This window comes from Mytilus trossulus, chromosome 5 (assembly GCF_036588685.1).
Source record: "Mytilus trossulus isolate FHL-02 chromosome 5, PNRI_Mtr1.1.1.hap1, whole genome shotgun sequence".
NCBI lineage: Eukaryota > Metazoa > Mollusca > Bivalvia > Mytilida > Mytilidae > Mytilus > Mytilus trossulus.
In genome coordinates this window covers 85,184,286-85,328,464 of record NC_086377.1, presented here as the reverse complement: position 1 = coordinate 85,328,464, position 144,179 = coordinate 85,184,286, and the positions used below count along the sequence as shown (strand labels likewise).

At 32.7% G+C, this 144,179-nt stretch overlaps 3 protein-coding genes across 6 annotated transcripts; all 3 read right to left on the bottom strand.

Annotated features, from left to right (window-relative positions):
* Window positions 1–14,471: 14,471 nt before the first annotated feature.
* LOC134717514 (uncharacterized) lies at window positions 14,472–18,774 on the bottom strand. The gene is made up of 2 exons (XM_063580011.1): window positions 18,422–18,774; window positions 14,472–14,809 (listed from the first exon to the last, which is right to left on the bottom strand). The coding sequence occupies exons 1-2, from the start codon at window positions 18,754–18,756 to the stop codon at window positions 14,806–14,808; spliced, it is 339 nt and encodes a 112-aa protein (XP_063436081.1). The 5' UTR covers window positions 18,757–18,774; the 3' UTR covers window positions 14,472–14,805.
* A 774-nt stretch (window positions 18,775–19,548) lies between these two features.
* Window positions 19,549–23,144, bottom strand: LOC134718402 (uncharacterized). The gene is made up of 3 exons (XM_063580902.1): window positions 22,858–23,144; window positions 20,423–20,607; window positions 19,549–19,620 (listed from the first exon to the last, which is right to left on the bottom strand). Exons 1-3 carry the CDS (start codon window positions 23,105–23,107, stop codon window positions 19,549–19,551), a joined length of 507 nt encoding a protein of 168 aa, XP_063436972.1. The 5' UTR covers window positions 23,108–23,144.
* Window positions 23,145–64,351: 41,207 nt separating this feature from the next.
* Window positions 64,352–128,288, bottom strand: LOC134719226 (disintegrin and metalloproteinase domain-containing protein 10-like). Of its 4 annotated transcripts, none has more exons than XM_063582231.1 (19): window positions 128,044–128,288; window positions 118,743–118,881; window positions 113,678–113,787; window positions 112,602–112,785; window positions 111,630–111,747; window positions 110,162–110,317; window positions 103,954–104,100; window positions 99,214–99,406; window positions 98,418–98,590; window positions 94,024–94,222; window positions 92,044–92,197; window positions 90,334–90,434; window positions 86,477–86,562; window positions 74,429–74,558; window positions 73,999–74,130; window positions 73,517–73,656; window positions 72,747–72,959; window positions 71,241–71,312; window positions 65,148–65,303 (listed from the first exon to the last, which is right to left on the bottom strand). In XM_063582231.1, exons 1-18 carry the CDS (start codon window positions 128,099–128,101, stop codon window positions 71,286–71,288), a joined length of 2,460 nt encoding a protein of 819 aa, XP_063438301.1. In that variant the 5' UTR covers window positions 128,102–128,288; the 3' UTR covers window positions 65,148–65,303; window positions 71,241–71,285. The 4 variants fall into 4 exon arrangements, with proteins under 4 accessions (XP_063438299.1, XP_063438301.1, XP_063438300.1 ...); XM_063582230.1 differs by lacking the exon at window positions 71,241–71,312 and adding an exon at window positions 66,872–66,902 and having other exon boundaries at window positions 65,183–65,303; XM_063582229.1 differs by lacking the exon at window positions 71,241–71,312 and having other exon boundaries at window positions 64,352–65,303.
* Window positions 128,289–144,179: the final 15,891 nt, after the last annotated feature.

Genomic DNA, 144,179 nt, shown 5'->3' with positions numbered 1-144,179 from the left:
TTTACAACATTAAATGACTCAAACATAACATTACGTAGGTGTAAATAAAAAGTTCCCTCGAAAAGGAAAGGAATGTAAATTTTAAGTAGATACATACTTCTCACTTAAACCACGACAGGCTACCACGATGGAAGGTAAATAATTACTTATTAATATTTACAAATTCTTATGTATTATTGGTATCATTCGGTGTATCTATGCCTTATTATGCTGATGTTTTTTTACTTAAAGCTATTTAGGAAATCAGTATGTAAATGGAGCACGATTTTTACCAGTTTGGAGTAATTTGTTAAATGTTACTACACCACAATTTTTTAAAATGTTATAAATAGGTTCACCATTTCAAGATGAATAACGGTTTGTTCAAGTTCTCCAAATTTAACTGAAAGGTATCGAGATACTCCATCTATTCAGCAATACAGTTCTTTGATAAAAAGAAAATAGAGGCGGAAATAAAAATTGAATGTTGTACTAAAACAAAACACGGAAGAAACTAGATTATGTATTTATGTTGTGCATATAGAATACTTAACATTATATAAGTAATGTTCATTGTTAATTGTTTCACCCCGGCCCCATCCCCCTTTTTCATCTCTTAGTTGTTTTCCTACAAATACATATATAACACTAAACAAAGCACGGAAGAAACTAGATTATCAGTATTTATGTTCTACGTATAGAACACTTAACAAAATATAATGTTCTATGTTTCTTCCCATCCCCCTTTTTTCATCTCTTTTCCTACAAATACAAATATGTTTTACAGTGAATTTGTAAAATCAGGGATTTGACATCCCCTCTATGGACCAGGAGGGAGCATTAACAAACTATATATTATATATTAGTTTCTTCAATTAAGTAGAGTTCTGGTTTACATTTTAGTCTGACTTTTAATTTTAAACTTCAACATGACGGTTTTTTGTTATTTTTGGCTACATATGGTAAAGACATAACCAAAAATTTAATTTGATTAATATGTGTTAAGGATGTACTTAGGTGAGGTTAGGTGAAAATTAATAAATTAAGAGGTTAAAATTGATACTATAAGCTGGTAGAGCATTAATTAAAGATAAACATACGCTAAAAATATTGATAGGTCATGCACCTCCTTTTCGTGATATTTGAGAATCAAAATATGGCGGTAAAGGCTGACTTGGTCTAAAAACAAAAGAAAGACAAATTAAGAATCTTCTAAAACTTTGGTATATGACCTTTCATGAGCAATTCAGTCTCATATAAAAAAAAAAAAAAATGGGTGTTATTGGGTAAAATATTTTACATTGTATTGTATGGAAAAATACCAAGGAGTCCGAACATTTGACAAAAATTCCAAAACCTTACCTAAGTACATCCTTAACATTTCTGCCCTAATTCACTGTATTTTCATATTTGATACGTTTTATTTCAAATGCATGTTTTCTCTCCTTGTGTTTTTGAATGAATAGAAATAACACGATTTTTTATGAATGAAAATGATGCATGATTGGCGTATAAGGTGAAACAGGTGTAGAGGTTGCTGTTCGGGATGAGCCAAGGCTCCGTGCTGCATGCTGTAATTCAACCTATTATTGGTAACGTTTTATAAATGTAATTCTAACATGACGTCCTTCAAACGCTTTGAGTACACACCCGTGGTAAAATATGAATATATTGTAAGGGCTGTTCCGATTGTTCTCCCACGTCATATGTTTTTTTTATGAATGAGCTACTCGACGTCATAGAACAATGACGTCAGAATATAAGCAATTAACGGGAAAATTCACGCTTGTAAACGGAAAATCATCACAAGGAAACGGAAACAAATGATGCTAAAATGAGTTATATTAGCCATGTTTGTATACATATATGAGACATATAAGCACAATAATAATTAAATCCATCTAAAATTATCTAAATATGTTATTATAAATAGTTTAAGCATCATCATTTATTCAGTTTGCTCCGATATTTTACGTCAATTTAATAGTGCGTTTATTTACTGGAACGGCAAAAAATGCCATCACCTAGAGCGCTTCGATCCAAAATAATTGCCGTATTTGTCCTATTAGAATCGAAATAATTCATGGGGGCTTGAATATATCTAGATTTTACCACGGGTTGTCCCTTTATGCCGATATTTTACCCCTCGCTATCGCTCAGGGTAACATATTTGTCATAAAGGGCCAACCCGTGGTAAAATCACGATATATTCAAGCCCCCATGAATTATTTCTTAAATATAATTGTGACTCGGATGGATAGTTGTCTAATTTGCCTGCATCCCATATCTTCCGATTTATACTGTAGATCAACTTACTTTTCCGACTTTCGCAAGTCGATTATTAACGCGAATATAAACCGTTGCCAATATGTGAAACTTTTATTTCCCTTATCTATCTACATCAAGTGAATTTACCTCCAAGGTAGACTGGGGTTTAGAAATATGGGCACTTGGTCTTCTCCCGACTGGCAGTTAAACGCTTGCCGAAGTGGGGCGTCCGTTTGGCTGTGCGAGTTGTATTAAGTTCGCAGTCACTTCCGGTAAGAAGGGAGACGTTAATTCTGATGCCTCGTGTAGAGATTGCCACGCTCTTTTCACGTTAAAAACTCTTGCAACAACTCTTTTGATGGTTCCGTAAGTGGCCTGTTGCAATACAAAATATCTGTCTCTAGCCAAAATACCCTCATTTTCCCGTGGCAGTCCAAATTTCCCCGACCATCATCCTAGATGGCCTCTGTCGTATCAACCTACCTATTATATTTATTGTGAACTTGTTCTCGTCCTGAATATGCATGATATGTTTGCCACTAGACGTTAAGCAACCAACAATCAATGATCAAGTGAATTTAAAGCGCTGCGAGATTCGTTACAAAAGGGTTAAACGCAAAAAAAAAACCGTACACGCGAAAATAAGTTGATCAACAGTATAGAAAAACATTTTATTATTATGTTTAGTGTATCGATCAACATACTGCTTCATGCCCCTTTTAGATTTTTTTGTAAGCTTACAGTTTCTCAACATACTCCTTCTTGCTCTGTTTAGAGTTTATTTAATCCCACATGCAATCAACATACTCCGTTTTGCTACGTTCAGAGTTTATTTAATCCAACATGCAATCAACATACTCCGTTTTGCTACGTTCAGAGTTTATTTAATCCCACATGCAATCAACATACTCCGTTTTGCTCCGTTCAGAGTTTATTTAATCCCACATGCAATCAACATACTCCGTTTTGCTACGTTCAGAGTTTATTTAATCCCACATGCAATCAACATACTTCGTTTTGCTACGTTCAGAGTTTATTTAATCCCACATGCAATCAACATACTCCGTTTTGCTACGTTCAGAGTTTATTTAATCCAACATGCAATCAACATACTCCGTTTTGCTACGTTCAGAGTTTATTTAATCCAACATGCAATCAACATACTCCGTTTTGCTACGTTCAGAGTTTATTTAATCCCACATGCAATCAACATACTTCGTTTTGCTACGTTCAGAGTTTATTTAATCCAACATGCAATCAACATACTCCGTTTTGCTACGTTCAGAGTTTATTTAATCCCACATGCAATCAACATACTTCGTTTTGCTACGTTCAGAGTTTATTTAATCCAACATGCAATCAACATACTCCGTTTTGCTACGTTCAGAGTTTATTTAATCCAACATGCAATCAACATACTCCGTTTTGCTACGTTCAGAGTTTATTTAATCCAACATGCAATCCACATACTCCGTCTTGCTCTATTCAGAGTTTATTTAATCCATCTGTTAACAACATAATCTCTCATGCTCCGTTCGGAGTTTATTTACTCCCACAGGTTATCAACATATTCGGTCTTGCTCCGTTCAGAGTTTATTCACAGGTTATCAATATACCCCGTCTTGCTTCTTTAAGAGTTTATTAGAAAACACCCACAATATTGCGGGTCTTCAATCGTCAATCAGCAAAATACTGTGATCTTTTATTTCTCGTCTTTTTTTCGAAAACCAGTTATATATTTAAATATAAACAAGAAGATGTGGTATCATAACCAACGAGACAACTCTTCGCTAGATATAGGAAGATGTGGTGTGAGTGCCAATGAGACAACTCTCCATCTAGTATATATTGTTTGCTGAAATATAACATATCGTATACATACACAATTCACGTTGGTTGTCCTTCGAAAACTGTATAGAAAACAAAATGATGAAAATTGTCATTCGTATATATTATTATCAAATGTTAACATTTTGAATATGGTTTAATCTTTGCTTCATGTACAATGTATTTACTTTAATAGCTACTGTAAAACAACGTATTTTTGCGGATACTTTATTTCGCGTTTTACCCTTTCTTGACCACTTCACGGCTACTTAATTTCGCGATTTTCTGATTTACATGATGACGATTAATAGGAAAAGATTCAAATTGCACATATTCGCGACGATTTATATTCGCGTTATTTCTCTACTCGCGAAAGTCGCTAAAATAAATAGCTCGCGAAAATAAGTTGGTTTACAGTAATCTTTTATTTCCACACTGTTATTTCATTTTTTCCCTTATTATAGCACCAAACATATCAATAGCACTGTATCGTTATCTGTGTGAACATATAGTAGGATCAGAAGAACATGTTAAACAAATCAGATTGATGAACGCTGTCAGGGACAATATATTAAGTAACAAGGAGCACACAAATATAACAGGTGGAAGCTATGGGGAGGGACTGGATATGCGAGGCAGTGATTTAGATGTAATGACTGTATCAAGAACCTTGGAGGTTTATGAAGATATAAAACCCATCTTGCATCCAAATATAACATATTTTTCAATGGACATAGATGATGTTAAACCTGGGTATGCTCAGTTGAAACAAGATTATAGCAGATTTTGGGAAGGAGTTTTTAAACACTGTGAAGAGCCACATGGTAAACATTATTTTTCGAGTACATTATATAAACAACGACTAGCTAGCAACATGTTTCCAAGTACGATCCATGGACCCTGTATTTCAAACCCGACAGGACATCTAGACTTGGCTTCTAGCTTACATTGTAAAACATGGGTATCTCCTGCAAAACAGTGGATCACAAGATCGAATAGCTCATGGCCGAAACATAATGTCAAACAAGCCATTATAAAACACGGGGTACTTTTCGTACCGATCGGAGTTAAGGGATCACCAAAAGAAGATCTAGAATGGCGAATATCTTTTTCAGTTGGTGAAAAATTTCTTATTAATACCTTTACTCACACTCAACTATTGTGCTATGCTCTCTTGAAAATTATATTGAAAGATGTAATAGCTACTTTTTCCGGATGTGAAGATTTACTCTGTTCTTACTTCTTGAAAACAGTTCTGTTTTGGATGTCTGAAGAACTGCCACAATCCGTATGGAAACCGAAATATCTTATTTATTGTTATATGCGATGTTTTAGGAGGTTGATTTATTGTGTTGAACATTCAGTTTGCTTACATTACTTCATTCCCGAGAACAATATGTTCGAAAACAAAATTGTTGGCCTAGCTCGTGAAGTACTTTTAGAAAAATTACATATGTTGTATAGTTATAATTGGCGATGCATTTTATTTTCTGATCAAATATCTAACTTTAATTTATCAATATGGAATATCCCCATCGAACTGCATACACCATATTCAAAAGAAATACAAATAATACTGTCATCCTATTTATGGTATTTGGCAAATATATCGCTCGGATTCATGACATCAAGTTTAGTCAGTATTAGGATTAAACAAATGTATGTGTGTCAGCAGTCTTCTAAGTCTTGTCTTAAAGACGTATACAGGTTCTGTATGTCAAAGTATTGTCATATTCAAGCCCAGAGTGTACAACTCATTAGTACATTAAGTAATAATAAATACCAATACAAACAGTACAAATCTTGTGTGAGTTCTCTCATAGGTAATATTTATCATGACGCTGCATCTGGATGGCTGATGATTGCTTCTCTTTTCTATAAGACAAAACAGTACAGTAAAGCATTAAACATCGTCAGTTATTCTTTATCTAAATGTACTCCCGAAAAACTTTGCTACAGGATGACTTTATCAGATAACCATTACCAGTTGCTAAAATTGCAAGCATTTCAGAAAAAGAGTATTATGTATTTAATAAAAACATTGATTGTTGATGATATACTATTTTGTAAGAATTCTACGTTATTACCAGATGAGTTTCGATTAAACCAATGGGATAAAGATCGTAAATATCCATCTACAGCGTATGCTTACTTCCTTAATTTCCTTTGTTATTATCATCTCAATGATGGCAGACAATGCCACGATTCCCTCCATGCTTTACAACTGGTTATAAGGGAACTTTATTTTGTGAGATCTAACGTATCCGCAGCAGGAGCTTATAATCTCTTAGGCGTCGCTCTACAGTTATTAGGCGATACGGAATCCGCCAGACACGCATTTTTACAATCAGTTAAACTATTCCCTTCCGAATCTCACAAATCTGCTGTAAAGAGACTTTTGTTACTAGGTTAATTGTAACATATGTGTATTGAGTAGAACTTCTGAAATGGTGACATTTGTTACTAGGTTAATTGTAACATATGTGTATTGAGTAGAACTTCTGAAATGGTGACATTTGTTACTAGGTTAATTGTAACATATGTGTATTGAGTAGAACTTCTGAAATGGTGACATTTGTTACTAGGTTAATTGTAACATATGTGTATTGAGAAGAACTTCTGAAATGGTGACATTTGTTACTAGGTTAATTGTAACATATGTGTATTGAGTAGAACTTCTGAAATGGTGACATTTGTTACTAGGTTAATTGTAACATATGTGTATTGAGTAGAACTTCTGAAATGGTGACATTTGTTACTAGGTTAACTGTAACATATGTGTATTGAGTAGAACTTCTGAAATGGTGACATTTATGATTGTGTTGTCTATGCACCAGAGTATGAACAACAGGTCACTGCAGAATAAAAACAATACAGATAATATATAATTAAGTTATATATTTTTTCGTGAAAGTCACTTTGTATAAACAGATATTGTTTTTTTTAGTTCTTTTTGTTAATATTTGTTAATATTTTTGTCTGTTTTTCCTTTTTTATCATTACATTTTCAGTATGTTGCGACGCGTCTCCAGATAACACATGCAAAACTGTTGAATGATTCAATATAAACTCTGAATTGTAAAAATTTGAAATTCAGACTGTGTTCTGTTTTTGTAAAGTATGTAAAGAAATGTTTCCAGTGGAAAGGAAACGAAAGTAAATTTTAAGAAAGTACATATTTCGGTTTCAACACGTAATAGACTAACAAGTTAGGGCGTAAGGAACCACTTTAGTTTATACATACTTACAAATCCTTATGTATCAATGGTATCATCGGTCTATCTGCATTACGACGTTGATATTTTGTTTACTTTAAGTTATATAGGAAATCAGTATGTTCATTGTGCACGGTTTGGAGTAATTGTAAATTATAAAATGTTTCGGATTTTTTTGTCCTCAATCCTCAGTGCTCTTCAACCTCGTATTTTATTCGGTCTTTTTAACATTTTTCGATTATACGTAACTTACTTTTGTACACGAAATGCGCGTCTCGCGTACATATACAATTTCAATCATGGTATTTATGATTAGTTTATTAACTACACATTTTGAAATATCTTTTGAATTTAAGTATATACAAAATAGGTTCACCATTTTAAAACCGGTTAGTTTAAGAGTGAAAAGTATAAGTCCTTGAAGTAATACTTAAAAAACTAAAAGATAATCCATCACATCACCAATACAATCACTTAACAATCAAAATTGGAATGAAGAAATAAAAGTGAACTTCTCACTAAACATTACATAAACACGGAATAAATTAAATGCAAGGTCATTTTTTGCCGAGTAGATAATATTAAAACCAATACATTTTTATTGAAGTAAAAGTGAACGATCTCCGTCGATGTGCAATACACAGTAAACCCAGTCCTTGAGAGTGTATTACCATCTTACTTTGGCAAATGATATAAGACGTGTCACGGTACTTATCTATCCCAAATTCATGTATTTGGTTTTGATGTTATTTGTTATTCTCAAAGGATCTTGTCTAATGCTTAGCCTGTTTTTGTGTGTTAAATTTTAATGTTGTGTCGTTGTTCTCCTATCATATTTAATGCGTTTCCCTCAGTTTTAGTTTCCCCGATTTTGTTTTTTGTCCATGGGTTTATGAGTTTTGAACAGCGGTATACTACTGTTGCCTTGATTTATTCATTTAATAATTTTTCATTCATGTTTCACGAGATTTAAACCATCAATACTATAAGGAAACTTTAATTTCAATGGTTATCTTGTGAGTAAAACGGACGTTCAAATCAAAACCGATTATGATTATAACACAATGTTGAAAACACCAAATCTGGGTTACAAACTATAACTGAGGGAAATGCAACAAATTTAAAGAGACCAAAAATAGAGAATGGAAATGGGGAATATATCAAAGAGACAACAGCCCGACCATAGAAAAAGCAACAGCAGAAGGTCACCAACAGGTCTTCAATGTAACGTGAAATTCCCGCACCCGGAGGCGTCCTTCCGCTGGCCCCTAAACAAATATATACTAGTTCAGTGATATTGAACGCCATACTAATTTCAAAATTCTACACAATAAACTAAAATTAAAATATTACAAGACTAACAAAGACCAGAGGCTCCTGACTTGAATCAGGCGCACAAATGCGGCGTGGTTAAACATGTTTTTGAGAACTCCGCCCTCCCCCTTTACCTCTAGCCAATGTAGAAAAGTAAACGCATAACAATTCGTACATTTGATATTCAATTCAAGAGAAGTCCGAGTCTGATGTCAGAAGATGTAACCAAAGAAAATAAACAAAATGACAATTATACATGAATATCAACAGATTACTAGCAGTTAACTGACATGCCAGCTTCAAACTTCAATTAAACAGATTGAAAGATAATGATTTCATCATATGAATATCAGGCACAATCCTTCCCGTTAGGGGTTTAGTATCATACCATCATAACATGTATGAGAAGAACAACACCTGTGTCATGCCAACAACTGATTTTTTTTAAAATATGTTTAGTTCCGATGCAAAGACCCTACAAGTGAATCAATATTAACGCCAAAATATGCAATCTGTAATGACCTGACAACAGTATCGTAACTATATTCCTTCTTAATAAGCCTATTTAAAGGTTTTGTTAATTTCTGTGGTGAATACTGACATTTTTGTGCTTTATAAAGAATATTTCCATAAAACATTGGATGTGAAATACCTAAACGTATGAGAAGTCTGCATGTTGATCTATATTTACAAATGGTTTCCTTATACCGTTCTATAGACTACAATGAACTATATAGTTGACCTCAGACCACTGCCGGCTGTCATATAAGCTATATTAATATCAATACAGATTTGAATAGATAGCGAGAGAAGTTCACGAGAATACGGATCCAATGAGGTCGAGTTATTTACTTGTAAGTGAATTAATGCGTCATCATGGCCATTGATGTTTCTTATCAATTCCTTGCAATAGGCTTTGGTCTTCTTTTTTTTTTATAAAAATGGTGAATACCCTTCCATTGGAACACCGTCCATTTTTTTTTTTATCTTTCATTGCTATCTTAATAAACAAGATCTTTCCTACTAAGTTTTACAATTATTTGTAATGCTATCCCGTTATAACCATGTATAAATGTATACATACTTGAAGACTTATATAGTATCAAAATGTCAAATAAACCCCAGAGGGTAACGGGGTATAGAAGTATGGTCACCATTGGTCTTCCTCTAATCGGCAGTAGGGTGGAGCGTCCATCTTGCTGTGCGGACGGACGAACAGACGCACAGAGCAGAACACATACTGCTTATAAATGGGGCATACAAACAGTTTAATGCAAACAACACATTAGTTTGATCCTGTGGTGTTTCACAAATTGTTTTATATTTGGTTGAATCTTTTATATTCACAACATTTATAATGACTCAAACACCATTACGTATGTGTAAATTAAAAATTTCCAGTGAAAAGGAAACGAAAGTTAATTTTAAGGGGGTAGGCCTCAGTAACCCCAAAATTTTCCCGTCGTTTAATATTTTTTAAATTTATACCAATCAATAGGTATGCCTCAATACATGTTCTGGACAAGTTTAAACAAAATTGACCGTTTAGTTCTATTTTTAGAATTGATTGAATATGGTCAATTTCGGCCATCATTTAAGCCAGTCCAAAATACCAATAGGTAGATATATTCATATATTCGAGAAAATGCACGGCCTAAATTATGACTGTTACTATTTGATTGTATTTTGGTATCATATTCTAAAGTAAATATAACCTATAATTGGCATATGTGATATTTTTTAATAAAATGTAAGGTAGGAACTAACAGATACATGCAAAACTGGGGTAAGTCTCATTTGACACTTTTTATATATAAATACATGTGGAAAAATATTTTGTCGTTTAATTTGCATATAAAACTACTGGAACACTTATCAGTCATATATTTTTCATATGACAACTTTTTATAAATTTTCACCGTTTGAAATTTTACGAAAAATTTGATCGAAGTGACCAAATGGACCCCCTAAAATAGGGTTTTTTGAAGAAAATAACCAAAATTGACATCTATAAACCCTCATAGCCATAATTTATGGTATAACAGTTCAAGATGTTGCTTAACACAATGAATATATATATATGATAATTCCGTTGTTCATTTCAAATAGTATTTATTTTCAAGATGCGGACCCCGGACGTAGAAAAAAAGGGGGAGGGTGCCAAGAAAGAAGCGTCTTGAGTGGAAGTTTGATAAAATCTGTGCATTTACCGTATAAGTTACTCCATAAGTGAGTTTGTTTGTGACACATCCTTCTTCCGCTTATGTATTAACTAGTTACATAGGCCCAAACATAAATAGTGTAAAATTTCGTTTCATCACAATGACATTGGTTTCATTCCCCTGGAAAACAACCGCTCCGTCATATTTTTTTTACTTGTGTACACCAACAAGGACCCAATCCTTCACTTTCAAAATACTTTCTGTGTGCTAATGTGAGTAAATTGTTAGCTTTAGCTAGTATTTTGATAGTAGTTGAGATATTACCCACAAGAACACAACCTGCAATAGGCCGATAATTGCTAGGACTTGAACAGTTTTGAATCTGAAGACTTCAGATTTTGATCCGACTTTTCAGAGTTGCATCCATATGATGATCATAAGATTTTGGTAAGACTGCTGAATTTGTAATCCATTATATCATATTTTTCAAGTCTGCATGTCCCTTTCTGCATTATTCAAATCTGCTACCTGTCTGCTCAAGATGGGGCAAAAAAGGGGGGTAGGGAGGCTTTAATACTCAATTGATAGGTGTCGCTGTGTTTCTTTTACCCCATCCTTTTCATAAAATTTAGGTTAACAAAAATGTAAACCTTTTCATGTATTGCCTAGGTAAAATGTTACCTTTTCCCATATTGTTTGAGTATCCTGTGATGTGTAATGTCATGAATGTAGAACATGTAGAAGAGGAAAACCAAAAATGTCAAAAATTGGTTGATAACAACATGAACACCAATAAAGACAAAGTTATGAAAACTTATTTACCTTACCATATATTTCTGATAGTTTTCTCAACTTATTCACATATTTTCAGACTTGAAAAGGTGACCTATTCCAGGGGTACGTCCTATCACTTTCCCGATTGATTGGTTTTTAACTAGTAATTTTGGGGTCCTTTATAGCTTGATGTTCAGTGTGAACCAAGGCTCCGTGATGAAGGCCATACATTACTATATGGTTTACTTTTTTAAATTGTTATTTCGATGGTGAGTTGTCTCATTGGCCCTCACACCACATCTTTCTTTACCCATTGTATATAGAAAGTGATCCCAAGCCTGTCTGCACGAGATCTGATCTAAATGTGTCACTTACCAAGAGAAAAATAAAAATATTTCACTATTTTTTTATATGCAGTTTGAACATGTTGAAAGTTCTCATTATCTCAGTAGAATTAGTATATATGTTTCAAATATAACAGTTTGCTATAATAACAATATACTCTTTAGTTCCAGCAGGGTGCAACAACAGCATACAAAGGGTAAACAAATGCTGTCTAGTAGTTGCCATCCGATATATTTAGTTTTTGGGATTTTTTTTAAACTGCAGTACAAATGTAAGATATCAACATTGATCAATCAAATTTTTGTTTTCATGGAATTCTTTGAGTAACTGAAACATGAAAAAATATGAAGCACACTGTATATTTAATCCTTTAAACAGTGTTTGTGTTTTAAGAGAAATAGTCAAGAAAACATAACTGAATATACTAATGATATAATTCACCAAACACCCAAACAACATACATACTCATCAAACACCAGTTTTTAAAATAAAATTTCCAATTCTCCCCACACTATGATTTGCAGCAGGTCAAGTTTACGAGCTTATTCCATCTACGCCAGGGACTTATAACCTTACGACTTTTCAAGGTGCGCCAGAGGGTTGCATCCTGTTCTGCAAATCATGTTCTGCTAAAATTAAATGCATGTATTTGATAAAGCCAAAATGAAATTTAAAAAAATAGAATTCCTAAGTTAGTATGTATGCCATTTGAGAAGGTATAATTTTATTATTTATCATAAAAAAAATATGATTGAAAGAACATTATTACAAAACTAACTGACAGTAAATTGAGTTCATATCTATCATCAAATCACATTGGCATACAATATAGTAATTTCATATTTATTACAAAACATGAAACACTCAAACTTCTTGAAATGATTCCAATGTGAAAGTTTATGCTTGCTTGCCTAGAATTGGTTTGTTAAAAGGACTTTATAAATATTTTGCCACACACCTTTAGAAGTAGTTTTTAAAAAGTTATCACTTTGCAGTAAAGATATATATACATGAACATACATGCATAGACTTTCCAAAAAAGATGAAACAAGAATGTGTCCACAGTACACGGATGCCCCACTCGCACTATCATTTTCTATGTTTAGTGGACCATGAAATTGGAATAAAGTCTCTAATTTGGCATTAAAATTAAAATGATCTTATCATAGGGAACATGTATACTACGTTTCAAGTTGATTGGACTTCAACTTCATCAAAAACTACCTTGACCAAAAAACTTAAACCTGAAATTTGCACTATCATTTTCCATGTTCAGTGAACCGTAAAATTGGGGTCAAAACTCTAATAAGACATTACAATTAGAAAGATCATATCATATGGCACATGTATACTAAATTTCAAGTGGATTGGACTTCAACTTCATACAAAAACTACCTTCACCAAAATCTTTAACCTGAAGCGGGACAGACAGACTAACAAACGAATGAACGGAGGGACGAACAGACTTACAGACCAGAAAACATAATGCCCCTCTACTATTGTAGGTGGGGCATACAAATCTTACTGTATTAATGGTGTCCTATCACAATGAATTCTAGTTCTGAGGTTTCCAAATTAGCTGTATAGAAAATTTATTGTGAATATTTCTCAGATAGATCTTTTTGTTTTGAAATATGTATGCTACGAATTTAAGTGCAGTTACTACAAATGTAGTTTATAAAAAAGATTAATCAAGTAAGATATTTAGCTCATAGAAAAGAATAACCAATATATCTTTTCAAGACAAAACACAATATAAATTGATACATTATAAACCTGATGGTGTACATTATGACAAGTTCAAACATTCTGTGCATATTAATCTGATTACAGCATTCCTGTAACAAAAACTTCTTTCGTCATGACTATCGAAATTTACTGTTCAGTTGCAAAAGCAGAAACAAATATAGAGGCAGTTTTGGTAGGAATGTTGAACTCTTGAAACAATAATTTAATTCCGTTTGCATCTCTACTGTTAGCTATCTGTAAGTGGGATAAAGATATTCCATTCTTTGCAAGTCTCATACAAGTATCTCTGCTCACAGTTTTGTTTTGCACTAAACTGTCATAAGTAGATTTGCAACTGCAATAGTAAATGCTATGTAGATCGATATGTTTACAGTTATTCTTCATTTTTTGGTGAAATAAATGTTGAAGGGACTGTACGTCTTCTGTGGCATTGTGTGCACTGTATTCCATACCAACATACTTTAAAATAAGAGTTGATTGTTTGTAATTGTCTACTTCATTTCGGGGTAAAATCCTTTTTGCTAATTTAAGTGTGTCAAGAAATCCTGAAGTAACATTACAAAATGAAGAAAATAAATTGAATTCCTTCAATTTGTTTGACAAAATTGCCATGTCAAAATTACATATGTTATGTCCAACAAGGATTGGATTTGGAATTGTTTTTAAAAATTCAATAAAATCTAATAATGATTCATATTGGGATTTAGTATCCACTTCTTTTCCGTGCACATACATTTTATTTTTAGCCAGACAGCAGGTTATTCCGGTTACTTTTGAGGCTTCAAATGAAATTTCGCTTCTAGGTAAAACATAAGATTGATATAATTTTTTATCATGTACAGCTGCTATCTGAGTAATATCACTTACTCTACTTAAACCTGTGGTTTCAAGATCAAAAAATGTGAAGGATTCTGTGCCGTCCAATTTCAATGGCGATGGTATAGTAATAGCCTCAGTATCTGATAAACCTATTGTTGCAACTTCAGATTGATATGAAACCGGTTCATGAATATTCAGTCGCCTTTCTTTCTTATTCCTTTTTTTCTTTAGTTCAGTCCTTTTTTTCTTGAACTCACGACTTTGCCTCTTAATCTTTCTCTTGAGTTTTTCTGAATCAAGTTTCTTTGCAATACTTTTTGTATATTCTCCAGGTGAAAGAAGTGCAGCTTCATTCATCTGAAATATTATGATGTAAGAATTACAGATTAAAATTTTTATAACTGACACATTTGTATGTGAGGCAGATGTAATGATTAAATTAAAACTGATGCAAACAAAGCAAAAAATATTATGTAGTAAATATTTTAAAGGTTAACCTCAAAAAGTCGCAGTTAGTAAGAATCATATGCTTATACAAAAGCAAAAAGTTTGCTGCATGGTATCCCTGGGGGCTACTGACTAACCTTTAAGTATAACTAGGCAAAATGAAACCCTGTTCTAACTAGTAAACATTGAAAAACATACCCTGTTCTAGACCCGCTCAAAAAATGTATACCCTGTTCTAGACCAGCTCAAAAAAGGTATACCCTGTTCTAGACAGGCTTAAAAAAATGTATACCCTGTTCTAGACCTGCTCAAAAAATGTATACCCTGTTCTAGACCCGCTCAAAAAATGTATACCCTGTTCTAGACAGGCTCAAAAAATGTATACCCTGTTCTAGACAGGCTCAAAAAATGTATACCCTGTTCTAGACCCGCTCAAAAAATGTATACCCTGTTCTAGACACGTTTTTTTACTACAATCATACAATTCAACAAGGATTAAGAATAAAGCAAAAAAAAAAAATCTAATCAACTCCTTTTGCTCCATAAAAAGTTAAATAGGTGGTCATGTTCTAGACAAATACTTTGTTTAAAAAAGATCCTGTTTTCACCAGGAGGGCATGAAAAAGGGACCCTATTTTGGGACACACTCATACCCCTAAAAATAAAGGAAGTAACCACTTCAATTGTAGTAATGCTGATGTAAAACTTTATGAAAATAATTTAATTTTGAATGTAACATGTCTTCTGATCAGTTGACATTTTTTTTTTTTATGAGCCCATAGACATAATTTAGTCATGTGACCATGACATCATCAATGTTTTTTCATGGTTTTCTATGGTTTAAAATGGAATTTAGAATTAAATTATAAGAAATGACTAATATTTTTTCTGTCTATTCAAAATAACATACAAAATTTGGTGCACACTGTTAAATAACCTGCTATGCGCGTTATTCAGTGTGCATCAAATTTTTTATGTTATATTTCTTCATAGACAGAAAAAATATTACAGTCATTCCTTAAATAAATTGTAAATGATTATGTATAAAAAAAAAATTGTAAAAACAAAATGTGGTATAATTGTCAATAAGACACTATATTGCTAAATTTTAAACAAAGTGGATTCAAGTCATTATAGGCATTTTTACAGTTGTCAACAATGAGGATACCAAAACTGTAGTCGGCTACAAAAGGTAGCAATGGCTTTTCTTAGATTTATCAAGAATTATGAAAACCTACAAAAATTCACATTTACCTGTTCTAAGTAATTGTAACCTTCATTCTTTTGAAGCACAGCTGATGACACTCTACTTGCCAGGGATTGTGAACCACCATAGTGTCTGAAATATAAAAACATGTGTCACTCACATGATATTTTTCATTTACAATTGATGCATCCAATAATACAGCCGTTATACTTTTGCTATAGTTTTAGAAATTAAAAGTAAAAAATAGCATTTTTTCCTAATGTTTTATTTTTAGCCATGTCTGCCATTTTGGTTTGCAGGCAGGGTCAATGGATATATTTTAAAAATCTAAATACTCTAATGATTATTTGTGGCCAAGTTTTCGTAAAATTTGTCTCAGTTATTTCAGGAGAAGACATTAATTGTAAAAGTTTTAATTTTTTTTTACAAGAAATGGTTAACTTTGACCATGTGCATTTTTGTAACGGCGACTTATTTTTAAATCTCACTTTGCTAACACATATAATAATAGTTCTGACCATAATAAAAACATGTGTTATTTCTATTTTTAACTTAACAATATTATAGAAACTTTACTCACTTGGATTTTGGAGCTTTCGTTGCTACAGAATGGTTGAAGCTCTCATTAGCCTGTGTGGATCCTAAATTTCTGAGTGAAGATGCTTTGCTCTTATATTTCTCTATAAGATTCTCTAAATCTCTCCTCAAATCTTCACTAATCAGAGGCTTTCCATTAGGAATCTAAATCCTAAATATCTAAATAAACAAAATTTCTTTAAATCTTAAGGTAATTTAATCAAGCTAAACTATTACACAAGTATTACTAAAGTGTTCAATATGGTTGGTATTGACATGAATGTATGTAAAGTTTGTATTGCATAAGGATATATGCCCTATCTGCTTATAGTTTGTAATAACAGATTAAGATGACATATGTCATTTAGCTGAATATGATTATTATTTTTTTACATTTATGACTAGGTAAAAATGTGTATAGGCCCTGTGTCAAAGACCATACTTTTACAGATTATGTTTTTTTCTCCAATTTGTTATTGGATGGAGAGTTGTCTCATTGACACTCATACCACATCTTCTTATATCTTATATACAATAAATGTTTACATATTTAATAATGTTAGCATTTGTTTGTACAGTTGAACTATAATTATTTTTTTTAAAGTTATTTTTATATGAACTATTTTTTTTTTTTTAAATTTTCATTACAGTTAAAAATTTGCAAAAATTAAATGACCTAACTGCTAGCAGAAAACCTCAAGTACAAGGGGGGTGTTCCGGGGGTTGGACCCCCTTTTTTGGCAGATCAAAGCATTTGAATGGGGGCATATACTTGGAAGCCCCCTTTACTCTGGGTTGGGAACCCTCTCATTTTTAAAATGGCTGGATCCACGCCTGAAAATATTAATGTTTTCAGGTAAAAAAGTGATGTGGTTATTGTGAATGAGACAGCAATGTTACAATATAAAAAAAAAACATAAAAAATCATCATGAGTCATGCATACTTGAAAGATATAGGATCCTCTTTAAATGTACACCAGTCTACTGCACCACACAATTCATGATCTCCAAAGACATGGGGAACAATTCTGGAAAGACCCTCATCAATTTCAAGTTCACTACTGCTGTTCTGTGTTATAGCATACATGAAACATCGGTTCAAATAGGGAATTACTTCTCCTGGCTTCAGCAACTTGTGCCTACAAAATCATATAATTTATCATTACATCAGTTGTAACTTAAAATCAGGGTGTTAAATGAATAATTAAATTTAAGTTAGTTTGACTAAAACTGCACAGGGATGAAAAATCTCTTTTTTATCTAATATTGATTGATTGAACCTAAATAGAACCCCTTTTTTCTGAGAGGAAGAATTTGGTAATTATATAGGAAATCAATGTTGCATGACCAAAGTGTCCCCTCTAAGGCAGTCAGTGGTCCCCTACCTATGAAAATTTCTGGATCCACCACTGGCCCACTGAAATGCCAATCCAGTGAACATTAACATTTATACATGAAGTGCTCAACAATAAATGTTATAATATGATTTGCTCAACATAGGTGAGGGTGTTAATGAGGGTCATATAATAGAAAATTATGGGCCAAAAAATAAAAGAATAGAGGGGAATGGACAAAATAATAAAGATTAGGGAATAATGAGGTGCTGAAAAATAAAGATCAGATAATAGAGAAAATTGCATAAAAAAAAGAATACAGAATTGAAGGATCCCCTTTTAGATCCTCATAGCTAAGACAAGAGCCCAAAAAAACAATATGACTGAAAACATAACTTTCATTACCTTTTAGACAATTCAATCAGTGATTTTGTTATTCCCTTTGTAGTGTGATTTTGGTCGTCCTTTTTCTTCAAGTTTTCAAAGTCCAGTTTCAGTTTTAACATGGTAGTAGAATCATTGTCAGCATGAATTACATCAATCGGGCATTCATTATCATTCATCTTATGTGCCATGGAAACAGCCATATCTGGTTCCATAGACTTGCTAGACCCATACCAATTTCTACAGCAGTCATGACTTGGAACTGTGTCTTTCTTTCCCTCATGATGCTCACAAAATTTACAACTTTTACTTCTGATATCATAACAGGTCACTTTCCCTGTTTGCTTTCCTATCATTGAAGCATGTCCTGTAATTCAATTTGAAATTACAAAGTTTGGTAGAAATTTTATTTGTTAGAAATAGACTAAATATTTATTTAAAATATGAATAGAAAATCATGTAGGATTGGATCAGTCAGCCAGAAAGAATAAAACACAATAAATCTAAAATAGAGACTGTATACATGTATATATACTTAGTACTTCTATGAAGTATAGAAATTCTCTATAACAGTAGAAAAATTTGTCAACATGAATCAATAGTCTAAATTTGTATATAACATCTGATTCTGTATTAAATATTTTGAACTTGAATCTAAATGCATCTAAGCTAGCAGGTCTACAAATGTTCATTCATTACATTATTTTTAGGTTGACCAGCTGGTAGTACTACTAGTATACTGATATATAAGTGAGAATCTCATACATAAAACATATATGTATATATTGTATGTCATATAATGTGAAATATTGAATGAACATATAGTTTGTTGTATACCCATCAGGGGCGGATACAGCCATTTAAAAAAAGGGGGGGGATTGGTTCCAACCCTTGGATACCCCAATGTCCATTAATAATTGAAATTTATATATATACTATAGTATTTGTATTGGATTGTGATAACAGGTTTTGATCTTTTTAGACAATTGTACCAACAAATATAAATAATGCAAAGTTAAATAAAGTGAAAACTTTTTTCTTATTTAGCCATCATTGCCATGGCGTAGTCAGTTTATCTTTGATCTATGGCTTTTAATGTCCCCCTCCGGTATCTTTCATCCCTCTTTTACAAAGTCAAGTTTACCTGTTTAGCTATTGTAATTAAATCCGGATCCCCGTTTCTGCCAACCTGCATCAAAACTGACCTCAAGCTCCAACTCCTAAAATTCATGATTTTTTTAAAATTAGTCATTGCAATAAGGTAGTTAACAAATTGTTTAAATTTCTTAAATTTATATTGTTCATTTTAGCTTCATAGAAAAGAATTATAAAAAAACCAAACCAGTCAAAAATTTACAAATTTTATTAATCCCTTTGAAATAAATTTATTGATCTGTTTCAGCCCAATATTTAACATATATATTTATTATATATAGAAGTCTAAAAAAAAAAGACCAACCAGTAAATTTTCTGAATTGTACCAGATCCTCTAGAATAGACGATACTATGCAGATAAGGAAAAAAATTATAAGTTTATATTTTTTGTGTACAAGATGTAAGTTTGTCAGGTCCCTCCCCCTGAGGAAACAACGCATTGAATGTCTATAAAAATATTCTTCAGTATTTTATATATATATATATATAATTGAATAAATAAATCTTGAATAGCATTACATTTGTAATTTCATTGTCTTTAATAGCAGACTTTGCAGTGTAGGCTTTGCTCATTGTTTAAGGCCGTAGGGTGACCTATGGTTGATAATTCCTGTGTAATTTGGTATTCTGTGGAGAGATGTCTCATTGGCTACAACTTTTTCTTATTTTGATATTATGTATAAGTCAGCTTTGAAAAAGGTCCAGAAGTAGATTAACCCGAATAATCCAGTCGTTATATAACGATCACTTCGATCACTCCATTAACATCTGGAGGACAATGACCGTAAGGGGGCGCTGTAATTATTCGAGTTAGAAGTAGATTAAAATATAAAGTCAAATTTATTATAATATGATATGTAGTATTACCTTATCTGCAGAAATTTCCTTTTCCAGTTGTTGGGCATTCTTACATGATTCTTCAGCAGCAGACACAAAGATTTTTCCAATTTTCTTCTCATGTTTTTGGAAGCAAGATTTACTCATCACTGGCAAGTTACACTCTGTCAGAAAGTTTCTTATTTGTGCATATCCTAGGCCAGCATGTATCATTCCTACATGAAAGAAAACATTTTATGAAACAAAAATTACATTTAAATTGGTTTTAGCTTATTGACATGAGTAATTTCATAACATAAATAGAAGGAAATTGATTCATTTTGAATTAATAGTACAAAATGTACCTGATTACATATAACTCTTTGTTTTGTACAAAATGTCAAATTGAGAAATGAAGTTGGGAATGTATTAAAGCCCCACCAAAGAGCAGACAAGAGCCGAAGGCCACCAATGATTCTTCAATGTAGTGAGAAGCTCCTGTACCCGGAGGCGTCCTTCAGCTGGCCCCTAAGCAAATATGTACATGTATACTAGTTCAGTAACAATGGACTTAATACATAAGTTTGAATTCATATATTTTACAATTATTGTAATTTCTTGACATTTTAGATTATAGATGACTATGTGTTATGGGTTTTGTTCATTGTTGAAGGCTGCTCAGTGACCCACAGTGGCTAACTTTTACATCTTTTGGTCTTTGATTGAGAGTTATCTTTAAGGCAATCATACCACATTTTCTAATTTTTATAATTATTCTCATAAGACTAGCAATAAGTGCAATAGCATTTAGTGGCAGATCCAGAACTTTATGCAAGAGGGGGGGCTGACTTACATAAGGGGACCACTCCAGTCACACTTCAGTGCTTCTCTATATTATCAACCAAATTTTTTCCCATGTAAGGCCTCCCCCCCTTCTGAATCCTCATTTGGCATTTCATTGATAATACCAATTAATTTGATACAAATTAAATGAGAACATCTATATCAAAGGCAAGAATAAATACAAATATTTGTATAATATAAATGTGTTTCCAAATTTTACATGATTAAGTTTTTGGTGTCAAACCTATCAGAAAATGACACAGTTTTATTTCAGAAGCTGCTCATTGTTGAAGGCTGTACGGTTACCTATAGTTTTTAATGTTTGTCGTCATTTTGGTCTTTTGTGGATAGCTGTCTCATGGGCAATAATACCACATATTCTATTTTATATGTATACAATGTTTATGAATTTGATATGATATATATATATGTTTGTATGTTTTGTATTGCTTGGTGTCAATCCGGTAATTTTGAATTTCAAACAAATAAAAATTACTTACTAATTACTTAGGGATGAAAAAAAAAAATATGTAAATTAAGTTTTTTATCCTACATTTAACTTTTGATGTGGTCCCTTACATGTACTAACTGTTTGCAACATTAAACCTTGATTTGATATTTTGTCATACATAATATATATTCATTTATGTGATGTAATATCATGTTAATGCGGGGGAAGACATCATTATACTTGTATTGATTTTCCTGATTTAATAAAAACTTAGAAACTTGAACAAAATAAAAGGAAAAGTTTTAAAGAGTATTAAAAGAAAACTGGCAGTAACATCTTTCAAAAAATGTTGAAACTGGCCTGAGACTACTATAAATAGTAGTATGAGAACTGGCACATAAATTTTAGTAAGCTTTGAAACTTTTGAAACTTTGAAAATAAAATTCCTTGTAGTACAATGTACCTAACTTTTCAAACTTTAAAAATAAAATTCCTTGTAGTTTCACCTTTTTTCATTTTACATATAACTAGTGTTATGTTATGCTGTTACACAATTTAAACAGTAGACTAGGGATTAAATTTTAGAATGGCTAGACATAAATAAGAATGACAAATAGAAGTTTTAACAACCTTTACTTACAGGATCATTATTGACATGATTTATGTTCAATTGACAAAGAAAATTTATAACTTTTTCAATTATGTAAACAATATATTGCACATTAATAACATTCATTGCAATTATTAATTTAAATATAAACTTTGAACAATTATTTTATCTTTTTGATACTTGAAAATATCTTTTCTTATAGATAATTAATTGTAAAAGACTTTTTTGAAACGAAACATAATTTGGAGGACAATTTCAAATGGGAAAAAATCAGGGGAAGTAACTATACATTTAAAATTTATAGAAGTCAATCTCATCTTCTCTAAAATATTATCTACAGATACAATCTAACATAAATAGATATGTATGCAACATTTTTCTACTTTTGTGGGGTGAAATAGGAAATGTACACGATAATGTACAAGAGTTGTATTAAATGTAATAAACAGATAGCGATAAAACGGGGAAAATGGTGTGCTTATCGTAGTACGCTGTTTACATGCATTGGGGGTATGTCCTTTATTTGTACAGAAATAGAAATAAGTTTTGATTAAAAAAGTATTGATATATTTAATTATCTACCTATAACTATCTTGGCAGTGATATTGAATGATCCAGTTGGACCGACTTTTCCAGTTGGCACATCTGTCACTGTTCGGCATTCTTGGTTGGTGCACATTATGTGGAGATAACTGCCAAATCCTGTTGTTCTTTCATGGATGGTATCATGCAGGTGCAAAGGAACATTGCACCTACAACAGTACATCTTTTCCGCCAGGACACCCAATTCTACGATGCGTCTGCCAACTTGCCAATCATTGTCTATCACCATTCCTTCGATTTCATCCTCCACTTACTCTTCAGCCCCGATATCGATGTAATTATGTTTTACATAAGTATGGTCATTAGCGTTTTGTAAGTTAATAGACCTGTTTAAATTTTTAAAAAAGTTCGAGCGTTTAGATTTTATTTTCGATTGGAACAAACCTCTCATTGTTGTTAATCAGCGTCTGTCACAGTATCCAAGGTAAACGATCTGTGTACACAGATGCTTGAAATTAAGGGCCGTAATAAAACGCATCAATGACACCAAGTGTATGTGTACGAGTTATCCCCCTTACCCCAGGTCTACCACCTTAAGTAGATACATATTTCGCACTTAACACACAACAGGCTAACAAAATGGAAGGTAAATACATACTTTAGTCTATTAATATTAATATAAATATTTTTAATATATCAAGGGCATCAATTGGTTTATGTATTCATTTGATCTTTGCTTTCTTAAACTGTCTGCTTTTAGTGCGCGATGTTGGCCAGTTTGAAGTTATTTGTAAACGGTTGCTATACATTTTGTGGAATTGTTAAAAAAATTTCAAAGGCATTTACTGTAAATTCAGAAATTATTGCGTGCATTTATTATTGCGATTTTGTCATTTTACACTTGAATGCGATTTTAATTTTTAAGATTTTCGGAAAAGTCATGCTTAATTCAGTTAAAATATTACAAAATGCGAGTTTTAATTATTGCGTTTACAACTCAGTCGCATTATTCGCAATAATAAAAACCTCGCAATAATTTCTGAATTTACAGTAGTATAATAAATATGTATACTAGTGGTAAAAAGGTTCAATATTGCAAAACAACGGTTATTTTAAGTGTCAAATGTCTAATTTCTGTGAATAAAAGTGAAAGAATGGATTGGAGATGCGGAAATACAAAGTGAATTTTGCACAAAACACGAAAGAAATTAGATACCTAGTAATTGTGTTTTGTTGGGAAAAAGAATGACAAATGCAACCGAGTTTCATACAACTAGAGACAAACTTGTCGTGTATTAGGAATTTACAATGAACCAGACGTTTAAGAATGTTTTACCATCTTACTTTTGAAAATTTATTTACTTATTACTTTTTTATTCATGTGTCACGTGATTAAATCCGTCAATATTGAACAAAATCTTTTAACTGCTATGTGATTTTCATAAAAACGTAAATGACATATTTGTTATATCGTTTATATAAGCGCATTGAACGTTTCTAAAATCGATTGGAGCTCATCTTACTGTAATATCGTATTTGGTGTTCCTAAAACTTGAAGGAGTTCTATACAATTCCTCCCACTGTGTTTGCAAATTTAGTGTTCCAGTCATTACGACAAAGGCAGATTATTTGAGGGTTTTTTATGTTAAAAACAATGAAATGTGTGTTCTTATAATTTAGATATAAATCAGACTATTTACAAAATTCATTTCAATAATAGTTCAACAGGAAATGGGTCCTCGACCATCTAAATGACGCGCCTTTGATTGTTTTGTGATACATGTTTTCCTTGTATAATACATTCTTGTGTTCACAACTAAAATTAAATGAATTCAATTTAAACATTGTTAATAAATCCATCAACCAATGTTTGCATGAAGGGGGTAGAACTTGATTAAGAGAGATAACTCATTACATTAGTTATACGTTTTTAAAATCAAGTTTTAATAATGTATTGATACTGTTACGGGACGGGGGTGTCCCATAAGTAAAAGTTATTTATATAAGGTTAACACTGATTACTATATTCTTGGTAAATTCTAATATAGAGCTGTCAACTCTGGTGCCGAGTTACAAACTAATTTATACTGGTAGCGTAGCTGGCAAAATGGTCAATACTATGGTAGCGTAGCAGGCAAAACGGTTAAGGCACTGATCTAAATATGGTAGCACAGAAACTCGTTAACATTGATTTACTAATTACATGTACAACAGACAACAAGATTAATTAAGCTTCACAATTTATTATATACAAACAATCAATACTATTACAAGTATAAATCACATGAAAACCCAACAGAACCCTTAATAAAATATACCGAGACCCCCCTTTTTGGTACGTTAATCGTTTGTCAACATCGTAGTAAACGTAGTAAAACATCTATGTCAATTATGGTTTGGTCCATTTATTCAACGGGGATGCATACAATATTGCATCGACTGCGGCACTTTTGGTTTGCCTTGGTAAGTTCCTTGGTATGAGGAGTGACTGCCCTGGTAGCGGGCCGCAGTCCATCTGAAGACTGTTGTGCACTTGCTTTTATTTCTCTGTCCCACCAACGTCTCGTGTCCCTATGGAGATGGTGGGCAAATTACGTTATGCTGATTGGATGCTGATCTCAGGTCATTAGGTCACTGACGTCAATAAACATAGTGATTCAAATGGCGGCGATCGGAATGTTGAGTCGGGAAATGGACAAACGGGACTTATCTAAGCTAACTCTTAGCATGTATGGGCCCCGGTTACTATAGTCATGCCTTACGCTAATAAAATAACAAGGTAATAAAGCGGGAACATGTGAAATAAGGATAAACAGAAGGTGAGTCAAGGGGACCCCCATGGTCAAACAGTGAAGACGAACTCTATTTTATTATTCCCAGAGACCTTACTAACAATATTTACATACAATAACAATATATAAGTATACACAATGTTCATTAAATGTCTTTGTATACGCGTTGGCTAACAGTAAACGACGAACGCGAAAATAGAATAGAGTGTTTACTGAGTAGCCTGAAACAGTCGTATGTACAAACCTACAGCTTATACCCGAAACCGTAACAATACATTCACCTGAAACTGATTTGAAATAATTTGTGTAACCTACAATCTTAGAATATATTTATGAAAATGGTTGGCACATACAGACTGATGATTTTAAGAATTATTTCCCTTAACCGAGGTGCACTCCCATCAGTGTCTGTCTCATAGAAATCTATGTACAGTCATACTGAATCAAAATTAAGGATACAGTCACATGGATATTCACCGTAGATAATCTCTTATTTAAAAAATAATAATAAGACAAGAGTGAATAAGAATATTTCTCTAATTCTATGAAAATTTATCCCTTTCCGAATCCATTGTATAAACAAATTTAATCAACGTGTGGTTGCTGGTGATCTCAAAAGATCATTGGATGATTTTAAGGGTCATGACCACTTTAGCTAACTGGATGAATCAAAATATGATAACAGGTGTTAATGAAATTGACAACTTCGTGCAATGTAAAAGGCACTCGAAAGGGGATTTTCGGTAAATAAAAAAAGAAAATGTCTTTTTAATCATTAGAGAAACAGATTCTTACATAGTTTCTCGTGGATTATCGGATTTATCCAATCTCGATAGTTAAATTATAAATTTTAAAGGCCTCGCCGAGGCGGCTCGGACTTTAAAATTGATAATTTAACTATCTCGATTGGATAAATCCGATAATCCACTGGTATCAATGTAAGAATCTATATATAACACACACCAATTTATTTAATTGATTGGAGTTCTGGTCTATATTCTAGTTTGACTAGATTTGGCTTGATTTTAATTAAAACATCGACATGATGTTTATTTGTTTTCAACAAATAGTAAAACATAACAAATCAATTATATAATTAATGACGTATGTGTTAACATTTCTAAATCTCTGTTATACCATACTTGTTACCGTATTATTTCGAATGCATATTTTCTCTCTTATTTATTTTTTAAAAATAGAAATAAGAAGATTGTGTATGAGTGCCAATGAAGCATGATTGGCGTGTACGGTGAACAAGGTGTATAGCTTGCTGTTCGGTGCGAGCCAAGGCTCCGTGCTAATGGCTGTACTTTGACCTATAATTTGTAACGTTAAAAAGATTGTGACTTGGATGAAGAATTATCTCATTGGCAAGCATCCAATATTTTCTTATTAAACTATAAGCCAACTTCTTTTCGCGACTTTCGCGAGTAGAAAATTAACGTGAACATAAATCGTCGCCAATTTTTAAGACTTCAATTTTCGCTTATCGATCTTCATCAAGTAAATTTGATAATCGTGTCTTTAAATCGCCGCGAAATTGGTTAGAAAAAGTGTTAAACGCAAAAAAATATCCGCGAAAATAAGTTTGCTAAAGATATCGATCAACATACTAGGTCATGCTCCGTTCAGAGTTTATCTTATCACACAATTTATCAACATGAACCTCAGCAAACTACCATAATCTTTTATTTCTCGTCTGAAATTTGAAAACCAAATATATAAGCTAGATTTCGCTAATTTTTTTGCTGTTTTATACATAACACTATTTATTTGTTTAAATGTAACATATCGTATTCATATACAATTCATGTTGGTTGTGATGAGAACAAAGACATATACAATGTGAACAAAATAATAGTAAACATTGTTATTTGAATGCATTATGATCAATGTCTAAATTCTGAATAAATTTTGATCTTAATTTTGTGTAAAAGGTATTTCTCGCAACATTGAAGACCTGATGGTGACCTTCTGCTGTTGTTTTTTTATTTGGTCGGGTTGTTGTCTCTTTGACACATTCCCCATTTCCATTCTCAATTTTACTATTATATAATCATATTTTTATTCAGTTTTTATTTCATTTTTTCTTATTACAGACACTGTAACACCAAACATATCAATAGCACTGTATCGTTATCTATGTCAACATATAGTAGGATCAGAAGATCATGTTAAACAAATCAGATTGATGAACGCTGTCAGGGACAATATACATAGTAAAAAGGTCAAAACAATTATAACAACTGGAAGTTTTGGGGAAGAACTTGGTATGCGAGGCAGTGATTTAGATCTAATGCAGGTTTCAACAACCTTAGAAGTTTATGAAGATGTAAAACTCCAGTGTAATCCAAAAAGGACAATTTTTTAATGGAAACAGACGATGTTAAACCTGGTTATACTCCGCTAAAATTAGATTATAGCAGACGACAGAGTATTTTAAAACAATGTGAAGAACAAAATGGTAAACTCTATCTCTCGAGTTTATTATGTAAACAACTGTTATTACGCAAAGAACATAATAATTCAGGTTCGATTCATGGACCCTGTATATCTGACCCGACAGGACATCTAGACTTAGCCTTTAGCTTACATTGTAAAACGTGGGTATCTCCTGCAAACCAGTGGATCACAAGATCAAATAACTCATGGCCGAGTTATAATGTCAAACAAGCCATTATAAAACACGGGCTACTTTTTGTACCGATCGGAGTTAAGGGATCACAAAAAGAAGATCTAGAATGGCGAATATCTTTTTCAGTTGGTAAAAAATTTGAAATAAATACCTTTACCCACACTCAATTACTGTGCTGTGCTCTCTTAAAAAATATATTGAAAGATGTATTAGCTACTTTCTCCGAATGTAAAGATTTGCTTTGTTCTTACTTCCTGAAAATAATTGTGTTTTGGATATCTGAAGAAGTGCCACAATCCGTATGGATGCCGAAATATCTTATTTCTTGTTTTATGCGATGTTTTAGCAGGCTGGTTTATTTTGTTGAGCACTCAGTTTGCCCACATTACTTCATTCCAGAGAACAACATGTTCGAGAACAAAATTGTAGGTCGTCCTTGTGAAGTACTTTTAGAAAATTTATATATGTTGCATTGTTATAATTGGCGATGCATCTTATTTTCAGATCAAATATCTAAGTATGATTTATTTTCTTGCAATTTTCCCATTGAAGCACTATATGCAAAAGAAGTGGAAAGAATACTTTCATCCCTGTTATGGTATATGGCAGATATTACCTTAATATATACGCCATCGGAAATAATCAATATAAGGATGAAGCAGACATATTTTTGTCAGCAGTCTTCCGGATCTTCTATTAAAGACGTATGTAAATTATACGTATCAAAGTGGTGTCAACAACATGCCCAATATGTGCCCCTTATTTGTTATAACTAATTCCAATACCAACAGTACAAATTATGTCTAAGTACTGTCATAAAAAATATCTATCATGACGCTGCGTCTAGATGGCTGATGATTGCTTCTCTTTTCTATAAGACAAAACAGTACAGTAAAGCCTTATACATCGTCAGTTATTCCTTATGGAAATGTACTCCCGAAAAATTCTGCCAGATGATGATGTTTTCGGATATTCATTACCAGTTGCTAAAACTACAAACATTCCAGAAAAAAAAGTTTGATTTGTTTACTGAAAATATTGGTAGTGGACGATATAAAATTTAAGATTAATTCTACGTTGATACCAGATGAACTTCAAATGACCGAAATGGATACATCGTGGACATTTCCATCTACAGTGTATGCTTACATCCTTAATTTCCTTTGTTATTATCATCTCAATGATGTCAGACAAAGTCAAGATTCCCTCCATGCTTTACAACTGGTTATAAGGGAACTTTATTTTGTGAGATCTAACAAATCCGCAGCAGGAGTGTGACAATATGATAGGCTAAAAATATATATATAAAATATATTTATATTTATATTGATGATTATATATTCTTAAAATGTTTATTAAATTGAATAAAATAAATACAGGGGAATATCTATTAAGTAAATCATGACCTTGTAAAAGGTTGTTCAATTGACCGCTGGGTTGCATATAACATGTTTACATGCAGACCAGGTGGTGACATGTAGCAATAACAATTAGTTATAACACTGAACATACGTGTACTCCTTGACCATCAATTTCCAGGTTGGTCAAAAACATGTCAATTAGAGACAACTTAATAGATATTCATCCCTGCATCTTTTGATTTAAGACTATAATGGTCAAATTAATAGAAACCTTGACACTGTTTATATTCGGTATATATATTTGTGTATTTTATTATATTGGACACATCGACTTATGCAGCAGTTAATAAAACTTATAGCAAATACCATCTTGTTATAAGACTCTTTTTGGTGAACCGTGCCAGGATGAATTCTGAAAAATACTAAGGTACGTGTGATATTTTATTTGATAATCTTAATTATTATATTCCCAAAAATGGCTGAACAAGAATTTAATGTAGGGTTAGTTTTTCAAAATTTAGCAACACAAGTTCAAAGTCTTACTCAAAAGTTAACTGCAAACGGTGTCAATTCGATAGTTGAAGGCTTTGATGGTTCAAATTCAGAAATATATTCTCAATGGATTCGATCAATAGAAAAATATGCAATGATTACAAATTTAAGTCCGAATGATTGTAAAATGATATGTTATCAAACATCTGTAGGGCCAGTAAGTGATTTCATTGGTAGGTGGTTAAGAGAAACCGATCAGGTGAATAATAATTGGGAAAATCTAAAAACTCAATTGAATTTTCGTTATGGGCATATTCCTGATGCATCATATGCATTTGAACTTCTGAATAAGGTTAATAAAAAATGGGCGAAAATGTTCCAATATTTGGAGAACGAATTTTAACTTTGGCAACAGATGCTTTTAAGGGACAAGATATCAATCAACCAATAGTTCAACTTCAATTAGTTAACTTTTTCATTAATGGGTTGTATCAGGATTATTTGAGAATGAACATAATGCGTGAAAATCCACAAACTTTGGCTCAAGCAGTAAACTCGGCAATGGCTGAAACACAATTACGAAGAAAATTTGATTTGAAAAAAAATAACGGTAATGAGCGTAATATAACACCAATGGACATATCGCATTACCGAGAAATAGGTGTGAAATGTAACAATTGTAACAGATTCGGCCATAAGGCAAAATATTGCAGGGATAAAACGAAATTTCATGTAAATACAGTAAGTTCGCGTGCCGAATTACATGTACCCCGAGGCAATTTTAATGACAATACGATAGGTAATAATGCAAATACATATCCTAGAAGGTTTAATTCTGTACAAAACAATTTTAATGACAACATGATAAATCATAATGCAAATACATATCCTAGAAGGTTTAATTCTGTACAAAACAAGTCTGACTTGACAGGACAACAAAGAAGAACATTCTTCTGTTGGAACTGTGGTAAACCAGGTCATTATGAAAGAAATTGTAGAGCAAGATCAAATGAACAATTTAGGAAACCAAGGGAAAATTTAAACTAAGACGGTCTCTTTATGCTGAAGCCAATAGGGGGACTTTTAAGGGAATTAAGGGAAATAAGATGTTTGAGAGAAAAATTAATTATGGATATACAAAACCTGTATATAATATCTATGAATCATGGTTAAAAAAAAAAATAACTAATCAACAGACTTTAACAATGCATGTTCTAACAATTCTACCTATCACTGGAATAAAAATTATTATAAAAGATCTAACAATTGTAATTCAAAACCGGAAACAAACAAAGACAAAATGATGCGAAATTTCAAATCAAAACCGGAAGCAAACAAAGAAAAAATGGCGCGAAATTTCAAATCAAAACCGGAAGTAAACAAAGGAAATATGGCGCGAAATTCAAAATTCAGCGGAAATAAAAAGGTTAGAGCGCGAAATTCAAATATACAAAATAGAAATATTGAAACCTATCAAGAACAAAAATCATTAAAAAAAGTATCAAAAAACAAAATTGAAAATGAATCTGAACAAGTAGAAACATTTGAAATTAATTTGGCGGGAAATCCAAATTCTTGTTTGATTAAAATTGCACATATGAAAGTTAGAAGTTTAATTGACAGTGGAGCTTCAGTATCTTTATTGCATAATAAGATTTACAATTCAATTAAGGGATTACCAAAATTAGAAAAAAAGAAAGTCAATTTACAAGGAGTTAACGGGGCTTCTTTAAATGTTTTAGGAAGTATAAATTTAGACTTTAACATGAAAGGGAACAAAATGAATCATACCTTTTATGTAGTATCTGACATGAACAGAAATGCAATTTTGGGTCGTGATTGGTTAGTAAAATTTGGTGTTAGAGTTTATTTTGATTTGGGATGTTTAAGGATAAATAAAACTTATGTACCACTATTTGAAGATATTCATTTAGCTTCAATTGTTAGGCTTGCTCAAACCACTGTAATTAAACCTCAGACAAGTAATATCTGTTATGTAAAAGGTAATAAAAATTATACAACTTCAAGTTCTAAATCTTTTGAAATTTCACCAATTACTAAGGGGCATTTGAGTTATCAACCAGGGTTAATGGTTGCTAATTCAGTTGCAAACTTTAATGAAAAACGTCATATGCCAGTTCTTATAGTAAATACTACGAATAAAACTTATAAGTTTAGAAGGGGCATAGCAATAGGAAGGGCTTCACCAGTTTTAGAAGAAAATGTTGTCCCACTTGAATCTACTCAAGAGCACTCTGAAATTGAAAATGTTTTTGAAACTGATCTTTATGTGCCTGATGTTCATAGGGGTAGGGTGTTACAAATGTTGAATAACAATAGAGATGTTTTTGCTTTCAAGGATACTGACACTGTGAAAATGAGAATAGATACAGGGGATAATCCTCCGGTTCAATTGAAACCTTATCGAACTCCATTACACAAAAGAGAAATAGTCAATAAAGCAATAACTGACATGTTAGAAGCTAACATTATAAGAAGATCTAACAGTAACTATTCCTCACCAGTTGTTTTAGTTGATAAGAAAGATAAAACTACACGTTTCTGCATAGATTTCAGATCCCTGAATTCTTCTACTTTAGCAATCCGATATCCACTTCCGGTTATCGATGATATATTGACACTTTTAGGGGCTGCTAAGTTTTACACATTAATTGACCTCAGGGCAGGATTTTGGCAAATTAAGATGGCGGAAGAAGATAAATCAAAAACAGCATTTGTTTGTCATAAGGGACTTTTTGAATTTAATGTTATGCCGTTTGGATTGCAAAATAGTCCTGCTGTATTTAGTCAATTGATGGAAATAGTTTTACAAGATCTAAGTTTTGCTATCTCTTATATAGACGATATTTTGATATTTTCTGAAAATTTAGAAGAACATTTTGATCACATTCAACAAGTATTTGACAGATTGAGACAACATAATTTGAAATTGAAATTAAAGAAATGTAAATTTTTGCAGGAAGAAACTAATTATCTAGGTTTTAAAATCAATATCGACGGTGTAAAACCGGACGATGCTAAAGTTGAGGCAATAAAAACATTACCTAACCCTGTTACTGTTAAGGAGGTAAGAAGTTTTATAGGGGCGTGTTCATACTATAGACGATTTATCCCTAATTTTTCAAAGATTTCTATACCTTTAGTTGCTTTAACTAAAAAATATGCTAGATTTCAATGGGATGATAAATGTCAAAGAGCTTTTGATTTTTTGAAAGATAGTTCAACTGTAACTCCTTTATTAGCATATCCAGATTTGAAGAAACCTTATGTTTTATATACTGACGCTTCTAATGATACCATAGGTGCATGTCTTACGCAACCTTGCGAAGAAGAAGAGACTCATTTATCATGTTTAAGAAAAGAAAAACCTATTTACTTTTTATCTCATAAATTATCAGATACACAGTCTAGGTGGTCTACTATTGAAAAAGAAGCCTTTAGCATTCATTATGCATTACAAAAATTAGATCATTATCTTCATGGAGCTGAATTTATTATCAGAACTGACCACAAGCCTTTAAAGTACTTATTGCTTTTGCCACAATGTAACAAAAAATTACAGCTTTGGGCTTTAGGGATTGCAAGTTACAATTGTAAGATTGAATGGCTAGCGGGGACTGATAATACTATTGCTGACGTTCTTTCAAGAAGACCTCCGGGTCAAGAAGGCAATCAAAATCAAAGTGAAATAATTGAAGTAGATATAAGTGACAAGGCTTTTCAAATCAATACTTTGAATTCAAATGAGTTCAATCCAAAAGATTTTGACTATAAAGAAGATGATCAACTTAGCGTTAAGGAATGCACGATTCCTGGTTATGACATGAAAATTGAACAATCTTTAGACATAGAACTTTCGGAAATTATTAATCAAATAAACACAGGTAAGGCTTCAAAAAGTGTTGATAATAAACATATTATTATCAATGATATACTTTATTACATTTCTCACCCTGATGATGATTTAAAGATAAGGCTTTATATTCCATTACAATTACGAAATGAGGTCATCAAAAGTTATCATGATAATCTAAGTCATTTAGGAATTGACAAATGTCACGATTCAATTAGGCAAAAATATGTTTGGCCAAAGTTATATAAAGAACTTAATTCCTATATTAATTCCTGTGTTATTTGTCAATCTCAAAGTGCATGTAAAACCAAACCTTTATTACAAATATCTGATATACCACCATTTCCATTTGCTAAGATAGGGGTAGATTTATCTGGACCTTATCCTACATCATTGTCAGGAAATAAGTATATTGTTAGCTTTGTTTGTCATTACAGTGGGTGGCCTTTGGCTTTTCCTGTTCCAAATAAAACTTCGGAAAATGTTGTTCATTTATTAATTGAGGAAATAATCCAAAACTTTTCTGTACCTTTAGTTATAGTGCCAGACAATGGCGGTGAATTCACTTCTAAAATATTTGAAGAAACTTTAAAAGATTTAAATATAAGTCACATAACAACTTCTTTTTATCATCAACAGGGAAATGCGAAAGTAGAAAGATTTCACAGGACGCTTCATGACGTCATGGCAAAGAAATTGCAAAGCGATGCGTCTACTTGGGACGTATGCTTAAATCAAACAATAGCAGCTATTAGATTTAAAAAAAATGAATCAACTAAATTTTCTCCATTTTTTCTTTTATACAATAGAGACCCAGTTCTTCCAATTGATAACCTGTTGAAACCTAGAAGAAAGTATGTAGGTGAAGATCCGCACAAGATTTTGTTAGAACAACAACACAAATCTTTCATTTTAGTTCATAGAAACTTGAAAAAGTCAAAAGAAAAACAAAAGCAAAACGCAGATAAAAATAGACAAGAAATTAATTTAGAAATTGGGGATCCGGTATATTTCAAAAATCATTTAAGAAAAAGTAAGTTAGATACTAAGTGGAAGCCTTATTACAGAATCATTGAAAAAACTTCTCCGGTAACATTTGTCCTTAAAAACCAATTAGATGGGTCTGTCGCTAAGAAAGTCCATTTAGAACACCTTAAAAAAGCTAAGATTGATGAATGGGTTATTCCCACAAATCTAGAAGGTAGGCAATTAAGGAAAACAAATTATGTTGTACCTCCCGAGGATAGTGACGGTAGTGATAGTGAACTTCCGGTTGCTAATCCACGAGAAAGACTCATAAATCGTTACCGACAAGAACGAGAAACATCTTCTGATGAGGATGATATTCCACTCGCTGAACTTAAACAAAAAATAGCAAATAGAAACCGACGTGAAAACGAGGAAGACAAATCTTCTGTCACTTCCGGTTCAAGCGAAATGTCGGATAATAATAGTTCCGATGGGTACAATTCAGAACGCAGTCAAAAAATGTCTGTTGATGAAGTAAGAATACCAAAGAAAACTAAACGAACTGTTAAAAAGTCTGAAAAGAAAGACGAATTAATTTTAAGTTTTCTCTCAAACATTTCTAGTTATCTTAATAAAATGAACGACTAACATGTCGTAGACGTAGGCTTCGTGATGATTATTTTTAAATAAATATATGTGTATATAAAATAATTTTGTTTTGATTAATCATTCTAATTCTCGCTTCAGATGGACCACTGAAAAAAAATTGATTGTTTAGAAATCCTATAAATATCAGTAATCTCTGAATCACAGCTTTGTTAAAGGAAGGAAAGTGTTGGTTGAATGTCAAACCTTTATTAAACAATTTTTCAGTACTAATACTAGAGAAAAGTTTATCTTATTAGTTTATTGTTTTTGTATTTGAGTTTAAATTTTTTATTCTTATTTTAAATAGATAACATATCGATACTTTATTTTTTCAAAATTGAAACAGTTAAAACTTGAGGACGACTTTGAACTATCAAATTTAGTAAATGCATTAATTTATGTTGTTGCTTTTTTTATAGGTATTTTGTTATTAATATATTCTTAAGTTTAATAATAGGTGTTTAGCCAAGAGAATTTAGTAATAAAGAGATTCAAATAGTCACACGATACCTTGGTGGCGATCAAATGGTGTCAACTGATGTTGAGGGCGATGGTACTGCCTACAGAGATGTTAAAATAGCTTCTGCACCATTACTGAGAACCAGCCACTAAGAACCATTATCCAGTATTGGATATTGGCTTTGATCATTGGACACAACGCAGACGCTTAGATGTACATAAAACTATACGATCACAGAACTTTTTATTGGTAAAGGGAATCGTTCTACAGCATCACAGGTAGATTTTCCTGTAATGTTTCAGCCGGTGATAACTGAGCAACCTAGTCAGGGACTCTGAATTAACAGAGTAGGTAAGCTAGGTCAGTTAGGAGTAAATCAACAACAGATGGTGGATCTCATGAAGGACGGATGGTGGATCACATGAAGGACGGATGGTGGATCACATGAAGTACGGATGGTGGATCACATGAAGGACGGATGGTGGATCACATGAAGTACGGATGGTGGATCACATGGAGAACGGATGGTGGACCACATGAAGTACGGCTGGTGGATCACATGAAGGTCGGATGGTGGATCACATGAAGGTCGGATGGTGGATCACATAAGTTGGAATAATTGCAGAACTTCTCAATGACGGGAATTGGCGTTGTAGATAAACAGATGGATGGTTGGAGTTGACAACGACGATCAGAGGAGCAGTTCACTGGAGTCGGGGTTATGAAGACGGTCCGAAGTTGATGGTTGCGCCTTTTTCTGGAAATAGGAAGTTCCGATATTTGATATTACGAACTTAGTTATTCACACAAGAATTGTATGAACTATACATTGCTGAACATTTAGATGTTGTTGAACTTTTGAAATGATTTTATTTATGAATATTTTTGTTGTATTTGGGGAAATTTGCAAGCATTCATATTGTCACCGATTTTAACTAAAATATAAATTATATTTCTTAAGAAAGGGAGGAATGTGACAATATGATAGGCTAAAAAAATATATATAAATATATATAAAATATATTTATATTTATATTGATGATTATATATTCTTAAAATGTTTATTAAATTGAATAAAATAAATACAGGGTAATATCTATTAAGTAAATCATGACCTTGTAAAAGGTTGTTCAATTGACCGCTGGGTTGCATATAACATGTTTACATGCAGACCAGGTGGTGACATGTAGCAATAACAATTAGTTATAACACTGAACATACGTGTACTCCTTGACCATCAATTTCCAGGTTGGTCAAAAACATGTCAATTAGAGACAACTTAATAGATATTCATCCCTGCATCTTTTGATTTAAGACTATAATGGTCAAATTAATAGAAACCTTGACACTGTTTATATTCGGTATATATATTTGTGTATTTTATTATATTGGACACATCGACTTATGCAGCAGTTAATAAAACTTATAGCAAATACCATCTTGTTATAGGAGCTTATAATCTCTTAGGCGTCGCTCTACAGTTATTAGGCGATACGGAATACGCCAAACACGTATTTTTACAATCAGTTAAACTATTCCCTTCCGATTCTCACAATTCAGCTGTAAAGAGACTTTTATTGCTAGGTTAATTGGGACATATGTGTATTGAGTAGAACTTCTGAAATGGTGACATTTGTTACTAGGTTAATTGTAACATATGTGTATTGAGAAGAACTTCTGAAATGGTGACATTTGTTACTAGGTTAACTGTAACATATGTGTATTGAGAAGAACTTCTGAAATGGTGACATTTGTTACTAGGTTAACTGTAACATATGTGTATTGAGTAGAACTTCTGAAATGGTGACATTTGTTACTAGGTTAATTGTAACATATGTGTATTGAGTAGAACTTCTGAAATGGTGACATTTGTTACTAGGTTAATTGTAACATATGTGTATTGAGTAGAACTTTTGAAATGGTGACATTTGTTACTAGGTTAATTGTAACATATGTGTATTGAGTAGAACTTCTGAAATGGTGACATTTGTTACTAGGTTAACTGTAACATATGTGTATTGAGAAGAACTTCTGAAATGGTGACATTTGTTACTAGGTTAATTGTAACATATGTGTATTGAGAAGAACTTCTGAAATGGTGACATTTGTTACTAGGTTAATTGTAACATATGTGTATTGAGAAGAACTTCTGAAATGGTGACATTTGTTACTAGGTTAATTGTAACATATGTGTATTGAGAAGAACTTCTGAAATGGTGACATTTGTTACTAGGTTAATTGTAACATATGTGTATTGAGTAGAACTTCTGAAATGGTGACATTTGTTACTAGGTTAATTGTAACATATGTGTATTGAGTAGAACTTCTGAAATGGTGACATTTGTTACTAGGTTAATTGTAACATATGTGTATTGAGTAGAACTTCTGAAATGGTGACATTTGTTACTAGGTTAACTGTAACATATGTGTATTGAGTAGAACTTCTGAAATGGTGACATTTATGATTGTGTTGTCTATGCACCAGAGTATGAACAACAGGTCACTGCAGAATGAAAACAATACAGATAATATATAATTAAGTTATTTATTGTTTTCGTGAAAGTCACTTTGTATAAACAGATATTGGTTTTTTTAGTTCTTTTTGTTAATATTTGTTAATATTTTTGTGTGTTTTTCCTTTTTTATCATTACATTTTCAGTATGATGCGACGCGTCTCCTGATAACACATGCAAAACTGTTGAATAAGTATATATTATAACATGCCCTTTTCCATATTAGCCCTGGTATCATCCCGAGACTCCCATATCGGCCTCGAGGCTTTATAGGCATATGGGTCGAGGGATGATACCCGGGCCAATATGGAAAAGACATGTTATAATCTTTTTATCACATATTTAAGTTCTGCAGAAAAGAGAAAAAAAACGTAAATTATATCAATTTTATGATACATAAAAGGTAAAATCTTAAGCAAATTATCAGAAACGTGTTGTTAAGGATGCAATGACGTCACGTCATTAGGAACAGGGCACAATATGGATATGTCTTTTTTGCCCCGGGCAATTTTGAGGTTATTGCATATGCAAAACCTAATGTATTCATAACAAATATGTGATAATTCAATATAAACTCTGAATTGTAAAAATTGGAAAATCAGACTGTGTTTTGTTTTCGTAAAGTATTTAGAAAATGAAAACGGTTAATGTCTCAAAAGAGACAAGTACCCGATCAAAGAGCCTACACAACCAAAGGCCATTAAACAGGCCTTCCATTCAGTCTGTGTTTATATATTTGTTTGTTGGCTTATAATGATTAAAATCATAACACAACTGTTGATTGCTGTACTCTCATTTGTGACATTTTAGTTTACTATATCTGTTTGTTTTGTTCACACATTGTTGTCAATATAATAGAATTTGATGCAACCGTCGTACAAGGGAGAGGGTAATGCTTGTACCAAGTCAAATGATGATTTTATTTAGTACATGAAACGAATGGATAGCAACAGTTGACTGACTTGGTAAAGGCAATTTCTTATGTAGAAAATGGAAGACTGAAGCAGGTTTAACAGCTAGCTTAACCGCTACCTTGTACGACAGTTGCAACAATCTATTATTTTGACAACTATGTGCGAAAAAAGCTACAAAATGACATGTAGACCAAGCAAACCACACATTAATTGGACCCAATGGTGATACACTAACTGTTTTAATTTAATCGTATTGCTTATATCACCACATTTATAATGTCTTTTGTATAGCATTACTTATGTGTAGATGAAAAGTTTCCAGTGGAAAGGAAACGAAAGTAAATTTTAAGAAAATACATATTTCGGTTTTAACACGTAATAGGCTAACAAGTTATAATTAGAGCGTAAAGAACCACTTTAGTTTATACATACTTACAAATCCTTATGTATCAATGGGATCATCGGTCTATCTCTCTGCATTACGACGTTGATATTTTGTTTACTTAAAGTTATATAGGAAATCATTATGTTCATTGTGCAAGGTTTGGAGTAATTGTAAATTATAAAACTTTTGGGAATTGTTTGTCCTCAATCCTCAGTGCTCTTCAACCTCGTACTTTATTCGGTCTTTTTAACATTTTTCGATTATAATGTAACTGACTTTTGTACACGAAATGCGCGTCTCGCGTACATATACAATTTCAATCTTGGTATATATGATTAGTTTATTAACTACACAATTTGAAATATCTTTTGAATTTTAGTATATAAAAAATAGGTTCACCATTTCAAAAACGGTTAGTTCAAGAGTGAAAAGTATAAGTCCTTTTAGTAAAACTTAAAAACAAAAAGATAATCCATCACATCACCAATAAAATCACTTACCAATAAAAATTGGAATGAAGAAATAAAAGTGAACTTCTCACTAAACATTACATAAACACGGAATAAATTAAATACAAGGTAATTTTTTGCCGAGTAGATAATGTTAAAACCAATACATTTTTATTGAAGTAAAAGTGAACGATCTCCGTCGATGTGCAATATACAGTAAACCCAGTCCTTGAGAGTGTATTACCATCTCACTTTGGCAAATGATATAAGACGTGTCACGATACTTATCTATCTCAAATTCATGTATTTGGTTTTGATGTTATTTGTTATTCTCAAAGGATTTTGTCAAATGCTTAGCCCGTTTTTGTGTGTTACATTTAAATGTTGTGTCGTTATTCTCCTATTATATTTAATGCGTTTCCCTCAGTTTTAGTTTCCCCGATTTTGTTTTTGTCCATGGGTTTATGAGTTTTGAACAGCGGTATACTACTGTTGCCTTTATTTATTCATTTAATAATTTTTCATTCATGTTTCACGAGATTTAAACCATCAATACTATAAGGAAACTTTAATTTCCATGGTTATCTTATGAGTAAAACGGACGTTCAATTCAAAACCGATTATGATTATAACACAATGTTGAAAACACCAAATCTGGGTTACAAACTAAAACTGAGGGAAATGCAACAAATTTTAAGAGACCTAAAATTGAGAATGGAAATGGGGAATGAATCGAAGAGACAACAGCCCGACCATAGAAAAAGCAACAGCTTCTCTTGAATTGAATTTTAAATGTACGTATTGTTATGCGTTTACTTTTCTACATTGACTAGAGGTATAGGGGGAGGGTTGAGATATCATAAACATGTTAAACCTCGCCGCATTTTTGCGCCTGTCCCAAGTCAGGAGCCTCTGGTCTTTGTTAGTCTTGTTTTATTTTAATTTTAGTTTCTTGTGTACAAGTTGGAAATTAGTATGGCGTTCATTATCACTGGACTAGTATACATTTGTTTAGGGGCCAGCTGAAGGACACCTGCGGCTGCAGGACTTTCTCGTTACATTGAAGACCTGTTGGTGACCTTCCGCTGTTGTTTTTCAATGGTCGGGTTGTTGTCTCTTTGATACATTCCCCATTTCTATTCTCAATTTTATTGTAAGGTGATTTGTTGGGCTTCGGAAGCTACGACACAACAGAAAGACAACATTAAAATGCAACACACACAGAAACGAACTATAATATAACAATGGTAATTTCCCTGACTTGGTACCTGACATTTTCAGATAAACATGATGGGTTGAGTCTGGTTTTGTTGAATGCCAAACCTCCCACTTTAATTGCAATGCTTATCAGGTTTTTTATTGTACCAAGTGTACTGGTAAGAAGAATAGACAATTTAATTGTGGAACAATGGCTTGAAGACGAAATAAATCTATATTTGTAAGGTGTTTTGTGGAGCTTCGGAAGCTACGACACAACAGAAAGACAATATTAAAATGTAACACACACAGAAACGAACTATAATATAACAATGGTCATTTCCCTGACTTCGTACATGACATTTTCAAATGAACTTGGTGGGATGAACCTGGTTTTGTTGCATGCCAAACCTCCCGCTTTAATGGCAATGCTAATCATAACATTAAGATGACAACAGTACATGGCAGGACTACAATACAAAAAAAAGGTAGACAATACAGGACAGAAAAACAAACGATTAATAGCCAACAAAAGGTACCTGGTTCAAAATTAAATACGCTAGTTGCGCGCCACGTCTTGGTGTTACTTAGTAGCACTAAACATTTAATTCGCCATCTCGGAAATGACTTCAAGTTTTGTGTAGCAGTAAATAAGAGGATCATATACCATAAAACTATTTTTAAGAAATATTATGTACAGGTTATATCATGTACGAGGTACTTTTGTACATGTTGTAACTTGTGTTTATGCATTATACAAGTTATAACATTTACAATATTTTGAACATGTTATAACCTGTACAAAATTGCAACTTGTACACGACATATATACATAACAAAATAAAAATACAATAAATACGAATACAAAATATTACAACAATTGGCGTCACGGGCAACATGCTTATGATTGATATGTATTTTAAAAATAAATAGAATACATACATCAATCAAGAAATTAAATTCGCATTATTCGAGCATCTATCGTTGAAACTGCAATAGACGATAGGGTGAAGATGTATAAATGTGACTTCAAATAACTTAGACTATAAGGGGAAAGTTACTAGCCGCTTGATTATACATCTATCAGAAACACAACTCGTAGAGTTTTGAATGAAACCTCACAAAATGTGAACTTTTGTCTTTTTCATTTTTAGCCATGGCGTTGTCAGTTTGTTTTAGATTTATGAATTTGACTGTCGCTTTTGGTATCTTTCGTCCCTCTTTTAATAGCAAAGATAGCCTTTAAAAGAGATTATTGACAAGAGCTCGAAGCTAAATTCGAAAAAAAAACCACTTGTTACTTCGAAATATTATACATCTCTACGCTGAGCGCTGGTCCTTCTCATGTCAAACATAGGTAACTCAAGTATATAAATACCTTTAACTTTTTACCTGCATGTTGAGCGCTGACCAAGCCCATGCTTAGAGGGTATGGGCTCACTTTGCAACCTGAGACGGATAACCTCGAGTGCAAAAAAAATTTGCACACTAAAACATGTATCCAACAGAACTGTCAAATGGACTAACAAATGATTCGTTCACCCGACGAGAGGGCGGCCTAGTTACCCGTTTTATTCAGGGCTGCCTGAGAACTCAGGTAATAATTTTGTGACAAGTAAAGAATGGGTAAAATCCATTATTACATTGCCCAAACGAAATGTGTTACACATACAAGCTGCCCTTGAAACGCATTGAGATAGTGATTGTGCTAAAATAGTTATGTGTACGGTAAAAACCATTCGTTCCTAAAATAATTCGAGCTTAGTAATGAACAAAACAAAATATTACATAAGAAAATATTTGACATAGGAATAATTATAAATAGCCATCTTCTAATTCAATAAAGAAATAATGAAAATAACAGAACCATCTTATGAACTTTGCTTTTGTAGCATTTCATCAGATCGTAATGCCTGTTACCTTCCAATTATTATTTAACGGATGTTCCAAATTGATTATGCTATTTGGAAACCATTAATAGAATCTTGAATTAAATGTAAATGGTGCTTTAACCAATGAGTCACATATTATACATATGCTTTATGATACGTTTTGAATAATTACTCTTTAATAAAATAGCAGTTAGATAAAACAATGTAAAAATATCACTTTGACAGTCCATTATTTTTGTATGTATATTCGGAATAAAGCAGGTATCCGGAAACATCCCATAACAACTATAGTTTATTGTAATATAAGTGCGGATAAAAAAAACTCTCTGTAAAAATTGATTCATATATCGTAGCACACTTGAGTTGGTTAACTCATGTAATACTACTTTGCTAAATTCATCTGCAAATCTCACTAGGATATACATGTAAGGCATGTCATACTGTGTTGATAGATGTTATAGAAAACAATGTACAACTGTTTATGATACCAATTTCTTGAAGCAAAAATTTTTCAATACTGTCGTGTTGTGTAAATAAACTTTGATGTATGAACGTATTATGAGGAAAGATGTTGATTTCAAGCGATCTTGTTTCTTTTATATCAACAATGTCTAGACTTAACATGTTCAATTGGTGTTAGTTCTTTGTTTCACATTAGTATCGCATATCTGGTAGGTTATGTGAGCACTAAACATTTTCATCCGTAGTCGAAATATGAAAATAAACAGAATATACTGTTCAAAACCATGTTTCAATAGGATATATCATTAATCTACATAACAATAATTCTTATATCATTTGCATATCTATAAATACTTGAATTGGATTGGTCAAGTAGAATTTTTTCTCTTAGTTTACACTTCGATAAACCATCTTTCCGAAACTACTTTTGTAATCTATTCATGCGCGATACACATTCTTGCAGGGATACTGGGATTTTCAGCAAGTTGAGATAATAAAACAATTGCATAACAGTTGTTTCTATTCTAATACATATATAACAAAAAAAAAGAAATAAAATAAATGCACTAAAGCTTCGAAAATGTATAAAAATAAAATTTAAATAAAATTCCGAGAAATTTCACGAATGATTTGGCGAATTTACGTCATGGCAAAACACGACGTCATACGATTGAAAACTTTCAGACGGAACATTATTTCGTTACCTGTACGCTTCACATTCGGATAGTATCTAATTAAAATGAAGTTTTAGAGGAAGTGCTAGTTCATTTGAGATTCTGTTGCATTTATCGAACATTTTTAAAATGTCAAGATGGCGGCGTACTCCTTAGTTACGGCATGTCGTTGTTCTTCTGATGGTACGTATAGTAGCCATCAAAGTTATAATGTAAATTAATAATCGCTTATGTTTAGCTGAAGAATTATAAGGATTAAACACATTTTTTCTAGAGGTTATTGGTGTGTAAACCGGGTCTCTAACTCACAAACTTGACATAAAAGTCCTCTTCGGACTTTTATTCAGTTTGTGAGTTAACCGCCCCGGTTTACACATCAATAACCTCTAGAAAAAATGTTTTTAATCCTATATTATCATCGTTAATCAAGCTACATAAATATAAATATATATAGTGTATGACTGAGACGAATATTATCAATGTGCGTTTCTAAACACTTTCTTTGGATATACCCATTGCTGTAATTACATGATGAGATATGATTGACCGACATGTTCTTACAGTTGAATCTTAATGACTAAATGTTGGAATTACATAACATTCTATATTGTACTACCAAGTATTTATTAATGCACAATTTCAACAAGGAGACCCAATACAGATGATTTTCATGAGCTAGACATTTATCACCGTATCTATTCGTCGTAGATCTGTACTACTTAATCTTTCCCCATCTGTAATGCAATATTTAATTGTCCATTAATTGCATGTGTTGAGAAATTATTATTCTGTAGCTGTGTTTGTCTTTATCACTCCTCATTATATACTTACATGTCTATTATACCTTTCTCTATAGTTGTGATAATTGAGGTGAATAATGTTGTGTGTGACATCGTAAAGAAAGTAGTTTGTTTCTGTGTAACATATTTGTTTTTCGTTCATTTTTTGTACATAATAAGGCCGTTAGTGTTCTTGTTTGAAATGTTTTACAATGTCATATCGGGGCCTTTTATAGCTGACTCTGCTACGCGGGCTTTGCTCATTGTTGAAGGCCGTACTGTGACCTATAGTTGTTAATTTTTGTGTCATTTTGGTATTTTGTGGAGAGTTGTCTCATTGACAACCATACCACATCTTCATTTTCTATATTAGCTCATTAAAACTTGTGTATATGAAAATAAATTTAAAAAAAAAGTTTTATTATTTATAGTATTTACGATACAATCAGCGCTTTATTGTGTGATGGTGGAATCTGGTGAAACACAAAATTTCCCCGTTAACAGTAAGTTGTACCTTCATTATTTGTGACCACAAAGCTGTTATAGGATTATATTTTTCGCAAATGAAGAAAGCATGAAGTGTCATGTTTGAAATAAACTCATCATAGATACCAGGACTAAATTTTATATATACGCCAGACGCGCGTTTCGTCTACAAAAGACTCATCAGTGACACTCGAATCCAAAAAAGTTAAAAAGGCCAAATATAGTACGATGCAGTCTTTGAATAAAAGCCCAAATGCATGCCATTTCCAAGCTAACCGCTAAACAAACAGAAACTAAACCGTACGATTTTTTTCAATTCAAGTATAATCTATCTTTTAGGACTGTGGACATTTCTAGCCGTGTAGTATGAAGTGAAATTAATTCTTAAAACAATCGACTTGTTCCTATTCCGTCACTGCACGCATTTAAGTAATGAAAACATTCAATATTAATATTATAACCAAAAAAAATCGCAATACGGCCATGCGTTACTCAAAGTCAGCGGTTGTTAAGTTCAGATAATTATAGAACCTATTCTAAGCGTGATGTTTTGGGCTTCTTTGTTATATTTGTTTGTTTTAAAGTTATTAAGATGATAATACAATGTTGACTGCTTTACCCGTATTTTTTACCTTTTAGCCTATTGAGTCTGTTTGCTTTTATTCACGCATCGCTGTCAATATAATGGGATTTGATGCGACTGTCATACAAGTGAGAGGTTTAGCTTGCTATAAAACCAGGTTCAATTCACCAGTTTCTACATAAGAAAATGCCTGTACCAAGTCAGTATATGACAGTTGTCATCCATTCGTTTGATGTGTTTGCGCATTTGATTAGGAACTTTCTTTTTTTAATGTTCCTCGGAGTTCACTATGGATTATGATTTTTCCTTTTATTTGTAATTTCTATAGATACAAAAGTTGTACACAAAAAATCAACACCGAAAGGCAAATACTCACAAAAGATCAGGAGATAGTATAACCCATCTACAAACAGCGCCATATACTTATATGACGCTACGGTGAATAAACGAGTATGTGTAGTAGTGAGTTATCAAAAGTACCAGGATTATAATTTTATACACCAGACGCGCGTTTCGTCTACATAAGACTCATCAGTGACGCTCAGATCGAAATAGTTAAAAAGCCAAATAAATACAAAGTTGAAGAGCATTGAGGATCCAAAATTCCAAAAAGTTGTGCCAAATACGGCTAAGGTAATCTACTCCTGGGGTAAGAAAATCCTTAGTTTTTCGAAAAATTCAAAGTTTAGTAAACAGAAAATTTCTAAAAATGACCATATAATTGATATTCATGTCAACACCGAAGTGCTGACTACTGGGCTGGTGATACCCTCGGGGAAGAAACGTCCACCAGCAGTGGCATCGACCCAGTGGTGAAAATAGTTATCAAAAGTACCAGGATTATAATTTTATACGCCAGACGCGCGTTTCGTCTACATAAGACTCATCAGTGACGCTCAGATCGAAATAGTTAAAAAGCCAAATAAATACAAAGTTGAAGAGCATTGAGGATCCAAAATTCCAAAAAGTTGTGCCAAATACGGCTAAGGGAATCTACTCCCGGGGTAAGAAAATCCTTAGTTTTTCGAAAAATTCAAAGTTTAGTAAACAGAAAATTTATAAAAATGACCATATAATTGATATTCATGTCAACAAAGGACAATACAAAGGCCAATACAACAATTTTTAAAGTATTTATGTAACAAAATCTAGATTAAATGTATTGTATCATAGTTTTGGGGATTAACTTATAGTGTTGATTACTTTGTAACACTCTTATATCATGTTTTCATCTCTATTTATGGCAATATTAAAAAATATCACTAAAATAACCCTAAGTGACAGAAATTCAAATGAAACATTTCCCCGATACGGAAACAATAATAGGTCTGTAAGTAGATACAAATTTCGCACTTAAACCACAACAGGCTACCACAATGGAAGGTAAACAATTACTCTGTTTATTACAATGCTCTTCAACTTTGTACTTTATTTAGCCTTTTTAATTTTTTTTGGATTCGAGCGTCACTGATGAGTCTTTTGTAGACGAAACGCGCGTCTGGCAAATATACAAAATTTAGTCCTGGTATCTATGATGAGTTTATTTATATATTTTTAGTCGGTTTATCGGAGCCTTATCACAGTAATTATAGTGTCGAGCTATGCATGTGGTTTTAAGAGTATTCTATACAAGGTATGTTAGTTTTTGAAAGTAAAAAAAACCCCATATTATTAATAGGACATTATTTTCTTTAAACAATCAAAAATTAGCCTAAACTTGCCTTTATTCCTAAATACAGAGTAAAGCCATTTGTATACTCATGTACGGTTTTTTGAAGATCAGTCCGTTTTTTTTCCGAGTGAGTCCGTGTTTTATCGAGTGATTTTACCAATTTTCCGAAACGGCATATTCAAGTAGTGGTTGTCGTTTGTTCATGTGTTACATATTTGTTTTTCGTTCATTTTTTTTTTACATAAATAAGGCCGTTAGTGTTCTCGTTTGACTTGTTTTACATTGTCTTATCGGGGCCTTTTATAGCTTACTATGCGGTATGGGCTTTGCTCATTGTTGAAGGCCGTACGGTGACCTATTGTTGTTAATGTCTGTGTCATTTTGGTCTTTTGTGGATAGTTGTCTCATTTGCAATCATACCACGTCTTCTTTTTTATGTGTTTATCAGATGTGGATACTGAAAAATGCAAAAGAGACATATTGGTGAATTTTCAATCTCAATCTTTAAAACAAAGTACCAACATTAAAACCTTTGATTTTTCAACTCTTTATACCACTATTCCACATACTAAACTTAAAGCTCGACTTAAAAAACTCGCCAGCTTATGTTTCTTTAACAAAAAAGGGCACTAGACGTTTTAAATATCTAGTTTTGGGCTGGAATTCAGCTTACTTTGTAAAAAAATCATACAGAGTCAAGGAGAAAATATACCGACGAGGATATAACTGCCATGCTGGACTTTTTAATTGACAACATATTTGTTGAATTTGGAGGTTTGGTCTTCCAACAGACTATTGGAATTCCAATGGGTACCAATTGCGCTCCTCTTCTTGTAGATTTGTTTTTATATTCCTATGAAGCAGAAGTTATCCAAGTGCTTGTACAGAAACTTGGAAAAGGAGAACAGAAACTAGCCCAGTCTTTTAATTTGACCTTTCGGTATGATGTACTGTTTCATAATAATAATAGATTCAGTGATCACTTACATTTAATATATCCAAGTGAACTTGAAATTGAAGATACTACCGACACAGATAAATCTGCTTCATATTTAGACCTTTTTCTCGAAATGATAAATGATGGTAGGTTGAATACCAAAATTTATGACAAACGCGATGATTTTTATTTTCCTATAGTCAACTTTCCATTTCTGTGTAGCATTTGGATATCGTGATGTTTTTCACAACTGAGACATCATGAAGCACGTGAAATGAAAATATTATGAGTGCACGATGTTCTAAAGACTGTTTTGTAAAGGATTGAGTGATGTCTATTTCAACACTGGAAAGGTTCGATAGAATATGTTATCCGAACAAAAACAAAAAGCACTAAATTGAAAAAGATTGATTTTTATCAACGAAGTAGTATTTGGAGTATATGATGTTGTTCTTTACTTAATTACAGTTATAATCTAGTTAAAAGGAATTTTCTAAAGTCAAGAATACCTGTTTCTAATTCAAATGATCAAAACAAAACCGGAACATTTGTTCAAAAAAAAACCCGGACGGTTTTGCTATTGCTTTTGCAAACCCGGACAATTTAAACACTGTTTGTTTTTTGTAAACAAGGAAATTATACTTTACGGTTTCTCACATGTTTATTATTCATCATTTTGTAGGTAGACTTTATAAAAAAAACTATTATTATTACGAAATACGTTGTTGCAGTTATTTGACCTGATCGCATGTTTTATTAATCGAAATAACCCGATCTACACACATAAAAACTGGACCAATTCATCCGAAAAACAACAATAGCTAGCAGGAAAGTATCACTGTCGCGTTATTACGCTGATCTGTGGTTACTTAAAGTGATATAGGATATCAATCTTTTCACGGTGCATTATTCTGGTCGGTTTGAAGTACTTTGTAAAAAGTTACTACACTATTTGTAGACTTTTCGAATTTTAGTATTTAGTGAAAAGGTTCACTATTACAAGATGAAAAACGGTTATTTCAACAGTCAATTGCTTATATCATATCTCCCAACAGTCATCTAAAAAAGGAGAGAATTGAAAATCAAAATTGAACTTTGCACCTTAACATAACACGAACACGGAAGAAACTAAATGCTTAATAATTGTTTTATGAGTAGAGAATATTAAATTCAATTTATTTTTATAGAACTAAAAGTAAATGGTCCGTTGATTTGTACTTAAGAATTAATTCTTTCATGCAAGCTGTATGCTCATATTAACATGGGTAGGCGTTATATTTTACTGTCATTGAGTTTATACATAGTGTAAGGGATCTGTGCACTATGGAAAAATATAATGCCTACCCTTATTAAAATTTAGCCATTCGTATACTTCAACATGTCAAAAACTCTTGACCGGATTTCCCAAATAATATCAACGTCGACAATGAAACAAAATCAAGAGAAAGGGACAGTAAAGATAGGTGTTGATAATTATTCTTTATAATTTTCCCTTCAGGAAATTGCAATCTATTTTTTCTTATTACAGATACTGTTACACCAAACATATCAATAGCACTGTATCGTTATATATGTCAACATATAGTTGGATCAGAAAATCATGTTAAACAAATCAGATTGATGAACGCTGTCAGAGACAATATATCTAACAAGCAAGTAACAATCATAACAAGAGGAAGTTTTGGGGAAGGACTGGATATGCGAGGCAGTGATCTAGATCTAATGCAGGTTTCAACAACCTTAGAGGTTTATGAAGATGTAAAACTCCAGTGTAATCCAATTAGAACAATTTTTTCAATGGAAACAGACGATGTTAAACCTGGTTATGCTCAGCTAAAATTAGATTATAGCAGACGACAGAGTATTTTAAAACAATGTGAAAAACAAAATGGTAAACTCTATCTTTCGAGTTTATTATATAAGCAACTGTTATTACGCAAGAAACATAATAATTCAGGTTCGATTCATGGACCCTGTATAACTGACCCTTTAGGAAATTTTGACAATGCTCATTGTTAACATTGTAAAACGTGGGTATCTCCTGCAGAACAGTGGATCTCACGATCAAATAACTCATGGCCGAGTTCTAATGTCACACAAAGTATCTTAAAACACGGAGTACCTTTCGTACCGATCGGAGTTAAGGGCTCACCAAAAGAAGATCTTGAATGGCGAATATCTTTTTCAGTTGGTGAAAAATTTCTAATTAATACCTTTACTCACACTCAACTATTGTTCTATGCTCTCTTGAAAATTATTTTAAAAGATGTAATAGCTACTTTCTCCGAATGTAAAGATTTACTTTGTTCTTACTTCCTGAAAACAATTGTGTTTTGGATATCTGAAGAAGTGCCACAATCCGTATGGAAACCGAAATATCTTATTTCTTGTTTTATGCGATGTTTAAGCAGGCTGGTTTATTGTGTTGAGCACTCAGTTTGCCCACATTACTTCATTCCAGAGAACAACATGTTCGAGAACAAAATTGTAGGTCGTCCTCGTGAAGTACTTTTAGAAAATTTATATATGTTGCATTGTTATAATTGGCGATGCATCTTATTTTCAGATCAAATATATAAGTATGATTTATTTTCTTGCAATTTTCCCTTTGAGGCACTATATGCAAAAGAAGTGGAAAGAATACTTTCATCCCTGTTATGGTATATGGCAGATATTACCTTAATATATACGCCATCGGAAATAATCAATATAAGGATGAAGCAGACATATTTTTGTCAGCAGTCTTCCGGATCTTCTATTAAAGACGTATGTAAATTCTACGTATCAAGGTGGTGTCAACAACATGCCCAATATGTGCCACTTATTTGTTATAACTAATTCCAATACCAACAGTACAAATTATGTCTAAGTACTGTCATAAATAATATCTATCATGACGCTGCGTCTGGATGGCTGATGATTGCCTCTCTTTTCTATAAGACAAAACAGTACAGTAAAGCCTTATACGTCGTCAGTTATTCCTTATGGAAATCTACTCCCGAAAAATTCTGCCAGATGATGATGTTTTCGGATATTCATTACCAGTTGCTAAAACTACAAACATTCCAGAAAAAAAGTTTGATTTGTTTACTGAAAATATTGGTAGTGGACGATATAAAATTTAAGATTAATTCTACGTTGATACCAGATGAACTTCAAATGACCGAAATGGATACATCGTGGACATTTCCATCTACAGCGTATGCTTACTTCCTTAATTTCATTTGTTATTATCATATCAATGATGTCAGACAATGCCAAGATTCCCTCCAAGGTTTACAACTGGTTATAAATGAAAGTTATTTAATGGGTTCTGAATTTTCTACAGGAGGAGCTTATTATCTGTTAGGCGTCGCTCTACAGTTATTAGGCGATAAGGAATCAGCAAGACACGCATTTTTACAATCAGTTATAAGAATATACCCTGACGAATTGAGCAATTCTGCTATAAAGAAACTTTTGTTAATAAGACAATTGTGATAATGGTGCTATTTTGTCTATTAGTGGGAGATATTATTGACATAATTGTGCAAATCGTGATACAAGCATGAAATTTGGTATAAAGGTTAACTAATTGATACTTATAAAAAATCCGCTGCTGGCCAGAAAAAATGATCATTTTTTCAAGATGGCCACCACACATTTTGAAAATGGCGTCATAACAAATTATCCAATATTTGTTAATCCTTTGAAAGGTGTGTTAAATGTAAAATCCATTGTTAGATTTGATAAAAAGAAAATGACAGTTTATAAATAACGACTAGACAATACATTAATGAAACTTAAGGTGACTTCCGGTTTCAAAATGTCGACTAACAAGTCAAAAAAATCGATTTTTTTTACTTTCAAGCAATTTTACAAGGGATTTTTATCCTTAAAAGATGTGTTATGTATAATTCAATGTAAGATATGATAAAACGTAGTACGACAAATCAACACATAACTGAAGAAACATAGTGGTTTCCGGTTCCAAGTTAGATGCAAATACGTAAAAAATATTTTAATAATTTTCATTAACTTAACAAGTAATAACACAAGCATGAAATACAAGCATGAAATTTGGTAAACAGGTGGACTAAACGACAATTAAAAAATATCAGGTGCTCGCCATAAAAAAAATCAATTTTTTCAGATGGCCACCGATCATTTTGCAAATGGCGTCATATCCAGTTGTAAATTTTTGAAAGTTGTGTTATAGCTATTATCCAATGTAAGGTTTTATTAAGCGTAAATTACAGTTCCTTAAGTGCGAAAAAACAACACATAAATGACAAAAAAGAGTGATTTCCGGTTTCAAAATGGCGGCAAAACTTTTGAAAATGATTTTTTTTTTTTAATTTTCATCAACTTAACAAGTGATATCACATTCTTTGTTAAGATTAAATGTCTAGTTTTGTTAGAAAGACAGGTTCGTTATCTTAAAATTATCGGACAGTAGCTAATAACAAAATGCGTACAAGGAAGGACAGAACGGTAGCATTGACAGTCACCAACACAACTGGATTTTTCGCCTCCTCATTTCAAAAGTTCCCGACAGGAGGATGCAACTTTAACGGTAGCCGAAGAAGTCCTCGATTTTTTTCTTTCGTCCAACCCCAGTGTTCATGAATTGGTACATAAATCAGTCTGAGCCCAAACTTATCCTCCTTGATACGCTGCTCTTCGGATGTGCTCCGAAAAAAAACTCTTGTAGGCGGAACTTCATCACAATGCCGCTGCTTCCTGGGTAAAAATTTACATCGTGCCTCGTTAACAGCAAATAGTGATGCTAATCTGTCATACATGATGCAAACACATGCTTCTTGTATGTCCTTGTATGTGTCTTTATACTTCAGCAAAGAAATAAAAAGTAAAATCACAAAAATAATTAACTCAGAGGAAAATCAATTAGGAAAGTCCATAATCACATGGCAAAATCAAATAACAAAACGCATCAAAAACGAATGGACAAAAACTGTCATATTCCTGACTTGGTACGTCACTTACATGTTGAAATACTTCCTATGTCATCCAAACTGACCATTTCCCTTAGTGTCACATGCACTGAATGTATGAATGAAAGAACAAGTAGCTACACGAGGACCAAACGCATTTGATATATCACGTACAGGAAGCCATCAAAAGTCTTCATTCCTGCCAAAACCTATTCACAGTTTGTTCCACCATATTTTTGGAGTGCTGCAATTCTTAATACTACTACATCTGTATCGGTGCTACCTTAAATTACCGTCCTACAACAATTTTCAAAATCAGGCCGAACATGGACAAACATTCGTATATCTGGTTCTCCATGCTCACAAGGGGTAGCTGGAATGTATCCTCATTAGTCTCTACTGAAGCATTTCTGTCGGCAAGACACTTGAAAAATTTTGTTTCGATGTCATCTTCATAGAGAAAACTACTCCAGAACCCAACTTTTCACATTCAACTTCTCACATCTATCCTTTCAATAATTCATTTAGTAAATCTAACACAATATCTACTCTTGAATACTTATCGATGCAAGATTTTATTTAAGGCCGTATAACACAATTGCAAAATATTGATTCCCTACAAGGTGGCCTGGAATTAATCATTGCTGCTCTATCAACGATAAATGCGTCATAATTTGGATCTGCACATTACAAAATGCTTCAAGTTTATCCATTTGCACCGATTTAATACCACTGTTTAAAATGACATCCGAAGACAAAAACGGAGGAGCAGTTTGTCTTTATGGATTAAGAAATACTCCAAATCAATTTGTCCACTGCGACAAAAAATAAAAGTCTAGAAAAGATATCTAAGAGCTCTAGCTTTGTTTTTTACAAAAACGTTTACAGTTTTATTTTACCGACACAATAGGAGATGTTCTTTTTAATCTGGTTATAAGAAACCGGTTCTCCTTCGTTTTGTATTTGCTTCAAACGATCTTCAAATTATTTGCCTAAAAGTTTGATCTTTTTAAAGAAACCCTTGTGTGTTCATTAAGTCGTTCATCTGTTATAGAATGCCTCAAACCACTAGATCTTGCAAATTTATCTGATAGTCTACTGACTTCTGGTCTAGCTACCATCAATACGTCTTAATGAGGTCTTCGATTAAACCTATGACAATACATCGCCCTTTACAATTGCATTATTCTGTTTTTGTCTGATCAATTGTGTTATAAGAAAAATATTTTCTGGTCTTACGTACGGTAAAATTATCATTTTCAAAATCAATTGCCACCTGTGTGTGACTTAAGAGAAGGGAAGCCATATCTCGCAGAAGGTCGGTCGCGATCTAGACCTAAACATTCTAAATGAATACAGTATCATGCTTTATATGAACTGTTTGTACAAAATCTGACTCATGAAATTAGCATACTACCAAATTCACAAGAAGTTCTTATTTTATAATTGAACGCCAGGAATTGAACTGTGGTAGAGATGACTATATTTTCTTACGCCAGTCTATCAAATCATTGAACGTCACAGAGTCATGACATGATTATAATTTCTGTATTTAGCTTTCTTAAGCGGACATATACCTTTCAAGCTAAAACACATAGAGTTATATGATGCGCGTGTCTAATCCTAGGTACATTTGAACATACATACAAGAATATGCCGTTCTAGGTGTTGCAATAATGGTTTAAGTGAGGACACATGACACATGTGTCCATCTACCTTCATGTAATATATCACCCAGAATTTTATAACGAGTCATTTCAATGTGAAATCAACCTTACATGACTATAAACTTATCTTCTCTATACAAATCAGGCAATTCCCACTGAATATCCATTACCATAAGTGGCTGATCTGCCGTTACTATTGATGTTTGTTTTCTCTTTTTTACCACATTTTCCGTCTTATTCATCAAATACCTGATCATTGCAACTGAATTGGCTTGTTTTTAAACAGTGGCATCATAGATTTTACACTTACTTGCTTTTTAGAGTAATGAGATGAACTACGATTTATACCAGTTTGCCCTGGTAGTGCATACAAATCACTCATTATGTCTATAAATAGTTTGAGCATGCGCAAAATTGTTAAACCATGTATGAAAAATGTTATCAAACCAAATCATAATATCATTAAAAAACCCAAATCACTTATTTTATAGTAAATAGTTAAAATATTTTTTAATGAATTTTGTTACATTTTCGCGCATGCGTAAACCCTGTAAGTGTCAAATACTCATGTCTAGTGAATTATTCACATGTAAAGAAGGTAGCTACCAGAGATGACAGCTGTTTTTCACTAAAAGAAGGTAAACGAAAAGTGTTCCAGAAAAATCAGTATTTTCAAACTGAAAAAAAAACCAGCCACTTTAGAAAACGGCGGTGGCCATCTTGAAAAAATTATTTTTTTAATGACCAGCAGTTGTTTCTTTAAAGGTATATAATAATAATGCTTTGTGGTAATTTCCATGCTTGTATCATCATTTGCACAATTCCCTCTATTTTGCCTGCTAATATCTTCCACTATATTGGGAAGACAGAGCATGAACGTTGTTGAGCAACATGAATAACAAACAATATATAAATATATCAATATTGATTTAATTCCATTACTACTTTTTTGTGAAAGGCGCTTTGAATAAACAGATATTGTTTGCTTTTTTGTTTCTTTTGGTTTTTTTTTATCTGGTTTTTCTTTTTTGTCATGGTGTTTACAGTATGTTCCGACAGTGTACGCGTCTCCTGATATGCATTATTCAATAAAACACTCAATTGCAAAGCTTGGAAAATCAGACCACCTTTGTAAAATACTTTCTTTAATCGTTTAATGAATAAAAAATGGAAAATGGTGAATTTATTCGAAAATCTTAAGTTTACTGAATAAACGAATCCGGAGAACAGCCCGACAAAAGAGTATAAATAGTCCAATGCAAGCATTTGGTCTTCCATTCAGCAAGAAAATCCAGCACTCGTCTTTCCTTTTTGCTAATGTACTAATTTGGCTTTATAACTTTTGATATGAGCGTCACTGATGAGTCTTATGTAGACGAAACGTGCGTATTGCGTACTAAATTATAATCCTGGTACCTTTGATAACTATTTACACCACTAAATCCATGCCACTGCTGGTGGACGTTTCGTCCCCGAGGGTATCACCTGCCCAGTAGTCAGCACTTCGGTGTTGACATGAATATCAATAATGTGGTCATTTTTATAAATTTTCTGTTTACAAAACTTTGATTTTTTCGAAAAACTAAGGATTTTCTTATCACAGGTATATATTACCTTAGCCGTATTTGGCTCCCTTATGCTCTCAAGCTGTACTTATTTGACTTTATAAATTTAGATAGGAGCGTCACTAGTGAGTCTTATGTAGACGAAAAGCGCGTATGGTGTACTAAATTATAATCCTGGTACCTTTGATAACTATTGTTTAAAGGTCATTTTTTTTTTTTTTTTGGTTTACATATTTGTTTGCTGTCTAATAATGATTAAGACTATAACGCACATGTTGACCGCTGTACATCTAGTTGTGACATTTTCTATCTAATGTATCTGTTTGTTTTGTTTACACATTGTTAATTATATAATTGAATTTAATGCAATTGCGTTCAAGTGAGAAGGGAATGATTGTAGCAAGTCAGGAATATGACATTTGTTATCCATTCGTTTAAGTGTTTACGCTTTTAATTTTGCCATTTGGTTAGGGACTTTCTGCTTTGAATTTATCTCTGTATTATTAAAATATTACTTTTCCATCAATAGATATGAGTTTGAAAATTGTATTAATTTCTATCAAGACATGTCTTTGAAAATGGCTTATAATAAAACTTTGATAAAAAAAGATACCAAAGCCATATTATTGCATGACGCTACGATTCAGTGGTTGTCTGTCTGAGCTGAACACGTGATTCAGTGGTTGTCTGTCTTAGCTGAACATGTGATTAAATGGTTGTCTGTCTTAGCTGACAATGTGATTCAGTGGTTGTCTGTCTTAACTGAACATGTGATTTAGTGGTTGTCTGTCTTAGCTGAACATGTGATTAAATGGTTGTCTGTCTTAGCTGAAAATGTGATTCAGTGGTTGTCTGTCTTAACTGAACATGTGATTTAGTGGTTGTCTGTCTTAGCTGAACATGTGATTTAGTGGTTGTCTGTGTCAGCTGAACATAAGATTTAGTGGTTGTCTGTCTTAGTTGAACATGTGATTCAGTGGTTGTCTTTGTTTGCTGAACATGAGATTCAGTGGTTGTCTTGTTTGCTAAATATTTGATTCAGTGGTTGTCTTTGTTTTGTTTGCTGATCATGTGCGATTTGTTGGTTGTCTGTGTAAGCTGAACATGAAATTCGGTGGTTGTCTATGTTAGCTGAACATGTGATGCAGTGGTTGTCTTGTTTGCTAAATATTTGATTCAGTGGTTGTCTTTGTTTGCTGATCATGTGTGATTTGTTGGTTGTTTGTGTTAGCTGAACATATGATTCAGTGGTTGTCTGTGTTAGCAGAACATGTGATTCAGTGGTTGCTGTTGTTAGCTGAACATGTGGTTCAGTGGTTGTCTTTGAGACCTGAACATATGATTCAGTGGTTGTTTTTGTTAGCTGAACATGTGATTTAGTGGTTGTCTGTGTTAGCTGAACATGTGATTCAGTGGTTGTCTTTGTTTGCTGAACATGTAATTCAGTGGTTGTCTGTGTTAGCTGAACATGTGATTCAGTGGTTGTCTGTGTTTGCTGTACATGTGATTCAGTGGTTGTTTTTGTTAGCTGAACATGTGATTCAGTGGTTGTCTGTGTTAGCTGAACATGTGATTCAGTGGTTGTTGTTGTTAGCATAACATGTGATTCAGTGGTTCATTGTGTTAGCTGAACATGTGATTCAGTGGTTCATTGTGTTAGCTGAACATGATTCAGTGGTTCACTGTGTTAGCTGAACATGTGATTCAGTGGTTCACTGTGTTAGCTGTACATGTGATTCATTGGTTGCTGTTGTTAGCTGAACATGTGATTCAGTGGTTGTGGTTGTTAGTTGAACATGTGATTCAGTGGTTGCTGTTGTTAGCTGAACATGTGATTCAGTGGTTGCTGTTGTTAGTTGAACATGTGATTCAGTGGTTGCTGTTGTTAGCTGAACATGTGATTCAGTGCTTGCTGTTGTTAGCTGAAGATGTGGTTCAGTGGTTGTTGTTGTAAGCTGAACATGTGGTTCAGTGGTTGCTGTTGTTACCTGAACATGTGGTCACTGATTGTTTTTGATTACTGAACATGTGGTTTAGTGATTGTCTTTGATTCCTGCATATGTGTTGATCAATTGGATGTCTGTGTTTGCTAAACAAGTGATTCAGTGGTTGTCTTTCTTTGTTGAACATGTGATTCAGTGGTTGCTGTTGTTAGCTGAACATGTTACTCAGTGGTTGTCTTTGTTTGCTGTCATAAATCAGGCAACTGACAAATATAATACATCCCCATGTTAAAATGAGCATAGAGCAAAACATGAAGGAACTAGATACCATTGAGATGGGAGCCATCTCTGTGGGCCCCGCTGTCAATAACGTTGGGTAAATAAGTTGTATGGATAATCTGATATGAAGCATTATTTAAAGTTTTTACATAGTCTCATGTGTAATTTTATTCTAAGATTTTAAGTTAAAACTGATAAATATTCTGAACTTACTTTCATAGTATAATAGTGATATGACTGCATGATGTGAACTCATTGTTGACTACTCTAAGGTGACTTCTGGATATATGGATTGATGTTTGAACAATATGTTTAAAGGTGCTGCCCAATTGATATTTGTCACATATTTTTAGAATTATGATTTCAATATAGTATGACCCACCAAGTATAAAGTATGAAATATTAACGGTTCTCGAGAGGTAGAGCGGACACAATTTGTTAAGAACACAAACGGATGGACAGACCGACGGACTGACCTTTGACCTAGGATGCATACATTATGACACATTCTCTGGTGTTGGTTAATATACATGTTAAGTTGAAAATGTTTGTCAGGTATAAAGTATGAAATAATAACAGCTGTCCTCTCAAAATATAGTGTGGATCAAATTTGTTAGTGATGGACAGACCAACAGACAGACAGACCTTTGACCTAGGAAGTTGTACATACATCATGACACACCCTCTGGTGTTGGTTAAAATGGATGTCAAGTATAAACTTTGAAATCATAACTGTTATCTAGATATGGAGCGGACACGATCTTCACCACAGGACACCGGGTTGTCAACTGAAACCAAAGTTTTTGACCTTGACCTTTGACCTAGGAAGTTTTACATACATCATGACACGCCCTCTGGTGGTGGTTAATAAACATGTAAAGTATAAAGTATGAAATCATAATGGTTCTCTCGATATGGAGCGGACACAAAGTTAGTGTTACGGACGGACGGACGGACTGATCACTAAAGGGCGACCCGCCTAAAGGCGGGGCCCTAATTATTTCGATTCAAATAACACAATTTAGTGTCTTTGTCATAAATCAGGCAATTAGTTTTCTTGATTACATTGTTTCACATTTTGTTTTGTCTAGCCCATTTTAGAACTGTTTATACTGTATTGAGTTTGCTTATTGTTGAAGGCTTCTGGTGGCCTATAGTGAATCTACCTCATACAGACTTTTGTGGTTAACTATCTTATTGGCAATTCTAGGCCAATATATCAAAAGATGTATTGTAACCAAATATAAAGAAACAAAAGTCTATAAAATGATACTTTATTTTCATAAATTACTTAATTTTATATTATGACCATTTTATGTACAAAATTTAATGATTTAAAAACCCCAAAATACACATATATTATGAAAAATGTGTAAAATTACATATAAAATTAAAGTTAAATATTTACAAAAATAAAGTTTGCATAAAATGAATGGACTGTAGATGTGAACAATATTACCCCCCCTTTTTTCCCGCCCCCCCCCCCCCCTTTTTAGCAGAGAAATTGGATCATAAAATAGGAGAGTTCACAAAAGATGAAACACCAATATTTAGGAGTTGTAAAAACCTTGTACCGTGAAAACTTACTTTCAATAATTGTTTTCCGATAGGCACAAAACATGAAGGAATTACAACTCTGAAAACAACTGGATAGGGGAGGTAACTCTAAACCAGGTTTGTTTTTTGAAGAACATTTTCCAAATACAAGATATAGTTTCATTTAGGTAAGCAAGTAAACTTACAAGCAGGAACATTTATAGAAAAATACACAATAAAGAAACAAAATAACAAGTTTGTTGAAACCACATAATAAATTTGTAAACAGATAAATATTAAAAAATAAATACAATGAAATCTGAATATTATATACTATAAAATGGACATTTTCTTAAATACGTCTTTAAGGGGAGGCTTTTCCTCATGTACCATTCAAAAGAAAAATACCTATATGGTTTCTATAAAAATGATCCTAAATTCCCCCACGAAAACATCCCCAAACTTGAATGGAATAGCCCTTAAATATCTTTTATAAAAATCCCTGTTATCTGACAATAAGCTTGTAATATATCATCTAACCTAGCCTTACCGTCATAAAACTTTTGAACAAGATTTTTTTTCTCAGACTCAAGAATCAACCAATCAAAATACTGGATTTTGTGTTTAGAACATAATTTTTGTGCTCCGAGCACTGAGCAAAGTTTGATGACTTCAACCCCAAGCTTATTTGCAATGATACAATTAACCCATATTTCTATGTCTTCATTTGTTTAAATGGAGCAAAGTCATTGTTTTTGAACTTTTAAACCTGAAAAACATTTCAACGATACCTACAACAGGAATTGCACTATGACATTATGAAAGTAATTTTCAAAAAAAGTTTTTTTTTCAAAAGGAGAAAAAAGTATATTTTACATTATGACAAGGGAAAAAATTCATTGTTCAGTCACTAAATGTTATCAGTTATAAACGAGTCAAAGGTCATGTTATGTTTTTTTCAAATATTTTTTTTTTTGCAAATCAAATATATGCAAAGTGTGCCAGAGAAATATTAAGCTGATACACCCTCCAATCTTGATCTCCCAAGAACATCAAATTATATTTTAAAATGTTGGCTTATTGAAGAAAAAAAACCCACTTATATTGCACTAACATTTAGGGATATTGTTCCTTGTAGTTTTGTGCAATAGGATATTTAAAATTTGTTATATAAATATTTTAAGACAAAATCTCTAATTTTTTGTTCCTTTGTAACAGAACAGACTCAATCTTCGTTAACCAATAAACATATATCTATAAAAAAAAGGGAGAAAGATAAAATACAAAATAACCAAATTTCTAGCAGTTATTTTAAGGATCTTCGCAACTTTTTTTTTTAACTTTTGTCAGATATTCAGAATCCTTTGGTTTATCCACGTCTTTCTATAATTTTATAACATATCAATTTAAGAGGCTGTCCAAGTAAACATCAAGCATTCCTATGATATGGGTGGCACAATATAATTCTTTTCCCAGTGATTTTTTGGTTCCAATGCAATGTTTATATCATACAAAGGAAATATATGTCAAAGATATTTTTGAATCAGCAGTGGATGGCTCAGAAAATAATTTTAAAGTTCACAAACAATGCAACAAAATTTTGTACAAAATGAAGAGTTATCTCCCCTTTTCAATGAATTTTCAGTGCCTTCTATGTATTTTGTTTCTCTTTAATTGTTACTGTTAATATAAAAAACAATTTAACTTTGAGAAAGAATGAATTTGTGATATGAAATAGATGAAAAAATTTTGAAAACAAAATATGTCATGTGCCATCCACTGCCTGGTTTTTCCATGGACACCCTCTTAAAAAGGCCAATTTTTAAAATCATATAAAATTCTTGTTATATTTTCATAGTTTTTGAAAGAAAAAAAGTGCCAATGATATATATATATGAAAAATCTAGAGAGTCATTTCCCACCCAATTTTCTATTGATTATTATTTTAAAAACAAAGAGTTGTGTCCTTTCATTTTAATTCTACTTTTGAAGTTCCTTTTTTTCCTACACTATCAATTTTTTAGTCTATATTATTTAAACACCAAGAAGCTAACATCCTTAAGATGAATTTAGTGATATTACTGATACATTACAATACAAGGTTAATCTCAAGGTCAATCAATTCTCGAGGTCAAACTTTTCTCAAGGTCAATCAATTCTCAAGGTCACACTTTTCTCTAACCACACATGTCATCCAAAAAAAACATATTTCATAAAATAACAATAACAGCACTGCCATCAATCTCACATCTTAATAGTTAGGTTATATCTTTATTATATTCAAGGTGGGCTTTGATCATTGAGAAGCTTTATGTTTCCTTAACAATACAATGTGAAACATTTGACTGATTTTACAGAGTTATCTCCCTGCGGTTTTAGGTACCACCTTAAATATGGTATCATCTCTGTACTATTTAGAATGTCTTAATTATTTCATTCTAGTTGACCTAATATCTAAAAGAGTTTTAAACAGCCATTTTTAGAAAATATAATTTTTTTAAGTATTCTCTTGACACAAAGATATGACTCTCTTGTATTTTTTTAGGAATAATGCAAATATTGAATCCTAAAGACAATATTTAAACATGTAAACAAAGCGAAACATTTAAAGTCATTTAAAGAACCATGAATAATGTCATGAATGTGCAGGAATATATAACCTCATTGAAAATTTTAAAACTAAGTAAACATTTCAAATATAAATTTCCTTTAACATTTAAGTACATATCAGTCAGGGGAATTACTTAAACAAGTTATTTTTTTTAATTACTTATATAAGTAATTCTTTATTTTTTAAATAATAAAATTACTTAATAGAGTTATTTTAATTTTCAATAGAAACATAGACTAAATGTAGTTTTCATGATTTTAAACAACATTTTATATCATAAAGTAAAGAATTTATCAGATTTGAGAGAAGTATAGATATAAAGGGTTACTTTGAAAATAATAACAAAAATATTACTTGAATAAGTTATTTTAAACATTTTTGAAAAAAATAGCAATATCACTTATCTAAGGCACATATGTAATTGATTTAGGTTACAAATTATAAATAACTTCAGGTCTTAATTAATTCACAAGTATCTATCTATTTATATCAGTCTACCTTCAAGATTTTAGAGGAAAATGATAATTTAATAGTCCCAAGAGACCAATCTTTGACCCAGAAGCGTCGGTATGAAAGATAAGTGCGTCGGAAAGTTAATTAGTGTTTCTGAAGAATTAGTCTTTATATATCAAGGGAAAAATAACCAGATAACTGTGAAAATTATCTAAAGCTAGTAAAATCTGTATTCTTGGACACCTATAAAAATAATATTCAGAAAAATAACTTATATAAGTTATATTTAAATTAGCCTCGTTTTCAACATTACTTGTATAGGTAATATTAATTGTTACTTGTTTAAGTAATGCCCCTGACTGCATATGTACCAGGTTTAGAAGAGACAACAATTAAAATATTTGGATGTTGTAAACTGATATTGAAAATATATGTTTTTAACATGCAATGTCAAAAACTTAATGAATTCATGATTTGTGGCCTTTTATCCTAACTTTAAGACAAATATTATACTGTGGATTCATTTATTTTAGTGGATATCAATTTTCGTTGATTGAGAAAAAAATGCATTGAGTGGATATTAGACTTCGTGATTATTCCCAGGTCTACACACTTCATTCAATATTTAAATTCATGTTTCAACTAGACTATAAAGAATGAAAATTGGTATCCTTCAAAAATAATTAATCGACATTGAGATGAAGAACAGCGATATCCTTTTAAACATTTCTAATGATAACAAATGTCTGAATTTAACATCACTTATTCAAATTAAAGATTAAATAGAGACTTTAAGCACAGTGTGAAATTGTAGCATTTTTGTTTTGTTTTGCAAAATTTAAAAGAATTTGAATTTAATTTTAATTATCAATCATATACTGTAACAATAATAATAATATGAATATTCTTAACGACATAATTCTATTACATGAATATTGATAACGAAATAGTTCTATTACATGAATATTTATTAGTATTAATTTAAATGACAATATTTGGTTATGAATATTCATAACCACTAAATACAATCATATGAATATTAATTAGTATGTATTTGAATGACAACGTTTGGTTATGAATATTCATAACCGCTTACTTATATCACATGAATATTCATTAGTACTAATTTGAATGACAATGTTTTGTTTCTAATGGCTGAAAGAGATATCATTTTGCTATGGCACCTATACTCTTGCATCTCTGCCCTTCTTGCCGGGACTCTTGCCTGGACTTTTTCCCCTACCACCTTTGCCATGTTTAGGATGAGGCTTGCTAGAGGAGGAGGCTGATGATGAGTATGGTGGAGGGGGTCCCATGGGAGACTGAAAAATAAAATGAAATTAATTAACATAAATTTACATATGATTTTCAAATTTTACAAACAATAACAATGAAAGTTTTTTTTTTTGTCGTTTCTATCATCTGCACAAGTTTCGACAGGATGAAACGGGATTGTAACCCTGGACCACAAAGATAGTTTCTATTAGACATGCTTACAAAGATGTCATTATTAGTTTAGTTTTTCTGTTTCCGTAATATATTTTCTCAGCATAAAATTCATAATTTTAATGTAGAGACAGCTGTATATGTCACATGACATAAATTCTTTTCATATTTCAAATTTACTTCTTATTGTGTTGAAAGCATTTCCATTAAGAATATACATTGTTTTTTGTTGTAAAATCAACAAATCACCTTTAATTATTGATAAACAACTGACTCTAGTCAATTACAACTAGCTTACATCGATAAACAAATAACTTCAATTTGCCGTTTCAGAATCTTAAGCATCATGGGTAATTTCATTGTTCGTACCCCAAAATGAAAATAACGTCACGTCATTGGTTAAATTTATTTATGGCATTTTTAACCAATCAGGACGTTTTGGTGTTCACTTTTGAAAATATTACCCAGGATGCATTAGATTCTGAAACGGTGAATTGCCCTCACCTACACATTATACCATCCAATAGACTACTAACACATATTGATGGCATTTTTAAACCTTGTCTAATTTTTTTTCAAATTTCAAATCACATGCAGAAACATGCATAGTAGCATTTTACACTACAGGTTCTTATATTTAGATTTTATTATGATAAATAATTGTATGAAGTTAAACTACATAGAAATTACTATTTTTCAGGTACTAGAAATCTCTATTGGATTGTAATTTTCATATTTGACCTTAGCTTCTATATTTAACATGATAACAGCCAACAAGTTTAAAAGGTATTTCAAGAGCAGTAACTCTGAATCATTTCTACAAGATTTATGTCAAATTTCTAAGTTAATAGATCTGATCTTGTTGAACTTTTTTTAAATTAGATTTTTAAACTTAGCTCCAATAATTTTCACAATAAGTATTAGTAATAGCTAAAAATATCTTAACTAAATGTATAATAAAGGGACTATAGCACCAAAAGAAGTTATCAGATTTTTCTGATGCTGACAAACAGTAAAACCTGTTTTCATAGCTATAGACCATTCTTAAGGGAGATCAAAATAATTGGTCTCACAAGACATTTTTGTTTTAGAAGGTTTGACTGTACTTTTCAATCCAGCAGTTTCAGATTCTTTAAGGAAAGATTACAGACGATGGGCACAAAGAGATGACAAAAGCTCACATGGTTCTTCAGACAAGGTGAGCTCTGAATGAAGAGGTATAAGCTGACATATATAAAACCTCTCCAAAATAAACAAGGTGGGTTGAAATCAGAACTAAGCAAAATATACCATGATAAAAATAGAATATCTATAAATAGATATGGTAAAAAAAGAATATCTATAAATAGATAAGGTAAAAATATAATATCTTTAAATAGATAAGGTAAAAATAGAATATCTATAAATAGATGAGGAATATATCAATTGTATATTGTTGACTTACCACACTACATGTGAGACACATGCATGTTTTTCTATAAATAGATATGGTAAAAATAGAATATCTATAAATAGATATGTATATTGCTGACTTACCACACTACATGTGAGACACATGCATGTTTTTCTATAAATAGATATGGTAAAAATAGAATATCTATAAATAGATATGTATATTATTGACTTACCACACTACATGTGAGACACATGCATGTTTTTCTATAAATAGAATTATAATTTCATTTTTAAGCTAAACTGCTACGTTGGATAAATAACATTTAAAAGCTGCTTTATAACACTTATATATATATAGCAACATTTATAAACATAGCAACTAAATACTGACAATGGAATATAACAAACTAAAGTTGTGTCCTAACTCAAATTATTTTTGTTCCCAGGTCACAAGGTCAATTAATTTTTAAATAAATAATAGCATACAAGAATTTCAATTTTTATTTTTAAGATTTTTTAAAGGTAAACAACAGAATCATGGTTTTAACTGAAGTCTGACCAAGTCAACTTGGGTGTTTTACTATGATTTACCAACAATTTATACATCTAAGTCATAAAATAAAATAGCAAACACAGACATGACTTAGACCTACATGTACCATCACCAAACGGAAAGGTAGCCTTATTATTTGATTTCTATTCGACAAATTATTCAGTACTATAATCTCTAACTATAATTTTATCTTTATCAATTAAAAAAAACTAAATAATTATGAAAACAACTGATTAACATATGTGTGGTTAATAGATAATATCCACTAGACTTTGTTATGTGCAGTTCACCCTACAGACCCTCAGTGCATGCTGTATACGTGTGTGCGATGTCTGTCTAGCTCTAAAAGGGGGAGATAACTTAATATCTTCATAGTTTTGAAAACCAATAGCATTCGAATTGATTTAATATTTTGATTATTCTGAAAACAAATTTTCTTTTAAAACTTTTTCCAAAAACTTTGCGAGATAGGATTTTTGCTATTTTGAATTAATGTCATGATTTTTTTTGTTCTCAAATATTACATCTTTCAGGAAGTTCAAATGAAAATGTCAAATAAAACCATGCAGCTATACCACTTTCGTAGAAAATTTAATAAAAAAAAAAATTACACTTCATTTTCATTTTACTTCAAATATCACCAACAATGTAACTATCAGAAACACTATGGTAAGTTAAGGGATACAATGTGCACACAAGTTTGTATAATTCAACAAACACAACGAGGAGAAACTGAAAACACATGAAATAAACAAAAGAAAAACTGGACAAAGATAAAAAAATAGTAAAAAAATAACAGATAAAAAAATCTCAATTTAGGATTTTTGGAAGTTGATAGAGAGTGTTTATGAATTCAGAAATTCCAGGCCATTCTAAAATAATTCTATTCAGAACATATATCTAATAAGGGTTCAGCGGAACCCAGTGTCTCGCCTATTTTTGCTGAAAATCCCAGACTCAACAACAATGAGGAAAAAAATCAATAAAAATATTCCTCTTGTTACTATTTTATGATTGTAAGAAAATCTAAGTCCATTTAAAAGTAAATTACAGAAAAAAACAGAGTAATCTTTTTACAAACTTTACTTCTGGATACAATCTTATGATCATAAATAAGCTTCTGTCCAAGTTTGGTACAAACCCAGGATAGTTTAAGAAAGTTATTAAATTTTTAAAAACTTTAACCACAGAGTGAATGTAATGGTTCCCCGCAGAAAAACTAAGTCCATTTTAAAGTAAAATATGGAAAAAATGGATTTATTTATTTACAAAATTTACTTCTGGATACTATCTTATGATCATAAACAAGCTTCTGTCCAAGTTTGGTACAAACCCAGGATAGTTTAAGAAAGTTATTAAAATTCTAAAAACTTTAACCACAAAGTGAATGTAATGTTTCCCCGCAGAAAAAAACTAAGTCTATTTATAAGTATAATACGGAAAAAATGATTTTTTTTTATTTTTACAAAATTTACTTCTGGATATTATCTTATGATCATAAACAAGCTTCTGTCCAAATTTGGTACAAACCCAGGATAGTTTGAGAAAGTAATTAAAATTCTAAAACTTTAACCACAGAGTATATGTTTTGTTTCCCCGCAGAAAAAACTAAGTCCATTTATAGTAAAATACGGAAAAAATGGAATTTTATTTTTACAAAAATTTACTTCTGGATATTACCTTATAATCATAAACAAGCTTCTGTCCAAGTTTGGTACAAACCCAGGATAGTTGGAGAAAGTTATTAAAATTCTAAAAACTTTAACCACAGATTGAATGTTTTGTTTCCCCGCAGAAAAAACTAAGTCCATTTATAGTAAAATACGGAAAAAATGGAATTTTATTTTTACAAAATTTACTTCTGGATATTATCTTATGATCATAAACAAGCTTCTGTCCAAATTTGGTACAAACCCAGGATAGTTTGAGAAAGTAATTAAAATTCTAAAACTTTAACCACAGAGTATATGTTTTGTTTCCCCGCAGAAAAAACTAAGTCCATTTATAGTAAAATACGGAAAAAATGGAATTTTATTTTTACAAAAATTTACTTCTGGATATTACCTTATAATCATAAACAAGCTTCTGTCCAAGTTTGGTACAAACCCAGGATAGTTGGAGAAAGTTATTAAAATTCTAAAAACTTTAACCACAGATTGAATGTTTTGTTTCCCCGCAGAAAAAACTAAGTCCATTTATAGTAAAATACGGAAAAAATGGAATTTTATTTTTACAAAATTTACTTCTGGATATTATCTTATGATCATAAACAAGCTTCTGTCCAAATTTGGTACAAACCCAGGATAGTTTGAGAAAGTAATTAAAATTCTAAAACTTTAACCACAGAGTATATGTTTTGTTTCCCCGCAGAAAAAACTAAGTCCATTTATAGTAAAATACGGAAAAAATGGAATTTTATTTTTACAAAAATTTACTTCTGGATATTACCTTATAATCATAAACAAGCTTCTGTCCAAGTTTGGTACAAACCCAGGATAGTTGGAGAAAGTTATTAAAATTCTAAAAACTTTAACCACAGATTGAATGTTTTGTTTCCCCGCAGAAAAAACTAAGTCCATTTATAGTAAAATACGGAAAAAATGGAATTTTATTTTTACAAAAATTTACTTCTGGATATTACCTTATAATCATAAACAAGCTTCTGTCCAAGTTTGTTACAAACCCAGGATAGTTGGAGAAAGTTATTAAAATTCTAAAAACTTTAACCACAGATTGAATGTTTTGTTTCCCCGCAGAAAAAACTCAGTCCATTTATAGTAAAATACGGAAAAAATGGAATTTTATTTTTACAAAATTTACTTCTGGATATTATCTTATGATCATAAACAAGCTTCTGTCAAAGTTTGGTAGAAATCCAGTATAGTTTAAGAAAGCTATTAAAATTTCAAAAGCTTTAACCACAGAGTGAATATTTGTTGACGCCGCCGACGACGCCGGAATGTAGGATCGCTTAGTCTAGCTTTTTCGACTAAAGTCGAAGGCTCGACAAAAATAGTCATGAATCGAAAAGGGACAGCTTTTCACCTCAGTGCACAAAAACTGTAAAACTTAAAAAATCAAATTATTTTTTTGAATGATCAAAAGTGTCAATTGACCCTTTGAGAGTTATTGCCCTTTAAGTAAATTTTTCACAATTTTTTTAATTGGGTTATAGCAGTTGGTCTCTTTACCACAGCAATGTTGTAAGTTATTAGTATAAAATTCAAAATCAAATTAATTTTTAAAAGGGTAATATAATTTGGTCACTTCAGAGAAAGAAATGCATTAGTGATATACATGTATTAGTATAAAACTCAAAACCAAATTAATTTTAAACATTGCCTACGTCAATTTCATCAACAGGTTTAAGTGAACCTAAAAATAAGCAAAACCCTTAACCAAAAAGAGTAACTTATGTTACATTTAATTATTTCTTCTTCAATAAAGAACTTATGAATATACATGTAAATTAATAATATTCATTTATGCACACAGACAGTTAAGCTTTGGGTTGATTTGAGATTGATGGTTTTGCAAGGTTAGGACACATTTACAGCTGATTTTCTAATGCTTGCAAAGTAAAACTTTGGCTAGCTTGCTTGCTTTGTTTGTTTATTTTTTTTAACAATAAGATTGACATCTTCAAATAATATATATAGGCATAGTTTAACCTGTATATATTATATTTGAATTTAATTTGGTGTTATACAAATACGATTCTACAATATACAAACAAAGCAAGTAAGCTTATCAAAGTTTTGCTCTACATGCTTTAGGAAATTAGCTGTAAACAAAGAATAGATTTAGGAAGGCCTCAAAACTATGAATTATCAAGTCAAGACTAACAACTAGAACACAGATTTACCTGTCCTATTCTTAACTCTAAATATAGATCTCTATTTATAGAATTCTATTTATAGTCCACCAATGGTACATGCTGAAAATGGGGAAATTTCTATTAGTTCCAAAATTCTGCATTATCATATTTACCAGAGGATGAGAGTGTGTTGATTAGGGTTTATAGAATGTAGAACAAAGGGCAAATATACAACTCTAAATATAGATCTATATTTATAGAATTCTATTTATAGTCCACCAATGGTACATGCTGAAAATGGGGAAATTTCTATTAGTTCCAAAATTCGGCATTATCATATTTACCAGAGGATAAGAGGCTGTTGATGGGGGTTTATAAAATGTAGAACAAAGAGCAAAAAAAATATACAGCACATAGAAAATGGACAAACTAGAAGTAATGGTCCCTAATCTCACAAAATGAACCCAATGCTGAAGACAAAAAGCATTTGGACAAGTCTGTAATCTGTTAAGAGAACCACAAAGAAAATCCAAAGCAGAAAAGAGGGTGTAATGGCATTAGTTGATGAAGATTCTGATTAAAAAATTTAAAAAAAATCCAAACAGGATTTTTAAACGAGCCCTAAAATCACAAAGTTGTTGTCTCAGTGTTTGGGTATACTTTTTGTATTTTCCATCGGTGGGGATTTAATAAAGGCTAGATAGATTTTCCCCATGATTAATTTGTATTAAAGGAAAATTAAAGGTCATAAGAAAAAAAATAACCAAATAATGGAAAATAATGCTGTGTTATTCTGATTCCATGCAACTAACATCACTAAGGAAAATATGCATTATTTCTTATCACAACACAACTAAGCATGCACCTTTGTAAAAAAGCTATCTATATTTTGTTCAGTGTTTTTTTTCTTATTTCTAATGTATCTAACGACATTATTATAAAAAGACAAAACCAATAAGTGTTAGGGAAGGCATTAAATAGCAAAAACTCTTTTTAAAACTAGTTATCGTGGTTATAAAAAAACTCTCAAAATTAGAAATATTGATACAAAATCTTACAGAACAAAGTTAGCAGTTATGTCATACTTTTTTTATTTTTTCCTCTACAGATTTCTTAATAGGTCTGAAAGTTAAAGATCTGGTATGATAAAATGAAATTAATGCAAGTTTTATAAGAACCTGTGGTAAAAGAAACTTTAACGCTTAGGTTATAGACAAATTATTGAAAATGAAAAAGAAAAAGCATGAAGTTTTCTGTATGCATTTCTTTTTGCTTTCGTTTAAAACTGAACAGAAAATATAGCAGCTATTGAAGACAGGAACTCAAAAAGAAAACTGTGCAACTAAAAAATTCTCCTTTCTTAATGAGTCACACTAAATGCCAAACATATTATAAACAAGATAATACCTAAATGACTACCTCAACTAATTATAAAGTACCTTTATACATAAATACCCATGTTAAATCCCTGCCTAACTTAGTGTTCATATCAGAATGCTATAATGTAGTGAGATTCATCCTCCACATCCACATTATAATCATTTCTGTACTTACTTGTTGTCTTAGTGGTTCTTGGCTGTATCCTGCATTTTGTTGTTGTTGTCTGTTCCGTGGATGTGATCTCCTTCTACGGAGAGTGTCACCCCAGCTCTGTGCTGGTGGAGCCTTGGGATTACTACTTGGTGTGTGTACTGCACACACTTTTATAAAGAGTCCCATAAATAATATAAGTCCTATCGCTATAAGTATAACTGCCCACCAATATTCCTGAAAACATATATTAAACAGATTTGTTTGTATTTTATTTCATATTACGGTATTAAGCCATGTAAAGTTGGCAGTTGTGTTTATTACTGCCCACCAATATTCCTGATAACACATTATAAGTATTTGTTTGTATTTTATTCATAGTATTGACATCTTAACACTAAATCCATTGGATGTTGTATGTGTACTGATTGATATTTAGTCTTAGTAAAATTATCTTTTGTATTAGCTGTTATTGGCTTTGAACAAGCTGTTCATAACTGCAAATACTCTATTATCTGTCTTTTTTGTTGCAAAATTTCCTGCCAAATCCAGTCTGTTATTTTCGTTAGCTTTGTGACGATCTGATGAGTTAAGCCTATGCGATTGATTTGTACACATAAGATTGTTGTTCAGGCAACAAATATGAAATTGGCACAAAACAAATGTAACATGTTAAGAAACTTATGGTTCAAGATATTTTCATGTGTAGTGATCCCCCTTAGTTAAGAATCTGCTTAATAAGTTCTTTTTTTTTTTAAATAGTTTAAATTCAGAAATACATAATTATATCTTACAGTTATCCAATCTTTTATGTTAGTGAATGTTTCAGTACTAAATAATAAATTCTTTAATCTTGACAATGGACCCTCAGCGTCCACTCCTCTGCAACGTTTAAATACATCACAGTATCCTTGGTAATTGTTACATGGTGATCCTGAAATAAAAATATAAGAGTTGAGTTGATTGATTGATTATTGTGCAATTTCTTGGCAGTTAATTTTTATTGGTGGACTATATCACTATCGCTCTGGCAAAAATAATCACGAATATAATGCCTAACCATGTTAAAACTTCAATAAAGTATAGTTTGCATCAATTATTTTTTAACTCATCAGATGGACAAAAATAAAATAGGACGTGGACGGGTACTTGTACATCCCAACAATAAAAAGACACTGGGTACAAATCTGAGAGTAAGGCTTTACATTCAACTTTTTAAGACCTAGACCAGGCAAACTGATTCTAATGTTTAAATGATTTTACTACAAGTACAAACCTGCTGGAAGTTCAACTTTATAGGCTGCATCTTGTTTCTTGTTCCTTATTTCAATTATTAAATCATGAAATGGTCCAGGTTTCCCAGCTGCGTCACCTTCTGAACTGTAGCAGGCATCTGAGTTGTTCAATTCTGAAAAATAGTACATAATGGAATCAGGTACAACAAGAATGTGTCCTTAGTACAGCATACCTGTACTATCATTTTCTATATAAAGTGGACTGTGAATTTAGGGTAAAAACTCTTAATTTGGGATAAAAACTGAGCTTTAACTTAAAAAGAAACTAGCTTGACCAAAAACTTTGTCCTGAGGTGGGACAGACGGCTAAATGAATGAATGGACAGACAAACTAACGGATGTCTGTTTAGGTTGTCTGCCCCCTCTCCCAATTTTGTCAATATAACAGCACTATAAACATGTCATACTTACTACAACCCAGCAGACATTGTTTTTCCTTGTCAGCTACAGAATCACCATCAGCTTCCACAAAACATTCTACCCAGGATACTTTGTTTTCCTTAGCATAATCTACTTTTGAACACAGGGATCCGGTACATAACTGAAAGAAGAAAAATCATTTGGTTACAATCATTTAAATATAGCTATCAAAGCTTTGAGGCTTTGACAATTAAGTTTTGATATCATTTCATGCAGTGTAATGAAATTAATAAAAAACATACTGTGGATTTATCTTTATTCCTTGGATATTAATTTTTGTGTGTACAGGTGAACCACAAATTCAAATGTTCAACAAAAACAAAACAAAAATATTTAGTCAGGGACTAAACTTAACTCTTTTTTTCCAGGGGCCAGCTGGGCCCCTAAACTATTTTTTTTCAGGGGCCCAGTTGAAATTTTAATGGCCCAACCAATTTTTTCAATCTTTCAAGAACCTAACTCCTGAACGGTAAAGTCAAAATCGTCATTATTGTACTTGACCTCCATTTTGTCATGGGTAACAACATATTAAAATTTGGGAGGCTTTGGTTGAACAGTTCATGAGTAAATGCAAGGACAAGACTGGAAATGTCATTTTTCAATCTTTCAAGAACCATAACTCCTGAACAGTAAAAGTCAAAATCTTCATTATTGAACTTGACCTTCATTGTGTTGTCAGAAACAACATATAAACTAGAGCTCTAAAGAGCCTGTGTCGCTCACCTTGGTATATGTGAATATTAAACAAAGGAAGCAGATGGATTCATGACAAAATTGTGTTTTGATGATGGTGATGTGTTTGTAAATCTTACTTTACTAGACAGTCTTGCTGCTTACAATTATCTCTTTCTATAATGAATTGGCCCAGTAGTATCAGTGGAAATGTTAATAAAAATTTACAAATTTTATGAAAATTGTTAAAAATTGACTATAAAGGAAAATAACTCCTTAGGGGGTCAATTGACCATTTCGGTCATGTTGACTTATTTGTAAATCTTACTTTGCTGAACATTATTGCTGTTTACAGTTTATCTTTATCTATAATAATATTCAAGATAATAACCAAAAACAGCAAAATTTCCTTAAAATTACCTATTCACCGGCAGCAACCCAACAACGGGTTGTCAGATTCATCTGAAAATTGTAGGACAGATAGATATTGATCTGCTAAACAATTTAACCTATGTCAGATTTGCTCTAAATGCTTTGGTTTTTGAGTTATAAGCCAAAAACTGCATTTTACCCCTATGTTCTATTTGTAGCCGTGGCGGCCATCTTGGTTGGTTGACCGGGTCACGCCACACATTTTTTAAACTAGATACCCCAATGATGATTGTGGCCAAGTTTGGTTTAATTTGGCCCAGTAGTTTCAGAGGAAAAGATTTTTGTAAAAGCTAACGACGACGGACGACGACGCCGGACGCCGGACGCCAAGTGATGGGAAAAGCTCACTTGGCCCTTTGGGCCAGGTGAGCTAACTAAAGGCTCTAAAGAGCCTGTGTCGCTCACCTTGGTTTTTGTGAATATTAAACAAAGGATGTAGATGGATTCATGACAAAATTGTGTTTTGGTGATGGTGATGTGTTTGTTCATCTTACTTTACTGAACATTCTAGCTGCTTACAACTATCTCTATCTATAATTAACTTGGCCCAGTAGTTTCATAGAAGATTTTTGTAAAAGATTACTAAGATTTACGAAAAAATGGTTAAAACTTGACTATAAAGGGCAATAACTCTTAAAGGGGTCAACTGACAATTTCGGTCATGTTGACTTATTTATAGATCTTACTTTGCCAACATTTATTGTATTTTAAAGTTTAACTCTATCTATAATAATATTCAAGATAGCAAACAGCAATTTCCTTAAAATTACCAGTTCAGGGGCAGCAACCAAACAACAGGTTGTCTGATTCATCTGAAAATTTCAGGGCAGATATGTTTTTACTTGATAAACAATTTTACTTCATGTCAGATTTGCTTTAAATGCTTTGGTTTTTGAGTTATAAGCCAAAAACTGAATTTTACCCCTATGTTCTATTTTTACCGTGGCGGCCATCTTGGTTAGTTGACCGGGTCACGCATCACATTTTAAAACTAGATACCCAAATGATGATTGTGGCCAAGTTTGGTTTAATTTGGCCACGTAGTATCAGAGGAGAAGTATTTGTAAAAGATAACTAAGATTTACAAAAAATTGTAAAAAATTGACTATAAAGGGCAATAACTCCTAAAGGGGTCAACTGACCATTTTGGTCATGTCAACTTATTTGTAGATCTTACTTTGCTGAACATTATTGCTGTTTACAGTTTATCTCTATCTATAATAATATTCAAGATAATAACGAAAAACGGCAAAATTTCCTTGAAATTGCCAATTCAGGGGCAGCAACCCAACAACTGGTTGTCCGATTCATCTGAAAAATTCAGAGCAGATAGATCTTGACCTGATGAATAATTTACCCCTGTCAGATTTGCTCTAAATGCTTTGGTTTTTGAGTTATAAGCCAAAAACTGCATTTTACCCCTATGTTCTATTTTTAGCTGTGGCGGCCATTTTGGTTGGTTGGCGGGGTCACGCCACAGCTGGCCCCTAAACAAATATATACTAGTTCAGTGATAATGAACGCCATACTAATTTCCAAATTGTACACAAGAAACTAAAATTTAAATAATACAAGACTAACAAAGGCCAGAGGCTCCTGACTTGGGACAGGCGCAAAAATGCGGCGGGGTTAAACATGTTTGTGAGATCTCAACCCTCCCCCTATACCTCTAACCAGTGTAGAAAAGTAAAAGCATAACAATACGCACATTAAAATTCAGTTCAAGAGAAGTCCGAGTCTGATGTCAGAAGATGTAACCAAAGAAAATAAACAAAATGACAATAATACATAAATAACAACAGACTACTAGCAGTTAACTGACATGCCAGCTCCAGACTTCAATTAAACTGACTGAAAGATTATGATTTCATCATATGAACATCAGGCACAATCCTTCCTGTAAGGGGTTTAGTATCATACCATCATAACATATATGATAAGAACATAACCCGTGTCATGCCAACAACTGTTTTTAGAATAAATGTGTTTAGTTCCGACGCAAAGACCTTATCAGTGACTCAATATTAACGCCAAAATATGCACTTGACAACAGTATCGTAATTATATCCCTTCTTAATAAGTCTATTCAAAGGTTTTGTAAGTTTATGAGGTGAATACTGACACCTTTGTGCTTTATAAAGAATATTTCCATAAAAAATTGGATGTGAAATACCTGAACGTATAAAAAGTCTGCATGTTGAGCTATATTTACGAATGATGTCTTTATACCGATGATAAAATTTAGTAAATGTTTTGACTAGTTTGTGATATCGAAAACCCTGGTGTAATAAATTTTCAGTAATACATAAATTTCTCTCGTTAAAATCTAAAACATTGTTACATACACGAGCGAATCGTACAAGTTGAGATATATAAACACCGTAAGATGGTGACAAGGGAACGTCACCATCTAAAAACGGATAATTAACGATAGGAAATGAAAAATCATCCCTTTTATCATAAATTTTAGTATTCAGCTTTCCGTTAGTGATATAGATATCAAGATCGAGGAAAGGGCAGTGGTCATTGTTAGTATTAGCTTTATTTAAAGTGAGTTCACCAGGATAAATTTCATTAATATACATACTGAAGTCGTCATTATTGAGAGCCAAAATATCATCCAAATATCTAAAAGTATTATTAAATTTGTTTATCAGATGTTGTTTTGATGGGTCTTTGCTTATTTTTGTCATAAATTGTAACTCGTAACAATACAAAAAGAGGTCCGCAATAAGTGGTGCACAGTTAGTCCCCATTGGAATTCCGATAATCTGACGATATACGGAATCCCCAAAGCGAACAAAAATGTTATCTAGTAAAAATTCAAGGGCATATATATAGTATCAAAGCATGTCCAATTAACATAGTTTTTTTGTTTATTGCTACTAAAAAATGACCTAAAAGAGTTTGAACATATATATTCACATTCTGATTTTTTGAATGCCCATTTAATTAGGTGTGTGATTTTTTTCTTAATGAGAATGTGAGGCAATGTGGTATACAGGGTAGAAAAATCAAAACTTTGAACAGATTCTTTATTGTATAAAACAATGATTTAAGTTGATTCAACTACTATTCTGGACAAAGAAAGATAACTCCAATTGAAAATTTCTTGCTATTGCGCAATATTGTGCAATTAGATATTTCTTGCTTTTGCGCAATACTGTGCAATTGAAAATACTTGCTATTGCACAATACTGTGCAATTGAAGATTTCTTGCTATTGTGCAATACTGTGCAATTGAAAATTTCTTGCTATTGCACAATACTGTGCAATTGAAGATTTCTTGCTATTGCTGAATACTGTGCAATTGAAAATTTCTTGCTATTGCACAATACTTAATATAATAATTTTGGATCCTGATTTTGACCAACTTGAAAATTGGGCCCATAATCAAAATTCTAAGTACATGTTTAGATTCAGCATATCAAAGAAGCCCAAGAATTCAATTTTTGTTAAAATCAAACTTTGTTTAATTTTGGACCCTTTGGACTTTAATTTAGACCAATTTGAAAACTGGACCAAAAATTAAGAATCTACATACACAGTTAGATTTGGCATATCAAAGAACCCCAATTATTTAATTTTTGATGAAATCAAACAAAGTTTAATTTTGGACCCTTTGAACCTTAATGTAGACCAATTTGAAAACGGGACCAAAAATTAAGAATCTACATACACAGTTAGATTCGGCATATCAAAGAACCCCAATTATTCAATTTTTGATGAAATCAAACATAGTTTAATTTGGGACCCTTTGGCCCCTTATTCCTAAACTGTTGGGACCAAAACTCCCAAAATCAATCCCAACCTTCCTTTTATGGTCATAAACCTTGTGTTTAAATTTATTAGATTTCTATTTACTTATACTAAAGTTATGGTGCAAAAACCAAGAAAAATGCTTATTTGGACCCCTTTTTGGTCCCTAATTCCTTAAATGTTGGGACCTAAACTTCCAAAATCAATCCCAACCTTCCTTTTGTGGTCATAAACCTTGCGTCAAAATGTTATTGATTTCTATTTTCTTATACTAAAGTTATTGTGCGAAAACCAAGAATAATGCTTATTTGGGCCCTTTTTTGGCCCCTAGTTCCTAAACTGTTTGAACCAAAACTCCCAAAATCAATCCCAACCTTCCTTTTGTGGTCATAAACCTTGTGTCAAAATTTCATAGATTTCTTTTTACTTAAACTTAAGTTATAGTGCGAAAACCAAGAAAATGCTTATTTGGGCCCTTTTTGGCCCCTAATTCCTAAAATGTTGGGACCAAAACTCCCAAAATCCATCCCAACCTTCCAATTGTGGTCATAAACCTTACAGTTTATCTCTATCGATAATAATATTGAAGACAATAAACCAAAACAGTAAAATTTCCTTAAATTTACCAATTCAGGGGCAGCAACCCAATAACGGGTTGTCTGATTCACCTGAAAATTCAGGGCAGATAGATTTTGACCTGATGAACAATTTTACCCCATGTCAGATTTGCTCTAAATGCTTTGGTTTTTGAGTTATTCGTCAAAAACTGCATTTTACCCCTATGTTCTATTTTTAGCCATGTGGCCATCTTGGTTGGTTGACCGGGTCACCGGGCACATTTTTTAAACTAGATACCCCAATGATGATTGTAACCAAGTTTGGTTAAATTTGGCCCAGTAGTTTCAGAGGAGAAGATTTTTGTAAAAGTTAACACCGGACGACAGACGACGACGGACACCGGACGCAAAGTGATGGGAAAAGCTCACTTGGCCTTTTAGATCAGGTGAGCTAAAAAATATAATTAGGCATAAAAATTAGAAAGATAATATCATAGGGAACATGTGTACTAAGTTTCAAGTTGATTGGACTTCAACTTCATCAAAAACTACCTTGACCAAAAACTTTAACCTGAAGCGGGACAGACGGACGAACAGACGGATGAACGAACAGACAGACAGACGGACAAATGAACAGACAGACAGACAGACGGACGGACGAACAGACCAGAAAACATAATGCCCCTCTACTATCGTAGGTGGGGCATAAAAACACATGATAAAACGAAATTCAAACGAGAAAAGAAACAGACAAATTTAAGTTTAAACTAGAGGCTCCAAAGAGCCTGTGTCGCTCACCTTGGTCTATGTGAATATTAAACAAAGGACGCATTTGAATTCATGACAAAATTGTGTTTTGTTGATGGTGATGTGTTTGTATATCTTACTTTACTGAACATTATTGCTGCTTATAATCATTCTATCTATATTGAACTTGGCCTAAGAGCTTCAGTGGAAAATTTTATGAAAATTGTTAAAAATTGACTATAAAGGGCAATAACTCCTTATTGGGTCAATTGACCATTTAGGTCATGTTGACTTATTTTTAGGTCTTACTTTGCTGTACATTGTTTCCCTTTACAATTTATCTCTATCTATAATAATATTCAAGATAATAACAAAAAACGGCAAAAATTCCTTAAAATGACTAATTCAGGGGCAGCAACCTAACAGCAGTTTGTCCAATCCATCTGAAAATTTCATGGCAAATAGATCTTGACCTGATTAACAATTTTACTCCCTGTTAGATTTGCTCTAAATGCTTTGGTTTTTGAGTTATAAGCAAAAAACTGCATTTTACCCCTATGTTCTATTTTTAGCCATGGCGGCCATCTTTGTTGGTTGTCCGGGTCACGCCACACAATTCTTAAACTTAATACCCTCATGATGATTGCGGCCAAGTTTGTTTAAATTTGGCCTGGTAGTTTCAGAGGAGAAGATTTTTGTAAAAGATTACCAAGATTTACGAAAAATGGTTAAAAATTGACTATAAAGGACAATAACTCCTAAAGTGGTCAACTGACCATTTTGGTTATGTTGACTTATTTGTAGATCTTACTTTGCTGAACATTATTGCTGTTTACAGTTTATCTCCTATCTATAATAATATTCAAGATAATAACAAAAAACAGCAAAATTTCCCTAAAATTACCAATTCAGGGGCAGCAACCCAACAACAGGTTGTCCGATTCATCTGAAAATTTCAGGGCAGTTAGATCTTGACCTGATGAACATTTTAATCCTGTCAGATTTGCTCTAAATGCTTTGGTTTTTGAGTTATAAGCCAAAACCTGCATTTTACCCCTATGTTCTATTTTTAGCCGTGGCGGCCATCTTGGTTGGTTGGCGGGGTCACGCCACACAATTTTTAAACTAGATACCCCAATGATGATTATGGCCAAGTTTGGATTAATTTGGCCCAGCAGTTTCAGAGGAGAAGATTTTTGTAAAAGTTAACGACGACGGACGCAGGACGCAGGACGACGCCGGACGCCAAGTGATGAGAAAAACTCACTTGGCCCTTCGGGCCAGGTGAGCTGTAAATGAATGAAAAACAAATATGTGACACATAAACAAACAACAACCACTGAATTATAGGCTCCTGACTTGCGACAGGCACATACATACTGAATAAGGCGGGTTTGAACATGTAACCTGGGACAATGCTTATTTCCACACAACACAAAATCAAATTTGAAATTTGGTAGTGTCACTTTTACCGTTCATGAGTTATCATGTTCCTTTAAAAACATAAAAAAAAGGTGAATTTTTCGTTTTTGTTCTCTTTAACAAGTTTGACTCAATCAAATGTTATAAACCCAGTGGCGGATTTACCGGGGGGGCACAGGGGGCACGTGCCCCCCCAGTTCAGGTCACCAAATTTGTTTTCTAACATAATTTCATATCTACTAAAACTTCTTATCTAGTGCGGAAATTGTCACAGCTTGATTAGACGACTTCTTAAACTGGCCGTTAATTAATACCAGCGTCCCCATGCGTGATTTATGACAACTTATCGGTGGGTGTGTAAATATTGACACCTGTGTGTATAAATGTCTCTTTGCAAAAGCTTTTATCTAAAATACATTAACATGTTGATTGGAATTGTACGTATTTGTTTAAAATACAATGCTGAGTAAGATTGATTACCAGGTGAAACTTCTGATCTGCGTATTTGAAGAATAGGTACAAACATTTCCTGTAAATGTACGTTTTTTCCAAAACTTTCTTTTTGTGATTTTATTCAGCAACTAATTAAACTATTTATTTTTTGATAACTAAGAAGATATGTTTTTTAAACGGAATGTCATATTTCATTCCTCTCTTATTTTCAAGGGAAATCAACAATTTGTTTTACTTCCCCTCCCCTTTCCCCTAATGCTTTCCCCCTGTCCACGAAAAATGAATTGACATTTCCTATTAAATAATCATTAATAAAATGCTATTTGATTTTCGTTAAAATTTAGTTTGTAACAGAATCTAGGACTTATACATTTCTCTAAAAAAACGAAGCATGCGGTTATATTTGTTTTTATTGTTCTTTTTTCAATTACCGCGTACACGTATGAGGCTATAAAGTCACCATTCATGAAGATATAATTAAAGGTGTTTTGCAGATATTAGAATAATGTGAAAAAAGTGAGTCTAGAAGCGAGGCCAAAAAATATAGTTGAAAGAATATAGTGGTGATGAAATATAAAGAAAATATTGTTTTATTGTTGCATGGTTGTTAAACGTCCAGTGGCAAATATTTGATGCATGTTTAGGTCGAATATAATCAATAAAAGATCAATTGGCAGTAAAGTGAAAAAGTAAAAAACGTAAAACATATCGAAATATAGAAACGATGATATCTGACCCCCCCCCCCCCCCTCCCCCCCAACAAAAATAAAACAAACAATAAAAACAAAAAAGCACCCAAACAAACAAAACAAACCTAGTACCCACTCACACTCGCATATATATATATATATATATATACAACTCGTCTAAACATCAACCCAACAATGTTAGATCTGTAAATTTGCTTTCGCAAATTTTTGGTTCTTCCCTCGCCGGGATTCGAACCCATGCTACTGTGATATCGTGACACCAAATCGCCTGCACTGCAGCCGTCCCGCTAGACCACACGACCACCTGGGCTCTCAAATAAAAGAGCTTTCGGTGGCCATATGTTACCTTTCCACGTCAGTTTTAATCTAGCGGCGTACTACAGTACATGATATATAAGGCATGAAGATGTTATTGTTACAGATATATATATATATACAACTCGTCTAAACATCAACCCAACAATGTTAGATCTGTAAATTTGCTTTAGCAAATTTTTGGTTCTTCCCTCGCCGGGATTCGAACCCATGCTACTGTGATATCGTGACACCAAATCGCCTGCACTGCAGCCGTCCCGCTAGACCACACGACCACCTGGGCTCTCAAAAAAAGAGCTTTCGGTGGCCATATGTTACCTTTCCACGTCAGTTTTAATCTAGCGGCGTACTACAGTACATGATATATAAGGCATGAAGATGTTATTGTTACAGATATATATATATATACAACTCGTCTAAACATCAACCCAACAATGTTAGATCTGTAAATTTGCTTTAGCAAATTTTTGGTTCTTCCCTCGCCGGGATTCGAACCCATGCTACTGTGATATCGTGACACCAAATCGCCTGCACTGCAGCCGTCCCGCTAGACCACACGACCACCTGGGCTCTCAAAAAAAGAGCTTTCGGTGGCCATATGTTACCTTTCCACGTCAGTTTTAATCTAGCGGCGTACTACAGTACATGATATATAAGGCATGAAGATGTTATTGTTACAGATCAGCTAAATTATCTATAGTAAAGGATCCTACAAATTAATGTAAGATACAGTCACAGAAAATAATTATATTCATAAGTACGTCTGAGTAAGTGACAACCCTACAACAGATGTATCCATCGGATCACCATCAATGATGGTGATACATGGCTGTGTACATAATGTATATACAACTCGTCTAAACATCAACCCAACAATGTTAGATCTGTAAATTTGCTTTATCTATATACATTAAAAAAAATTGGTTCATGGTGCCCCCCCAGACATCGAGGTCCTGGAACCTTATATGTAATGATTATTAGCCCATTACACACATCTATCAAGTTCGATATTGGGTGGTGTTACTGTTACTGTAACTGTTCATGACTTATTAGATATGCAAATATCAATACGGAGCCTTAAGATAGGAAAAATGCTAAATCTGTTGTTTCTGTTCTTTAGCTTTAGTTTGCCTCAACTACTTTTAGGTCAGGGTACTATACCAAAGAACACACTGTATCATGATGACACACCCAAAGTGCATAGGTCAAGAGTAAAAAAGTCATAGGCTGGTCAAGAGTTCCATGTCAAAAATACAGAAAGCAGTCCTGCAGGAAAATTCATAATGGTACATGTAACAATGCCATATGATGCACTACACATGCCAAATACAGAAAACATGGGTAAGGGACAGAAACAGAAGACATATAACTAAACTCAATGGAACAGTACTTGTATTGCAGGTCACTTCAATTGCCTTCAACATAGAACATAAACTCTTGCAACACTTCAAAGTTAAAACGGTCTTTCACAAAAGTTTGAGCAGGATTCTTTGCAACGATTATCTTACCACTGTTATTGAAAATCGGGTCGTGAAGTTATGTAAATAAATTAAAACGGTAAGATAAGACATTAAAACACTTAAAACTAGGGTTTACCATTAATTTCTAACCTAACCATGTGATAGCACTATGGTAAACTGTTAGAAACACATGATACAGTCATGAAATTGAATATTTGCAGTAGTACGACCAGAACAATACAAGACAGAGTTGGAAACAAATGAAATTAATTATACATACAATTTTAATCAAAATGCACTAATAAGGAACCGTAGTTTTCATTCAGTTTATTCATCTAAAATGTACGCTCGCGTTAAACAATGGAAATTAACACTGGATATTTATATAAACGATCAATCTTGTTACAGGTATACAAATAAATTTTTGCTTTATTTGTACTTTTTCAAATAAAGTCTCCTGTTACCCCACCTCCATGTTGAGCAAGAGGTAATATGAATATTTCGTTTTCCAAACCAGTTCGTTTTGGTGTCCTCTTCACAGTCCGCCTTTCAACTATGTCGATTTCTTTGAGAAATCTGAGATTTATATTTTGATAACTAAATTCAAGTGTAGGGAGTAATTTTAGGATAAACAGAATAAACAGAGACATGCAAAAAGTATTCAGTCACAATGGTGGACCTGTGACTGACGGAAACTTCGTAACATGAGGCATCTATATACAAAGTATGAAGCATCCAGGTCTTTCACCTTCTAAAATATAAACCTTTTAAGAAGTTAGCTAATGCCGCCGCAGCCGTAGCCGCAGCCGCTGGATCTCCATCCCTATGTCGAGCTTTCTGCAACAAAAGTTGCAGGCTCGACAAAAATGATGATAAAGATTATGGTAAACATTTTTCTGCAAAAGAATCTTTCTTAACTGGATGCTTGTCTTAATTTGCTTTTTTTTTTAAGCAACTAGAACATGTTAATTTAAAATATGATTAAATTTGCACTGTATTGTAGGTTAGATGATTTCATATCTTATCTGCAGAAAACATAATTACAAAACCTACTATGGATTCATTAATTGGATACCAATTTTTGTGGTATTTGTGGATAAAGGGCAACAACAAATTTATATGTTCAACGAATTTACAATTTTCTAAAAGAATGTACTGGTATGCAGATTTTGCAAAAACTTTGAAATTAAATATCCACAATTTTCTTCAATCCACAAAAATTGATGAATCCACACACAGTATCTTTCACTCTGAAATGGTAACAACAGATTTATTCCATGCCAAACAGACTTTGTGTGCATTTATTATCGCAATTTTGTCATTTATACTTAAATGAGATTTTAATTTTTATGATTTTGAGAAAAATCCTGTTTAATTCATGTTTTTCAAATTTCAAAATGCGGGTTCAAATTATTGCATTTACAACTCTGTCGCATTTTTTCGCAATAATAAAAACCTTGCAATATTTTTTTAATTTACAGTACATTAGATATGTTTTAATACATAACTTACCCCTTGAATACAAACTTTACTGTAGTCATTACAGTATGTGATGTAGTCAGGTACAGCTGTAGAATTTGGACATGTTGCCTGGCCAGTAAAATAGGTTAAGGATAAATTTAAATTTAATTCAGATATATATCTTAAGATTAAATACAATTTTGAAATTAGATGATATAATGATTTGTACATAAAAGACAGTGCACAGTGTTTTCCATTCGCCATTTAAGCCGGGTGTGCCGACCACCTTCTTTTGAAAGCGACCATCTTTCCAATTTAGGAGGTGGTTGGCTTTTTTTTCAAATTCCGGATTTTTTTCGGTTCCGTACCGTTACAATTTGAATACTAATCGCGCCTCGCTGATAAGTTTTCATTGACAAATTAAAGATGGCGTCCAATCGTCAAATTTCAATGTTTTCATTTATCAATCGGGGGAAAACGAAAGGCAGATGACGATGATGATAAAGAAAATACCAGACCAAATAAGTTAAATAAAATTGATAGCAATGTTGAAGTTGTGGAAATTGAACAAAAATCAACCAAACAACTGAAAAGACACGCAAGTGAAGACAAATATGGGCAAGACTTCAAATGGCTTATAGTCACAGAGGAAGGATACTACTGTTCTGTGTGCCAAAAATACGGCACAAAAGCAAGAAACCTGGACCGAGAGGCCTTGCATTGGCAGGAGGACGCTGATGCATAAAATTCTAAATGAAAGAAGAGAGAAAAGAGATAAATTGTTGAAAAAAATAAAATCAAAGAATATTTGACAATTAATAAGACTACTTTTATTTATGTTTTTTGCAACTTCATTAAATAGGAATATTATACTAAACTTTATTTTTGAGACCACCAACGTGCACCCACAGTAAATAAAACTAGAGGCTCTAAAGAGCCTGTGTCGCTCACCTTGGTCTATGTGAATATTAAACAAAGGAAGCAGATTGAAAATTGACTACAAAGGTCAATAACTCCTACAGGAGTCAATTGACCATTTCGTTCATGTTGACTTATTTGTAGATCTTACTTTGCTGAACATTATTGCTGTTTACAGTTTACCTATATCTATAATAATATTCAATATAATAACCAAAAACAGCAAAATTTCCTTAAAATTACCAATTCAGGGGCCGCAACCCAAAAAACAGGTTGTCCAATTCTGAAAATTTCAGGGCAGATAGATCTTGACCTGATTAACAATTTTACTTCATGTCAGATTTTCTCTAAATTATTTGGTTTTTGAGTTATAAGCCAAAAACTGCATTTTACCCCTATGTTCTATTTTTAGCCGTGGCGGCCATCTTGGTTTGATGGCCAGGTCACGCCACACATTTTTTAAACAAGAAACCCCAAAGATGATTGTGGCCAAGTTTGGATCAATTTGGCACAGCAGTTTCAGAGAAGAAGATTTTAGTAAAAGATATATAAAATTTACGAAAAAATGGTTAAAAATTGACTTTAAAGGGCAATAACTCCTAAAGAGGTCAACTGACCATTTTGGTCATGTTGACTTATTTGTAAATCTGACCTTGCTGAACATTATTGCTGTTTACAGTTTACCTATATCTATAATAATATTCAATATAATAACCAAAAACAGCAAAATTTCCTTCAAATTACCAATTCAGGGGCCGCAACCCCAAAACAGGTTGTCCAATTCATCTGAAAATTTCAGGGCAGATAGATCTTCACCTGATTAACAATTTTACCCAATGTCAGATTTGCTCTAAATGCTTTGGTTTTTGAGTTATAAGCCAAAAACTGCATTTTACCCCTATGTTCTATTTATAGCCATGGCGGTCATCTTGGTTAGTTGGCGGGGTCACCGGACACAATTTTTAAACTAGATACCCCAATGATGATTGTGGCCAAGTTTCAAATAATTTGGCCCAGCAGTTTCAGAGGAGAAGATTTTTCTAAAAGATTACTAAGATTTACGAAAAATGGTTAAAAATTGACTATAAAGGGCAATAACTCCTAAAGTGGTCAACTGATCATTTTGGTCATGTTGACTTATTTGTAGATCTTACTTTGCTGAACATTATTGCCTTTTACAGTTTATCTCTATCTGAAATAATATTCAAGATAATAACCAAAAACAACAAAATTTCCTTAAAATTACCAATTCAGGGGCAGCAACCTAACAACAGAATGTCAGATTCATCTGAAAATTTTAGGGCAGATAGATCTTCACCTGATTAACAATATTACCCCATGTCAGATTTGCCCTAAATGCTTTGGTTTTTGAGTTATAAGCCAAAAACTGCATTTTACCCCTATGTTCTATTTATAGCCATGGCGGCCATCTTGGTTAGTTGGCGGGGTCACCGGACACAATTTTTAAACTAGATACCCCAATGATGATTGTGGCCAAGTTTGGTTAAATTTGGCCCAGTAGTTTCAGAGGAGAAGATTTTTGTAAAAGTTAACGACGGACGACGACGGACGACGACGGACGACGACGACGGACGCCGGACGCAAAGTGATGAGAAAAGCTCACTTGGCCCTTCGGGCCAGGTGAGCTAAAAACGGTTGGACATTTAAAAAAAAACAACACCCGGTTGTAAGTGATTTTTGGAAAACACCCACCTTACCTTAGTGAAAAAAGGAAAACACTGGTGCATCATAAGCCTCTACATGTTTATTGACTGCATATGTTTGAAATTGTAAAATATTGTATTTCATGTATATGTACCAACTTGTACTTAAAAATAAAAATATCTATTCATTTATATATCTATCCATCAGTCAGAGGTACTACTTGTACAAGTTATTTTTATTTACTTGAAGACGTAATATTAATATACTTATATAAGTAAATTTGTAGGATACTTATACAAGTGAATTCTATTTACTTGTATAGGTAAAAAAAAATATGGCTAAGTTATGTCCCTTAGACATTCAGATTTTTTTACCTATATAAGTAAAAGAAGTCATCCTTTCTTCTTTTCTTAAATTCTTAGGATTTCTTAGCTCTAATAGAATTTTAAAGTGTCTGCCCTTTGCAGATGTCTTTACTTATCATTTAAGTCTAATTCCATGGACAATGAAAATCCAATTTGTTTGTTATCTTCAAAACACTGCTCATTTACAAGCCCCCAAGGAGCAATTTTTGAAGGCCTTGCCCAAATACTTAAGATCTTTGTGCAATCAGTTTCTTTGTTAAATCAATGAGATGAAACATTGAATTCTATCAAAAAAAATTGAGCTTAGCTTGGAAAAATCATTAAAGGCATGTCTTTACATCTTAAAACTAGAGAACGTTTGTGGGATTGTAATAAAAATTCACTTATACAAGTAAATTTTTGAGAAAAGTAAGGGGAGATTATTTAAACATAATGATTCACTTGTATAAGGGCTGTTCCAGAAAATACTATGTCCCCCCCAGGGAAGGCAATTTTTTTAAATATTATGTGGGTGGTTGTATTTGAAATACCAAAATGCAAAGGGAGTGCTGTTCTAATTAAATTTTATTTCTGTGGGTGGTGGGGGTTAAAAAAAAGTGCCGTCCCTGGGGGGGACATAGTATTTTTTGGAACAGCCCTAAGTATATTTAATTTTACTTCTTGAAGTAAATAAAAACAACTTGTACAAGTAGTACCCCTGACTGTTTTACTGAATTATTTTTACAGAATATCAACTGGAATAGGTAACTTGACAAAAATGTTCTGGTTTCTAAAAATCAGTGTAAAATTGTATGACTTTCAAGATTTTACAATTTATGATAAAACTGTTAAGTTTGCAACATCAGAAGAATTTTACAATTTATGATAAAACTATATTAAGTTTGCAATATCAGAAGGATGAGACTTGTTTTTTGTTTGTTTTTCAAATTCAAAGAGTAGCTGTTTTACAAAAAGGATATGAACAGTTTGATGCGGCTGCACAGTCTGTTTGTGGTCTACACTGACGGGAATCTGTGACTGGTTTACAGGTCGTTGGATCACAGCAACCTCCTTGGGAAGGACTGAAAGTACAAATAAAAAATGATTTTTTTACAAATTCTTATGGAACAAATTTATGGTATATTTATCATGTTTATTGTTTGTTATATGTTTTTTCATCAATTAATACTAGCACCTTTTTTAATGGTCCAGCTGGTTCATGATTTTCTTGCTATTCTTATGAAACCCTTCAGTAGCCTTGGTCTGTTTTCTGGTCTTTGTATGGGTTTTTGTCTTTTCGACTCATTCACCACTTCCATTCTCAATTTTACTATATACTTAATTAAATTTCCCTTTACATTTAGGCCTTTTTTTTTTAATTAGTTGGTTTACGGACAACTAGTGTCAAAGGTTAGGGTCGGAGGAGGTAAAAAAAATAAAAATAAAATAGCAATCTTAGATTTTTTTTTTGTTCACGTATAACTGTTCTGAAAAATTTGAGCCGGAGGAAAAAAAATAAAAAAATGCTGTTCATTCATGACATTACAGGGGTTGAGGAGGAGAAATAGTTTAGCTCTTATCTTGATATGCTTTGCATTTGATGGATGGATGGTCAATTGTTGTTTAATGTCTAGTGGCTAATCAGATGCATAATTAGGATGAGAATATGATAATGAGAAATGAAATGCTAAACTGACACACTGAGCCAGAATTTAAATGTGCTAGCTCACAAGGTAACAGTTCCCCCAAAGATATGTTACCTTACCCAAACACATTATTCTGACTCCTTTAATAATTGCAATTGCAGCGTGCTTGGCGAAGAAGCAAGCACTTCTACGGGTGTACTGGTAGGGGTGTCTGCCCTAGTTTTGTTTGGTGGCGAAACTGTTTGTACCTTGACAAAGGCAACATTTTCATCAGCCATATTGTCGAATATGGCATCGCCGATTGTTTGCTTAGGTTTGCATTTGATAAAAGTGCTCTCAGTACGTTGACCATCAAAGTTAATATTCAACTGAAAGTAGATGAAGCCGTCAGACTCCATGGTCCTCCCTCGTTGGGTTTTTGAATTTGTCTGCGTCATTTCGAAGCTTTTCAAAATACGCCGTTCACTACAAACGCTTTATTGACACAGACAAAACGTTTTGGAACGCCTCGGATTTTTTTATTCACAGCACTCGAAAAATCGGGTCGGCGGAATAAAAAACAACACGAAATCAAAATTTTAATTTTATTTCACTTTTAAACAAAATCGGGTCGGCGGATCCGTAAACCAACTAATTAAAAAAAAAAGGCCTTACCTCGAATCCAAATCAAACATATAATCCAAGTAAAATATTTAGAATTTTTTTAATTTTTTTCTTTATTTTCATCGGACATATCTTATTGTCATGAAACAAATCTTATACACAGATTGAAACAAATTTAGTATTTTTCAATGTTCAAGTCAAACTGTAATTTGGTTGGTTATTTTAATTGAAGCTGTTTGTTAAAAAAAAACTGCTATCACAGAGATCATAGAGATATGCCTTGCAATTTTTTGTAAGTTTAAACAAATCAATTCACAGTACCCATAATGGGAGGGAAAGGCAGACAGGGGTAAAACAATATGCTTTCAAAATCTCACATTTTCAAATTTGCATAATAGTTATATCTTTCAGCCAGTAAACCAAATAGGCATTTATATATTACCTGCAACTTGCCCCTGCCATAAGTGTACATCCGTTTCCATTAGAATCTCGTCCAGCACAACACTTATCAGACTGCTTACAATCTTCTTCATAACCACAATCACACTCTTCTCCAGCTTCAACAATACTGTTACCACAGAAGGCAGCATCATCATCTTATAAAAGAAAATAATAGTCCATGAAATACGTTAAAAGTTTTGATGAAACTGGGTATGAAAAGTTGCCTTTTCCTTTACATAAATATGTTGTTTATTTTAAAGAAATGGTCTTCTTAATGTTAGGAATTAAATCCTTCTAGGTCCTCTAACCACTGTCCCTTAATGTTAGGGAATAAATCCTTCTAGGTCCTCTAACCACTGTCCCTTAATGTTAGGGAATAAATCCTTCTAGGTCTTCTAACCACTGTCCCTTAATGTTAGGGATTAAATCCTTTTAATGAACAAGTTATATATTAGTCCCCGACAAGGATCCGGAATTTTTTTCACCTAATTTCTGTCATTTTCATACAACTTAAAAGTTGATGCCCCTTTTCAAAAAATGATTGTCAAAATCACATTACTGCATGAGACTCATTATGAGTATGCTCATACTCGATCATCATGTTCGTAGCATCAACAAACTTGTTTCACTGTTGCATTGCATTTGCTTCATGATTTGTCCTACCATTTTCCAAAAATCGATCAAGAGCAATTAAGGGAAGGCAACAGTTTAAAATTAAATGATTTTAATGACTCAAAACGATAATATTCTCAGTTATCACTTATGTTTCTTTCGATTCTGAAGTCAAAATTCAAACCGGATGTAATGCGACAATACTAAAACAAACAATTCCGGACTCATTTCCGGGATTAGTTTTGTTTACCCAAATCACAGGAAATCAGCGGCTTTTTAATATTTTAATAGTGCAAGAATATTAATTAAAATAGTTGCACAAGCTTTAATTAGGATGAAATTATTTAAATTTACGATTAATTGTCTAAAGCTGTGGAAGAGAATTTCAAGCATGCGTATTACATAGTAAACAAAGCATGTAAAAAAATATTTTTTTCTACGTAAATTAAACCAAGTTTTAATTTAATTTTAAATCATAATTGACAATTGTCTGACCTGTTGGGTTATCAAATAATGAAGCCAGTTGGAATGGAATTTTTATTTCTTTATAATAATAGTTTGGAGCTTGTGATTAATTGCCAGGTGTGAATTAAAAACACAGGTAAAGAGATTAGCAATCATTAGCCAATAGCTCCCCGAGGCATTAATATAGTTATTAGGAGGGCCCTCAGGATTATAACACTTTATTGGTGTGGCAGTTTAATTACAGGAAGTCGATAACAAAACAAAAATATGTTCAAAATGGCGATTTTGAAAGTCAATCTCAAACGAAATGACCGAAATTATTACTGTTGAAAAATAAAATTTGACCTAAATCCCAATTAAAAGTTTAGGACATTATAGTTTCAGTTTAGGACATGACTGGTAAATATGACCGTTTCCGGACCCTTGGTCCTCGAGGGTATCACCAGCCCAGTAGTTTTTTTTTGTGTTATTAAAATTTGCTGTTACAAAATGATACAAATTATTATAAATTAAGGAATGTATCTCCCTCATGCAATGCTCTGATTCCTTTCACGGATTTGGCTCTACTTTATGGACCTTTTGGATTATAGCTCTTCATCTTTTATATAAGATTTGGATTTCAAATATTTTGGCCACGAGCATCACTGAAGAGACATGTAATGTCGAAATGAGCATCTGGTGCAAGAAAATTGGTACCGTTAATTTTATTATATATATATAGAAAGAAGGAATTACAGGTGATTGGCAAAGATGTTTCCTCAAACCATTAATAGGGGGGATATTATTCTCTCTTTTTTTTAAACATATCTTCATCTATTTATCTTAACTAAGTAGACAGCATACATGTAAAAAGAACTATGGTACCTTGAAAACTAAACATTTCTGGCTGAAATTATATACATACTTTGGAAGCAGTTTTTTTTTCCATATCTCTCATCAAACACAGCATTCATTACTCTGGTCATGTTGTCTTTACTACAAGGTGAGAATTCATCGTTATGTGGCTGGTTTCCTTTTGTAGCTGAGGCATACATGATGTAGTTACCTTGGTTAGCATCTGTGGCACCAGTACCATAAGGAGCACATTGCTGCCCACTGTCATGCTGAAAAATGTTATAAACTCTTCAAATATTATGATTATTGCATTTTCTTCAACTTGAAAACACACCATTATCTATTTTTCTATACAGTAAAAGAGGGACGAAAGATACAAGAGGGACAGTCAAACTCTTAAAGGGAAACTTCGCAAAAAAATCAAAAATTGATATTATAAAATTGAGAATGGAAATGGGGAATGTGTCAAAGAGACAACAACCCGACCAAATAAAAAAACAACAGCAGAAGGTCACCAACAGATCTTCAATGTAGCGAGAAATTCCCGCACCCGGAGGCGTCCTTCAGCTGGCCCCTAAATAGTTCATTCTGTATAAAAATGCTCAAATTCATAGATATTAAAGTTTAATTCCGCAAGATAAGTGATCACCATCGGTTTTAAATTTAGAGAATCAATTCTCTGCGTTCGGCCATTTTGTCTTCTTTCCCGATTAATAACAACGAAATGTCTATAAACCACAAAGGAATAAAACTACAGTAACTGATGTAGTCGTAATTGCGTGTCGATATCTTGTCAATCGTACAGTTGTTTTATCCGACTAACTAACTTGATACGGAAAATATTCTTATTTTTTTAAATATGAGGTAAACATTCCTTCTCAATAATACATCATGGTTGTATTGGAAATTTTTTCATACAGATTGACAACTCATGGTCCGATATGCATGTAATATTTGCCACATGACGCCCATACCATCATCATCTTATTCTTTGATATTGCATCGATGGTTCACACCCAAAGAAAATGGGAGTAATGTACCTTTAGAGCTTCTCCGTGTAATACACTTGTGAAACTTAATATATATACGAAATTTCGGTATTGAAATAAATCTACATCTCACAAACAGGATTTTCAAATAATGATTTTGAGTAATCACCTTACAAACCAATATAAACGTATGGCAAGATATAACCATGAAGGAATTTAGTTTTTGTCAGACGCAAGAACTCATCACTATCATAACCGTATACGTATATATGCATGCAGTTTCAAATATCAAGAACAAGCGGTCGATGTCGATAGTCCGTTTTCTAACTGTTCAGAGTTAGACATGTCACTTGTTCATTCTTGGAAGCCTTCATATTCCCCGTCCAAAGATGGGAACTCTTTTTGGTTGTGTTGACTATAAATGCTTGTATGGTAATTCTGTTGTTTATCTGTACAAGTGGTTGCATTTCCTCTCCTTTCCCAACAAACAAACTAACGAAACGCTACTAGTCTGCTTTCTCTGGAGCTCATCCTCAATGTCGCTTATACGTCAGGAAACTTACATGTATACTAATAATGATTGTTTCAAGAACAACGATGTAGGGACGAACTATTCTAAATTCGTCAATATCAGTTATGCATGACTAAAATATAAGTTTTATTACAACTACTGTATTACTTATTTGGATTAATGACGGCTATCATGTTCAACATTGCACAAATATTATCATAGAATTAAAAAAAAAAATGTGCAAAAATCCTCAAAAAAATAATGCCTTAGCTTAGATAATTGGTATTCTTTTCACAAAAAGTTTGTGAAAATGATTGTCAAATGAATTTAATTATGTAAGAATGAAATGTTAAAAAGAAACTAAAAAAAAATCATGCATGTTGTATGTTGTATTTCTTGCAATTAAAAACTTTAAAATTGCGATAGTTTTATGAGATTTTAAACACAGCCAGAGATTTGAATACAAGTTAAGAAATTCCGGTGAAGTCAATGATATCAAACAGATGTGCAATGGTATATCAAATCGGGTAATATTGCATTTAGTTTTTATTAAAGATTAAAACTACTATTTTTTACTTCATATTTGAATCTCTACGCCAATTGCCGCTAAGAAAGTAATCAAAAATTGTTTCCTTTCATTTTTATACACTTTCGGAATTACAAATCTGAATTTTATTTTCAATTAATTTACACAATTTAATTATTGTATCTTTATTCTCATCGTGTATTAAATCTTAGTGTATTAAATACAGCATACTCTTTCTAATCCTTTCTGTTTATCCTTTCCAAATAACAACATTCATACCTGTGTACGCTTGAACTCACACCTGCAGCTAAATAGCTACAAGGTAAACGAATTGACCTCAAGCCGAGAAATATACTGTGACCTTTACAAAATAATATACACACTCTGCTCACACATTAGTTGCATTGAAATGATTATCAAAACAATAACGGTAAATAGAACTGAAATATTTTCAGTTCAATATCAGTAAAAATGTTCAATAAATATTTTATGAAAAAAAATTGTAAGGGTTCCGCGGAACCCAGTGTCTCGCCTACTTTTGCTGTAAATCGCAGGCTCAACAAAAAATGAGGAAAAAAATCAATAAAAAAATTCCTCTTGATACTATCTTTTGATTGTAAGAAGCTTCTGTCCAAGTTTGGTAAAAATCTAGGATAGTTAATGAATCTAATTAATGTTTTGAAAACTTAAACTGCCGACTGTATATAATGTTAACTGGAAGAAAATCTAAGTCCATTTAAAAGTAAAATACAGAAAAAATGGAGTTATCTTTTTACAATATTTTCTTCTGGATACTATCTTATGGTCATAAAGAAGCTTCTGTCCAAGTTTGGTACAAACCCAGGATAGTTTAAGAAAGTTATTAAAATTTTAAAAACTTTAACCACAGAGTGAATGTAATGTTTCCTCGCAGAAAAACTAAGTCCATTTAAAAGTAAAATACAGAAAAAATGGAGTTATTTTTTTACAAAATTTACTTCTGGATACTATCTTATGATCATAAACAAGCTTCTGTCAAAATTTGGTTCAAACCAAGGATAGTTTAAGAAAGTTATTAAAATTCTAAAAACTTTAACCACAGAGTGAATGTAATGTTTTCTCGCAGAAAAACTAAGTCCATTTATAAGTAAAATATGGAAAAAATGGAATTTTATTTTTACAAAATTTACTTCTGGATACTATCTTATGATCATAAACAAGCTTCTGTCCAAGTTTGGTAGAAATCCAGTATATTTAAGAAAGTTATTAAAATTTCAAAAACTTTAACCACAGAGTGAATATTTGTGGACGCCGCCGACGACAACGCGGACGGAAAGTAGGATCGCTTAGTCTCGCTTTTTCGACTAAAGTCGAAGGCTCGACAAAAATCTCAACAATAATTAATGAAATTTATTCGAAAACATTTACAAGAGATAATTTTATAGGAGTTTAATTCAATCAATACAAAACGGTATATGCATATTCATTTTCGTTCATTCTTATATTGTGGTTAATAACTACGACCATTCGTCAGCTGTGCGCTTTTAATTGCGTATATTGTCGATAAGCTATAAGAGTTAAACAGATTTTATTTGTTCCCAGAATTCAACACATCGGGCTAAAACGTCACAACCCACTTGAAAATTCAACCCAAAAAGTTACAAATACTTGATTTTCTCCGTTATTAGTAGGAATATAAATTTAAAACTTTGCAAATGTGTTTTTTATGTTGAGATAAGTAAAAAATCGCGGAATTTCCCTTTAAATCGAAAATAAATAAAAGGACAAACAGACAAACAATAGTACACATGACACAACATAGAAAACTAAAGAATAAACAACACGAACTCCACCAAAAACTAGGGGTGATCTGAGGTGCTCCGGAAAAGTAAGCAGATCCTGCTCCACATGTGGCACCCGTCGTGTTGCTTATGAGATAACAAATCCGGTAAAAAGTCTAATTCAGTAGGTCACATTTATGAAAGGGAAGGGGATGGATTGATAAATTATTGCATGCTTATTAAATTCAGATGACAATCAACATTTTGGAGATATATATATATAATTGTTATTAGCACTGCTTTACAGGAGCTAAAGTTTATATTGTACATGCAGTTTTAAATTTAAACATTTCAGGGGCAATAACTGAATTAATGGGGAATGGGTTCATGGGACACAGATAACGCCCCGCTTGCATTTTTAATATTTTTGCCTGTAGAACGGTAAAAATGATACCACCCAAATTGAAACTTGACAGCTGTTATGTGGTAATAAGCATTGTGTATACATTCGGTTATGGCAACTAAAGTTTAAGAATCGAATATAATTTTGGAATGTAAATACATATATATATATATATATATAAGTACATAAAGACTGAGGGACTGACAGACAGGGGTAAAACTAAATTCCCCTTCAGCTGCGATTTATGGTCATGGCTTGATCAACAGGAAACTTACAGGTGAACCAAAATTATGTCCAACTTCATGTGCGAATGTTAGCTGTGATACACGTGGAGCTACATCATCTCCATAATTCACCAAAGTCACAATTCCGGTGTTCAAAGACTTCATTACTTGTTTACCACCTTCAGGGAATGACTTGTACTTCTCACATATACCTCCAGAGGCCTCTGTAATAATAAAACAATATATTTATTTTTAATTTTAAGTCTAACAGGTATAATGGGAAAATCAACACAGTATTTGTGAAGCACCAGTAACTGTTCAACAGGCAATGGAATTAGAACTTTAATATCTCCAGAAGGGAAATGGTTCTTATCTACCTTGACAAAATCGAAGTAGTTATAGCCAGCCTGGATTTTGAAACTCACACAAGTCACTTATCATTTTTCTTAAATTTAGCAATCATGGTATTAATCTGAAACCTATCAAATGTAAGCTGTTTCAAAACAGATTTCTATTTCTTGGACATTATTTTGTTGCAAGGAGTATAGAGACCAATTCTCATTAACCAAGATGTACAAATTGAGGTTTATCTTTATTGGTGGATTTTTAAGACTTTCTCCTCTTTATTCTAATGTAGCTTGGATATGAGAAACAAAACAAAACTGTAAAAACTTTTGGTATTTCAGGTCCTTTTATAGCTGACTATGGTGTATGGGTGTTGCTCATTTTGAAGGTCCTACAATGATCTGTAGCAGTTAATTTCTGTGTCTAACGGTCTCTTGTGAAGAGTTGTTTCATTGGCTATCATACCACATCTTCTTTTTTAATATACAAGTAATCTACTTACGGCCAGAAGATCCAACCCAAGCAAGTCCCAGTGTTCCCTGTGTGAAGTCCCTGTATGTAAAGATGTATGCCAGACAGAAAGCAGAATGATCTATAAGTGAATTCTCATTGAGGAAGTTACTGACGTCAATGTTGTCACTACACAGGGTTTTGGGGTTGGATGATGCACATCCTTCTGTTGCAGGTGTCATTATCTGAAATAATAGATTAATGTTAATTTCAATTAAAACAACATTTATATTTTGATATGTACACATCTGTTAAATTCAAAGGCTGAAACATGTAGTGTGAAAACTGTAAATTCAGAAATAATTGTGTGCATTTATTATTGCAATTCTGTCATTTTAGACTAAAATGCGATTTTATTTTTTGCAATCTTGAGAAAAATCCTGTTTAATTTTAACAAAAAAAATCAAAATGCCAGTTTGAATTATTGCAATTATAATCCTGTTGATTTTTTTGCAATAATAAAAATATTGCAGTAATATTAAGACACTTAATCTGTTTCTTAAAATGAACCAGATGCTCCGCAGGGCGTAGCTTTATACGACCGCAGAGGTTGAACCCTGAACGGTTGGGGCAAGTATGGACACAACATTCAAGCTGGATTCCGCTCTAAATTTGGATTGTGATTAAATAGTTGACACAGCATAGGTTTCTGACACAGAATGAATGTATTCAAATGAACTTAAAATTTTTGTTTTCTCTTAGAGCAATTCACTATGCTGTTGAATATTAATCCTCTCAAAAAAATGTTTGAAGAAATTTTCATTTTATTAATGAAATTTCAAATGAGAAAAATTTAACCCAATTTTTTATTCACATCCCCCTTTCCCTTATTCCAAAACTAATTTCAATTAAAATATTCTAATGGAGTTTGCAACAATTACTACTCATTTAAATACATGATGTAAAAAAACTGCTTGTTATCACTGAATGGTAAAGATTATTTAAATTTATCAGTTGGTAGTAAAAAGTGAATATACATTGTATATTGTATATAACAAAGATTTAAGTTGATTCTGGACAAAGAAAGATAACTCTAATTAAAAAAAATTCTTGCAGATATTTCTTGCTTACTATACTGGGCAAAGAAAGATAACTCTTAATTAAAAAAAAATTTGCTATTTCACAATATTGTGAAATTAGATATTTCTTGCCATTGCACAATACTGTGCAATTGAAAAGACTTGCTATTGCACAATAAATAATATAATTTTAGATCCTGATTTGGACCAACTTGAAAACTGGGCCCATAATCAAAAATCTAAGTACATGTTTAGATTCAGCATATCAAAGAGGCCCAAGAATTTAATTTTTGTTAAAATCAAACTTAGTTTAATTTTGGACCCTTTGCACTTTAATTTAGACCAATTTTAAAACAGGACCAAAAATTAAGAATCTACATACACAGTTAGATTTGGCATATCAAAGAACCCCAATTATTCAATTTTTGATGAAATCAAACAATGTTTAATTTTGGACCCCGATTTGGGCCAACTTGAAAACTGGGCCAATAATCAAAAATCTAAGTACATTTTTAGATTCAGCATATCAAAGAACCCCAAGGTTTCAATTTTTGTTAAAATCAAAATAAGTTTAATTTTGGACCCTTTGGACCTTAATGTAGACCAATTTGAAAACGGGACCAAAAATTAAGAATCTACATACACAGTTAGATTCGGCATATTAAAGAACCCCAATTATTCAATTTTGATGAAATCAAACAAAGTTTAATTTTGGACCCTTTGGGCCCCTTTTTCCTTAACTGTTGGGACCAAAACTTCCAAAATCAATACCAACCTTCCTTTTATAGTCATAAACCTTGCGTTTAAATTTCATAGATTTCTATTTACTTATACTAACGCTATGGTGCGAAAACCAAGAAAAATGCTTATTTGGGTCCCTTTTTGGCCCCTAATTCCTAAACTGTTGGGACCGAAACTCCCAAAATCAATACCAACCTTCCTTTTGTGGTCATAAACATTGTGTTTAAATTTCATTGATTTCTATTTACTTTAACTTAAGTTATTGTGCGAAAACCAAGAATAATGCTTATTTGGGCCCTTTTTTGGCCCCTAATTCCTAAACTGTTGAAAATTAAACTCCCAAAATCAATCCCAACCTTTATTTTGTGGTTATAAACCTTGTGTAAAAATTTCATAGATTTCTATTAACTTAAACTAAAGTTATAGTGCGAAAACCAAGAAAATGCTTATTTGGGCCCTTTTTGGCCCCTAATTCCTAAAATAATGGGACCAAAACTCCCAAAATCAATACCAGCCTTCCTTTTATGGTCATAAACCTTGTGTTAAAATTTCATAGATTTCTATTCACTTTTACTAAAGTTAGAGTGCGAAAACTAAAAGTATTCGGACGACGACGACGACGACGACGACGACGCCGACGACGACGACGACGACGACGACGACGCCAACGTGATAGCAATAGACGCCAACGTGATAGCAATATACGACGAAAATTTTTTCAAAATTTGCGGTCGTATAAAAATGGTTTCATGCCAAATTAAATGAGTAAAACTATTATCAGTTATATTCAAACGCTTTTGCTGGTAATAAAACTGAAAAAAAAATTAATAATTTCCTGCTAGTTGAGAGACAGAAAAAAACTTCCAGTTGAATTAGGAAATCACTCTTAATTTATAAAAAAAATAAACCTTTTTTTTGTATCTTTCTAAAAAATATATAGAAACATCCTCTATTCCTTAGAAATTTACAGTTAAAGTCATTGAAATAATTTATACATTTTATGTATTGTTTTTCAAATGATTTTAGAAAAGAGTTTAGAAATTTGGTGAAGTAAGTGTGGTGAAACTGTCTTTACTTTTTCTTTCATGTTGAGAATTTATATAAATTTGACAGTTTGAACTAGAGGCTCTAAAGAGCCTGTGTCGCTCACCTTGGTCTATGTGAATATTAAACAAAGGAAGCAGATGGATTCATGACAAAATTGTGTTTTGGTGATGGTGATGTGTTTGTAAATCTTACTTTACTAAACAGTCTTGCTGCTTACATTTATCTCTATCTTTAGTTTAAACATATTTATTTAGAGTGGATTGGGAAACAAGTTTTGCAACTTATATAAATCCCTTTCCACTTTGCGGGTGCGAGTGCTGCCTTGTAGCGGCATTAGCCTACCCTTTTTCGAAATCTACAAGGGTGTCTTTAAAGTGCAAGAGATATGGCTCTCTCTTAACACAGGTCAGCCATTTATCGTCCCCTTCCGACGGACTATCATCCTTTCCTCAAGACCACACTCGCAAATGGTGTCAAGGGAGAGCCGAACATTGAGTTCCTGAAATTTTCATCCCAAACGGGAATCGAACCAGGAACCTTTGTGTTAGTAGTCCGATGCACTAACCACTACACCACGGCTCTCAATATTTCTATCTATAATGAACTTGGCCCTGTAGTTTCAGTGGAAAATGTTAATAAAAATTTACAAATTTGATGAAAATTGTTAAAAATTGACTATAAAGGTCAATAACTCCTTAGGGGGTCAATTGACCATTTCAGTCATGTTGACTTATTTGTAAATCTTACTTTGCTGAACATAATTGCTGTTAACAGTTTATCTCTATCTATAATAATATTCGAGATAATAACCAAAAACAGCAAAATTTCCTTAAAATTACCGATTCAGGGGCAGCAACCTAACAATGGGTTGCCAGATTCATCTGAAAATTAGAGGGCAGATAGATCTTGATCTGATAAACAATTTTACACCATGTCAGATTTGCTCTAAATGTTTTCATTTTTGAATTATAAGCCAAAAACTGCATTTTACCCCTATGTTCTATTTTTGGCCGTGGTGGCCATCTTGGTTGGTGGACTGGGTCACCGGACACATTTTTTAAACTAGATACCCCAATAATAATTGTGGCCAAGTTTGATTGAATTTGGCCCAGTAGTTTCAGAGGAGAAGATTTTTGTAAAAGATAGCTAAGATTTACGAAAAAATGGTTAAAAATTGACTATAAAGGGCAATAACTCCTAAAGGGGTCAACTGACCATTTCAATCATGTTGACTTATTTGTAAATCTTACTTTGCTGAACATAATTGCTGTTTACAGTTTATCTCTAACTATAACAATACTCAAGATAATAACCAAAAACAGCAAAATTTCCTCAAAATTTACCAATTCAGGGGCAGCAACCCAACAACGAGTTGACCAATTAATCTGAAAATTTCAGGGCAGATAGATCTTGACCTGATAAACATTTTTACCCCCTGTCAGATTTCCTCTAAATGCTTTGGTTTTTGAGTTATAAGCCAAAAACTGCATTTTACCCCTATGTTCTATTTTTAGCCGTGGCGGCCATCTTGGTTGGTTGACCAGGTCACGCCACACATTTTTTAAACTAGATACCCTAATAATGATTGTGGCCAAGTTTGGTTCAATTTGGCCCAGTAGTTTCAGAGGAGAAGATTTTTGCAAAAGTTAACAACGACGACGGACGACAGACGACGGACAACGGACGACGACGGACGACGGACGCAAAGTGATGGGAAAAGCTCACTTGGCCCTTTGGGCCAGGTGAGCTAAAAAGGACCCCAATTTCAAGTCAGCTCAAAATGACTTATTGAACAGATTCGTTATCTTTGGGCATTAACTTTTTTTAAGGTTAAGTTTAAACATATTTATCTATAGGAGAATTCAAATTTGAACCCCGATACATTACCTTAGTTTACTAACTTCTTATTGTTACAATGTACTTACTTTTGTTCTCTGGATTTTAAATCTGACTCCTGAGTATTTTATCGAGTTGTCAAATGTTTTAAACACTGTGTTTGAGTAGATGGTGTTTATGGCATCAACATGAGAGGCAAATGTACCTACAATATCTTCTTTAGCTAACACGTCCTTCTGTAAAGATAAATGTTGATATAACCATTTTTCCTTTATTATGTTTATATATTTACTCTATTTTACTTTAAGGTCAAGGAACAGTAAATGGGCTATGTCACAGATTTTGCTAAATAATTGCATACAACCTTGGCTCGTTGAACTACAACTGAAAATCGAAAAAATTATACATTTATCTCTTTTATTTTCTGAAAAATTGCAGATTGATTTCTCTTAATATGGGTGAACATTTGTATAGGAAGCACATAAAATCGACGAAAAACCTTCTAAAATTTGTCTTTAAATCGCCAAATCTATAATTCTACTCCATAGATTTTTCTTAAAAAACTATATATTGTTGACACATAAATTTCTGTTTTAATGATATAAAATAATCATAGGGTCACCGACTACGTTTTTTGTCTAATAATCATTTTGCTACCTTATTGGTAGTGAAAAACGTCAAAAATCAACGTTTTACGGCCTGCAACGCGATAACGTTACGATTATTTCGACGTTTTGTTGGATTTTTTCACAAAGAACGCATCTTTGAATGATGTATACCGTAAAAACGAAGTCGGTGACCCTATCTTTATTTTGCATGATTATAACGGAAATTTATGTATCAACAACATATAGTTTTTTAAGAAAAATCTATGGAGTAGAATTAGAGATTTGGCGATTTTAAGACAAATTTTAGAAGAGTTTTCGCCGATTTTATGTGCTTTCTATACAAATGTTCACCCATTTTGTAAGAATTCAATCAGTACTATTTCAAATGATAATTGAGATGAATGCATTATTATTTCGATTTTCAGTTGAAGTTCATCGAGCCAGAGCTGTATGCCAAATTTTACTGAAATCTATGACATAGCCCATTTACTGTTACTTGACCTTACAGGGGTTAAAAAATCCACTAGCCCGACGCCCAGGACTAGATCATTTACGCCTCGGGCAATTAAAATGTGTAATCCGATATGCCCGACGGACTAGTAACAAAAAATTCTTGACGTTTCCAAAATAGAAAGTGAAAAATCCCTTCATCACTATTCTATGTTAGCCAATTCGATTCAATTAAATCATCTGGGATTTCAAGAATTTGAACTGGGTTGTACATATTTTAAAAATAGGACAAATAACTCTGGCATGTCTGGTGGCCTGGTATCATGTGTTGATTGCAATTCTCGTACTTTAAATATCGATTACTCATACCATGGCTTGGGGTATTGTACATTGCTTATCGTGCCAAGATTTTCAATTAACGGTATTTGGGGGTATGAGGTATTGATTGGTATTGACCTGTCTTGTTGCACAGCTCTTGAGCACGAAACCATGCAACAAAATATTTTTTTTAATATTTTAGTACGGGAACCCCAGGAACTTTGTCAGTTTCAAAACGAAAAACGGTAGATGAAAGGAGTAACCAGGCTGAAAATTCATCCCCCAAAAATGCTAAATACGACAGGGAAAAGTCGCGGAAAAAAAATTATAGTGTCCAGGACAGAAGGGCTGCCAAGTCTTTAGCGCGAGACTCACACATGTTCATGCTTATTTGGCGGCATTTTCCTTTGATCTATTGTTTTTTCTCTTTGATCTTTACAATTTGGCCAAAAAATCACACATTCACTTCCTGAAAAGTTGGCAGAACTGGGACACAATGATTCCCCTGGCAAGGTTGGCTGTTGCTGAGGAAAAAAACAGACAATGCTCTGTGAATATTGCCGTTAGTTGCCCCAAGTACGCAAATAAAAAGTCTGCTTTGAATGTGGGAACAACTAATATAAAAAAGAAGATGTGGTATGATTGCCAATGAGACAACTATCCACAAAAGACCAAAATGACACAAACATTAACAACTATAGGTCACCGTACGGCCTTCAACAATGAACAAAGCCCATACCGCACAGTCAGCTATAAAAGGCCCCGATAAGACAATCATGACAATGTAAAACAATTCAAACGAGAAAACTAACGGCCTCATTTATGTAACAAAATGAATGAAAAACAAAATATGTAACACATAAACAAACGACAACCACTGAATTACAGGCTCCTGAGTAAGTTAGGTTAAGCACCAAAAGAATAAATTACAGATCAACAAAATTTATTAAATACAGTGTATAATGTCTCCTTCAAAACAAAGGACACCCACTTTGTATTACGCAGCAAACTCTTGATTTTTAAGGCATACTGTATATAGCTAGGGCTAGCAGGTCAGTTTTGATGGACTAGCAGTTCTTCCAACAGGGCTAGTAAAATCCTGCTGCCAAGAAGTCCAGGGCTAGTTAGCTGTAGCAAAATTTTTTAACCCCTGCCTTAAGTTTTTAAACTAGAGGCTCTAAAGAGCCTGTGTCGCTCACCTTGGTCTATGTGAATATTAAACAAAGGAAGCAGATGGATTCATGACAAAATTGTGTTTTTGGTGATGGTGATGTGTTTGTACATCTCACTTTACTTAACAGTCTTGCTGCTTACAATTATCTCTATCTATAATGAACTTGGCCCAGTAGTTTCAGTGGAATATATGTTAATAAAAATTTACAAATTTTATTAAAATTGTTAAAAATTGACTATAAAGGACAATAACTCCTTAGGGGGTCAATTGACCATTTCGGTCATGTTGACTTATTTGTAAATCTTACTTTGCTGAACATTTTTGCTGTTTACAGTTTATCTTTATCTATAATAATATTCAAAATAACCAAAAATATCAAAATTTCCTTAAAATTACCGATTCAGGGGCAGCAACCCAACAACAATTTGTCTGATTTGTCTGAAAATTACAGGGCAAATAGATCTTGATCTGATAAACAATTTTACCCTATGTCAGATTTGCTCTACATGCTTTGGTTTTTGAGTTATAAGCCAAAAACTGCATTTTACCCCTATGTTTTATTTTTAGCCATGGCGGCCATCATGGTTGGTTGACCGGGTCACGCCACACATTTTTATAACAAGATACCACAATGATGATTGTGGCCAAGTTTGGTTTAATTTGGCCCAGTAGTTTCAGAGGAGAAGATTTTTGTAAAGATAACTAAGATTTACGAAAAATAGATAAAAATTGACTATAAAAGGCAATAACTCCTGAAGGGGTCAACTGACCATTTTGGACATGTTGACTTATTTGTAAATCTTACTTTGCTGAACATTATTGCTGTTTACAGTTTATCTCTATCTATAATGATATTCAAGCTAATAACCAAAAACATCAAAATTTCCTTAAAATTACAAATTCAGAGGCAGCAACCCAACAACGGGTTGTTTGATTCGTCTAAATTTCAGGGCAGATAGATCTTGACCTTACTAACAAAACCCCATGTCAGATTTGCTCTAAATGCTTTGGTTTTTGAGTTATAAGCCAAAAACTGCATTTTACCCCTATGTTCTATTTTTAGCCATGGCGGCCATCTTGGTTGGTTGACCGGGTCACGCCACACATTTTTTAAACTAGATACCCCAATGATGATTGTGGCAAAGTTTGGTTTAATTTGGCCCAGTAGTTTCAGAGGAGAAGATTTTTGTAAAAGATAACTAAGATTTACGAAAAATGGTTAAAAATTGACTATAAAGGGCAATAACTCCTGAAGGAGGCAACTGACCATTTCGGTCATGTCGACTTATTTGTAGATCTTACTTTGCTGAACATTATTGCTGTTTACAGTTTGGGCCAGGTGAGCTAATAAAAAAGTAGGGATGTCAATGAGTACTTGAGTACTGAGTATCCCTGGGTACTACAGAGTATCGAATACCAAAATGATACTCAACTTATCGGTCTCCTGTTAAAATGATGTTGCTTTACCAAGCTTCAACAACAATATCTTCATTAAGAGTAGGCACTTTAATATTAATACAAATTCATAAAAATTAAAATGCTATATGACTGTGTGCATTAACTGCCATTCAAAATTCTCCTAAACAGAGGTAGGCTTTGAACAAGAGCTCTTTTTTTCAAATCTTACCATACTTTTAGCCATTCTTAGTCATTCCCCCACCTCTATACTGTCTATACCGTCAGAGCATATATTATTTTCAGCAGGGCTGTTAATTACCTAATAAAGTTGAGAAATCACCTATTGCCAGAAAATTTGTTAAGATAATACTTTGGAATAAGATCAAATTCAAAACGATTATACGCATCAGGCCACACTTAGAAATATTTTAGTTTGCCCAAACCCTACCCAAACATAGAGACACTGGGTAGGTAGGCATTTTCTTTTTTTTGGCAGAAATAAATTTAAGTATCAGATTTTTACAGTTCCCAAATACTGTTGTTTGAGTAATCATATTTCTATAGATATTACCGTAATTATTTACTTGAAAAGATTATTGCTTATCAAGTACTCAAATTTCACTCAGTAAATCCAACGATTACACGATTAGTAAATCTTCACTGAGTTTACATCCCTAATAAACAGCATATTTTCTTAACAAGAGTGCACACACTGAAATGTCTCGCCTTCTTTACTAATCATTTATATCATGTTGATAGTCCTAAATATAAAGCTTTATTACAACTGTCACATAAACTTAACATTAACCAAGATAGCTAAAGAAAGACCAATGAACCATGCAAATAAGGTCAAGGTCAGATGAACCATGCCAGGCAGACATGTACAGCTAACAATGCTTCCATACAACAAATATAGTTGACCTATTACTTAAAGTTTAAGAAAAATAGACCAAAACACAAAAACTTAACACTGTGCAATGAACCGTGAAATTGAGGTCATGGTCAAATAAAACCTGCGGGATTGACATTGAGATCATAATATATTTCAGTACACCAAATATAAGTTGACTTTTGGCATATAATATTAGATAAAAAGACCAAAACTTCAAAAATTAACTTTTGACCACTGAACCATGAAAATGAGGTCAAGGTCAGATGACATCTACCCGCTAGACATGTACACCTTACAATCATTCCATACAACAAATATAGTAGACCTATTGCATAAAGTATGAGAAAGACAGACCAAAACACAAAAACTTAACTATAACCACTGAACCATGAAAATGAGGTCAAGGTCAGGTGACACCTGCCAGTTGGACATGTACACCATACAGTCCTTCCATACACCAAATATCCTAGCCCTATTGCTTATAGTATCTAAGATATGGACTTGACCACCAAAACTTAACCTTGTTCACTAATCCATGAAATGAGGTCGAGGTCAAGTGAAAACTGTCTGACGGGCATGAGGACTTTGCAAGGTACGCACATACCAAATATAGTTATCCTATTACTTATAATAAGAGAGAATTCAACATTACAAAAATTCTGAACTTTTTTTTCAAGTGGTCACTGAACCATGAAAATGAGGTTAAGGACATTGGACCTGTGACTGACGGAAACTTCGTAACATGAGGCATCTATATACAAAGTATGAAGCATCCAGGTCTTTCACCTTCTAAAATATAAACCTTTTAAGAAGTGAGCTAACACCGTCGCTGCCACCGGATCACTATCCCTATGTCGAGCTTTCTGCAACAAAAGTTGCAGGCTCGACAAAAATACATAATGTAAGTTGAGTGTGACTAACATGCATGATATGCTATCTTTATTTAAAGTATGTGCAAAAGTTTTCAAAAAAAAATATCTTAAATACTCTGGATTCATTGCTATTCCTTGAATACCAATTTTTTGTGGCTTTAGTGAATTCAAGTGAACCACTAATTCAAATGTTCAAAAAATTCCAAATTTTCAATAGGATTTGTATGCAGAGATTGGAAAAACCATGAAATCAAATATTAATGAGCATGCAAGTTTTCCTCAATCGATGAAAATCATTATTAACAAAAATAAAAGAATCAACAGTATGCATGGATTTTTGGATTATGGAAAGAAAAGCTGCCCTAGGCCTTTAAGTTAAGCAGATTGCCCTAATGGTACCATATGATAAAACACTTTTTTGCTCTTTGCCAACAGGAGGAGTTTACAGATCATAAGAAATAAGCAGGTGTCAATCTATGGAGAAACATGGATCAAGTTGTGGATATTGACAGCTGGTAGGTCTTTGTCCTCTTCCTCCTCTCCCCTACCCCATCCCAAAAATTCAAAATACAGCCTTTTACTTACATTATAAGCTGAAAGAACCTTGTTGTATAATTTTGGATCTGCCTGCATGAACAGAAAGCATGCATTTTTATCGCCAAGTGGTGTACGCTTCTCTCTGTTCAGTACTTCAGAATATTTGTTATGGTATGAAAATGCCTCTTTATCATCAGAGTATGACTGGAAAAAAATTAAATCTGATATAACTATTTATAAATTGAGATCAATGCATTATTTTTTTCAATTTTCAGTTGTATTGCATCGAGCAAGAGTTTTATGCAAAAGGAGTATGTCCGGTAAGGACCGATTTTGGCCTCAAATTTTAGGTTCATCTGACGAAAGATTTTGACCACTTTTTAAACACTTAAGTGTCTATTTTATATGAATTAATTAGTTTATGTGAAAGATTTTAACTGATTAAGTCATTAAAAACGATCCGATTCAAGCTCAAATATGAAAAATCTACCAAATATGTCGAAAAATGTCACTTTTCAGATGGTTTTTGGAAAAAATGGAAGTGGTTGCATCTGTCTTCATCCTCAACCTTTATATATGTTACGTATTATCATCAAATACAACTTACATTTCAATATTAAGGATGAACACGAATGTGGCCACTTTCGTTTTACATGGAAATCGTCTAAAATTTAACTAAAATGCTAGAATTGTGAAGATTTCAGTAATTTAGCATGACTTAATGGTGCTTGTACCCGATATATGTGCATTGTATTGTAAAAAACAGCCCATATTTGTGTAGCAGAAGCATTCTACTGTCCAATAAATAACTAAAAGTTTACATTTTAACAATTTTGTAAAACTGCTATATTTTGGGGCCAAAAAGGCGTCTTGCTGAACCTACTCCTTTTAACTGAAACATGTGACATAGTCCATTTACTGTAACTTAACCTTAACTGATAGTAAATGAAAAATATAAATGATTATGTTACTCCTGCCCTCAGTTTTAAATACTGTTTTAAAAGGTGCCAATAACTTAGAAGTGTTGAGGATTTCTTTTACTCTTTGTTTTTATAGTGAAAAACATGAAATTATCAGTAGGTAAACAATTTTTTTAATGGATTTTTCATATATGTTTTGTTGATTTTACATCCTCCAGCTTTACAATTTATTGAGTCAATCCTTTCTTAGAATTTTATATTAGTGGACCTTCTATATTTCTAGATTATGGTCAGTAATTCTCAATTTAGTGAAGCATTTTCTATAACAGAAGTCATGAGAAGCAAATTTTTAAATTTTTTTCATAATAACTTTCATTTCATGTCCAATATTTAAATAAAAGAGAACAGTTCAGGTTGCATCATTCCTTTTATTTCTTTATATGAACCTTTAAAATAAGGTATAAAAGATGAAACATTTTTCTTTTGATTTTCCCCAAATTTTACTGACTCTATCTTTTATCTTATTTATGTGCTGTTTTCACATTTCTTAAGCAATGTGAGAAATTTTACTGTCTCAATTTTACAATATTAGTTACCCTTCTGACTCTGTAGTTTTCTGTGTCAGCTGAGTTAGCCACAGTCTCCATCCATTCATGAACTTGTCTGTTACCATTTCCACAAGAAGCAATGGCATTTTCTGCTTCTCTTCTTAACCTATAAAAATCATATAAATATGATTTAACATAACTTATGTGTTTTTTACTGATTTTGTGTCCATGATGTATACCCCATATCCTTTTGTATTTCTAAGTGAAGGATGACATTAAAGTGGACATATTATTGATTATTGATTTGCTTAACAATTTTTTTTGATTGATTGATTGATTGTTTGGTTTTTGCTATTGTGTAAATGTGTTATTTTCATAGTTTGCTAATTATATATAAGCAATGTGGGTTTTCCTCATTGATGTTGAAGTCTTTACAGTATCTGTCGACAAGATCTGAACAGTGCTCACACCTTGCATTTTAAATCAGTTCACTAAATTGATGGCTTTGTTCAGCATTTTAATATGATGTCCTTATAAAGCTTTGTAAATAAAGCCGTGTTATAAATGAGCACAAAATATGTTTGACACATGCACACGAACTTACTGTTTATATTAACGTTATTTCCATCGTTATCCTTTAAAATACATACATTTAAGCAGCTAAAATAAACTTTTATTATATATTTTTATCAAACAACATATATTTACCCTACTCGTAGTTTTTAAACTTATCAAAAATGAAATGTAATGTCCAGACTCCTCCGGGAGGAAACGGGAACAGCCAAATAATTTTACAGTGTTTTTGTACGCTTCAACCTATAAAAATACTAACTCGCTAACGCTCAGTGTAAAATATCGACAAATATAATGCCTAATGACATGAAGGAATTATTTCTTAAATACTTAGTTTTTAACATATTTATAGGCGTTTGAAGGTGCGTGTAAAATAAGCCACAAAATCAAAATACAAGAATGTGATACTTTGTTTTGTTCAGCCACAGTAGCTGGTATTCATATTACCTGTGTGGGTCTAAATCTATATGTTCCTCCTTATATATAATAGTATGTGATTTAGGAAGTTCTTTGACTCTACCAATAAATCGTTTAACTGGTTCTATATGATATGTAGTGTCCTCTGGAATTCTGACAGATCCACGGAAATGTCCGTCTACAATATAACCAAATACACTGCTGCCTCCTGTCCCTGAAAAAAATGATAAAAATAGAAATATATTTACGTATTTCTCTTTCCAGTTTCATAATTAAATAATGAATGCATTTACAATGTGCTTTCATAAAACAAATTTTTAACCATGTTTAATCTATATTCATATTTTCAGAAAATCTTTTCTACTAATGTTTAAGGTATGAGTATTAATCACATCAAGAAATGTTTTATATTTTGTGAATCAACAGGACCAAAAAAGCTTCATTCCCTTAACACTTTTTTTTATATAGATTAGACCGTTGGTTTTCCCTTTTGAATGGTTTTACACTACTAATATTGGGGTTCTTTATAGCTTGTTGTCCCGTGTGAGCCAAGGCTCCCTGTTGAAAGCCGTACATTGACCTATAATGGTTTACTTTTATAAATTGTTATTTGGATGGAGAGTTGTCTCATTGGCACTCACACCACATCTTCCTATATCTATTAACCTTGCCACCTTCTGTATTATGTGCTTGTCCAAAGTCTGGAGCCTGAAATTCAGTGGGTGTCATTTGTTGCTGTGTTACATATTTGTCGTTTCTTCATACTTTTGTACATATATAACATATAGGTGTCTCAATTGCAATCATATCACATCTTCTTTTTTATATTCATAAAATTGAGAATGGAAATGGGGAACGTGTCAAAGCGACAATAACCCAACCATAGAGCAGACAATAGTCGAAGGCCACCAATGGGTCTTCAATGTAGCGAGAAACTCCTGCACCCGGAGGCATCCTACAGCTGGCCCCTAAACAAATATGCATACTAGTTCAGTGACAATGGACGTCTTACTAAACTCTGAATTATACACAAGAAACTAAAATTAAAAATTATACCAGACTAACAAAGGTTATAGTTTTATATCTCTGATAGGACAAATACATACCCTCTTCTGTTCCTCTGTATATATGCGATGTATCTAAAGGACCATGCTTGTCTAAATATGCATCTTTTGTAAACACTAATTTGTCTGGCTCTAATACTAAATTAAAATCTCTGAAACACAGAAGAAGATAATTTTAAAATATTATTGAAAACAACAAAGGAGTAGGTCCGGTAAGGGCCGATTTTGGCCCCAAATTTCAGTTTCATCTAACGAGATATTTAGGACATTTTAAACACTTAAGTGTCTATTTCAATTGATTCGATTAGTTAATTTTAAAGATTTTAACTGATTCAGTCATTAAAAACGCTCCGATTAAAGCTTAAATATAAAAAATCTATCAAATATGCCAAAAAACGTCACTTTTCAGATGGTTTTCGTCAAAAATGAAAGTGGCCGCATCCGTGTTCATCCTCAACCTTTATATATGTTATGTATTATCATCAAATACAACTTACATTTCAATATTATGAATGAACACGAAAGCGGCCACTTTCATTTAAGACGGAAACCGTCTAAAATTTAACTAAAATGTTATAATTGTGAAGATTTCAGTAATTAAGCATGACTTTATGATGCTAGTACACGATATATGGACATTGTATTGTCAAAAACAGCACATATTTATGTAGCAGAAGCATTCTACTTTCCAAAAAATAGCTAAAAGATTACATTTTCACAATTTTGCAAAACTGCTTAATTTTGGGGCCAAAAAGGGGTCTTACTGAACCTACTCCTTTGTTAAAAACATATGATGTATGCAGACACCTTGTACATGTAGTCTGTTTCATTTTAGAGTGTTATTTCTGATTTAAGTTTCTTACTGTTCTTTGATTATTTAACTTTCAAGCTGTTGTCTGGATGTTTTCCAATGTTATTATCAGTCAGGGGACTTACTTAAATGAGTGATTTTCTAAATCACTGATTCAAGTAACATTATTTCCATAAAGGTTGGAAGTAAGAGTTGTCTTTCTTTAATAATCACCTATTTAAGTAGTACAAAATAATCACTAGAAGAAGTGATTTAATTTTAAAATTACAGTAGCTTTAAATATAGAATACTTATGGTCCAGGGACTAATCATGTTTCTAAACTTATCAGAACCAACATCTGTGTTGTCTAGGGTGACCAGGTCATTTCAGGTGATGACCTTGTACTGAATCTAGGATAATGACATAAAAATCACTTGTTTTTAAAAGTATCATACCTCAATTTCCTTCCCAAAAATCACTTCTTTGAGTATCATTAAATTAATAACCCCACTAATTTCAACACCCCCCCCCCTTTTAAACCTATTTGTTTGAAATTTTAGTAAAACTACAAAATCACAATTTATGACAAAACTTCCAATTTGCTACGTATACTCAAAAAGTAAAAACACAAAAATACTGAATTCCGAGCAAAATTCAAAAAGGAAAGTCCAAAATCAAAAGGCAATATCAAAAGTCCAAACACATTAAACGAATGGATAACAACTGTTTAACCAGTTGCTTCGCAGGGGGCAGCATTATACGACCGCAGAGGTTGAACCCTGAACGGTTTGGGCAAGTATGGACACAACATTCAAGCTGGATTCAGCTCTAAATTTGGATTGTGATTAAATAGTTGACACAGCATAGGTTTCTGACACAGAATGAATGTGGTCTAATGAACTTAAACAAAATATTTTGCCTTTGAGCAATTCACTATGCTGTTGAATCCTCTCAAAAAAATGTTTGAAGAAATTTTCTTTTTATTTATGAAATCTGAAATGAAAAAAATTGACCCCCCAATTTTTTTTTCACATCCCCCTTTCCCTTATTTCAAAACTGATCTCAATTCAAATTTCTAATGAAGTTTGCAACAATAACTACTCATTTAAATACATCATAAAATATTAAAATGTAAAAAAAGTGCTTGTTATTACTGAATGGTAAAGATTGTTTTAATCTATCAGTTGGTAGTAAAAGTGAATATACATTGTATATTGTATAAAACAATGATTTAAGTTGATTCAACTACTATTCTGGACAAAGAAAGATAACTCCAATTGAAATCCAATTGGAATTTCTTGCTATTGCACAATATTGTGCAATTAGATATTTCTTGCTATTGTGCAATACTGTGCAATTGAAAATATTTGCTATTGCACAATGCTGTGCAATTAAAGATTTCTTGCTATTGCACAATACTGTGCAATTGAAGATTTCTTGCTATTGCTGAATACTGTGCAATTAAAAATTTCTTGCTATTGCACAATACTTAATATAATAATTTTGGATCCTGATTTGGACCAACTTGAAAACTGGGCCCATAATCAAAAATCTAAGTACATGTTTAGATTCAGCATATCAAAGAGGCCCAAGAATTCAATTTTTGTTAAAATCAAACTTAGTTTAATTTTGGACCCTTTGGACTTTAATGTAGACCAATTTTAAAATGGGACCAACAATTAAGAATCTACATACACAGTTAGATTTGGCATATCAAAGAACCCCAATTATTCAATTTTTGATGAAATCAAACAAAGTTTAATTTTGGACCCCGATTTGGACCAACTTGAAAACTGGGCCAATAATCAAAAATCTAAGTACATTTTTAGATTCAGCATATCAAAGAACCCCAAGGATTCAATTTTTGTTAAAATCAAACTAAGTTTAATTTTGGACCCTTTGGACCTTAATGTAGACCAATTTGAAAACGGGACCAAAAATTAAGAATCTACATACACAGTTAGATTCGGCATATCAAAGAACCCCAATTATTCAATTTTTGATGAAATCAAACAAAGTTTAATTTGGACCCTTTGGGCCCTTTTTTCCTAAACTGTTGGGACCAAAACTCCCAAAATCAATACCAACCTTCCTTTTATGGTCATAAACCTTGTGTTTAAATTTCATACATTTCTATTTACTTATACTAAAGTTATGGTGCGAAAACCAAGAGAAATGCTTATTTGGGTCCCTTTTTGGCCCCTAATTCCTAAACTGTTGGGACCTCAACTCCCAAAATCAATACCAACCTTCCTTTTGTGGTCATAAACATTGTGTTTAAATTTCATTGATTTCTATTTACTTAAACTTAAGTTATTGTGCGAAAACCAAGAATAATGCTTATTTGGGCCCTTTTTTGGCCCCTTATTCCTAAACTGTTGGAACCAAAACTCCCAAAATCAATCCCAACCTTTCTTTTGTGGTCATAAACTTTGTGTCAAAATTTCATAGATTTCTATTAACTTAAACTAAAGTTATAGTGCGAAAACCAAGAAAATGCTTATTTGGGCCCTTTTTGGCCCCTAATTCCTAAAATGTTGGGACCAAAACTCCCAAAATCAATCCCAACCTTTCTTTTGTGGTCATAAACTTTGTGTCAAAATTTCATAGATTTCTATTAACTTAAACTAAAGTAATAGTGCGAAAACCAAGAAAATGCTTATTTGGGCCCTTTTTGGCCCCTAATTCCTAAAATGTTGGGACCAAAACTCCCAAAATCAATCCCAACCTTCCTTTTGTGGTCATAAACCTTGTGTTAAAATTTCATAGATTTCTATTCAGTTTTACTAAAGTTAGAGTGCGAAAACTAAAAGTATTCGGACGACGACGATGCAGACGACAACGCCAACGTGATAGCAATATACATCGAAAAAAATTTCAAATTTTGCGGTCGTATAAAAATCACTCATTTAAGTAAGTCCACTTTAAAGTGTTGGATTGTCTCCCCTGTTTATCTAAGTGGATTATCTCCCTTAAATGTAAAGAGGAATAAAACATTGGTTTGAATTTTCTATCAATAAGTTAATTCTGAAAAAATAAGGTTTACTTTTCAAATAGCTACTATGATTTATGTTTCATGTTAATTTTAATTACACGTCATCAGTGATATTGTTGGCTTTTTTCAAAACTACCTCTACCCTTTTTTATTGGGAAAATATGCGTCATTTTCATCAAATTGGGAAATTTAAAATAAATCATGAATTTGACTGAAACTTCAATTTACAGACCCATTTTCAAGAGTCAAACCCTGCTTTAAAATAAGACCCCATTTTGTCAGTGATTATACATAAATAGACCCTCAAATGTGCACATATAGTCATTTTAGGCAAGACAATTGTTTTTTCACTTAGTATTCATGCACAATTACTCCTGAGACTGCATTGTTTGGGGAAAAAGTTGTCTTTTTGGGAATAATTTTAAGCCATTTATTTTTCAAATTGGGATTCACCTCCAGGAGAAAAAGCCTTTATTCTCCACTAATTTAAGGCAAACAATATCACTGGTAATCAGGGGAAGTTTTCCTTTCTTCACAATCCCGCTCATTTCTTGTGTCCCCCTTTTTACTTTTATCTCTAATCATTAATTTAGTCACCCTACTTCCCCATACAAATTTATCACATTGGAAGCCATCAAACTTATTTTTAATTTACTTTAAATGTGAAAAAATACAAATATACTAATTTGTCAATGTTTGTTGTTAAAGAATTTGTAAAAACTTCCTATGTAAACAAACTTATTGAGCGATGTATTTGACAGCTGTCAGATAATTGAAAAAATGTGATAAAGATACAAATGTGAAAAAAAACATTTGTATGAGTAATTCTTTTACATTATGTTATTAGAAGATGGTGGTGAAATTTTCTGTCTTTAGGCTTTTAATGATGACAATCGGTGTATAAATAAAGATTCAGTCATCCGACAACTTCTTGACATGCACTGTTTGTAAGGGCTATTCCATTAATATGGTATGAGGAAGGGTAGGAAGGTACTTTTCAAAATATCCCTTCAACAAAGAACCATTTTTTAGATAATTTTGCAAAATGGTGATCATGGTGATAGACACATACTGAAAAATGACCCATGGCCCACATTCAATAATAAAACTTCCCTTCCTACCCTACAACAAACATTTTAATGGAATGGCCCTAATCTATTTAAGCGGAACATCATCTGCTCAAGCTCAATCAAATTATAATTTTGTGAGAAAATTCAAAGTAATGGAAATTTTATGCTGTATTAAAACTTCAAAGAAATTTGTGCATCAATAAATTCTACTTACAAAAATCTTTCATAATTTATGATACCAATAAACCTACCTTTTGAAAGCATTGAATTTAAATCTCAACTTTTTATCACTTAACGATCGCTTCGTACGTAAATGTGATTGATGAAGATCTGTCGTACTGTAATCTAACTCTTCATAATGTTTTATATACGTGTCTAAGGATTTCTGTTCTGTAAAAGACAAAAGAAAAATTTCTTTGTAAAACTATATCATGTGTACATACTGTATACAGGTATTATTTAAATGTAACAATGTAGTACTGTAAATTAAGAAATTAATGAGAGGTTTTTATTATTGCGAATAATGCGACTGAGTTGTAAACGCAATAATTTAAACTTGCATTTTGAAATATTTTATATGAAGTTAACAGGATTTTTCTCATAATCGTAAAAATTAAAATCGCATTTAAGTCTAAAATGACAAAATCGCAATAATAAATGCACACAATAATTTCTGAATTTACAGTATTTAATATAAAATAAGGAAATGTGGTGTGATTTTCAATAAGACATCTTATCACCAGAGTTTTAATAAGGAAGATATAGGTCATCATTTTGTTTTCCATAAACTTTTATCGCTTGAAATAAGTGGAATTTTTTATTCATAAACCTTAGTTTTATCACTTGAAATAAGTGTAACTTATTAACGAACACAATACACATTTATAAATTATAAATTTAGAAATTAATGTGAGGTTTTTAGTGAAATTTAGAAATAATGGTGAGATTCTTGATAGTCCTGTTAGTGCGAATAATACGACTAGGTAACATTTGTAGGTGAGAGATATATCCCTTTTTGATACATGTAGAAATTTTCCTGAAATTCCAGGAAATTGTTTTTTTCAGAATTTAAAGGATCATTGTTAATTTCATTGTTCATACCCCAAAATAAAAATAATGTCACGTCATTGGTTGAATTTCCATTGTTTATAACATTTTTAACCAATCATGACGTTTTGCTATAAACTTTTGAAAAAATTCACCAGGATGCATTAAATTCTAAAACAGCTAATTAATCAGTGTTTAAATCATGCATTTTTGTCAATTTTCAAAAATCGCAATAATTAATTCCTACAAACATTTCTGAATTCACAGTAAACTATTTTCAAAATTTATCATAATACATATATATATATATATATCAAAATACTTGATGTATTCATGCATTTTACTTGTACATTCTTCTTGACTATAAACATGATAAAATTGTGTTCAATTATCTTTAGGTGAAATAGTTCAAAATTATAAGATATGTGAACATGAAAGTCAATTGTAATGATTGTAGTGTTAGACTTTAGTGCCCCCAAGATAGGAGATAAATCCACACAAAGTTTTAATAGTTGATAATAGTTATGATAAACTTGTTTTTCCTTCCAGCTAAAGATATAAAAAGGTACATACTTAAAATATGTTTTACATCTACACCTACAGAAGTCCTTAGTACTTGGAAAAATTCTTTTGTTGATTTTTTTCTTAGTTATTAGTGCTTGGAAATTTTCTTTTGTGGATTTTTAACTCAAAGTAAAGTCAAATTTGTGTGTTTCCAAAGGTGTCTTATTTTCTTTTTCTTATTTTTAACTCAAAGCAAAGTCAAGTTGGTGCTGTTTGTTAGATCTCTTATTTTCATTTTTTTATTTCTTACTCAAATGAAAGTCAAATTTGTATTAATCCCTTATAGGTCTCTTATTTTCATTTTTTGATTTTTAATTCAAAGCAAATATAAAAAAGAAGATGTGGTATGATTGCCAATGAGACAACTATATATATATCCACAAAAGACCAAAATGACACAAACATCAACAGCTATAGGTCACCGTACGACCTTCAACAATGAGCAAAGCCCATACCACATAGTCAGCTATAAAAGGCCCCGACAAGACAATGTAAAACAATTCAAACGAGAAAAGTTAACATTGTGTTATTAGTCTCTTTTCTTTTTTTAACTTGCAGTTCAAAGCCAAATTAAATATTCTCTCAGTGATTTATCAAAAGGTTTTGGTCTCATTGAATTGACATTCCTTTTAATTAATATTAATACATGTACAGCTATACAATTTTGTTCTTTGAAGTATACATGTATATCTTGGTGCACTTCAGATTTCACTATTCATTTTATAATTATATTAATCATGTCAGAATTGCATAACTAAACTCCCCAAATATTATTAAGAAACAAATATAATTGAAAAAGAGTCTAAAAAGTGTGAAAAGGATAAACAAAACTGTGCATGTACATGTATAATCATCATGATCAAAATATTTACAATTTTACACAGTGGAAGAGTATTCTACTTTTTATTGTACATATAACATGTATAAAATAATGTAATTATCAAGATTACATGGATAAGATAACATGGATAAGATAACCATGGTTGCAATTAAAAGTTTTTATTTATATGAAATCTGTCAATAGTACATGTACAGCGGCTGAATTACTGGCTTGGACCTTTTATTATAAAATTAAGGTTTCAACTAAACTTAAGAATTGTCATAAGGAAGACTCAGGGTGTGGATGGGGTTTACAGATAAGACAATAGTAGTCAAAAGTGGAAGATAAAGGGCCAAGAAAGAAAAAAATAGAATATGGACCAAAATATTTGTATAAAATAGAGAATTAAACGGGGTGCGTAAATATAACAAATAGAGAATAATTGACCAAAAATATAACAAATAGAGAATAATTGATCAAAAATATAACAAATAGAGAATAATTGACCAAAAATATAACAAATAGAGAAAAAATGGCTCAAAATTTAAAGAAATAAAGGACACTTCCCCTTCACACCTTATTTACGATCAGCCAGAGCTCAACTAATATATTCTGTAATCTATATTGCTTTATGTACATTTATATGGGTAAGCACACCAGTTCACATTTCACCTGTAATTTCAGGTACATTAGTATACATGTATATAATCAGACTATGTCAATATCCTGGTTTATTGTCAGGGCTGTCAATTCAATTAGTTTGTTAACACCTGACAATTACCTGAGAAATGTAAATCAGGTACAATGTATAACCTTGGGTGGGATATATTTCTAGAAGTAATTGTGTAATTCAGTAGGTCAAACTTGGGTCAAAGAACAATTTTTTGAGAGCTCGGGTGCTATTATCATGATTATTTCAAAAAGTTATCATCTAAATGTGTTTTGGTGCTTGGTTGAAAGAATGGCAAACTTTTTCTTGAGAGTTTTGGTGTGATTATTTCAAGAAGTATCTGTGTTAACGTGCATTTATGTAGGTCATACTTGGGTCAAAGAATGCCAAACTTTTTTGAGAGCTTGGTTGCTATTATTTCAAGTAAAGTTGCATAAATGTTTACTTAGAAGGTCAAAAATTAAAGCAAACTTTAGAGCATGCTAAAGACTTGATTTCCACTATCAAAACTGAAACCAAGCTTTTTCAATGCAATGATTACCCTTTTGCCTTTTGGTCACTAAGCATGAGTATTATTTCAAGAAGTAACGGAGTGTGTTCATGTACATCTATTAAGTTTGGGTGAAAGAATGGAAACCTTTTTTCAAGACTGAAGCAAAGCCACTTGAAAAATATCATGAAAACATATGCATGATATGAGCCTGCGTGAAGGAATAATTTCAGTTAAATTCTTATTAAAAAAAATATTGTAACACATGACGAATACACTACTGAGAGCAAAGATTATTATATGTTTGGGGTTCATTAAGCACGAGTATACTGTATAAACTATAATAAAGAAAATGTGTGTCATAAAATACATATAATATAAGATATTTGCCATTAAAATACATCAGTTCACTCATACATGTACATTTATACAATGTAGTCATTTAACAAATTTTTCATTTCTTTCATGTCAAAAAAAAATTGTACTGATTGATTTTGAGTGTTTAAGGCTATAACAAATCTCATCAATATGGGTATTTTGTGTGGAGTCCAGTTTTTATCAGTGAAGAAAGTAGTAGTGCTCAGAGAAAACCACTAAAGATATTATTAACAGAAATGAGAAGTCAATATAGACATGATAGAAAATGAGGCACATCAGTAGTCAGTCAGAGGTCAGACATAAACAAGTCAATTTTTGTTAGAGAAGTCAAAATTTGTATTTATCATAAAAATAAGTTTTCAATTTTAGACTTATCTAAGTCAGAAATTGACAGACTTGTTTAGGTCTATTTATTTGCATAAGTTATAACAGCTGGGACTCTTTACTCATTAAGTCAATTCCCAAAAGTAGATAATGTGTAGTAGAGGTAATAACTGGTAGTGGATTAGCCTGGTATCCAGCTGTGCGTAGCAAAGGCCAGGTGGGGAACAAATACCATGTGATCGATTCAGTGCCAGTGGACTCTGAATCTAAAGTGAGGCTGAATAAATATTTGCATAAATTTTGATGTTTGATGTAAACCAGTATAATTGGAATCCAATTGACACCTTGGACATGTGAAATCTTAAACTTTTAACTTTCTCACCAGGCGATTGCTGATAAGAATTAACCCTTTTCTGCTTACTAATTATCATCATACTAATAATTAGATATGATAACACTATACATCAATTCATAAAGAAAAATAATAACAGTCTAATTTTTACTAATTGATGTTAAACAAGAATTGATTGGATACAGATGTAAAACAAACATTGAGCGATACAATTAGTACGTATTAACCAATCATTGACTGACAAGATTAGCCAGGACCCCAGGATAGTAGTACATGTATAATGATCCTTTTTCTTCATTTTCACTTTAGATAATTATAACAGTATTGGAAAAGATGTGCGAGGACTAGCATAACTAGTGCAACTTAAATCAGCTAAAGTTTAAAGGACAAGTTTCTTGAGACTATTAACATCACCTTTTTAAAATCAATTTCAATCAATAATAAAAATATACTAAGCGTGTGTACATGTATACATGACTACATGTATACACAAACATGACTACATGTATACACAAACATGACTACATGTATACCCAAACATATACATTTGTCATGGTTGTATAACATGGTTTTTTTCTATTGATTACCTATATCATGTATATGATCTGAATCATACATGTACATGTGACTGTCAATCACTTTATATTTTTTTTAATTTTAAGATTTCAAGATTTTTTTTTATAAAGCAATGCTCAGACTTATGTACATATACATGTTCAAATGTTTTCTTCACATGATCATGATGATTCTATATTACATTGACAATTCTTTATTGTCCTATAACATGTAAGAGTTAACAAGATACTGGTGACAAAAACAAACAATAACAACAACAATCAAACCAGAGAACCATGGTATAGAGTTAGGTCATTGTAGGGCCTTCAACAATGAGTAAATTTCATACTGCCAAAGAAAAAGGAATATTTTTTTCTTCATTTTTTTTTTATTTGGTTTATATTTTAAAGAATTGAGAAAGATTTCTAGTTCATATAGGTTTCAGTATAAGATGTGCAAATATAGGATTATCTTTTGTGACATCATTTAACAGTTTGATACATAAATGAGTGTTGTATGTTATTGTATATACAATGATATATATCCTGCATTATCATGCTTAACCATGAACCACCCCTTTTCCAAAATAATGTAATCTGGGATAATACCGTGAGGATAATAATAGTGAATTAATTACACGTAGAAACACCCAAACCAGCCAACGCCCCTTTATGCGGTATCTTATACATATCCTAGACTATAAAATCGATATATTGTTATAAGATACATTAAATGATGTTTACTATATATTTACAACAGACTTAAACATATCTAGGATCAATTTTTCTATTCTTTTATATGGCATTAAAAGTCACTCATTTATAAATCTTTTCACCATAATAAGAGGGTCGCACCTAATTTTCTTTTTCAACTTCCTGATTAAAACAACTTCAAGTGAATAAATTTTATACAAATTAATTGGTCACATTGTCTAGATTGAAAGTTTCTTTTAGTTTAAATCATGTGCACCCGTCATTGATTCATACAAGTACAAATGTTTACACAGATGATGTCACCACTTGCACGTAATTTTATTTACAAAATGTAGAGGCAAAACTCGAGAATGATAAAACATGTAAAAGTCACACCTAGTGGCAGATCACTAATTTTTCATAAGTGGGTACCCACTGACTACCTAAGAGGGGGCCTGTTGCTGTCATGCTTCAATGATTTCCCATATAATCCACCAAATTTTTCCCAGAAAAGGGGGTAGGGGGTTCCCCCTCTAAAGCCTCTGACATCACCAAAATTTGAACTTAATCAGTGTTTTTTGGTAATAACCATTGTGTATAAGTTTCATAACTTGCATAGCCAAGATAGTTTACTATATGATAATTAAAATCAACTTCATCATGTTGATTATTTGGAAATTACACAGCAGTTCATTTTACTTCAAATTTGTGTATTTTTCTCCATTATTAAATAGTGGAGCACCACCCTAGGGTATAGTGTTAACAGGCATGCAAGGTTAATCACTAGTGAAACAACATCACACTTATAGATGTTGACATAAACAGAAGAGCTAGTGATACATATTATTTTAATTAAAATTAATTATTTCCTGACTTTTGAACACCATGACAAACTTTCTATGTGTAGCTCTTACAACATGTACAACTTTTGTTTCAAACCACAAACTTATTAAACTTTGTTGGGATAAATTTTAAAAACAATAACTTTGAATTTATATTTTATTTGTATTTAACATTTTTAATGTAGTACCTAACACAACAGGGAGATAACTCTGTAAAATCAGCATTTTATTCATGTTGTATTGTAACTCGAATAATTCAAGCCCTTTCCGTGTCCCATTTTCTCCCACACGAGGGCTTGAACTCCTCATGATCATTGGCCGTTTCGGCTGCTCTGAGAGAGAGAGAGCCAATCGGCAGCGATCAGGATAATGAGTCTGTGCAACTGTCTTGTAATTGTCTTACCAAACACTTGTGTTCAATCAACACCATTCCGATAATAGTTAATTAACATCAATTAACATCAGTTTACATCATTTAACATCAATTAACATCCAGAACTCCTCCTTCTTTAGCTGCCAACTTAAATCAAAATTCCCATATTGCATAGCGGTGTGAATTTTCCGGTTGACAGTCTTTATCGAGGAAGACATTCAGGCGTTAATGTAGCCTTCGTAGATCAGCAGAATATAACGGCTGAATTATTCGGGTTAGTTGTATTGTTAAACTTAAGGAAATAAAAGCTTGTCCAACAGCTGCTGAATGTATACATGTATCAATGAAATACTCGGAGAAAGTGTGCAGTTCAAGTTTTTTTTAAATTCTTATATTTAGGGTCAAAGCAAATATTTTTATTTTGTCAAAATTTTATAAAAATTAAACTGAGACAAATTAATCTTAGTCAAGGTGTTTGGTACCACCTTATATAATTATTTATTTTTTAACAAACTACAAATGTATTTATTTGTTATCCGTTTTCTATAACACCCATTAATATTATTATTTTTACCATGATGCCATCAGGAACTTGTAATATTCATAAAAGACATTTTCAGTGTGTGTCTGAGTTCAGGGACCTACATGTATCTCTTCTACAAATGTTCTAGGAGCTAGAGTTGACTTTTCATTTTTGTCCAGCCTTCGACTTTTGTCGAAAAAGCGAGACTAAGCGATCCTACATTCCGTTGTCGTCGGCCACACATATTCACTCTGTGGTTAAAGTTTTTGAAATTTTAATAACTTTCTTAAACTATACTGGATTACTTCCAAACATGGACAGAAGCTTGTTAATGATCATAAGATAGTATCCAGAAGTAAATTTTGTAAAAATAAAATTCCATTTTTTCTGTATTTTACTTATAAATGGACTTAGTTTTTCTGCGGGGAAACATTACATTCACTCTGTGGTTCAAGTTTTTAAAATTTTAATAACTTTCTTAAACTATCCTGGGTTTGTACCAAACTTGGACAGAAGCTTGTTTATGATCAAAAGATAATATACAGAAGTAAATTTTGTAAAAAAATAAATCCATTTTTTCCGTATCTTACTTTTAAATTGACTTAGATTTTCTGCCAGGAAACAACACATTCACTCTGTGGTTAAATTTTTGATAACTTTCTTATGCTACTTTTAATTTGCACCAAACTTAGACATACATGTAAGGTTGTTTATGATCATAAGCTAGTATTTAGAAGGAAATTTTGTTAATATTTTGTACCTGTGTATCTTCCAGTTAACATTACAGTCTGCAGTTAAAGTTTTTAAACATTTATTAGATTCATAAACTATCCTGGATTTTTACTAAACTTTTGTTTTGTAAGTACAATTCCCTTCATTTTTTACCCTTATGACAGTGCTCAGTGCTGATCGTCAATTTTGATAATTTAGTTTGTCGAATAAATCGTGCAATATAGTATTATAATTTTTGAACCACTACAATGTACATGTAGCTAAACATTGGAATGGAAGTGACGATGCCCCTAAAGGCATGAATCATGATGAATGATGAATGATGTTTACTAAAACCAGAGTTTTTGACGGAAATGCATCGAACTCGAAAGTTGTCTTTTGAGTTTGGTACATGTATGACTGTACAAAACCTGGTCAGTTCCTTGCAGGTAATTTTATAACATTGTCTGAAACCTCATGACCATACATAGTGGATAGTTGTCTCATTGGCAAATGCAATCATACCACATCTTCTTTTTTATATGTACATTGTATCTCACATCAACATGATCAAACTGCAAGGCAATATTCTGTATACATTGTTTGTGAAAATCCATGAATGGTACGTACCAGTGGCCAGGGTTTAAACCCTCAATCAAGGGATCTATAAAATGCAGTGTCTTAACCAATTGAGCCAAAGAAGATCTTCCTTAAGTTAACTCAACCAGTTAGGCTACATTTATATGATTTATATCTCCAGGTGTACAGCAGTGTAAACAATGAATACCACCACAGTTGAACTTCAGCGGGGAATTTACTCCTTTTTAATAGTACAATTGTAGATGGGTAGGTCGATCTGCATGATCTGGCGGAATGAGATGCGAGTTGGTTATGGGTGATTGACAGTGGGGAAAGTTGTCTTGCTTCCCTAAAGTTCATATTTACATAGTCATAGAGGCATAAGTAAACGTAAAGGTACTCGGATTTAAAGGTGTAAATACAGTCCTTTTTGCCCATTTGTTATGATCATGATAATGAACCTTAAAAAGTGTTGATAAAAAATATCAAATAAGATAAGATTATAATATTTAGTAAAATCAATTTCACCGTTACAACTTCCTCAATTGATAAAGTTACATAAGTTTGTACACAAATTTAAATGACTCGTCAAAATAACTCGACAGTCGTGACATCAAATGATGATTGTTTACCTGTTTGATATACGGAAACCAAGCTTTGGAATAGGATGTAAATCCAGGTGCTTTTCATTTTCAATCTCCCTGAGTGAATAAATATGTTCTGACGTTGAAAGACACTATACGAATCTCAAAAATTGCTGTATTATGGAAATTCAATTCATTTTCAATTTGTTGATCAAGTCCCGGAAATGAGACATTATTTTTTTACTGCGCAGACGCAAATTCTGTGATTAGGAAGTTCCTTGTTCTAAAAATAGGAATGTAAACTAAGTTTGTCATGCGATAAGAAGGCGTGGCTCCACCAAGCATAAAATGAAATCACTGTCGATCTTTAAAGTAATTGAATATAGCAATAGGTAGACAAAAGTCCATTTCCATTTAACTTAAATTTTTTAGAATATTTGAAACATAAAAGCTACTATCAAATGAACTGCCCTTGGTGACCTGTCATATGATAAATATGTGAATATGTGACGTAGATATATTTATTTATTTTGTGACGTCAAATTTCCCTGGGAAATGCATTAATATTGCGGTGGGGTTGCCTTCCCAGTGTCGTAAATTATATAGATGCTAGGCAGACACTGCATGAGTTGATCATATTTCTAAGCCACTTTTCTGATACGTTTTTCACATAATCTCTTCTTTGTAGTTTTATGGTCTTTTATATAGTTAACAACACCATTATTTATGCCAGATTTTATGTCCAGGCAAGAAAATGAAAAAAATAGATAGTCTACCTTCTTTGTCCATCAACCTCAAAAGGAGTAGTCCAAATAATTATGAAAAAAAACAAAATAGCCTTGCCAGACGTCATAATTATGTGGACTACAAAAGGAGTCGAAAGCTTAGGGTCTTTTTTGAAACAGGCATTAGAAATTGTAGTCCAGCCCTGGCCTTAGTGACTTTTTTTTGTCACTGACAACAACAACAACAAAAGTCACTTAGGCCAGGGCTGGACTAGGGACTCTTAATTGGTATATTTATAAAATATATTTATATATCATATCACTGAAAGATTGTTTGCTTTTTTTTACTTTTCTGTTTTATGACTAATGTTTTCTTATGGTTTTGTTTGTGAAATGTATTTTGTGTATGTTTATATTATTCGATTATTTGTCGCAAACTTATTGTTCAAAGTTTACAGGGGCGGATCCAGGATTTTGGAAAAGGGGGGGGGGGGGGGGGGGCGCAGTTTAAAAAAAAAAAGTGTTCGGCCCTTTTTTGGGCTAAAAACATAAAATAAGTGAAATATGCACTTAATGGTTCCTGGCGTGGGGCAATTTTGATGCTGTATTCTCCCTATTAATATAATTGCCTATTATTAATGATAGTTTTGATCCAAAACTATGTACTCATACATTTGATGTGGGATTTGTCAGTAAAAAATAGAAATGAAAAATTCTCGCCGGTTTGTTGTAAGTTAAGGTATCATAACCTCACAGATTTCTTGTTATAAACAAGATATACGCCGGGCTATCCGATTGAATTTGTAATAAGACCAACACGAGTTAAAAAAGACAAACAAGCCAAATGTTTGATTGAATGATATGTTTCACCCAACAACATTTAGGGAAGTGAGGGGTTCCAAATCAACCAAAGGCTAAGAATGAGTCTGACAAAAGGCCCTCTACACCCCCTCTGGATCCGCCACTGGTTTATATGACGTACAATAAATATTTGAATTGAATTTACTGCACACTATTTATTTATATTCTCTAGGTTTTTTAAGACTATATATATACATGATATGTTCTTATTTCTTTTAAGAACGTGATCCTCACAGGGTTTATAATTTTGTGATTACTTGGCCGTTTCTATAGTGATGAGTCGATTACCAGATCAAATATTTCATGATTACTTGATTACTTGATAATCTCAGTAGTATTTGCGATTATTTTATTATTATATATCATATATTGTTTAAATAAATACTTGATTAATGATTATGTGATTATATTGACAAAACAATTATGATTTTGTGTTGACTTGGATAACCCCATGATGGGCCTCTTTTATCTTCTTGTGGTCTTGGATTATTAAACTAGTCCAGTTGTCCTTTCGATTCTGCACTATATATACTACATATATAAGACCAGTAGTACTAGACTTTGTTCAACCGGGCAAAACTATAACTGATCCCGTTAATTGCAGTCTGATCCAGGAGGTAGTTCCGGGGGTTGGAAAACTCTTTTTTGGACGATCAATGGATTTGAATATGGACATTTGGTTGGTTCCCCCTTTTGAAATGGCTGGAGCTGATCGTACCGGCATCGCTAAGCTAAATAATGTTATTATATAAAACTGTTAAGAGAACGCATAAAAATATAGATATAAAAAGATAGCGAATACGTGCAATTAAATTTTTCAAGGTCTGTTTAATTTCATAGAATAGGTTAAAATATTTTAATATAATAAGCTGTGGTTTAATTGCCGATGAGGCAACTCTCCAACAGTGACTTAAAGACATAGACGTAAACAACTATACGTTATCGTATGGCCTTCAACAATGAGAGAAATGTTACCCATACTCATGCCAAGAAATCATTGACCAATTAAGAGTTTGTATGTGTGCTATTATACTTACACCTTTAGAGTTTTGTCTGTAGTTGGGTGCTGTATCATCAACAACTTTAGAATGTTTTTTGTGTCATTTGTGGACTTCGCATCAACACATTTAGAGGATTATTGGAGGAAATAAAAAAAAATATATATCATTTAAACCATACGAAATTTATTGTGTGCCATTGGAGGGCTGTTTCATTAACTTGAGTGACCTTCATAGAGTTTTCTGTGTGTCATTGGGGAGCTGTATCCTTAACACATTTAGAGTTGTTTCACTCCAACACTCGATTTTTTTTGGTGTCATTTACTTTGAAAGATTATTTTGTTTGTATTTTTGTGGCTGTATTCTTAATACCTTTAAAAGATTTTTGCGTAATTGAGTGGCCGTATAATTAACACCTGTAGAGTTTTCTACGGGTTATTGGTGTCATTGGATGGCCATATAATAACACCTTTAGATTGTTCTGTGAGTCATTAGGTAGCTGTATAATTATCTCTTAGAGTTTTTTTTTCAGTGTGTAATTGAATTACTGTTTCATTAACACTTCCTGAATTTTCTGTGTGTCATTGAGATACTGTTTCATTAACCCTTCTAAAGTTTTCTCTGTGTGTCATTGAATTACTGTTTCATTAACACTTCCTGAGTTTTCTGTGTGTCATTGAGATACTGTTTCATTAACCCTTCTAGAGTTTTCTCTGTGTGTCATTGAGTTACTGTTTCATTAACCCTTCTAGAGTTTTCTGTGTGTCATTGAGATACTGTTTCATTAACCCTTCTAGAGTTTTCTCTGTGTGTCATTGAGATATGTTTCATTAACCCTTCTAGAGTTTTCTCTGTGTGTCATTGAGATACTGTTTCATTAACCCTTCTAGAGTTTTCTCTGTGTGTCATTGAGATACTGTTTCATTAACCCTTCTAGAGTTTTCTGTGTGTGTCATTGAGATACTGTTTCATTAACCCTACTAGAGTTTTCTCGGTGTGTCATTGAGATACTGTTTCATTAACCCTTCCAGAGTTTTCTCTGTGTGTCATTGAGTTACTGTTGCATTAACCCTTCTAGAGTTTTCTGTGTGTGTCATTGAGATACTGTTTCATTAACCCTTCTAGAGTTTTCTGTGTGTGTCATTTGGATAGCTGTTTCATTAACCCTTCTAGAGTTTTCTGTGTGTGTCATTTGGATAGCTGTTTCATTAACCCTTCTAGAGTTTTCTGTGTGTGACATTTGGATAGCTGTTTCATTAACACGTCTTGAATTTTCTGTCATTGGGTGGCTGTTTGATAAACACCACTGAATTTTTTTTTGTGTTATTTCATAAACACCTCGAGTTTTATGTGTGTTATTAGGTGACTGTTTCGTTAACACCTCTAGAGTTTTGTGTGTCATTTACATTCCAAGTTTATTTAATTTGTCTTTAGGTGGCTTTATTATTGATACCTCTTATAGTTTTTGTGGGTTATTGGAGGGCCGTTTCATTAACAGCTTTTTGAGATTACTGTGGGTCATTTAAAGGCCGTATTATTAACACCTTAATTTTTTTCTGAGTCATTAAATTGTTCCCTGTGGGATTGGGTGGCTGTATAATTAATACCTCTTAGATATTTTCTATGTATCATTATCACTACTGAGCTTTATAAAACCTCTCGAATTTTCTGTGTCTTTAAGTGGCTGAATCATTGACCTATCTAGTGTTTTCAGTTTTAGATTGGGTAGCTGTCTCATTAACACCAATTGAAATTTCTGTGTGTCGTTGGAATTCTATTCATCTTATTATTTATTGATAAAAAAAGGAAATATCTTGCTAGTAACTTCTCTTCCTTCTATATAAACAGGACAATCTATTCATGTATTTTATAAAATTTTATTAATATTAAATTTTGAAAATCAACTGGTAAACTAATTCTAACATTTATACGTATATTTGTTCAGCAAAATCCCAATATTCTACATATACATATGTATTTATACAGATGGCCTGATCAAGGGATTCAAATTCAGTTTTTTCTCTAGTAGATTGTATATAAAGGGCACATTTGCATTCCCTACCAAAAAAATAACTATTACTTATGCTCTGATGAACACTTTTCACCCTGCCAGACGGATATGTGCACACTAAAATCATCCTAGTCGACTTTTATGCTATCAGTTTATATGAAAAACAAACCAAAGCCACCATTCCTAACTTGAACAATGAAAATAAAAATGAGGTCATGGTCAAATGATACCCATCAGACAGACATGAATTAATTCCAACACATATGGTTGACCTAATGATTATAGGATTTGAGAAACATTGCTTTTTTAACCTTAAGGGAGCTACCATCTGATTTTTACGGTGGAAAGGATGAAATTTGAAAAAAAGGCAGTACAGGAGCTTTGAGTAAAAAAAAAAGACAATTTTCAATTTAGGTAAAAAAAAGGTCAGGAGATTAAAAGTGGCATAATTAAACTAATAATAAATTGCTTCGCTGAGTGAAGCTGTATACAATCGCAGAGATTCAACCATGAACAGTTGATCAGGCAAAATTGGACACAATATAAGCACTTGATAGAGGTCTGAATTTGTATCAGAATTACATATTTGACACAGAATAACTGTATATATGATTTGAACTTGTATTTAACCCCCCTTTTTTGCTTTTGTGCAATACATTATACTGTTGTGTTTTGACCTCCCAAAAAAAAAATTCCCCTCCCCCTCCACCTAATAGGGGTAAGATAAGGTCATAATCTCAATTCAAATTTCTAATGGAGTTTGCAACCATAATGACCCATTTAAATATATCATAAAAGTCTTAAAATAGAAAATGACCTACATATTCCACCCATTTAAATACATCATAAAAGTCTTAAAATAGAAAATGACCTACATATTCAACCCATTTAAATACATCATAAAAGTCTTAAAATAGAAAATGACCTACATATTCCACCCATTTAAATACATCATAAAAGTCTTAAAATAGAAAATGACCTACATATTCAATGCAAAATTCAATATTGATTTGATTGATTAAAAGTAACTTTTAAAAATAAATGAAACCTAATCAGGGGGTCTCATTCGGGGGTTCCGATCCCTGATCCCGCTTACTGTTTTGTCAATCATTCCCGTATCCCGCTTACACTATGTTTGTAAGCAATTCTCATTTTTTTTGTCATTTCCCGGGTCCCGCAAGACCTCATTTCCCATGTTCACGCCACAATAATTTGACTTTCACGTGTTACGCTTTCAAAAAACCGGCTATCCCGCATCACGCTTAGACCTCAATGAGACCCACTAATCACCTACAAAATTTCTTTATACATAATTTACAAGCAGTGTAAGGGAGGTAATCCAAAATACACAACATTATACTTTAAATGAGTTTGGATTACCTCCTTTGCATTGCTTTAAAATTATAAACCTTGTGTTTAAATTTCATGGGTTTCTAATTTAATCAAACTAAAGTTATTGTCCAGAAACCAACTGTATTCGGACGACAACAACAACATCAGCAAGGCAGGACAAAAAAGAGTGAAAATTAACAACTGAACAAGAATGTGTCCAAAGTACACGGATGCCCCACTCGCATAATCATTTTCCATGTTCAATGGACCGTGAAATTGGTTAAAAAATGTAATATACGTCCTTGCTGTTAGGCAATTGAGTATCATATAAACTATTTAAAGGGCATGTCAATTTTAGAATACTGGCCAGTTTGACTCATTGAAGTCAACTAACTCATGTTATTCTATATAAAGATCATTAATTATATCATTGTATATACACAACATTTAATAAGACAATTCAAATATCTCCCTGTGTATCCACTCCAAATGACAATAAAAATTATCCTTATTCTTGAAAAAAAAAGTCTCAGCCTCATCCTGGCACAATCTGCACATAGCAAATGTATTCGTACATTCCATTTCTTCTAAAATCCTGTAATCTGTCATTTTTCCTTTTTTTCTGATATTCTTACGATCCATTTCTTTAGTTTTTTCTCTTAGTATTATTTTAAGTTGCTTCTTTCTCCTTTTTTTCCATAAATGACTCATAAATTGTTTTTCTTTCGTTGGATTTTCTCAGAGTTTTCTACTTGATCGATGTTATCAGTGTTTTCAACTTCATCGATGTTATCAGTGTTTTCTACCTGATCGATGTTATCAGTGTTTTCTATTCGGATGTTCTCTGTGTTTTCAGTTTGGATGTTCTCTGTGTTTTCAGTTTGGGTGTCTTCTGATATTTTTCTTTTTTTTCTGCATTTATTATTTTCTTTTCTGGTAAATCTAGACTTTCTTTTTTTCCATGGCGATGCTTTATAAATTTTCTTTTTTCCTGGGTTTGGACAACTAATCCCTACTTGGTCGTGCTCATTTTCTACTTGAATGTTCTCTGTGTATTCGATCCCGGTTCCTTCTGTTGAAGTCCGGGTTTTAGTACCATCCTTCAAGAGTTCAGCTCTGGTTATATTTTCTGTTTCAGGTTCCTCTTTTATTAACTGAGTTTGGAAAAACAAGGACGTTTGTACTTTGTTTATTTGTATCCTCAAATCCTCAATAAAATTGACGATGATTGTATTAGCAACAGTCAATTCGGCAAACCTCCCAGAAAATACATAGAGACATATATAGTGAAATTTATTTTTTGAGTGTGGTATAGATGAATATGATAAGTCAAGATTTAAACTGATTGTTAAAGTTAAGTGGTCTTTTTAACGCTTATATGATCAGTAATAACTTTACATATTAATTTTAGATTTTAAATGTTTATTTGGCGCTAAGTCTTAAGTCCAAATAACAATGTAATGGTTCATAACCTTAAGTCTATGAATAATCTTATTCTGTAATAAGGCTCTCTGATTAGGGGTATATACTATGTGTAAGTGTAAGGGTTAGGACTTACAGTTTGCATTTGATGAGTATGTTTAAGTATAAGGATTGTGAATTAGACATTTGCTGAGCTGAGCAAGTTTCACAGTCTATGTGATTGGTGGATAGATGTGATGTATATATATTCTATCGATGAGGAGAGAGACTCGAGTGAGATAAAGGACAAAATAACAATGGATGAATCTATCAAGTTTTAGATTTTAAAATATGACTGTATATACAGTTTGAATACTTTTAAATAAGTGTGGTGGCGGTGTATATAAGTGTATAAAGAAGATGTTTTAATCCAATAGTGAATATAAGGGATTCTACACTTCAAGAGGATATTCCGACTGAAGTGGTTCATCTGATAAAGGTGGAAAGTACAGAATAGGTAACAGGTAACAGTTCGATCCGCTTTCTGTATTTTTTAAAAAAATGCTTACATTAGTTTCATTTACCAATTTCTTGAAAAGTTCGCTTTCTGTATTAAGAAACTTGCCCTGACTTAAGGTTGTCGCTACACTGGGCAGGAGTAAACACTCTGTGTAGTCAAAGACTAAACCCATGGTGGGTGGGCTATCTAGGAGACTCGTGTAGAAAGGGAAAGAAACTAGCGAAAGGAAAGTACATTCAAACTGAGACTACACATTCCTCATCATGGCATTGGGGATATATAATAACATTTTTTTTCTTCTAATCAAGGACGTCGTATAACTAACAATATCTAACTTTTGTTTATCTAAAAGACTATGTACCATTATTTCAGCATCTTGATGCATTCAATAAACTTAAACACATTCTAAACCCTATCCCTGAACTTGTTTGTCATATTGGAGTCTTCATTAAACAGTCTTTAGAACTGAGGGAGTCAGACCCATGTCAGGCAAGGTTATGATGGTGTTTTTTACATACATTTATATTAATTGAACTCTAATGTTCTATTTTTCCATATATTGTATTGTATTATTTTGTATTTCATTGTATTACATTGTATTTCATTGTATTGCATTGTATAGTATAAAATTATTGTTTCATTGTATTGCTTGACCCTCATGGGTGTAATTTTGCAATAAAGATTAAGTATTAAGTAAATATACGTCCTTGTTCTAATATAATCACATAATCATTATTTGTTTTTGTAAACAATTCAAATAATCAAAAATCAGTCTTAGATTTTATTAAATAATCATAAAATATTTGGTCCAGATGGTAATAAAATAACCACTATTAAAATGGTCAAATTATCGAAAACCCCATGATTGGAGAGGATCGTAAATATAACTAGAGATCAACTGTGTTTGTAATAGCTGGAAGCTCAATCTCAATACTAAGTTAAACAAAAACAAAAACAAAAGTATGCAAGAAGTTCAATTAGTCATAGCTAGAAGGCAGTGCGGGGATCTTTAGTTGTGAATCTGTGTCATTTGGTCTTTTGTGGAGAGTTGTCTAATTGGCAATCATACCACATCTTCTTATTTATATTCTATACCATAAGCAATTAAGACTCCGTCAGAAAAATAGTATTCATACTGCAAGTAATATATGCGTAAAATATATGTTAAAGCACGACCTACACTTAGATTGGGTCTAATTTGGAGTGGGGTCTGATCCTTGATCCCGCATATTGTTTGTCAGATTTCCGTATTCCGCTAATCATTGTTATAACAAGGCTTGTACTTTGACGTGTCTCGCGTGACCGGCAACTTTGTTTAGGCCGTTTTCACACAATGATTTTACTTTACGAGTCACGCTTACAAATTAAAGTACTGAAGTACTCAACATCGGATGACAGTAGGTTCCTGTGGATGGTCAAAAGCACTTTCCAGAAGAAAAAAAATCACATCTCTAGAACTGAAATTAAGGTTAATGTACAGAGATATATTTTTTTCTGACACAAGTTCGAGAGTGGATTATGAACAATTAAATGGCAGGGAATTCAACATCACCGTAATAACTGTTATATCGTGGTGATACAAATCAGAATACTCTGGTTGGGTTTTATATATTATATTAATAAATGTATATAAAAATAACATGTATACAAGTATATAATTTTCAACCATTTGTAAATTATTCTATTCTATTTTTCTGATAATAGTACAGTGCAAGTGCATGGTGCACACTCTTCTTTAACACTTCGATTTTCTAATAGCAAGGATTTGAGCAAGATTTCCTTTTTTTTCCGCAAAACGTTCTTGAGATATCCTTTCGCGTGTACGTGTCACGGCATAGATATTAGGTAGGTAGAAATACCTGTGGCAACAATATATCGGAATGCCCTCACGGCCATTGCGATGTAAAAATTGGCCAATCCCGCGTCACGCTTAGATCAAATATGATTTATGAAATAGTCTGACAAAAATATCTTGAAAGGGAAATTTATAAATAGTCACGCCATCGAAAGAAATCAATATTGCGGGTCGATACAAATTTGCGGCTAAAGCTCGTTTGTGAGATGTTAAAAATATGATAGGAACGACCTTTTCATGTAATTCTCGTATTAATTGTTTATATTTGTCAATTCATGTCCTTTTATAGCTTACTATGCGATGTGGGTTTTGCTCATTGTCGAAGGCCGTTGGGTGATTACTAGTTGTTAGTTTTTATGTCAATGTGGAGTTGTCTCATTGGCAATCATACCAATTTTTTTTCATTAAAAAAAATTACTTTTATATGACTTCATATATTTGCTTTTGAAAAAGAATATATGAGCATATTCGCGGCCGGGTGTCTTTGATATTATTAAAATTTACGGTTGATCGGACGGCAAATGTTTTTCGAATTCAGTGTCTGGGGTTCAGACAATGCTTGGTGCTTTTCTGTTTCTGTTCTCATATTCGATGTCAACGAACAGCTGTGCCGACAAAATTAAAGTGTTAAGCAGTTTTCGTTGAGATTGAATTCTGTATTATTTATTTGATAGCAATCAAATTTGTGAGTAATCCTTCGTTTTTACATTCTTCAGTGCTTTTGACCAGACACAGAAACACTTTGACGATTGAAAAATATGCAACAATTAAAATAATAAAATTGAGAATGGAAATGGGGAATGTGTCAAAGAGACAACAACCCGACCATAGAAAAAACAACAGCAGAAGGTCACCAATAGGTCTTCAATGTAGCGAGAATTTCCCGCACCTGGAGGCGTCCTTCAGCTGGCCCCTAACCAAATACATTAGTTCAGTGATAATGAACGCCATACTAGTTTCCAAAGAAGACAAGAAACTAAAATTAAAATAATACAAGACTAACAAAGGCTAAACATGCATATACTGTCATTTCGGGGCCTTTTATAGCCGACTATGCGGTGTGGGCTTGGCCCATTATTGAATTCCGGCGGTGACCTATATCTGTATTTTTTTGTGTCATTTGGTCTCTTTTGGAAAGTTGTTCATTGGCAATCATACCACATCTACTTTTTTTTTTATATTAACACTAAAATAATAAATGAAAATTCATATTATCAAAATAATAATATTAATAATATTTAATTAACCATTATTTAGAAATATTTTTGAACCCAAAAAAGAGCTTCGTTATCTCCTATAAATGAAAATTCTTGTAGACCACTATATCTTATCACATGGTTTTATTAACAAAGGCCACATGACTTTGCACAAAGGGGTTCAAACTCCTGGACACCACACACTAGTCGTTGGAAATCTTTCTGTGTACACTGGTTCCCTGTATCTAGACATGGTTTAACTGTGGATGCCATGCTGTAACGTGTCGTATAAAGAGGAACAGTTGAAGTCCGTGGTCTAGAACTGGAATAAATCGCTGGAGCTGGTGATGTTGGTCTTTCTGTAGACTTCAGGGTTGGTTGATGAATGGGTGTTTGCAATATCAGTGGTACATCTTGAAACAAAAAAAGAAAGCTTTAAATTATACGTGATTTTATTCTTTGTTCTTTCGACAGCTGCATTTTATTGCTCTGTTGAGAAGTTCTTCTCTTAATGATCTATAACGACTTTCGGTGTTTGTTTTTGTTTCTGTGTTTGTTTTGTTTCTAAGTTATAGCTTAGCAGTCAGATATCGGGTAGATCAACTAATTAGTCAATCGTCACAACTCGGCTGATTCCGTACCTCAGAAGGAGAGAAGCGGAGTAACCCGAGGATTGCCGATTGTCTCTCTCTCTCAATCGTCACAACTTGGCCGATTCCGTACCTCAGAAGGAGAGAAGCGGAGTAACCCGAGGATTGCCGATTGTCTCTCTCTCTCAATCGTCACAACTCGGCCGATTCCGTACCTCAGAAGGAGAGAAGCGGAGTAACCCGAGGATTGCCGATTGTCTCTCTCTCTCAATCGTCACAACTCGGCTGATTCCGTACCTCAGAAGGAGAGAAGCGGAGTAACCCGAGGATTGCCGATTGTCTCTCTCTCTCAATCGTCACAACTCGGCCGATTCCGTACCTCAGAAGGAGAGAAGCGGAGTAACCCGAGGATTGCCGATTGATAAATATGTCATTCGTCACAACTCGGCTGATTCCGTACCTCAGAAGGAGAGAAGCGGAGTAACCCGAGGATTGCCGATTGATAAATATGTCATTCGTCACAACTCGGCTGATTCCGTACCTCAGAAGGAGAGAAGCGGAGTAACCCGAGGATTGCCGATTGATAAATATGTCATTCGTCACAACTCGGCTGATTCCGTACCTCAGAAGGAGAGAAGCGGAGTAACCCGAGGATTGCCGATTGCTTATTAGTATTACAATTATGTTGGTAGATTACGTCCATAGTTTTGTACATGTAGCCTAGCAGTCAGATATCGGTTAGATCAACTAATTAGTCAATCGTCACAACTCGGCTGATTCCGTACCTCAGAAGGAGAGAACCGGAGTTACCCGAGGATTGCCGATTGCTAATTAGTATTACAATTATGTTGGTAGATTACGTCCATAGTTTTATACATGTAGCCTAGCAGTCAGATATCGGTTAGATCAACTAATTAGTCAATCGTCACAACTCGGCTGATTCCGTACCTCAGAAGGAGAGAACCGGAGTAACCCGAGGATTGCCGATTGCTAATTAGTCAATCGTCACAACTCGGCTGATTCCGTACCTCAGACGGAGAGAAGCGGAGTAACCCGAGGATTGCCGATTGCTTATTAGTATTATAATTATGTTGGTAGATTACGTCCATAGTTTTGTACATGTAGCCTAGCAGTCAGATATCGGTTAGATCAACTTATTAGTCAATCGTCACAACTCGGCTGATTCCGTACCTCAGAAGGAGAGAAGCGGAGTAACCCGAGGATTGCCGATTGCTTATTAGTATTACAATTATGTTGGTAGATTACGTCCATAGTTTTGTACATGTAGCCTAGCAGTCAGATATCGGTTAGATCAACTAATTAGTCAATCGTCACAACTCGGCTGATTCCGTACCTCAGAAGGAGAGAACCGGAGTTACCCGAGGATTGCCGATTGCTAATTAGTCAATCGTCACAACTCGGCTGATTCCGTAACTCAGAAGGAGAGAAGCGGAGTAACCCGAGGATTGCCGATTGTCTCTCTCTCTCAATCGTCACAACTCGGCCGATTCCGTACCTCAGAAGGAGAGAAGCGGAGTAACCCGAGGATTGCCGATTGCTTATTAGTATTATAATTATGTTGGTATATTACGTCCATAGTTTTGTACATGTAGCCTAGCAGTCAGATATCGGGTAGATCAACTTATTAGTCAATCGTCACAACTCGGCTGATTCCGTACCTCAGAAGGAGAGAACCGGAGTTACCCGAGGATTGCCGATTGCTAATTAGTATTATAATTATGTTGGTAGATTACGTCCATAGTTTTGTACATGTAGCCTAGCAGTCAGATATCGGTTAGATCAACTAATTAGTCAATCGTCACAACTCGGCTGATTCCGTACCTCAGACGGAGAGAACCGGAGTAACCCGAGGATTGCCGATTCCGTACCTCAGAAGGAGAGAAGCGGAGTAACCCGAGGATTGCCGATTGCTAATTAGTATTATAATTATGTTGGTAGATTACGTCCATAGTTTTGTAAACTAGTAGTTACGAGCTACACGACGGGCACAGCCGCCACATATAGAGCAGGAATGCTTACCACTCCAAAGCACCTGTAATCACCTCCAGTTTTTTGGTGGGGTCCGTATTAATATTGCTGAAGTCTTAATTTTTATATGTTGTGTTTTGTGTATTGTTATTTGTCTCTTTGGTTGTTTTTTTTTTTTGCCATAATATTTGATGATTTCAAACATAAATTTATACAAGTTTAAATGATTAGTTGAAATATCTTGATGTGTTAACCAGTGGCGGATCCAGGGGGAGAGTTCCAGGGGTTGGAAAATTAATACATGTAAATGGGGACATATAGTTGGAACCCCCTTTTTAAAATGACTTGATCCGCCCCTGTTAACATAAAGCTTATTAACGATGATTCTTAAACTATGATTTACTAACTTACGAGTGGATTTTTCGAGCAAATTTTCTAAATGTACAAAATAAAATAGAAATGAATCACAAAAAGTTTTAGATCCTGAAAATTTGTTATTGTGCTTTTGTCGAATTAAATACGAGTGATAGGTTTAATTGGCTGTCTATGAGACCAGGTTTAATCGACATTTTAAATACTAGTAGTAGGAAATGCTGTACCGATTCAGGAATATGCCAGTTGTTTTCCAATCGTTCGGTGTGGTTGAGCTTTTGATTTGTCATTTGATAATGGACGTCATAATAAGATCAATGAAGGATAACAAACTTAATTCAAATAGTTTGGGGGTGGGGTTAAACTTGCTGCAAGTTTTGTTAATCCTACATCGATTTTACATATATCCATATGGGTCAATCAATTTTTCCCAAGTTAAGTTAAGAGGGGGGTAGGGGGGTCATAAAAAAACTATATGAATTAAGTTTTTTTATCCTACATTGAACTTTTGATGTCGTCCCTAAGGGACTTTCCATTTTAAGTTTTGCTTGGAAGTCGGTATTTTTTTTATTTTTCCTTTTACAACAATTAAAACAAGAGTTAGCAGATCTTTCTCACAATTTTTTTGACGAACAATGCTTTTGAATGGGGACATATGGTTGGATGTGCCCCTAAAGGGAGTTGTTTAAAAAGATACTCATTGCCAATAATCAAATGTTAATTAAATACATACTATTGCAGTTATCAGTATGACAACAATGTGTTAGAGAGGCTACTGTCCTCCGTCCATAAGTTGCTGTGTTTATACCCTCTATCAAATCACAAACCTGTAAAGTAAAAGACGATATTTACATAGATATAGGACGATGTGGTATGAGCGCCAATGTGACAACTCTCCATCCAAGTAACAATTTATGAAAGTAAACCAGTTATACACGGACAAAAGTGCCACGTATGATATACGCATGAAGGCCAGTACATGCGAAAGTCATGCATGGATCATGCGTGAATCATGCGAAATATGACGTATGCGCAAATTGCATGATCTTTACGTACGGTTTTCGCACGTTTTAAACATGTGTGTATCGCATGATTTCCTAAACGCATTATTTACGCTTAAAGTCTATTATGTGTGAATCGTGCGCAAATCATGCGGTATCTAAATATGCGTTAAGCGCATGATCTTCACATGCGCTTTTCGCACGTAATAAATACATGCGTGTATCGCATATATTGTACACGCATGATTTACGCATGAAAGCTAAGTACACGAGAAAGTCATTTGTGTATCATGCTCAACTCATCCGATTTATTTTATAGTTGTAAATCTCATGTGTTTTATATAAATCATTATAGATATTGCACATATAAAGTCAATTCTTTACTTGCTTTTAACATTCTGCATGCCAGATCATGGCAGATGTACATGCATATTGCAAACCTCTGCTTAAAGCTTTTAACTTTAAATATTGGCATATATGAGTACAAATGGAGTGATTTCTTTCCAGAAAAGACTACATGATTAATCTAATTTAATTAAAAATATGAAACAGGGGCGGATCCAGCCATTTTAAAAAGGAGGGTTCATAACCCAGGACCAAAAAAAAAGGGGGGGTCCAACTACATGTCCCCATTTAAATGCAAAGGTCATCATTCAAAAGACTTTATCCACATTCGGAACCTATAATTGACGCCGCTTTATCTCGCTTTTTGGACATAAATCACAGGCTCGACAAAAATACAAAAAGCATATCGAATCTGAGTAGATAGTGAATTGCTTTAAATAGAAGAAATTAAAGTACATAGAATTCATAGTAAATTCAGACCTTTTCAAAAGATTCAAACAAATATATTAAATAATCTATTTGAGTAAATTTAGTCCTTTTTTATTCAAAATTACAATCCATTGAAAACAGAAACACAAGACTTATGTACTTTTGACCAGTTTTTCTAATTCTATGTCAATTATATGCTTTATTTTCAAAATTTAAGTGTACGCCCGGGCGTTTTGACGTAGACGTAGCTAAGCGCATGCTCTGACAATAAAAACCATAAAAACAATAAAATAATTCACTACATAGTTTGATCATGACTACGCACGATAATCATGTGTTTTGATTAACGCATGATAATTCTCATGAGTTAAATTATTCCATGTAATACGCACGTAGCTCTACACGCATAATTTTCGTGTTGGAATCATGCGAAAATCATGCGTACGCACGATTATCGGATGTAGCTCGATTTGGGCGTTTTCCCTGCTAAAAAATCACATGATTTACGCACGATTATCATGCGTGGCACATTTACTAGTGAAGGTCAATATACGGCCTT

Excerpts from the sequence above, each read along its gene's own strand:
- LOC134717514 (XM_063580011.1), bottom strand. The coding sequence starts at position 18,756 with ATGATAGGAAAGCAAACAGGGAAAGTGACCTGTTATGATATCAGAAGT.
- LOC134718402 (XM_063580902.1), bottom strand. The coding sequence starts at position 23,107 with ATGGTGATAGACAATGATTGGCAAGTTGGCAGACGCATCGTAGAATTG. Across the intron at positions 20,608-22,857 it reads CACTGCCAAGATAGTTATAG|GAATGATACATGCTGGCCTA; the intron begins GTAGATAATTAA and ends TCTTTCATGTAG. Across the intron at positions 19,621-20,422 it reads AGGAAATTTCTGCAGATAAG|GAGTTGGAGCTTGAGGTCAG; the intron begins GTAATACTACAT and ends CATGAATTTTAG.
- LOC134719226 (XM_063582229.1), bottom strand. The coding sequence starts at position 128,101 with ATGAAAAGCACCTGGATTTACATCCTATTCCAAAGCTTGGTTTCCGTA. Across the intron at positions 110,318-111,629 it reads AAAACTACAGAGTCAGAAGG|TCATACTCTGATGATAAAGA; the intron begins GTAACTAATATT and ends ATTTTTTTCCAG. Across the intron at positions 104,101-110,161 it reads AGGTTCTTTCAGCTTATAAT|AAGGACGTGTTAGCTAAAGA; the intron begins GTAAGTAAAAGG and ends TTATCTTTACAG.